Raw genomic sequence first — 144,179 nt, 5'->3', positions numbered from 1 at the left:
CTGAATCCCAAATGTGCGAACATCATTTCCCAGCCTTTTTTTCTCTTTGTCCCTGAGAATCCTTGTTGGCTTGGATTCCTACTTTCTGGAGAAACTTTGAAATTTAGAAGCTGAAGGACAACTATTCCAGCCTATAGAACAAGCTGTGGTAAGCCAACATGAGCGGCAAACAGCTCAGTTAAAAGAGGTCTGTGTTACGGTAAACCCATCTTGTGAGGGCCATGAAACTTCCCTCTCTAAGATATCATTCCTCCTGTGTAGTATTTCCATGTCACACATGCTCAGAAGGGTCTTACACACTGGGAATACAGTCTTCTGTCAGATTCTCTGCTGTCGTGGACCCTGGTATGAGTGGGCTCAGGTAAGTTCACATTGCATCTCCTTGGACCATTCCACCCATGACATTCATCAGACAGTGGTAATAGCTGTGACACACACGAGAAAGAAAAAGCTGTGGCTGCTTGAACTTTGTGGCTGTCACGTTCCTGAGAGTTGGTGCTTTAGTTAGGCCGTTTTACAGTTGCAGATGTGAAGACACGGGGCAGGTGAAGCAGCCTGTCTGCGCTCACACAGCATAGGAATAGGAGACTGAGAGTTGAACCTAGGAAGACTGGTCAAGGGGGGGGGTGTCTTTACTTCTGTGTGTGTGTGCATGTGCATGTGTGTGTTCTGTGTTATGCACATGTGTGTTCAGGGGTAATTGTCTCTGTGTTGGGGGGTCAGAGGCTGACATTGGTGGGATACCTTCTTCAATTGCTTCTCCTAATTTTTGTTAGCGTTGCTCACTGAAAATAAGGAGTTGATTTGACTGGACTGGTTGACTAGTGAGTCCCCAGGAGCCTTCTGTTGCAGATACTCATGATTTTGTGTCGGTGCTGAGATTCTAAACTCAGGTCCTCATTCCTGCAGAGCAAACATTTTACCCACAGAGCCATCTTTCTGTTCTCAGGGCCTTGACTGTCCTTCATGGGAAGAGGGGCTTCTAGGAAGCTCAAACTATTCAGCTCTTAGCTCCCTGGATCATTTATTCATAAGCAGAGCATCCCAGTTGGCAGACTGTGTCCCTGTTCCAAGCTAGAAAGAGAGTGCAGTGGATGAGGCAGCCCTTGGATGGGCCATGGGTGGCCCATGGGTGGACCACATCCTTTCTTAGACTGTCTTTTGGCTTTCCTAATTAACCTTAAATATTACGACTTTCCCATTTTACGGATGAGGACACTGAGGCACAGAGACCTTCAGTGACTTATGAAAGGTCATATGACAGGTAAGTGTGGAACCCAGAGTTTATATCTGGTTCTCAATGGGGGGGGGTGCCTCCTCCCAGCACTGTAGGCAGTAGGATATGAAGAGCCGTTTTCCCCAGAAGCTCTACTTTTCAGCGCCTTAGGGAGACCCAAGCAGAGGGGCACGCCTTCAAACAGGTGGTCCTGTGACCTGGTCTGGAGGTAAATTCCTCTCCATGTTTTCCCTCTGTGTTCTTCAGACAGTCCTGTAACCGAGGATGTCGGATGCTCAGCCTGGAGGTGGGGGATGGGGATCCCATCTTTCCACACTCTTGACAGTTCAGATTTGGAAAGGCATGCTTCCCGCCATGATCCTCCAGTTCATGTGTCCACTTGGTTCCATTGCTGGAGTTCGGTGATGGTCAGGACTTCCAGGGCTGCAATGCACCTGGTGTCAGTCAGCAAGAGGCTGATTGAGAAACAGTGTGATGGGCTGGGAAGATGAGGTGAGTGCCGTGCTGTAAGCAATTGCCAGTCTAGATCTGCCAGTTGTCCCCTCCCTTGGGTGCCACTTGGAACTAAAATATTGGTGTCAGAAATCTGCTCCAAATTGTTTGAATGCTGCTTTCTGAGGATCAGGGTCCAAGCTTTGAACTTTCAGGTTTTCAGTGTGCTTGACTGTGTAGTCACGCCCGAGAAACAGCACAGAGCTGCACTTTCATGGGGCGGGCTTCAGGTGGACATGCCTCGGTCCTACCTTGGAGGGTCCTGCTGCAGTGTTACATGGGCTCTGAGAGTCAGTGACTGTGTCTGTGGGCTCTCAGGCCTCTTATTAACTTGAATATTTTCCTAGACATTCTGTTGCAGGGGAAAATGCGAGGGCAGGGAAGATGACTCAGTCAACAAAGTGCTTGCTGTGCTAGCACGAGGAGTTTTAATCTAGTGCCTGCTTCAAAGATGGGAGGGGAGGGGTGCTTTGGAAAACTCAGCTTCCGAGTGGGGAGAGAGAGGTGAGTGCCTAGGGCTCACTGTATAGCCATTCTAGTGGAATCAGTGAGTTCCCGACCAGTGAGAGACCCTGTCTCAAAACTTAAGGTGGAGAGAAATTGAGGAAGACGCCTAATATTGACCTCCGGCCTCCACATATGTGCATGGGTACCAGTATGTACACATGTACAACCATGAACACATACACACACATACAACACCATATGCATATTCATGCACACACACACAGAGAGAAGAGAGAGAGAATTGATTAGTAAGTATATGTGGTTGATGATGTAAATAGGCGAACCAGCTCAAACCTCACTGGCCAAGCAAGCATCCAGAAAGCCCTCAGCGATGTAGAGCGTTCATGGTGCTTTTCATCAAGGTAAATAAATCATTCCAGTAGGTGAAGCTTGAACAATTTGTCTCCGATTCCTAGCGTTCTCATTTGTAAAATGGGAAGGAAAGAAGAAAAACAGAGTGCATAGCAAGCGCCTCACAAATATTTGTGAATAAACGGACTGATGAAGTGAAAACAAGAATCCACCCAAGTGTTTACCAAGGGCCCACGGTAAAGGGAGAAGGCTATGGCAGCCACGCTCTGGCGGCCACATGACTTTGTATGGGAGCTGTTAGAGTTCATATCCCGAATGCTACATAGGCTCGTGTGCTGAAGTCTTGGTCCCACCTGATGGAGTTCTGGGAAGTGGTGGAAACTTCAGTATACGGGCTCCTCGCTGAAGGAGTCGGGTTGCTGGGGGTGTGGCATGAGGGTACTGGGAGTCCGGATTACCCCCCTCCAGTCACCTCCCCACTTCATAAGTGAGCATCTCTTTTGTACACTGTGCTCCCACCAGGATGACTTGCCTTGACATATGTTCAGTGATGTGGCTGAGTGAACACGCACTCAAACCTCTAAACCGTGAGTCTAATCAGTCAGTCAGATATATATATATATATATATTGTGTGAGTGTGTGTGTGTGTGTGTGTCTGTGTGTGTGTGTGTGTGTGTGTGTGTGTGTGTTCATGCATTTGGATATCAGAACACAGCTTCAGGGATTCAGCTATCATCTCTTTTAAGACAGTTTCTCACTGGCCTGGAGCTTGCCAATTAGGCTAGGCTGGCCGGCCAGGGAGCCTTCTGTTCTCTGTCTCCCAGTGCCAGGATTACAAGCTCACATCACCATGCCCACCTATTTTACATGAATTCAGGGATCAAAACCAGGTCCTCACAGACCATCATCACAACCCGCAGTCTTTCCTCTTTGAAGTTGTTTGCTTCTGAGCTACTAAGAGCCTGTGTGTCTTTAGTTTCACAGGCTCCTGGATCGAGAGAGACCTCACCCTGGTTGCTGTTCAGTAGGTATTACTGCCTGGAAGCTTCAAAAATCATGATGCCTGCTTCCTTCAAGCTGAGATAAGGGACGGTTGGCCAGGGGGATTGAAACGTTTGTGTTTTGTTTCATTTTGTTTTTAAGGTGATTAGATTGAATCGGGGTCTTTGGACTCCCTGTTTGCCTCTCCTGTGGTACAGTGAGCCCTAGTTTAGGTTGAGTGCTGTCAGTAGGTGGAGCATACACAGATAGGCAGAGACTTTGGCGTGCTGATTAATTCTCAACTGGAAGCAGCATGGAGGATGATAATTTACAACGGACAAATGTTAGCACCGAGGGGGGTAAAATAAAATCTCAACGGCTTGTTGTTTTTGTTTGTGTTTCATGAAAGCCACCAGGCTTTTCTGTGCTAAGTGCCAGGAAGTCAGTCTCAAAGAAGAGCTGGGGGGGGGGGCGGGGAAGTGGATTTTAAAGTTATATTACATTCTCAAAAGTGAAATAAATAAAAACGGGGTGGTGGGGGGAGAATTAAAACCAAACGCAAGGCACCAGCTCTTTAATGCTAAGAGGTCCTCAGGCAGGCTGAGTGCCTCTTCAAATGTGATGGGGAACTTCCTGCTCCTCCCTATTCTGGCACTGTGGGAATACCACCGGCATCCTAAGAAGCACAGAACAAAGTTCGGAATTGGGGGAGGGCGACAAAGCTCAGACTTGGGTTCAATTCTAATTTTAGCGGCTAAGTGAACAATCCACTATCCCAGTGTGGTCTGTCCGTTCTCCAGTCATGGTAACTACATCACTTTCATCCCTCTTAGGCTGCACACCCTATCAGGTGCCACAACGGGACTGACATTGATCTCAGTGAGTCCCCATGCTAGCCCATTAAGAGGTCTCGATACAGGTGTAGGGAGCTATCTTTGAGAAGGAAGCTTTCTTGGCTCTTGGTGAACTTAGCCCAAGGGGCTTGGGTCCCAGAAACTCAAAAGCCACCGGTGGCTTTTGGGTTCTTGTTTTGCAGATTTGAAGAATGAAATTCACGGATCACAGGGGGTGACTTTTGGAAAGGTTTATAAGGCGCTTAAGTGAGAGAGGAAAAGGAGAGGCCCCCATGCAGCCGGAGGGGTCCTGGGATGGGGCGCCATTGAGAGTCACTGCCTTGGAACTAATATTGCTTTGCTGGATGGAGGAAGGGGCTGGGATATGAGCTGGTCAGTTTGTATTCCAGGCATAAAGGAGCCTGGAAGGATCTGTCATGTTCTCAGTATGGTTCCCATCAAAGGGAACTCCTCCTGCGGAGAAGGAAAAAACCACACATCCATTCTGGCATCTCTGACCGAAGACATTTGAGTCTAAATATTTCTGGCACCTCTGGCCTCCTGACATAATGAGTCTCAAGGATAGTTCTGGCTTTCAGCCAAGAGGAGAAATTATTCACTCTGGGGACTTTTACCCTAAAACTTCCTCAGCTAGTTTCCATCTCCAGTTTTCATTACTTGTGTGACTTTTATACCATCCAAGGGGCTGAGGCTCAGAAAAGTCAGCCTCCTTGTTCACTATGCCACATGGTAAGAGCATAAGGAAGAAGGGAGGGAGGGACAGAGGGATGGACTGACAGAATGAACAAGAGAGGATTAGGGTAACACAAGTACTGAGTGGCTGAGCCCCAGTCTCCTCTTACTTTTGACACTGCACTACCCCATCTTCCTGGATTAAGAGAACTCTTAGCTGTGACATAAGCCATTCACGAAACTATGAGGAAGCTAGGCATGTTTGGCTTGGGACTATTACTACCACTGGTGGGATAGTTCATCTTCACTGCCACTTTGACTGGGAGTGTCTATGAGGGTCTTTTCCAGAGAGCATTGTCTAAGGAAGTTTTACTTCAGTGTGGTGGCCAGTCCTATGGGCTTAGGGGCCCTACTCGAGCGTCAGGTATAAAGAAAAGAGAAAGCTGACAGAACACCAGGAGTCCCCCCCCCCCTTTCCTGATTTGTGATGATGTGGACTGAGGAGTCCCACCAACATGAACTGAAACCAAGAGCCCAAATCAAACTTCACTCCTTTAAACTGTTCCTACAAAGTATTTTATGCAAGAGATGGGAAATGTAGCTAATGCAACTAGGATCCCACTGCCCACTCATGACAGGCACACTGAGGTCTGTGAGCCTCCCTGCCCTCACAGGCTCATAGCATGCTCTCCGTCCTCTCCACTCCCTGAAGCCCAAGCAAACGCCCACATTTATTATTGTATATTATCCCCAACAGCAGCATGAACAATTATCACCCAATATTAGAACGGTTGGCAACATATGGATGAATTGAGTTAGTCATTCAGAATGGACGGACACATTCCAGAAAAATTTGGGCATGAATTTCTCACTGGTCAGCCAAAATTATGAATCCAACTTGCTGTGTTTTAGTGTGATTAGTAATAAATATTACTGATATATGTCCCCAACAAGACTTAAAACTGACAGCCACAAAATTATATGGACAATTGCTAGAGCTCCATTCTTCCCAGCTACGATGTCAAAAGATATTATTGAGTTCCAGACAAGCAGGGGCTATAGAGTGAGACCTTGCCTCAAAAAGAAAAAGAAAGATAGTGATGAAATTTGATATAGAGAAGGAGATTGACCTCCACTATCTGATCTTCACTGTGAAGTTTGGAGAGAAAATATTGTATCAATAAAAATAAATTCAGTGTTTTTTTTTGTTTTGTTTTTTTAGAAAGTGGAAAACAAAACAGAAAATTGTTTTAGCTGCATAAAACAGAAAATAATCGATGCATTTAATTAGCTCAGTACATTTTACTCCCCAAAATTATTAGTTGCTGGGGAAAATTCATCGGTGTTGGTTATTTAAGTGGTTATTTCCAGAGCTGACTTTTGTCCACTTCCCACAGGTCTATTCCCATGCCTCCCCACCTGCTCATATGCTACCTTCCTTCAAGATTGATTAGGCCACTCTAGCTACAAAATGAAAGGTCTTGGGTGCAGGGACACTAATACAGTTAGGGGTAAGGAGTTATTTACACCATGGACAGACTGGATAGACAGACACAGTGTGGTGGAAACTCTGTATAGTGGGGTTAGATAAGTAGGATTTCACAAGCTGTAAATTTTTTGTTTTGCTTTGTCTTTGGTGGTTTGGGTTAGCGTCAGACTCACTGTGTAGTCAGGGGTGACTTTTGGTGTTTCTATTGCTCTGAAAAACACCATGACCAGAAGCAACTTGGGGATAAGAGGGTTTACTTCGGCTTAGACTTCCAGGTCACAGTCCATAATTGCACAAAATGAATGAATGAATGAATGAATGAATGGCTGAATAGTGACTGATTCCATTGGAAGGGTGAAGATAGGGTTGAGTTTTGTCTCTGTCTCTTGTCTTCTGAAGAGATTTTGGTCGTGGTGCATCTGCAGTATCCAGACACCCAGGACCTAAACGATGCTGTTACAGAGGGGTGTAAGAAGTCTCTGAGAGTCACAGTAAACACCACCCATGGGATATCATTTTTTCAAATCTCCTGAGGAGTAACTGGAGGCTCCTGTGTTCTTAAGTCATCTGCCACCCTGGAAATTATGCTACATGCTTAACTCATGCTGATTCTTTAAACCAACCGACTCCTTCCCAATCTGTCTGAATATAGCATCCTAGCATCTCCTACAGTCAGGGCCTGCTTACACAAAGCTAGATGTCTTTATTTATAACCAAGTCATAGTGGGAATCATTATGTAAAGAATGTTGCTTCTAACTTCCCTCCAGGGTCAATCTATCAATTTTATTTAATGGTGCTGGCTGCTGTGATTAGATATAATGACTGAGATAGGGTTGGGTTACAAATGAAAATTATCGAAGCCAAGGTGGTTTGCTATTTTTATCCTTAAAGAGAAAGATTCCCAGATACCTATGCCCCCAGGCCATTTGCTTTTTATGAATGCAAGTAAAAAGGATGGCTGGCCAGTGGGAGGAAGACAACATGGATCAGGGGAGATACCATGCACTCAGCCTGCGATTCCCAATACCCTACTTCAACCACTTCATGCTGCTTAACAAATTGCTTTGAGCTGGGGGATTTGCATACAACAGAAGTTATTTCTCACTCCTCCGAACAAGTCCAACATGGAGGTGCTGCAGATTCAGGGCTGGGCTAGGGCTTTCCTTCTGTGCCAGGACAGTCTTGTTGTGTCCTCCTCCACATGGCAGGAGGGGCAGGCTGTTCTGTCACACCTCCTTTTAGAAAGTCACTGTTGTGCTTTCAACATGAAATATTGCCACCCCCCAAAAACACCGAAGGTGGATCCCTCAGAGGGTGGCGTTACTGGGAGGTGATAGGTCACGAGAGCGCTGACACCATCATGTGTCTGCATGAGTTAGGAAGAGCTGGGCCCGATTGGAGGGAGTGGGTCACAGGGGACAGCCACGCCCTTGAATAGCGTGTCTTGTTGTGAGGCCCTTTCTGCCCAGGTCCTCTCTGCTTCCTGGCTGCTGTGGCTCTCTTCCATCATGATGTAGGTACCCAGGGGCCAGCCATGATGGAGGATGCTAGCAGGTACTGGATGCTGTAAAACTACGAGCTGAAGCTAATCTTTCCTTTATGTTGTTTTCCATGATGTCTCGCCACAGTGAATGAAACAAAACAAAATGAAACTGACTAGGACAATCACTAATAGTCATTCATGAGGGGCCATCACTCCCATGTCCGGATCTTCTTCCACAGGCTCAACCATGCACTGCTATCATTTTGGAATTAAGTTTTAAGATATGAATATGTAAGAAAATCATTACATTTATTTATTTATTGTGAGCATGTGTGTGTGTGTGTGTGTGTGTGTGTGTGTGTGTGTGTGTATGTGTGTGAGAGAGAGAGGTGTGCATGCCTGTTGGAGGTCAGAGAGCAAGTTCTAGGAGTTAGTTCTCCCCTTCCATCATGTGTAGTGAGATAGTTCTGTGGCACTGACCACGCCCATTGGGGGTGGAGCCATGGGCGGAGTGACCTGTGGAAGGAGGTCGGAGGGGGCCAGGAAAGGCGCTCTCTTTCTGACGTGACTCGGACAGGAGAGGATCGGGTTGAATTTCCTGGTGTTCATCTGTCTAGGTTGTAAGTTATTTCTCCCTGAATAAACATCTATTCGGCCTATTTGTTTATCCTGATCCTTATTTAACCGCGATAATCATGTGTCCCAGCGATTGAACTCAGGTCATCCGGCTTGTCAGCAGGTGCCTTCACCCTCTGAGCCATCTAGGCTTCTTAAGGATACAGACATTCAAGCTATGCAGCCTCCACTCTTTGTTATGGATGTTGGCACATTCTCAGTCTTATTTCAGTTCTGTGTTGGCCCTAGGGTCCCCTCCTTGGCTGTTCTGGGGAGTCCCTAAGGGACTCTCTACCTGGAAAGGTCTTATTAGCATATCTGGAGTGGCGAGTGACCATGAAACAAATTCCTGCCTCAATACAGGTAGGGGTAACCAGAAAACCAGCACCAACGCTGTGAAGATGGAGGTCTGCTGAGGACATTTGATCACAGGATTGCAGAAGGATAGTGGGAGGTGGTATTGAAGCGTTACGGAGCTCCTGACTTAAGGTGAATTGCCTGGGAAATGTAATGTCAGAAGCACTGTCTTGCATGCTACAACACGAACAAGATGAGCTAGAAAAGAACTGGCTTATCTGTGAAAAGCTGGCTGTGAAAAGGACTAGGCAGTCCAAGAAGGTGGGGTCTAGGGCAGTTAGTGCAATGGCTTCTCGTCCTTATTCAGAACAAGGTAAAACATTTGACTTAGGAACAATATCTAGGACCCAGCCCTATCATGCCGTTTGTTAAGCCACAAAGTGGGCAGCTACTGAATCCTTCAGTTGGACAGATTGAACGGGAACAAAGGAATTCAGATATGAGTCTTCCATAGAGTCCCTCCCTACAGCCTGTTTGTGATGCTGGAATTGGAAGAGAACAACCCTCATCTAAGAAGATTATGGGGGGGAGGGTTTGCATTTGCTCTCAGAACAAAATAGCAAAGTGCTTATTGAGTTTCCTTCATGTTGCTGTTTGTTTGAGGGGAAAGGGAGGATCTTGTTCTGTAGCCTAAATTGGTCTGGGGCTTGCAAGCTCTTTGCCTTAGTCCCTTTAGCTTACAGGCATGGTTATAACCCATTGAGTTTTTCTGAGAGTGTCGTACAGTTGTACTTTACCTAAATGTGTTTATGTAAACAATAGATGTGTAATGACTTTCTCATAGATGGGCTTACCAAGTGACATCACAGCCATTCATACTCTTAAATGTCACACAAAGATGAGTCACCCACACATCTCAGAATATCTCTGTGTTGCTAAGCTGTGTATGAAAGTGTGTCCTAGCTCTGACACACTTGTGGAAAATATAGACACTGGCAGTTCCCTTGGGGAGGATGACTTTCCAGTGTAACTGCCTGACCTGGCCATTCCTATGCTTTGAAAAGTCTTTCCACTGGGAATCCCTCCAGAGTACAGTGTGATGGCCATTGGTGCCCCATGGTCTGCATGGCAGTGCCTGTGGGTTTAGTAAGAGGTGGCTTGGACAGACAACCTGTGAGACCCCCAAAACTTCCATCTGCTAGTGTACTCTGTGGTTGCCCATGAGGGATGGATACTGTGAGGGTTTCCCAACTCAGCTGACCCTGTAATTCCTCTGATCCAGTACTTCTGAGGCCTGAGATCTCAGGGCATACTCTTTGGGATGACTGTTAGCAATTCTTCACAGCAGCCTGTCTATTTCTCCAGTCTCAAATCTTATTCCACCTCCTAACTCAGATGCAGCCTCTGGTCCCTCCAGGAACATGCAGCCCATTCTCCTGCTGGCCCTCCTTAGCAGTAACTCATCCCATTGCTGGGCAACCCATAGTTTCCTACAGGCTCACCTGCCACCTTCCGGAAGCCCTCTCTGAGTTGCTTGTTTGAGGTGGGTACTCTGTCTATACCAGCACCATTTGTGATTTTCATGGGACTTCATTGCCAGGGGTGTTTGTTGGGTTTCTTCTATATCCTCAATGCTGGCTACACACCCATCTCAATTTCTGAGCAACTGGCCGGCAGGAGGGAGGCAGAAGCAGGGCTGGCTAGTCCGGTTTCTGATGGAGCAATATTCTTCGGTGTAGTGGTGGCTGGCTTGCTCTAGAATGTTGTCCAATTTACAAGTCACAGTCTCTTACATGCTCTCTCTTCCTAAGATCATGTGACTATCATGTGACTATGGCACAGAAACTGGAATTCTCTCACCTGGGATTGGACAGCTTAGCTCCCATGGGGATCTGAGGAAGGGCTACTCTCCCCATCTTTGAGGGGGGAGTCGTGTGGATCTGAAAAGGGGATTTCTCCCTCTACCTTTTGTGTCTGTGTAGTATACAGGTGTCCATGGTGTGTGTGTGTGTGTGTGTGTGTGTGTGTGTGTGTGTATGTGCGTGCATGTGCGCATGTGCACACGCGTGTACCTGGATGTGCGTGCTCCTGCTGTGGAAGCCAGAGATTGATGTATTGATGTCCAGCATCCCCTCTACTGCTCTCCATTTTACACTTTATGTTACGTTTTGAGGAAGGGTCTGTTGTTAGTCTTGTTTTGTTTTTTTTTTACACTCTTTGGGTACCCACCACCCAGGTCCCAAATAAATCCACAGAGGCTTATTCTTACTCATGGATGTCTGGCCTTAGCTTGGCTTATTTCTAGCCAGCTTTTCTTAAATTATCCCACCCACCTTTTGCCTCTGGTCTTTCATCTTTCTCTATTCTATATGCCTTTCTTTACTTCTGTGGCGTGCCACGTGGCTGGGTGACTGGCCCCTGGTGGCCTCTCTCCTTTTCCTTTTCTCCTCCTCTCACATTCTTCCCCTCCTATTTATTCTCTTGGCCTACCAGCCCCACCTAATTATCCCTCTTGCCTAGCTGCTGGCTGTTTAGCTCTTTATTAGAACAATCGGCTGTTTTGGACAAAGTAACACGGCTTCACAGAGTTAAACAAATGCAACAAAGAAGAATGCAGTGAATCTTTGCACCACTAAACAAAATGGTCCATAGCATAAACAAATCTAACACACCGCCAACTAATAGACCACAACAAGGGTCTCTCACTAAACCCAGTGCTTACTGATTGGCTAGATTGGCTGACCAATTAACTCAGGGAATCCTCCTGTCTCTGCCTTCTCTCCTTTGCCCGGTGCTAGGGTTATAGATAAATGCTGTCATGCCTAGCTTTTTACCTGAGTTCTGGAGATCCAAACTCAGGTCTGCATGCTTGTATGGCAGGCGCTTTACTGAGTCATTTCCCCAGTCTTCCTGTGTGTGTGTGTGTGTGTGTGTGTGTGTGTGTGTGTGTGTGTGTGTGAGCATGCATACCTTTGGAGGTTAGTGGAAAACCTCAGGTTCTGTTCCTCAGGCACTGTCCACATTTCTGTTTTTATTTAGAGATAGGCTCTCACACTGGTCTGGAGCTCAACAATAGGCTGTGCTGGTCCAGTAAGTTCCAGGGCTCCTCCTGTCTCTGCCTCCCCAAGGCAGGGTTTACAACAGTACACTGCTGTAATCAGCTTTTAAAAAACATGGGTTCTGGGCACTGAACTCAGGTTGTCGTGCTTGCTGGGGTCTTTACTGACTGCGAGAGCCATCCCTACCTGTCTTCCTTATGGTGGCTCTTGGGGGTCAGAGCTACCCTGAGCAGCTCCAGGAAGGCCATTCACACAAAGGGCATGCAAAAACAGTGTTCTTGTTTGGAACAGCACCAGAGGCATCACTGTTTTGTTCACCAGATGTCAGGGTTTGCACCACAGTAGTGGAAATGGAAAGCATTGGGGACAGACTGACTACCCGGCCTTCCTTGGAAGGTTGGTAAAGAGACTGAACGACGAGGCAGGGGTCAAACTTGAGAATAGTGAGGAGTAAAGACCAAACCCATGATTTTCCAGTTACAGCAGGCTGTATTTTGGGGTGCGCTTGGGACTGCTGTCTCACTCTAACTTGAGATTTGAGAGAGCAGCCTCCGCTGGCCTCCTGGGGTTATTTTTACAGGAGGCCATAGAGTCGGCTGTCATGCATTGTTAGACAAATACTATGAAGGGGAAGGAGCGAGGGGAAGGGTACACAGTGCGGATGGAGTCGAAAGTCTAGTGTAGGTTCAAACATGTTTGTAGTTTACATCAGAGCTAAGAAACAGGAACTTACTCTTGACCACAAATAGAAACCTTAACTTGCAAGGACTTAATATGAGTCAAACAGGAGCTTATTCGTAACTGTCTTATGCAAACAGAACCCAGAACCCTTCACCATAAGCTATATTTTCTTGTTTTGGTCTCATTTGATGGCACCGAGTAACTCCAGCGGAGACTAATTCTTACTTGTCTTCTTGAGAAATCCTATTTATTTATTTATTTATTTATTTATTTATTTATTTATTTATGTCATTGCTGTTGAGCAATTCCCTTAATTTTTTTTTAAATTTTTTAAATTTAAATTTGAAACAAGCTTGTTTTACATGCCAATCCCGGTTCCCTCTCCTTCCTCATCCTCCCCTGTCCCCCCAACCCCATCCCATCACCTTTCTGCTCCCCAGGGAGGGTAAGGCCTTCCATGGGGATCTTCAAAGTCTGTCATATCATTTGGAGCAGGGCCCAGGCCCTCCCCACCATGTGTCTAGGCTGAGAGAGTGTCCCTCTATGTGGAATGGGCTCCCAAAGACCATTCCTATACTAGGGATAAATACTGATCCACTACCAGAGGCCCCATAGACTGTCCATTCCTTCCAAATAACACCACATTCAGGGAATCTGGGTCGGTCCTATGCTGGTTTCCCAGCTATCAGACTGGGATCCATGAGCTCCCCCTTAGTCAGGTCAGCTGTTTCTGTGGGTTTCTCCAGCCTGGTCTTGACCCCTTTGCTCATCACTCCTCCCTCTCTGCAACTGGATTCCAGGAGTTCGGCTCAGTGTTTAGCTGTGAATCTCTGCTTTTGCTTCGGTCACTTACTGGAGGAAGGCTCTAGGATGGCATATAATGTAAGCATCGATCTCATTATTGGAGAAGGGCATTTAAGGTAGCCTCTCCACTATTGCCTAGATTCTTAGTTGGGGCCATCCTTGTAGATCTCTGGACATTTCCCTAGTGCCAGATTTCTCTTTAAACCTATAATGACTCCCTCTATTACAGTATCATTTTTCTTGCTCTCCTCTGTTCTTCCCCTGACTCAATCTTCCTGCTCCCTCATGTCCTCCTCTCCCCTCCTCTTCTCCCCTTCCCTTTTCCCGAACTCCCAGTTTGCTCAGGAGATCGTGTCCCTTTCCCCTTCTCAGGGGGACCATGTATGTCTCTCTTAGGGTCCTCCTTGTTTCCTAGCTTCTCTGGCGGTGTGGATTGTAGGTTGGTGATCCTTTGCTCTATGTCTAAAATCCATATGTGAGTGAATACACACCATGCTTGTCTTTTTGTGACTGAGAAATCCTATTTATTTATTTTTACTTTTTAATTTATTTAATTAATCTATTTTGCATTCCAACTGTATCTTCCCCTCCCTCCTCTTCTCCTCCCCCCTCCCCCGGCAATGAACCCACCTCTTCTGTATTCGATCAGAAAGGGTCATGCCTCCCAAGGGCATCAGTAAAGCATAGCATATCAAGCTGCCATAAGATCAAGCACCTCCCCCTGTATTCAGGCTGGGCAAGACAATCCAGCATGAGGAATAGGTTCCCAAGAGCCAGCCACATCACAGGGACAGCTTCTGCTCTCATTGCCAGAAGTCTCACAAATAGACAAGGCTACTAGTCTGTCACACATATGCAGAGGACATAGGTCAGTTCTGTGCAGACTCCCTGGTTGTAGGTTCAGACCCTGTGAGTTCCCATGAGCCAAGCTAGTGGTTTCTGTGGGTTTTCTCTCTGATGTCTCTGACTTCCCTGGTTCCAACAATCCCTCCTCTCTCTCCTCAGAGGGACTCCTGAGTGGAAGCCACTGGATGAAGGTTCTCCAATGACAACTGTTGTAGTCAGCAATCTGATCATGGGGGTGGGGTGGTGGTGGTGGGGGGTAGGGGTGGAGGGGATGGCCAGTTCAGGCCATTCATGGCTTCCAGGAGTCTTAGCTGGGGCCACCCTGTAAACTCATGCGAGTTTCTCTTGCACCAGGCTTCTACCTGATTCTGTAAAGCCCCCTGTTTGTACTCATCTCTCTTGGCTCTCTCCCTCCACGAACCCCCAACCCCAGTATTCATGACATCCCTACCCCCAGTCCAAACAGGAGATCTCTATTTCCCCTTCCCAGGGAGATCCATGTTTCCTAGCCTATTTGGGGCTGTGGATTGTAGAATGGTTATCCTTTACAGCTAATATTCACCTATGAGTGAGTACATACCATGTTTGTCTTTCTGGGTCTGGGTTACCTCACTCAGGATAATTTTTTTCTAGTTCCATCCATTTGCCTTAAAGTCTCCTGATGTCATTGCTTTTAACAGCTAATAATACTCCATTGTGTAAATATGCCACATTTTCTTTATCCAGCCTTCAGTTCAGGGGCGTCTAGGTTGTTTCCAGGTTCTGACTATTACAAACAACACTGCTATGAACATAGCTGAACAAGTGTCCCTGTGGTATGACTGAGCATCCTTTCGATACATACCTAAGAGTGGTGTAGCTGGGCCTTGAGGTAGATTGAGTCCCAGTTTTCTGAGAAACCACCATTGCTTTCCAAAGTGTATGTAAAAGTTTGCACCTTATTTATTTTTTGATTTGATGAAGTCCAGTATGGGAAAATATTTATCAAAGTAGGGCTTAGAGCATGTAGGGCCAAAGCTAAATTCATTACCTAGGGAGTCAGGGTGGATCACAGACTTCAGGCTCTACAAACAGACACATTGTTCTTGCCTTCAAGAATGTTTCCGGACAGTGGGGTCAGGGTGAATGTGTGGGTTCAGGGTGAATGTGTGGGGTCAGGGTGAATGTGTGGGGTCAGGGTGAATGTGTGGGGTCAGGGTGAATGTGTGGGGTCAGGGTGAATGTGTGGGGTCAGGGTGAATGTGTGGGGTCAGGGTGAATGTGTGGGGTCAGGGTGAATTGTGGGGTCAGGGTGAATGTGTGGGGTCAGGGTGAACCTGTGGGGTCAGGGTGAATCTGTGGGGTCAGGGTGACTCTTTGGGGTCAGGGTGAATGCATCAGAAGCTGTGCCTGCTGCCCAGCCAGTCCATCTTTGGAGATTCCCTGAGGGAGCAGTGACCCCAGGACTGTGGCCAGGAACACACCTGCTCAGTAAGCTGAAGAATGGGGTTGCTTGGGCATCCAGATGTCCTCTCCCCTTCAAGTGGAAGCACAGCTGGCTGCTGGGACTCTGGTTCCGGTCCCTTGAGTGCACTGAAGCAGAGAGGGGAGAGAGAAGCAGCCCAGTTGGAGGAAGGGTAGAGAAAAGCAGAAAGACCTCCCTCCTGGCTGTGCGCTCACCATGACCTGCCCTCCTGTCCTCTTTTGGGATAAGTTCTTTAAAGCCTGAAAACAATCTGCCACTGAGTTATTGTCATCTAACTTTTCCTCGTTGGTTGAACAACAAGACAATGTCTTGTGAGCTTTAGATAGAGTTCATTCTAGGAACTTAGGAAAGAACATGATAGATTATATGCTGCTGTTACTGCTAATGGTTTCCACTCATCCTGGATTGTGCAGTCATGAGCTGTCCATCATAGCTAGTCCCCATTTATGTCACACGTTCATAAGCAGACTTCTTTTTTAGATTTATGAGTGAAGAGAGTTCATTTTTTTTCCAGGCCACTTTTGTATAAGGAGGTATCTGAAGCCAATGGATATAAGACTATTTTTGTGTGTTTGTACATGTTTAGGAATATGTGGTGTGTGTGTGTGTGTGGGGGGTATATGGAAACAATGGTCAATAGAGGGTGTCTTCCTTAATTTTCCTCTATATTATTATTATTATTATTATTATTATTATTATTATTATTATTTGAGATGGAACCTCTTACTGATATTGGAGCTTGCAAATCTATTAAGACTAGCTGGCTAGCAAACTCTCAGTACCCTCCTGACTCTGCCTGCCCAGAACTGGGATTGCAAGATTTGTGCCTTCATGCCCAGCTTTTAATGTGGGTTTTGATGGTCAGTTTTGGGTCCTCCTGCTCTTGCGGCAAGCATCTCACTGTCTAAGCCATCTTCCCAGCCCCAATGCGGTTTTTATTATTATTATCTCGCTGTCAAATTTGTTTTCTGATGCTATGGCAAAATACTAGGGGCAGGGTGTATTAGCTTCGTTTCTCATTGTTGTAATCAGGTATCTGAGGAGCAGCAATTTGAGAGAAGAAGGTTTTATTCTGGATACAGTTCAAAGGGATTATCCTACCATGGTTGGTTGGGAGAACTTTGCAGCAGGCAGGAGAATTACCGCGGCTGGTTACATTGTGTCCACAGCCAGGAAACAGAGTGGTAAATGTGCCTGCTCAGTCTACCTTTCTAGTTTTTTGTTTTTTTGTTTTTTTGTTTTTTTTTTTTTTTTTATGCAGTCCCCTCTCCAGCCCATAGAACAGTACACCTACAGTTAGGTGGGTCTTCCCAACTCCACGAATTTAATCATATAATCCCTCACAGGTATGCCCATAAGTTTGTGTCCTTGGTGAATCCCATCAAATTGACCATGTTAGCCATCACACTGGGCAAGCCATAAAGGACAGAGTTTGTTCAGAAGCTCCTATGTCTGGAAGCTGATTGGGTGATTCCCTCTATTGAGCTTCTGATGAGGGTCTCCTGGTGGATGATGTTACAGCGTTAGAAGTGCTCATAACAGCAGGCACGTGGTGAAATGGGATCACCCCAGGATCAGGCTCTCTCTTCACCTACTCTTGTGAGAACTCACTGGGGCCCTGTGAAAATGATGCTAATTCCTTCTAAGTGTAGCACTCTGATGACATAATCATCAAGCAGTAAGCCAGCTGGACATCACTCAGAACACTGCTTAGCACACTGTGGCAGTGTAGGGGTATAAGGAGATTATGGGAAGAGTGCCAGGAAGCTGTGCTTTTTTTTTTTTCCAGGTTAGTGTTTCAGGTTGCTAGCTTTGTGACCCTGGGTGTGATGGGTTTAATCATCAACTGACACACCTAGAGTCACCTGGAAAGGGAATCCCAATAAGGATTGTCTACACTGTGTTGGCCTCTGGGCATATCTGTGGTGGTTATCTTAATACCATTCAAGTCTGGGTGGCATCATTCCCTAGGCACAGTGGCCTGAGCTGTAGAAGAGTAGAGAAATTGAGCTGAGCACAAGCAAGCAAGTGGGCATGCATGCATTCATTTCTTTCTGCTCTCTTTACTGTGGATATGATGTGGCCAGATGTTTGACATTTTGGCCTTGACTTCACCACAATGACAGACTATGACCAGGAATTGGAAGCTGAAATACACTTTCTACCCTCAGCTGACTTTTGTCAGGGCATTTCTTCATAGCAACAGAAGTGAAGTTAGACACTGGGCCAGCATTGTTTCTAAGCCTTAGTAAGTGGGGCCCATGATGCCCCGCCTTTTAAAAACATGGGTTCTGGGGCTTACAATCAGTACCTCATACTTGCAAAGCAAGCATTTTACTGACAGGTCCATCTCCCCAGCTTTACTCACACCATTGTGTGGACCAGAGGTCTATGTGTGATTTGAGTAGTGTCACTGGAGGAGATAGGAGTCTGGACAATGTGATGAGGCTTTGGGTACCACCATGCATGGGTAGAGTTTGTCATCCTTTTCTTGAGTTCCAGGTAGTTCATGGTTAGATTCAGTCTAATTGATTAGAAGTAACATGGCATGAGTCCTGAGCCTTGGAGTGGAGAAGACTAAAGAGACTTCGCTCACTGTTTCAGAACATTGCTCTCTGATGTGAAGGCCAGGCTTGGTGAAAAATAAAAAGCAAATAACCAATAAACAACAACAAAACCTTTCCTGCAGAGAGAGGTCACATAGATAGACAGCTCCATTGTCTTAGCCATTCCCATAGAGGACACTGCAACCGAATGAAGACATTTGTGACCAAACACTCTTACATGACTTTGCTTAACTGCCTGACTGAATTCAAGGGCTGATGCATGGGTGAAAAGGGCTGCCCAGAAGAGCTTGGCTTGAACTGCTCATCCACAGAGTTGTGGGGAGAAAACAGATATTCTTTCAGAGCTCTGGGTCGGTCTGCTTCTTGGCAACAGGTAACTGATCAATCAGGGGAGAGACACTTTTCCCCCTGGGTGGCTCAGTTGAGAAGCAAGGCTGGGGGTCCTGGATGCTACCACATGTAGAAACTTCTTGAGGAACAAAAATGCAAGAAGAGAAATTGAACGGAAAGCCTGGACGACACCATTGAAGCTCCTAGACCCAGCCAAGATTGATCATCATACATGAACCTTCCTAGGTATTACATGGGTGAAGCGCTGCCTTCCTTTCTTTCTAATCTGTTAAGAGCCAGGATCCAGCCATATGCAACTAAAAGAACCCCAACTGCTATAAAATTATTTCCTGGTTGTCTTGTTATCTGCAATTGAATTCCAGCCAAATCTGACTAGCATGGCTTTCAATATCTTTGAATCGGTTCTTGTTTCTCTCCCAATAATCCCTGGCTTTAAAAACCAATCTATTTCATGAGGCAGTTTAGCCGCGGCACATTCCTTTATCTGTGCTTACCACACACAAGGAACAGTGGTAATCCTGGGAGTTCTAACAGGCATTGCGACATACCCTGCATCCTTGCTTTCTTCTGTGAGTTGTATAAATGAATTGTGTTAAATCCCAGGCAGAAGAAGTGAGAGTTATGGAGATGTCTACAGCTCACTCTGCCCTCTTGCTCAAGGCTCTGTACATGTGTGGATGCCCAGCAGTGGTCCAGTGCAGACACCAGCATCCTTCTTTTCCTTCCTAGGTGAAATCGGGGTCTTCTGAAGCACCTGCGTCCATCCTGAAAAACACCTTCTTGTAGATGCTCTTTCTGTTTTCCAGACTACACAGGGAATGCAATATTTGGCAAAGGTTATGGGTTTTGTGCTGGCCAAGAAGTGCCATGTGCTGTGAATTCAAGAGGCTCTGAGGAGCTGTTAGGTGCTTGAGCTCCAAACACACTCTTATAACTTCTTCTCCTGACACCCACATGTCCTGCTGGGCACACACTCTTGTCTTTTTTCCTTTTTTTCTTCCAGGATCTAGTTGTTGGCTGAGAAATAGTGCAGTCCCCAAATGCTGTGATTTTAATGGTAGGAAATTTACTTGACTCGATGTACAAATTTGTCAGGGGAAGTGAATCTGATCTACATAATTACATTCACATCTTCGTGTAAATTATGACAAATGCCTAAGAAAGGTGCTTGGTTGCTGTCATTCAACATGACCTCTGTTCTCTAGGGTTCACAACTGGCTAATGAGTATTCAGTGGCAAATGAGAAGGAGGCTGATTGCAAAGCCCTTCCTTTCCCAAGTCTCATTACTTATTCAATTAACACACAGCATGGTGATCAGGTTTTGTCTGTCTAGACCTTTGCTCAGCCGCAGATGGAAGATGTGAGGCAGTCTTGGTCTCAGGAGGGTTTAAGAAGTGGTCTCAACCATGATGATTTTTCTGTCTAGACCCAAACCATTGCTTAGCTTCATCTCCCACCTTTAGTCTCAGAGCCACTGTGTTTGGCCACGGCAACAATTTTCCCTTCTCTGAATAGGTCAATACTTTTTCATCTCTATAAAGTCAGTTTTGAAATCTGCTCCTGCAGCTGTCTGATGGCATCCTGGCCCTCATCTGAGATGCAGCTCAATTTCCCCGAAGAGAAGCGTTTTACACTCCCCTTCTCCCTATGCTTCCCATCACAGCCTCTTCACACCTAGATCAATGTTCATTTCTTCAGTGAGTGTGTAATAAGCACTTACCAGGTTGCAGGACTGTAGAGTCCCGAGGTGCCCCCGATGTGATGATCTCAGAGTCTAGCTGAGGAGGAATTCAATGAGAATAAGTCGCAGCAACCCTAAAGCATCAAGGAAAACATCAATAACTCAGGCACATGGAACAGTCAACCGAAAGAAGTCAGCAAGGATTGAGAAAGGTCCAGATGCACGGGTGCTTTGGCATACCCCTGGAGGATTGTTGGATGCTACTACCAATGTGCAGAGGAGAAGGGAGACAGTCTCCACAGACTCAATGTTAGACAAATGCTCCCTGTCCGTGTTTTTTATCCTATTCACTTGTCTCCCCATCTCTTCCCAGAAATCACCTCTTCACACCCAACTTTGTGTGTTTGCCCTTCTCATCAATTAATAGTTTGTGTGCTGCCCAAATATTCTTGGATATGTGATCTTCCACTGGACTGTCACCAATTATAAGGGACTAGACTTTGAGAGAAAATTGACCCCTTTTCATCCAGCAGCTAAAAATTGCCAACAGTGCATTAGCTGGGGATGGGTCTGGCTTGGGATTGTGTAGGTCTCGTGCATGCTGTTACAACCACTGTGAATTCATATATGCAGCTGCCTTGTTGTGTCCAGAAAATAAAATATTGTCTCCTTATAGTCATCCATTTCTTACACTTTTCCATCCCTTCTTCCTCTTCAATGATCTATAAACCTTTGAACGAGACATGTAGGGTATATATATGTCACTTTTAGGGCTGAGCATTCTGCAGTCTCCTATTTCCTGCACCTGGGCCAGTGGATCTCTGTGTTGACTGCTGTCTACTGCAAACAGAAGCTCTTTGATTGGTGGTTAAGTGATGTGTTAATCTATGGGTACAATAATAAGCCACAAGGAGGTGATTAAATCCAGTTGATTGGTTACTCCATGACATTTGTGCCACTATTGCACCAGTGGGCATATCTAGACTTGCTTTCCAGATGTCCTCGGGTTACGCCCTGGAGACTCTGCCCAACCATGCCAGACTGTCCTCCATCATCTTCTTACCCGATTTTACATTCTCATCTCCTAGCAAAGGCATATAGTAGGGCACATAAAGAGAGGGTCCAGTTGTCTCAACTGTCCCAGCTGAACTAAGATCCAAGGGGTCTCCACCAGATTCTAGCTGTATGCACAGGCCCAAGACGCAAGACATGATAAACCACTATTGCTTGAACCACTAATTTTAAGCATCTATGTTTATTATATTTAATCACATGTACATGGTATGGGGGTACATCTGAGGTCTGCCCCTAGGGGGCAGAAGAGGGCATGGGCTCCCTGGATCTGGGGCTGTAGGTGGTTGTAAGCCACTTGGCATGGGTACTGGGAACCACACTTGGGTCCTCTGAAAGGGCAGTACATACTCTAAGCTGCTGAGATATTTCTCTAGTCTTTGATTAAGCCATTAACTTTTTCTTAGTTTGCTAAGCAAAAGTGAATAGCTAATAGGGCCTATTATTTCTGGTTGGGTGTTTCTCCTAATTCTGTGAGTCCTCTTGCCAAGCAAGAAAAACAGAAATTGTGTCCAGGCTGGCTTTGAGCAGGAAGAACAGATCTTGGAGCATATATAAGGAGCCCAATGATATATACTTCACAGGCCACCTCCATCACAGAAACGGTATAAAAGGCTTTTCAGCGCAGGAAGGAGAAATGAAGCCAGGCAGGCAGGAGGGCCAGGTCAGCACCACAGACAGCTCCAGCACTCAGGCAGATAGGGCTCCACACACCAGGAATCTGCGTGCACCTGCAGGCAGCTGTGCCCCCAGGCAAATAACTAGCAGTGTGTCAAAAGAATTGCATTTGCTTCATGGCTTCTCATTTGCCATGGGCACTCTCCTGTCACAACTTGCATGGACTGAGTTTCAGTCGCCAAGGAAACTGGAAATAAAAAGTGATGGAAGTCAAGATAGAATATTGATATTTAGTGGGAAACTCAGGGCTGTGATAGTAGCTTGGACATGTGAGGTCCAGGGCATGGTCCTCAAAGCCCCCTGAGGGCACATCTCAAGCTTTGTACCTATTGCTGGGCAATATTACTGCAACTGCATCAATGTTTGTGCATTTGTTTCTCCAATAAGACAAGAGTTTCTGGTGCCTCCTACACCAGAGACTAAAGGTGCTCTATCTGAAGCCAGCATTCTTGGGATTCCTAGCAGTGGAAACATTCTTGGAAATGTCTGTGAGGAGAAACAGCTAAGACTCACCATCTAAGCAAAGACCAGTCTGGGTTGGGTCCATGGAGAAATGTGACAAAGACTTCTCATATCCCCAGAAGCCTCTGTGAGTCAGCAGGTGGTGAATAGGGTCCTTAGGAAACAAAGAGGTAGCTGCAATTCCCGTTTGCCCAGACAAAATTAATTAGCACACCCTGAGGCCCTAAGGTCTGTTGATCCGGCCTCCAAGGGTCACATACTCAGTGGACAGAGGGTCCCACCCCCTCCCTAAGCTTGTGGGGTTGCCTTTAAAAACACCTGTGCCCGGGGGAGGGGGCTTCTCTCTAGCCTGTGTGCTGGAGGAGCCCGTTTGCGCAAACGTTTTCTGTTCATTAAAGCCTCTTGCGTTTTGCAGCAACTGGACTGGGCACTGAGTTCTTGGGGTACCGACCGAAACTGGAAGACTCCTCATTCTGAGGGTCTTACACCATGGTTTGGAGATAAGGGAAGAGATGAAATGGACCTAATGGGGTGAGGTCACCCTTAGTGCTTGGGAATTAGAAGTTAGGGCTGATCCATCTCTTGGGGACCATGCAAATGGCCACAGAGGGAATGATTGAATAACAGACATCCCCTGTACTGTTTGGTGCAAATGGCCACAACCCCCTCCCCCAGCAAAACTTTAAACTGCAGCCCCTGTAGCAGAGGAGACTCCTGGATCACCGTTTTCTTCCAGCATCTGAGAAACAACTTCCTATGGTAAAGAATTCTCTGCAGTGGGTACCAGAGTATGAACAAAAGCCTTCAGGGTCGAGATGATGTATTTGATTTAATATCAAGTGGGAAAAATAGGAGATAAGAGAAAGATGATTGTAATCATGTTTTATATATTCTGTGTTTGTAAGTGGATTAATAACAGGCAGGAAATGGACAGGGCTGTGTAACAAATAAAATGATAAAGCATGTGAGATGATCAGTTTTATTATGAGATTCATTTTTTTTCAAAAAAGTGCCCTTAGTGTGGCTTCATTACAATTTCAAAAATAAGAACATGCAAAAAATAGTCACTGGCCTCGGCCTCAAGGTCACACTGGTCCTGGCTCTGCTCTGTCCCTTGTCTGGGAAGGCATCCCTCTTTCTCAGCTGCCACCCCAACTCTTCTGGCTGCCTGTCCCCATACCACTGACCCCCAGAACTGCTGGCCTTGCACCTTACCCCTGGTGCTATGATTCCATCTTCTCTGTGAGACATGAGTGTGGAGGTCAGGGCCAGATGTTTCCTTGCCCGAAGAATGTTCAGCATGGAGGTGAAAATCAGAACTCAGGTTTGGGTTGAGGTCACCCTTGTATGGAACAGTCAGGAAAACAGCAATGTTGCTAGATCTAGGGACTTCCCCATCTGGTACCATACCTTCTAAGATATCCTAAACTTAAACACGCCAATGCCAGTTTAAATGCCTGCCATATAGTTATGACATTTGTCATAGGTAGTTTGTTTTGGAGGCAGAAGAAGGGGCTCAGTCAAATGATGAACCACACATGATGATGGCAAGTTGCAACTTGCTCCAACCAGACACTCACTCATCACCCTATTCTAGAACAGACTCTGACTACCTTAACAACTGTTGAGGCAGGTGATTCTCCCAGCCTTCACCTGAGCACTATGAGAGTTGGTGAGTGTCTTTCCAGGCAGTTTGTGACCTCTGCAGATGAATCTCCTTCACATTACAAACATGAGGCTCAGGAGCAGAGACTGTCATTCCTGCATCCAGGTCAGGCATTACCAATCAATCCCAGTGTTCCTTCCCATCAAACCTAGGTTTAGTCTTAGAGTCATTCTCAGTGTTCAGAGCTCAACTCACACTCTCTGCCTTCTAGTTGCCAGAAAGTTCATTCTCATATTATTTATTGATCTTCTGTGTGCTCTCTGTAACAGTCTGACCTAAAGACAGTCTCAGACCTGGCAGCCTTGAGCGCAGGGGACAAAGCCTGTCTTGGTAGGATCAGCATCATGATGGGTTGGTGTGAGGCATTCCTAAGCCTCAGGTCCACAGGGCAGAGGCTGACCAGGCATTTGTTAGTGTGGACAAAGAATCTTCTCATGGAAGTCAGAAAGCTTCCATGCAGGACCAAGGTCCAGGTCCCTGGAGGCTGGAACCAAGGACTGTTGCTTAGCAACAGCACAGCTGGGACAGGACCCAGACTGCTATTCCCTTTACAACAAATGTCCATCAGATCAGAAGGCTTTACTTTGAGTAGGCAACCTGATCCCCAACTTTATTTGAAAACTATGGGTTTAGTCATGAAGAAGGCGTCTTTGGTCTGTATGGGATGCTGAGTGTACCAGACCTAGGCAATGCTTCCCAGGGAATTTGGAAGGGATAGCTATGAAGACATGGCTGTGAGGTCTGATTCACACAGGATTCTTCCTAACATCCCAGCGTGAGAGTCTCACATGGCTTCTACCACCTGAAACCTTCTAAGTTTTGGAAAGGCCTTGGGCTATTGCATTGAGAACACACATTTAGACGTTTGGTTTTGGCCTTGGCTGTCCAGTGTGGAGGACGGATCTGTCTCAGGCTGGCCGTTAGCCTTCTCGTCTGCCATGGCCGAGTCAGTCTTCACCTGTGGGGGGTGAGCCTTGTTCCTCTTGGCGAAGGACTGGCTGATCTCTGCATGGGTTCTGTTCTTGGTCTCAGGGAGGACAAAATAGAAGTAGATAGCCCCTGCGATACACACTGTGGCAAAGACGAGGAAGCAGTAGGAGTCGAGGCTTTTCTGTGGAAAGGTAGAGACGAAAGCGGTCAATAAACAGTCAGCTAATGAGCTGAGGGCGCCATCTTGGAAGCAGAGACCAGCCTCTACAAAACCCACCAATCCCTTGATCTCAGACTTGCAGCCTCATAGAGGTAACTCTGCCTGTGGCATTTTGTAATAGCAGCATATGGGTGGGGTAGCCCTTCTCCCTGAGGGTACTGTCTTAGAGGGGGTGCAGAGCTAAGGCAGACATGCTTCCTCACCACCTCTCCTCCCTTGTCCTGGAAGTCACAGTACTAGTCACTGGCTCTGCAGAGGGAGGGCGTTACAAGGCCAGGTTAGGACGGAGAGGAAGGAAGGAGCAGCTTATGCAAATGAGGATTTACTCTGCCGGCCACAGAGCCAGATCTTTGGAGCCATTCACTGGCCTGTTTAGGTCCTCTGGAGCCCTGACAAAAATCAAGCTGGAGCCTGGTTGTCACTGGAGTCTTTAGGGTCAGAGCTTGGTCCCTGGAAGCTCTGACTACCATCCTCAAGATACAACTCAAGAGACAAGTGATAGTTAAAAGCAGAGGGAGGAGATATCTTGAAGGGGCCAAGTAGGGAAAAGGAACAAATAATGATGTCCAGGGAGCCACAAGAAATTGCTGAGATCTTGACATGAGGTTTAGGTTTAATAGGAGGTAGGTAAGAGGTGTGCAAAATTAGGCAGTCCCGGTCAAGGTGGATCCCTGCCTATCCTTGATTCATCATTGCCTTGACTTCAGTTCCTCCTGCCAGTTGGTCTGGTAAATTGCCAGAATTCACTGCAATCTCCTCCCCTGGAACCAGAACCTCTCCCTCCCCGAATCATGAGATTCCTTGCAGTACATTGCTTCAGTGGTGCCAATGGGTGGGGTGTCTGTGTCTCTCTTTAGATTTTCTTCACTCCTGTCAGTTCATGTGATTGGCCAAGTTCATGCTGCTAGAAGGGGGTAGGACTGGATTGAAACTCAGCACCATGTTCTTCTCCAAAGCTGCCTTGGCCCTTGCTGGACCCTGGCTTGCCTGAGAAAGTCAATGCTAACATTAGTAACTGCTCTCCAATTGCTCCCATCCTGGGATAGCTGACTAGCTCTATTCACCTCAGACCTGTGGTGTGATCTTACAGGTGAGGTGGCTAGGGGCAGAGTCCGGGCTGAGCATTTTCAGTTAAGACACAGCTCGTGAAATCTATGGATGGGGTGAAGACGCAAGCTCGTGAAATCTATGGATGGGGTGAAGACGCAAGCTCGTGAAATCTATGGATGGGGTGAAACCTCACTTAGGGTGGACACTCGGCTCACAATCACCCGACGTCTTCGCATCCCTGTTCCAGCTCCCAGGGATCCTGCTAACCACAGTCACATCGCTTCTGAAAGATACAACTTTTATGTCATTAAAGGGCCATTAAAGTGGTCCAGATTTTTGTTTCAGAGAAAAAAGTTTCTCCTCACAACACAGTAGAATGTTAAATTATGCTAAAAATACAAGGCAATTTTGGCAAAATACTACTCTTATTTCCTCTTCGGAAAAGGTTCTTGAGATTAAAGGGGAAAAAAAATCACAGCTTTTGTTCCCACTGCTCTGAATCAGAACTGTGAGGGGTAGGTAACTGCTTCCTAGAGCAAGGACTGAGAAGTACACCCTGGGAATTCATACTCCAGCTCCCTCAGAGTGACCTATGGATGGCTTTGTATGTGGTTGGATGGGCTCAGAGGAGGGGCATGACATCATCTAAATACATGGCTACAAAAACCCAGCATGCTCTGGAGGTGACAAAATTATGACCTAATAAAATGTTGGGTTAGATATAGAAGTAGCTATTCAAATTATTTACCAGAAGCAAAGGTGCTCTGAGTTGGAATGACTGGTTTCTGCCAAGATAGACTACACATTTGCAGAGAAGAGGCCAGAAATATGTGTCCATACTTAGGAAGTGCCTATGCATCCTTCACACTGAGTTCAATCCTGTCTTCCATGACAGCAAAAACACCTGTGAAAGCATGTTCTGCTGCGTGTGTGCTAGTGGCTCTCAGCTGCATCCTGGGGACACATGTCACTCTTCAGAGTCTTAAGAAGTCAGCACAGCATCTGACATAGACTATTCTTTCTAGAAGATTCTGGTGTTTTCTGTGTCTTGGGGCTAATGTCCTGGAAGTGTTGGTAATTTCCCTCTCATCTCTTCTTCTCTCCCTCCTCTTCCCCCCCCCCCTCCGCTCAGTCTCTCTATCTAGGATATCAGGACAGACAACAATTTTTCAGTAGTTATAATGAAAACAGCAAGCTTTGTAGACACCATGCAGGGTGTCTCTTAGGAGCCCTGCTGCAAAACAGAGGCTCCACTCTTGCTTCAAAGACAAGACAATGACAGTCATCAGGGGAAGTTAAGATTACTCTGCCCCCCCCCATCTCAATGCTGAGTGGCATAGCTAGAATTCAAGGTCACCTGGTTTGGCCCTAGAGTCTGCTCAATTAATCAAGAAGGCTTTGCTAACACACTGCCTGGCAAATAAAAGTAAGAACAGCAACCACCAACAAATACAGTGCTGTGGGCACCGCCTTATGCTGGGAGTCTGAGGTACAGATTGTTTGAGACACAATGGGGGTGGGGGTGGTGACTGATGACTGTCACAGATTGCTTGGGGTTGACCAATGTTTTAAGGTTTGGGCTGTGTGGGAGCCTTTTGAGCAAACATAGAAAGCACAGGTGTTGCACAGAGAACTTCTTCTCCCAAAGGCACACTGAAGTCCTAGGCCCTGATCCCTGCGAATGTGCCATCACTTGAGAACCATCTTTCCGGGTATTAGAGAGACGCACCATGATGTCAAGCTACATGGGCTTCCAACCCCCTCAGTGGTTTCCAAACAAGAAAACATATACACGCACACACACACATACACACCAAACACATACACAAATACACACACATACAGACATACATTCAAATACATACAGATACACACACAGAGACACATGTGCATACACCCAGAGACATATACACATACACACAGAAACACACACACATACACAGACACACAGAGACACACACACATACATATACTCACAGGTATACACACATACACACAGATATACTCACATACAGATACACATAGACGCGCAGACACAGACAGACAGACAGACACACACACACACACACACACACACACACACACGTACACACCTGCACATATTCAGAGCCCACTTTATATTTGGAAGGAAGGAAGCCATTAGTGCAGGTCATTTCTGTTCATTATATTTTCATAGTTTCCACAGCAAAGCTGAATCATTTATAATTTGAATTCCCTAAGAGGTTCACAGGAAGAAAGGAAGAGGAGGAGGAACAGAAGCAGGAGGAGGAAATAAATGTCAATCGGTGCTCATTCCCTCTGGTCTAGTGTCTTCAGGAACCACTCACACCCTGAAGGGCTGTGTTAGGTTTCACGAGATAGCCTACACAACACATTGGCTGAGGACTCCTGCGAAAGGACAGCCAATAAATGCTGGTGTGCTCAAGGCAGTGTCCCTGGTATGTGGGACTCTTGGGCACAGGGCTGGGTGGTATCGGCACCTTCGCTTTCTGGCTCTCTGGCCATCAGCAGTGATGCTCAGGTTGCGGGTGATGTATAAGTGTTCTCTTTTGCAGTCTCTGACTCCACTCCAACCTCAAGTAGATAGGACTGAACTAACCGTATTTCTTTTGATTTGTGTGTGCACATGCACACATACACAGGTTTGAGACAATGTTTTGCTGTTTGCTGAAGTGTACATGTGCAGAGCAGGTTGTCTAGCCCACTAGCTTCCAGGGATTCACTTGAGCCTGCCCTCCCATCGCACTGTGGGAGTGTTGAGATTACTACAGTTAACTATGGTGTTCATCTTTACATGGATATTGGAGATCTGAGGATCTCAATTTAGGTGTCCTTATGCTGTGTGGCAAGTGCTTTACCCACTGAGCCATCCTCTCAGCCTGCAATACATGCCATTTCTTGACATACTAACACTTCTGGTCCACGCTGAACCCTTCTTGTTTGTATTTATTTGTTTCTCTCATCTTTAGTCTTTATCACTGTTCTAATTTCTTTTATCCTACAGTATTCTAACACTGGGGAAAGTTACATGTATGTCTTTGATAAATAAACCAAAATCAACTTGTTATCTGACTATGAGCATGTCATCTTTTTATATACCTATGATTTATCTCTATCTGTCTATCTCTCTTTCTCTATCCATCCACTCATATTTATGTTTGTATCTACACCATCCAAGGGGTTTTCTTTCGTGTGTGTGTGTGTGTGTGTGTGTGTGTGTGTGTGTGTGTGTGTGTAGTCCAGGCTGGCCTTGAACTCTCTGTATAGCCTTAGCTGGTGCCTGTGTCTCCATTTCTTACTTGTAGGATTATAAGTTTCCAAGTTTGGCACAACCTATGTGACCTAGAAAATACCCTCACTATATGTAGGAAGAAAGAGGGGATTTGATCATTTTGAAACCTCTGTGTTACTAGTGAAAGGCAATGCTAGCCACTGGGAAATTCTACCTTTCATCTCAACTGCTGCATAAGGACCATGGACAAGAGGGCAGTGGAATCGACTTTCTCCACATTGCTTGGGCCAATGGTAGGTAAGTCTTCCAAAAGCTCCTAATCCACAGGTCTCATGCCATCACCAGAAAGCAGATGTCCTTAAAGCCTCTGACCTCAACAACTGTCCATTCTGCTAGCTAGTAAGTCTCTGTTACTCTCTAATCATTAATTCAGATAAAATTCTATCCTTCTCAAGAACTCTGATGCTATTGACAACTGGTAGCTTTGCCAGCTTAAAGCAGCATCCAAAGCTCCAACTGTTACAAAACATATTTGAGGAATGGATATTTTAAAGTTTATCTTTGTGAAGATAGGAAAGTGTAAGGCGTATGAAGGTCTAAGAATGCAAGTTATGAAGGTCTAAGGTGATTAAGTAAGGTATATGAATTCAAGTTTTGAAGGTCTGAGAGAAAAAGGCTTAAGTGATGACAGAAAAAGTGATGAGAGACTTGAGACATTCAAATGAATGGAACATGTTCCAGATTTCTCTCTCTCTCTCATTATGTTACTGTTCATAGTCTTAACATCAATCAATAAAGTTTTAATGAGCTACTAATCAATTCTGACAGAGTACTAAACACCATACTATGCCATTATACCATCATAACTGTAACTACAAGCTCAAAATTTAGGTGCTTTTCATTGTGCTAAAGATCTGTCAGTTGTATGTGTTAATTCTTTCAGCCAAATCATTTCTAACACGAGTATGCTGCTAATGTGCCTAATATTTATGTTTTCACAAACTCAAAGGATTCTTGTAAGCTCCAGGGAGCCAAACTGAACGCATCCAAACGGGTCAGATTCATTCCAAATAAATATTCAACCTTTCCCTGGTCCCAGGACTCCCTCCCCACACCTCAGGAACCCTCCCTCATCTTACAATTCTCCCCTCAAGTACCAGGACCTAAGAAAAAAAATTTTTTTTTCTAAACTTAACCTTGTCCTCTGCTCTGCCAACACTTGCCAGGTCTCAAAGAGATGCCAGAGTTCCATACTGTCAGAACTTTGATGAAACAATCAGCTGCCCCAGGACGTGGCAGCACCCAGCTTTCTCAGGTCCCCAAAGATGATCAATGTCCCCAGGTCAGCAGGAAGCAGTCTTGAGAACTTGACACCCTTATTCCCTAACCTGCCACGCCTAACTCCTCAGCTTTTTAATAATAAGTAAAGGTAGGAACGTAAGGATTCAGGCATTACGCTGGCCCGCCCCTGTCACCTGGCAGAATGCACTCAGGCAGTACTCTGGTCAGCCCAGGGTTCCATGAGTACTAGTCTGCAGGCAGGTGAAAAGGACCCCTTTAAAAGTCAGACCCCTGCCCACTTACGCTCTCTTTTGCTCCTGCTCTTCTCCTCACCTCTTTCTCTCTCCCCTTCTTTTCTGTTCTCAGTGTCTCTCTTCCCCCTCACTCCCCTCTCTAAATAAACTCCTCATTTAAGCTCTGTCTGCCTGGCGTGTTATTCCCTCCGCCTCGCCGCCTCGGTCACCCTCACCTGCTATGGAACCTGCTATGCTCTCCCACGTGGTGGTCTCTTACCTTGGGACCCCCACTCGGGACCACACCCCCCCTCTTCTCCAGCTTTATTCCTATAACTGTAACAAAAGGACACCAGCTAGAGCCCATGTCACAACCATGTCTGTCCTGTGGGAAACAAGCAGATCAGGAGGTAGCACTTCTGCTAACTGGGGTGATGGAGAAGGGGCTGAGAAGCAGCTGAATCTGAAGGCAAAGCTTCTGCAGGGAGGGAGGTCTGTTCAGAAGTGACCAGATGGAGCCACTGTCTTACAGATAAGGCCTTTGCTGCTTTGATGATGCCTCATTTCAATTATGCAAATCTTTCCACTGGACCAGTTCAAGGCCCTGTGCCCCACCACCACACGGAAGAAAAGGCTGCTGCAGGTCAACAGTAGATTGTTTTTGCAGAAGCAAGAGGAGAGCTAGGGCAGTGCGTGTGTGTGTGTGTGTGTGTGTGTGTGTGTGTGTGTGTGTGTAGGGAGGGAGGGTAGCTGCCTGGAAACAAAGTGCCTGTTGCCAGCCTGGCTGTGTGCTCAGCCAGGGAAGAGCATCTCCATGCAGGTGCAGCTTCATGCCCCTCACCTTGTCCTTGCAGGCACTTTCCAACCCTCCCTACTTGCCCCAGACTTTAGCACAGGTGATGGGAGGTGTCGTTCTGTAAATATGTTTCGTATTGGTTAATGAATAAAGCGCTGTTGGCAAATAGGAAGGCAGGGCTAGGAGACAAGGAGGATTCTGGGAGAGGTAGGAGAGGAGTCAAGATGTAGGGACTTGAGAGAAGAACTCTGGACCCTCTCTCCGGTAAGATAAGACCACGTGGAAACACTTAGATTAATATAAATTGGTTAGTATTTAAGACAGAGCTAGCCAGTAAGAAACACTAGTAACAGGCCAACAGCTTTATATCTATTGCAGCGGCTCTGTGTGTTACCTGGGGCTGATGTGGCTGTGGGACCAGACTGATTGGGAAACTGCAACTAACGTAGGATCTCTGGTAAACCACAGACTACCAGCTACCATGCCTTCCTGCTCACTCTAACCCAGCCTCTGAGTATCTGAAAGGAGGTCTTCCAGAAACACCCATACGCTTTTCTGAGTGTCCTCACTGATTTCCATCCTTCATGGGTTACCAGATGTCGGCGGGCGCCCAGGCTTGGTGACATGCTCAGATCATTTGCACTGTTGCGACACATGCTGATAATCCCACCCCCTCCACATTGCACCAGAACAACGTGACAGGCACTTCTCCAGCATCCAGCAGACGCCCTAAACTCCTAGACCAATCTCATGACCTTCAGGATTGAATCTCTGTGGTCTACTGGAGCAAATAAGGACTCCTCGGTAGGACATGTAAGGTAAGGCACAGCAGGATCTGTCCATAATGCACCGAGGACAGGGGGTGACTGTGAGGATATGCGTGCAGTGGCTATTATTGGGTGCTGAGTTAGAAGGTGTGTCTCCCACAACTAGCAAGTCCATTCTAGTCACATCCTGGGTGATGATTGGCCAGGTACCCGGTCACCCAGAACTGGACTCACATGACATCTCCTTGGGGTTCCAGGTCCTATGTGTGCTAATCCAGGGAGGAGTTTCCAATCACATGCCTGCCCCTGCTCCTAAAACCCACCTCACTTCTATGAACAGCTGCATAATGGTCTTCAAAGATCCAGGCCTGTGCTGTAAATGCTGCTTGCCCTTTAAAAACATGAGGGTGCATGTGATGAAGTTCTAGTTATGAAAGGGGAGCCCTGGACCACCTAGGTGGGCTCTGAATGCCATTGTCCTTACATGGGAGAGGAGGAGATACACACTGCATGGGATGAGTGCCGTAGGAAATCAGGATGGGGGAAGAGGGGAGCTGAGCTCACAGCTAGAATGTCCTGCTCTGAGATGACGCCCCTGAAAACAGCATTGACATCTTCATGAATCTGGAGCCTTCCGAACCCCATGAAAGGCTTCAACACTGTTTTATAATCTTGTTTGGAGATGAGGTCTCCCCTCAGAAGGCCCATGTGTTGAGGGCCATGTCCCCTGTGTGACAGCATTCTAAGGCCCTTTGGGGAGTCGTTGGACCACAAGGGCTCAGCCTTCTTCAGGGAATTTGTTCTCTGGTGGAGTCATCATTTGAATGAACAGTTGGAGGTGATGGAAGTGTGGAACACAGGGCTGAGTTAGAGGCAGCGAGTGAGCCCTAGAATTAAGTATTTTGTCCTCAGCTCTTTCCTGTCTCTTCTGTGCTCCCTGTACACAACTGTGGGAACTACTTTACCTCACCCCAAGTCTTCAGAGCCACGATTCTCTGATGGCAGCAATAGAGCAAGCTGGCGGTGGATAGGCAGGGTGAACTGTGAGACGAAAGAGACCGCCACTTCCTCTCAGGCACTTTTCACTGTGACAAAGGGTCTGACCAGCACAACCGGGGACCAAACTTCAGCATGAGGCTTGGAGGAGACGCGACCCATTACAACACAGCGTCAAGTATGTGCTGTTATCACAGCAGCCTCGGGAACGCACATACACACCATCCTCCGGGTCTGTGATCTGCACTGCCACCTGGAGCCCTCAGAGCCCATGTTATCATTCCCTAAGGTTGTCTGTCAGCCTGCACCCACTTCCGCCCATGGCCTGGCTCAAGCTGTGGCTTGTCAAATGTGAGGGTGCTTCCTAAATTTTATTTGCTTTAGTGTTTCTTTCATTATTATTCCTGTGTTTGTGTGTGCGCATCTATGTGTGTGTGCATCTGTGATGAACGTCCTCTTTAGTCAGTCTGCATGCTATATTTTAAAACAGGTCTCACTCGACCTGGAATGTACTGATTCGGCTAGACTAATTGGCCAGCAAGCCTCAAGGAGCTCCCCATTTCCACCTCCCCAGCACTGGGACTTTGGGTATGAGCCTCTGCATCCAGATCTTTTGCATGAGTGCTGGGGATTTGAACTCAGGCCCTCTTTCTTGCGCAGCAAGCACTTTACCCACCGAGCCTTATCCCCTGTCTAAGGATGCTTTCCAGCACTGCACCTCAGATTGTTCTTGACACACAGTGAGGTCTGAAGCCTGTGGGGAACCTGCCCCTGGGACACACTGCCTGAGAGCAGCATTGCTGGCCCAGGCTCTCTCTGCCTGTATTTCTAAGTGCTCATCCTCAGTTCCCCCACTCATTAAATACCCCCTCCCCCCACCCACGACTGGCTCCACCCTGCCCTGAAGCATGCAGATGATACCAGATCCAAGGCACACACAAATAAACAAATACAAGATGCTTGGTCTTCTAAATTAGCACCCTAGGAACCACACAGCTCTCTGATATGTGTTGCTGGCAGGAGCCCAGGCCATGCAGGACTGATGTAGGCCTGTCCTGCATTCACCGAGCATATTCTAATGTCAGGAATGGCTGCCACCAGCTATCTTAGCCACAACAATGAGCTCCAAGGATTTTATAAGAATCAATCTAAAAATCATTTAGAGCCCACGACATCATTTTTGCCCTCTGCATGGGTGTCACTGCCTGAGATTTAGGGCCTTGTGCTACAGTGGTTGAGAATAAATATCCTGGAGCATGTAAGCTTGGCTCCTCTCTAGCACTTGTTAGCTGGGCAACCCCCAGGAAGTGACTTGACTTTTCTGTGCATCAACTCCTATCTGTAATGTGATGGCAGGAGACCCCCTTGTCGGGCATACCTGGATGAAGGGGAAAAGGAGGCCCACAGTGAAGTTGGAGAGCCAGTTCACTGTGCCTGCAATAATGAAGGCCGCCGGCCGCTCTGACTGCTGGAAGAACTCTCCGGTCAGGATGAATGGAATCCCACCTGTGAGGGGAGAGTCAGGACAGGAATGAACCCCTAAGTAGACCCTCACCCACCACACCGCTTCCATAGCCAGATGCTGGACCGCCATGAAGTGAGGATGCCATCTTGGCAGGAGCAGCTGTATCTGCACGAGGGAGGGTTGGAGTCTTCAGCAGCCCGCAGCCCTGGGCTCCAGAGACACAAACATGTCTCTGACCAATTGAAGGAGCACCGGAGGCGCAGCCGAGATCCAGCACAAACCTTGGACCGCATGGACGCGAGTGACGTAAAAGCCAGCAGACACTGATGACATACCGAGGCAGCTCCATTCACAGTAGGGGCATGCTCCTATGAACCTCGCTAGAGCTACAGCGCGTTTAGTGCTCATCGCTCAGCCTCGCCACCTTACAAGTGCTTGCAGCATTTGCGTTGCCTGACTTGGGACTCAGTCTTTGGACTAGAGCACTTATGGTTTAGATATGAACTGTCACCCAAAAGGCTCACAGTTGAAGGTTTGGCCCCTAGCTGGTGGGTGCAACCGTGAGATGTGACTGGTTCGTGAAGACTCCGGTTTAATCAATAGGTGAATTCCTTGATGGCTTGATGGTGTTAGAGGAAGGGGAGGCATGTCCTGAAAAGATACATGGCATTGCTGCCCCTCCCCCCCTCCTCTTGTCTGTTCTGAAGCAAGCCTCTCTGCTCTATCAATCCTCTCACTATAGTCTTCTGCCTTCACCAGAGGCATGACCTAGAAAGATAGGCATTATTGCTGGCCACTTCCTCTCTCTCTCTCTCCCTGCTTCCTGTCTGTCACAGAGTGAGCGGCTCTGCCCATCAATCAATCCTTCATGGTGCTACACCCTATATCAGGCCTAGAAGATCTACTGCAACTTGTAGACCCAAACCTCTGAAACTGTGAGCCAAAATGATCTTCCAGTGATTCATCATCAGAAGGATGAAGGATTCTGACAATAGCCCATGATCCTTTAGCCAGGCAGGTGGCCCACACAGACCCATGTTGAAGGGCTGTTGGGATGCAGGGTCAGTTGGAGGGAGAGGAGGCCTGGCAGGGGCATCGGCGGGAGGCAGGAGGTAGTTGAGAGCTCTGGCGCATGTGTGGGGTGGGAGTGTGTTGTGGGATATTACTTTAACTATGTAAAGATGCATTACATTTGTTTATGCTGCGTTTGTTTAATTCCGGAAAGATGTGTTGCTGTCTCACCTTGCTTTCCTAAGGCATCTGATTGGGCTAATAAAAAGCTGAATGACCAACAATGAGGCAGTAGAGGGTTAGGTGGGGCTGGTGGGCAGAGAGTATAAGGGGGAATCGTGTGTCTGTGTGTGTGTGTGTGTGTGTGTGTGTGAGAGAGAGAGAGAGAGAGAGAGAGAGAGAGAGAGAGAGAGAGAGGTAGGGAGAGAGAGGGAAGAGAGAAGAGAATGAGGGAGAAAGAGAGAGACAAGACGCCTAGGGCCAGTCAAACATGGAGTAGAGCATACAGAATGAAGGAAAGGTAAAAAGCCCTGAGACAAAATGTAGATAAAGAGAAACAGGTTAGAGTAAGTTATAAGAGCTAATGGGACAAGGGTAAGATAAAGCTGAGCATTCATAATTAGTAACGAGTCTCCATGTCATGATTTGGGAGCTGGTAGGTGATCCAGAAGAAAGTCTGCTACAGGGGCGCAAATATTAATAAATGTTTCATGGCTCCCCATGTCATCACTGAGGTAGAGCAATACTAACTTGGATTTTCACAGGTCAGCCATGCAGGTAAACAGCGTTCCCCTCCCCACTGCCAACTGCCATGTGTTTGTTCTCGTGGAGTTCTCTGTTCATCACTCCAAAGTGATGCTCAGGCTGGGACAATGCCCTTCATAACCTCCTGTCAGAGGAAGCTGTTGAAGTCTACAGAGAAATGCATGGGAGTTCAAACTGGCCCCACCTGCTCTAATTAAAGACAGAGTCAGGCAAGAAACAAAGTGTATCAGAAAAAGCTCCCATCATGGCTGGGCTGGGGTTCTCTTCCAGATAACACGGAGACAAAGGTTTATGAGCTATGACACACACTGTCCCAGCTTTACAGAAGAGTATCAGGGACCTGCCTAGGGTCAACCAAGCAGGTCCGGTCACCCTGGTGGGATATCGGCTTAATCAACCTCTAAAGCCTAGAGAGGAAAGCTCTTCAGCTGTGACTAATCCCAAAATGCTTAATTAGTCTACTCCAGGAAAACCAGAGCAGACAGATAACCAAGTGGGCAGGCAGTTCATGTGGTGAGGAGTGTGTCTGGGACCTGGCTGGGGCAGAGGCTCAACTGGTTAGTTGTAGAGCTGACACTAACTAGCTGGAGAATGGACTCCTTCAGATTCTCTAGCATGCTGTTGTTTTTCAACGGCTCTAGTATCTGCATGCCTGACCTGTCTTATGAGTCAGACCTCTCTCTGCCCATAAGGGCAGCATGTGTGTGAAGATCCCCAGAGGCTGCCTGATGGTATGGAGGCACACTCCTATGATTGTTCTCATCCAAGCCCTTGAGGGTGGCGCTGCCGTGATCATCTGATGGCAGAAAGACCGAGTGATCTGTCTTCCACTCAGACGTTTTGAGAGTGTAAGTGAACACCCATGTTCAGAGGCAGTTGTGGTGGGTATCTGTCCCAGACACGCCACTGATGAGGGAGGGGATAGACACATCACCCTGGGTCCCACAGGTGCCCAGGCAGGGCAGAGAGGGGGCTGGGACCGAAGCGCACTGGACTTCCCCATACTCTTCTCAGTCTACATGAATGTCTTACGTGTACGATGTACTGACAGTCGCAGTTATAGATTCGTTTCCCTGTCCCCAAGACTTCTTTCTAGGTAGGCGGTATTACCTTGTTCACAAGAAAGGACAACGAGGCACAGAACAGTGAGCCTCCAAAGGTTGTTGTAGGCATCTGTGGCAGATCTAGCATTGGGAATACGCTTTCTCAGAGCCAGCGTGCGGCTGAGAGGGGATGCTCAGAAGGAAACCCAGTGCCTGACAGTGGGGTGGAATACAAGGCAGATGGAGGAAAGGGTCTGGAAAAAGACAGCAGCAGGCTCCGTACGTCTCTGCTCTCCTCTAGTTTCTCCTACAGGCAAGGCAGTTTGTTTTCCCATTGCAGGCATCTCCCCCAAGCGTTTGCAGCCTGGGCTGTAGGTGTCAGGCTGGGCTAGCATTAGAGATGTCAAGAGAGTGCTCTGCAGCTGGACCACACTGACATCCTGGGTTAGCTGTGGCAAGCATCTGCCCTTTGTAAGGTCAGCTTTCCAGAACCGGAAGCTAAGCTCTGTGGGTGGGAAGCTGAAAACTCCCGGTGAGCTCCAAGCTGACAGCTGCAGGGCTGGACCTGTTCCAGACCAGTCTCAGAAAGATTTTTTTTTTTTTCCTGCCTGTTTGTTTTTGCAGTGCTGAGGATGGAACCCAGGGACTTGTGCATGCTAGGCAAGCACTTGACCTCTGAGAGACCCATAGTCCTCTTCCTGGCTCTTAAAAGGCGGTGCTAGGATCCTCAGGCCAGGCCCCTCCCATGGCACCTGCTCCTGCAGCCTCTAGCGCTCTCTCCTCAGGAATCCTCTTCCTCATTTTCCTTCTCCCAGCTTAGAAGCCTGGAAACCAGCCCCCACCCTAACTTCTTTGTCCCTCACTCCTTCCTGGCTCTGGGGTCGGGGCACCACCTTCTGCGTACCCATAGTGCCCTGCCCACCCTTTGGCTCTCCCATTTAGCAGCTGGGGAGACCTTCTGTCTGGGAGCTTGCCATTTATTTATCTTTAAGACTCAGTTCTGGGCTGTCTGCTGTCCTTCTATAGTGATTTGAATGAAAATGGCCCTCGCAGGCTCATGACGAGTGGCACTATTAGGAAGTGTGGCCTTGTTGGAGTAGGTGTGGTCTTGTTGGAGGAAGTGGGTAATTGGGGGTGGGCTTTGAGGTTTTCAGATGCTCAAGACAGGCTCAGGGTCTCACTCTTCCTTCCTGTTGCCCGGAGAACTCTTAACTCTTCTCCAATATCATGGGTTCACTCACTGTGCTTCCCATCGTGATGATAATGGACTAAACCTCTGACCTATAAGCAAGCCCTGATGAAATGCTTTCCGTTCTAAGAGTTGCTGTGGTCATGGTGTCTCTTCACAGCAGTAGGACGCCGACTAAGATGACTTCCCCTGACCCCCATCTGCTCAACAGGAGCCCCCCCCCCCACAAGCTGAGTTAGGATGCACAGGAGCTTCCCGATGAGCTCAGATGGGATGCACATCCCTACTCTTACCCATCACTCTGTCATTTTTCATTGCATTGTCTGGTGTTCTCACCTCCCGTTTCTTAAAATGTAGTCTTCTGTTCATGGTATTTAACTGCTGTATAACTCTCTGCCTTGAAGTGCAAGCTCTGCAAAGCTGGTCCAGATGTCTGTCCCTTGTATATAGATGCCACAAATACAGATGCGCATGAGAAATAGAAACCTCTTCAAAGAAGGGGACAGATGGCTTCACGGTTTCCCGAGCCTTTGTTCCCTTGGTTAGAGTAGAGACAGGGTAGGAATTGAGAGAGGAGAAAGGTGGTGACTTGGAGGCCAGAAACATGGCGCACCCATGAACATGATGTCACTGCAGACTGTCGACACTGGCCCCAAGGCAGGTGCCACGGCAGGGGTGGCAGACGGGAGAAGGAATGGGCTTCCTGAACTGCCATGTGACACACATGCCCTTGCTTCACGTGTCTTTCTCACTTATCTCTCACAGTTCCCAGGATGCATTTCACCTGAGGGTAAGCTGATGAAAGAGGGTAAGAGCAGGCCAAGCCACATGGGTGGCTGATTGGGGCAGGGTGTGCCCTGAAGAGGGTGACTGGGAGTCCTAAGTTCTTCCTCACTTCATGTGGCTTCTATGGGAAGTTGCCTTTGATCTTTAAGGGTCAGGCTACGATGCCTGAAATCTCCTTCTTGTAATCTTACAGAGTGGAAGGCAAAGGCATGATGATAATCAAGAATTTAGGACACCCTGGAGGCTAACCTGGGCTGTATGAGACCTTACCTCAAAAAATTACGTGTGTGTGTGTGTGTGTGTGTGTGTGTGTGTGTGTGTGTGTACCTGTGTGCATGTGTGTGTCTCTGTGTATGTTTGTGTGTGAGCATGTGTGTGTTTGTGTATGTGTGTGCATATGTATGTATATGTGCCTGTGTGTATGTTTGTGTGAACATATGTGTGTATGCATGTGTGTATGTGCATGCCTTTATGTGTACTATGTGTGTATGTAAGAAAGGAAGAAAACACAATCTCCTGTTTCCGGCCACTTTTCTCCCAGTGTGGGGAATGGAAACAGCTCCTTTACATACTTGTGAGTGGCCTGAATTGAGCCTCCCCTCAGCTGAACAGGAAACCGATGGTCAGAATATGAATGCAGTGGGCTGCTTTTTTCTTTTTTTTTTTTTTTCTTTTAGCAGCTGATTTTTGACACATTAGAGAAATGAATCATTATCATGTAATTGCTTCTCACTTGGAAAGGTGCAAATTAAAACAAGGTCAATGTTGATGCCCCAGGCCTACAAGAGTCTGCTCATTAAAGCTGTGAAAGAATCTGTAGAGGGGAGGGAAGGGGAGAGGAGGGGAGGCTTCCTCATGACCTGTTTCTACCACCTACTAAGCTTATGAGGTTCTGCCAGAAGCTGAGGCAGATATTGGGCAACACCTCACTTCCGGTCTTAACTGCTGGGTTTCCTGTGAAAGGAGACAGCACAGGTAGAGAGAATGCAGTATCATCCCATAATGCAATACCTGCTCAACAAAGGTGCTGATGGTGATGGCAACAACAGTAAAAACAGTAATAGTGATGGTAGTGGTGTGTCTCTCCCTATTTGTACATTGAAACCTAATGGTATCAATGCCATGGCACTATGTAGGCAAAATCCTCATGAATAAGATTTAATAACCTTAAAACTGGGACCCCAGAAACTGTACCTTCTTTCTGCCACGTGATACAAAGCAAGACTATCTATGACCATAGACTTATCAGACACCGAGTCTGCTGGGACCTTGATTTTGAACTTCCGACCTCCAGAACTGTGAGACATTTGCTTGTAAGTTGTCCCATATATCATGTTTGCTTAAAGATGCCGAAGGGCCCAGCTCTTGTCTGGTATCGGCTCAGCTACCTGGGACCATATTGGTGGCCAGGGGCCATGCTTTATCAGAGGCTATACAGATCTAAGTGTCATATACTGCTATCTGGTGCTGTGGTAATGTCCCGGCCAGGGCTGAAGCTGAGGGCCACGTCTGGGTCTGTGTTGATGTCTGTGGCCTTTGTCACCTCAGGGGCCATAGGAACCATGTGTGATGAAATCAGAGGGCCATGCTGAGCCAGCCTTTCCTATGCCGGGCCTGGGATTGCTGATCCTGCCCCTTGATGGACACTGAAACTGGTTTTGATCCTCTGGGGAGAGCCCTCCCACCCTTCCCATCCCCCCACTGGGGACACATGGTCCCTCCCCTCACCTCAGGTGAGGGAGAACTGACCCTGATGGCGGGGGGGGGGGGGGGGGGGGTGGGGTAGGGGAGCTGGCTCCACCCCTCATCTGAGGGGGCGGCTCCAATGACCTGGACTGACCAGCTCAATTACCACACAGGCCCACAGGCCTGGGGCTGGCCTACCCTAACATCTACCCAATCTAGGATGCACTGGAGCTCATGAAGGGGCTGGGTCCGTGGGTCTCCGTGACTCAGGGGGGCTGTGGGACAGCTAAGAGGTGTTTCAGAGAGGATCCAGTGATGGTGGTGTACAAGAAACTGGAGGCCTTCATGGCAATGAACGTTTGCAAGCAAAGCTGATTGGTCAAAAGGGTGCACTATGTGACACACCATTCCCAATGCCACAGGACAAAGCGGTATAGGAGAGGCGGGAACGATGGGTAGATGATGGAAGAGGTTTTTGGTTTTTGTTTGGTGTTGTCGTCATTGTTCGTTGCTTGCTTGTTTTGTTTTTTAATTTTCTGCAGAGGAGAGGTGAGGAGAGGTAGAGACTAGGAGGTGAGTACAATTAGGGTGCATGATATAAAATTCCCAAAGGTTCAATAAAGAAATTATGTTAAATAGCAAAAAAAAATCTCAGTCAATCAATCAATCAATCAATCAATCATCCAGGCTTAGCTACTGGAACTTATGGTTTTGGTTTTGTTTGAGAGCAACTGCTGTGGTTTTTTTTCTGAAGACAAGCTTTTTCCGAAGAGAACTTGGCAGAAAATCATAAAACGCACTGGCCTGTGTTCCTACTCAGGTTGCAGGCAGCAAGCTCCCTAATTAACTCTCCCCAAGGCTGTGGGCAAAGATAAGAAGGAAAACTGAGCAGTGAGACTCAGGGGAGAATGGGGATGGGGTGGGGAGGGGGCAAATTCTGGTCCTGCCCTGTCTACACTGCATGTGGTGTGGATGAAGCAAGGCTGCCTGGAGCCCACATCATCAGTGGGAGAAATGGAAGTCTCCTTTGCAGAGATGCTGTGGTCCTAGGGATGCACACGGCATGTCCTGGTGGAGGCAGTGCTCAATTGCAGGAAGCTGATGGGACTTTGCAAGCTCCCTGGTCTTCCTAGACAAGCGGAGCATGTGCAGTATCCTCACTGAGCACTCATCTACATGCCTCCATCACCGGATAGTGAATGTCTTATTTCCAAGGGCCACCTGCTCTGTGCCTATAGCTGCCTGAGTTGACAAGGTGCTTCCCTGCTATTACAGTGGCCAGATTAGTTTGCTGTGGCTGCTGTAACAAATAGACAAGTGTGGTCACTTAATGAAACAGGAATTTGTCATCCCAGACCCGGATGCTGGAAGCTTGGGGTTGTGGGGCAGAATCTTTTTTGGAACACTCCTTCCTTCCTGGTGACTCTTGGCCTTTTTTTTTTCCCCTCCAACTAGGCTGATCACATTTCAAGAGCCTTAACTATCTGTTCTCAATGGTCTCATATCTAGGTAACATTGCATTCCAAGGACCCAAGTAGACATGAACCTTGGTGGATGTTATTCAATCCACCACAAGAGAGAAGCGCGTTATAGTTTAAGTATGAAACATCTTGTACTTGAGCAACAACTTTTGGTCATCATCTGTGGGGACTGCAGGGCCCCAGGCCTCCTGTGCTACCGAGGGACAAGAAGCCCTGCCTCCAGGGTTGATGATGGAAGGAGGCAGCATGGCTGGCAATGGCAGATCTGATGACAGTGTCTGGGGGGCTTCCAGATTCAGGGAAGTAGCTTTGGCTGGGCTAGTTGCTTAGTAACTTCTGCAAGTATGGAGGTGTCCTCAGGCCACTGGGGACTGAGGGTGGTGGTGGCGTTCAACCCTAAAGAAGGATCTCAAGGGTGACCATTTAACTAGAGACACTTTGCCTGGGCACACCCGCTTCTCACGAGGAGACAGAAAGAGATCCAAAGCTTTGCCCAAGTCCCTGTGGAATGTGGCCCAGTTGCAGCAAACTTTAAGGGTGCAGAGACCATGGCTCCTGAGCCCACAGCCATGGGCCAGTAGGGACAGCAGCTCTATGTCTTGGTTACAAATTAGGGCTCAAGAGTAATCAACGAAGGTCACAGGGTCAGCACAAGGTCAGTTCACCCAGAGCCAAAGAAGGAAAATGCATTAGTGAAAGAAACCAGATCTAGCATGTATGCGTCCCTTGGGATTAGAACCTCCGAGGGTCAAACTCTTGTTTTCCAACCCAAGGAATCAAATACATTAAATGGGTGTTCATGTCCCTCAGTAGCAAATCCTGTTTCTTGTTAAATATATAGCTCTGATAATCCACATAATGCTGTAGAGAAAGGGATATGTGAATTTGTATCATGTAAGAACCATATTTCATGCATGCCTTCTCTCTCCCAGGTAACCTTTGACTACATCAGTGCAATGAAGCCGAAGGGGAAAATGCAAAATTCGCTCTTCAGGCAGAATGAGGAATTGCACAGGAGTGTATAAAATCCCGGAGACCCCTTCACTCTATGCCACATGGTTGGTTCTAAACCCTCACAAGAAAATGCTGAAAGCAACATGCTAGGCTATGTTCACCTCTGCCTTTCAGTAGCTTGACCTTGACTTGCGATGAACGTTCTTGTAGGTGCAATGCTTCGCTTTACCCACCATTAACGGACAGAGGGCTTCATTCTGGAGGTCACAGTCATGTGCCACTGTGCCGATGGCCAAGGCATTTATGGCTTTGGCATTGCCCTGTGTTCTCCTCACAGTTTTCTGTCTACGAAATTTCAAATTACCCTTTTGAGAGGAGATGATAGCCCAAACTGATACCCACCCATACATCACCCTCAGCCATCAAAGATAAGTTCTGTGACCTCCAACCCGAGGCAGGAAGAGTCTGCTGATCTCACATGATCTCACAAGACTGGCTGAAGATGACACACGGTTATCCACCTAAAGGATTCGGAGCAATCCCACTACACAAAAGGCTTGCTGACTTGACTCTTGCCTCTTACATTATTGCGTTCATTATGGCCATACTGGCTGCTCAGTTGGAATACATTTTTCTCATATAGAACAGCCATGCTTTTAAAGTTTTCTCCTATGTACATGGACTGAACCATGTTCTCCAAGGATGCATCGATGTCTACCTCTGGTACCTGTGACAGTGACCCTATTTGGAAGAAGGGTCTGTGAAGAAATGTCCAAGTTAAGCTGAGGCTGTGTTGAGGTCACGTGTAGCTGACTCCTGCTTATTGGTGTTCTTAGGATGATAAGGATTAGGAAGTACCATGGAGACCTATCATAGCCATGATGCACTGAGGATGGTGGCGACCAGCATGGAGCACAGCAGGCTTGCGGGGACTTCTTTCCTGCAGCCTTGTGGGAAGTATGCCCCTGACCTTACCTCTACACCTAGGTCTATGACTTCTATTCCAGCCACCCAGTGTGTGGCAAACTGTTCTGGCAGCCATGGAAGTGGAGTCAATCACTTTGGGCAAAGAGACAATAAGAGCTATGAACAGAAATAGGACCAAGAGAGACACGATGGTACTTTACAACCAAGAAACATGGAGGGGTGTTGGAGTAGCATGCTATGGTTTGTGTCTTGAGTGACCTTTAAAGAGCCCAAGTCTGAAAGTCTTCAGTTCTTAATATCACATGGGGAACGGTGGAAGCTTGAAGGTGGTGCTGTGTGGGAGGTTGTCTGGCCGTGAAAGGGATACCCTTGGCTGGTGATGCGATCAGCTTTGCTCGGTCAGGTGCTCTCTCTGTGCACACTGCCTCATTCCAGGACCCATGCACTCAACCCATCGCATGTCTCTGGTGGTTTGAATACAAATGGCCCACATAGACTCATAGGGAAGGGATTATTGGAGGTGTGGCCTTGTTGGAGGAAGTATGCCACTGGGGCGGGGGGCTTTGAAATTTAAGAAGCTCAAGTCAGTCCCAGTATCTCTCTCTCTCTCTCTCTCTCTCTCTCTCTCTCTCTCTCTCTCTCTCTCTCTGCTGTCTGCTGAACCAGGTGTAGGACTCTCAGCTCCCTCTCCAGCACCATGTCTGCCTGCATGCAGCCATGTTTTCTGCCATGATGATAATGAATAAAACCTCTGAACTATAAGCCACAGCCCCAGCGAAATGTTTTCCTTTATAAGAGCCGTTGTGGTCATGGTCTCTACTCAGAGCAACAGAATCCTAGCTAAGACAGACCAGAACCTCCCAAACTATAAGCCAAAATGACCCCTTTCTGTTTTCTAAGTTGGGGTCATCTCAAGTAATTTGTTGAGTGATGACTAATACGGATGGCAAATTCCTGTGATGGTCAGTTTTAATTGTCAACCTGTCCAATCTAGAACCGCCTAGGGAGAGTCTCAACAAGGTACTGTCTAAGCCGTGTTTCTGGGCTTGTCTGTGGGGGAATTCTGAGTTCATTAATTACAGTGGGGAAACAGTGGGGATAGCCCTGGACAGACTCCCTGCACGCTGTATATGTGTAGAGAGATGCCGGGCACTAACAAACACGAATGCATTAATTTCTCTGTGCTCTTGACAGTAGATGTGACTACCTGCTTCAAGTTCCTGCCTTATTCCCTGCCGTGATGGACTTCAGCCTGGAATAGTAACCCTTTCTTATTCAAAGTCACTATTGCCAGGCTATTTTACCACAGCAATGGAAACAAGACTAAAACACCGATTTCACTCTGAGTTAGTTTCCTTTCCTTCTCCACCTTCCCCCAGTCCCTCCCCGGTCATCTCATTCCTCTGCTGTGGGTACCTACACAAAGAGAATGTGGTCCCTAGGATGGCCCATATTGGAGAAGCTCCTAGACAGGCCTCTGACTTCAGGGCACCCAGGGCTTGAAGGGTGACGCTCCTGCCAGGAAAGCTACTCTGCATCACTACATCTCCCTCCAGGCTGCAGTCTCACCAGGTGATTTTCCACACACCTGGGTGGTCTTGAGGGTGGGACTGCTTCCCACTGGGGCTGGTTCTGGGGCCTCTGACTCTTGCTGAGTCCTCTAGTCTTGCCCTCAGATAAGAGAGGAGACCATTCAAACAATGGCCCTTTAAGTCCATTTGGCCATCTCCTACCAGGCAGGCCCTGGAGCAGCTATGACTTTACATTGCATCTTAGCATTCACACGCTGGATTCAGAAGGAATCTTGACTCAGGAACCTTCCCCCTAGCCCTTGAGTGGTCGTGGGCTTGGGGCTAGATTTCCATTTCTAGATGGGAGCTACTATTAATAACACATGCTAATGATTCCAGAGGTAAGCCTCACCTTTATATAAATTCATTGATATGTCCTTGGCAATGACAGCTAATTTTGTATTATATGGGTTTGTCTTATAAGAATCATGACCACATACTGATTTGGTGCCAGGCTATGTCTTAGGTTATGGCGCTCTCTCTCTCTCTCTCTCTCTCTATATATATATATATATATATGTATATATATATATATATATCCAATACTTTCTACTTAGAAATTAAATTTTCCTGTCACTTTGCTTTTAAGATAATTTTCTTACTCCTCGGGGGACAGAGTTGTCTTATTAGAATCTCATCTAAGCTGTTTAGTTCAGTTGTGAAGAGACATGGAACTCTCTCTCTTTCCCTTCCTCTCTCTCCTTCTCTCTTGCTCTCTTCTTTTCTCTCTGTCTCTCATTTGTTCGTACACCTGTTCATTTTTCAGCTGGTAGGGATGTCTGAGGTCATGTGCACACTAACCACCATGCTAGGAGACTCATGACCTAGTTGTAGTGGAATCTACCAGCAGGGCCAGAGCTCTTGTTCTGCGCTTTAGACCCAAATGAGATGCTTGAGGCCATGTAGCTGCTCCTTGAATTTTAACCCAGGATAGTTGAGGTCATAAACACAGCCTCCCATCCACTGTATACTACTACTGTGTCAAGGTCAGGGGTCAGAGCCCAGACCTGTCCAACTACAAGATCCTGGAACCAACCTCACAGACACACAGTATGAGAAAGGGTAATGTATGAACAATATTCAGATGAATCTAGAATACTAGCCATGCAGCACCCATTAGTCCTGGTCTCACCCTATCCTGGAAATCCTCTGAAGAATGGTGACTGCCCAGTCTGACTCCCCAAGGCTTCCCCAGGTCAGAAGGCTTCCCCAGGTCCACTTCCTTGTGTGTAGATGTGATGAGGACACTGCTGGCATTCTTATACCTGTTTTCCTTGCCTCTGTCCTCATCTCCTCACTTTAGGTGCTCCTACAGGGTCTGCCAGAGCTTGGTTGAGATGTTAGGCTCTCTATGAAACTCTAGCCTGTGCAGCTGGAGGGCTCCTGTATCTGTCCTTCACCCAGTACTCAGGGCATGTCTACCTGCAGGAAAGGCTCCACAGGGCCAGGGAATTGTGACAAGTAGAGGGTCCTCTTTTTCATACAAGGTGTGCACTAAGTGGGGTCCTGGCGCATCTATTGGGCGAGCCCCATCATCTGGAGTGCTCGTTCCCATCCTAATTCCCACCCTGAAAGGCCATCCTCCCTCTGGGTTCCTCTGCCCACCTCACTAAGCCCACATCGCCGCCCTTCCAGATGTCAGGCCCTCATGACAGCCTTCAGACTGGAAATGAGGTGTGGAGATCGCCCGCCCTTCAAAGCAAGACTTTCAACTGCATTGTTTATGAGACGCTCTGAGCTGCCTTGGGGCTGTGCACACGCATAAAATACGAAGCAGGAAGCTGCTGCCTGTGTGTTCTTTCTTTCCCTGTCTAATTCCCCTGTCAGGTCTCCTTAAATTGATTGCTCAGAAGAGAAGCTGTCTGGTGGAAACTTCCCTCCTGGGACGATAATCCCAGTGGGTCCCTGGCTTACTGTCATTTCCTTATGGGAAGACTACATGGGGGTGTGTCTCAGCCATTTATTCTCAGCATCCTCGCTCCTCACTTTCCTAGACAGCTCCTCCTGGGACAGGCTCTGCTCTGAGGGCTTAGGTAGACGGTGAAGCTCTCAATAGGCTGAACTCCCCCCAGACAGGTAATCTCCCCAAGGCTGGGCACTGTCAACGAGAGTTGACTGTGGTCCTAGAACCAATCCTCCTAGTGGCTGAGATCACTGCTAGCCTGAGAGGTGTGGCTGCTGAGTTAAGCACCTGACACTGATGAAGGACTAAACGCTCTTCTGTACTTGTAGGGTGCCGGTGACTTCCCTGGAGGGAGCCCCTGGACACCAGTGTGGAGCTGGGAGTTTCACACCCGAGACGTGAAAGCTCTCCCATCAACGCCAAGTGCTGTGGCTTGGGTTGGGGGCGGGACTGAATTTAAGAGCTAAGGCCTAAGGCAAGGCCCCCGCTTTTGAGTGGGAACAATGTCTGAAGCAGGGACCAGTGTAAGCTATGAAAGTCAGCACTCTCCAGAGTCCCCTTCAGCCGAGAAGGTCTGTCAGAGAGACAGGAGTAACAAAACTGTGTCCTGTGTAGATGAACACAGGGTAGATGTGTGAAGATGGAGGTTAACCTCATCCTGGGGAGAAGGAACGAGAAGCTCCCTCCTCATGTGCAGCACTCTGTGTTGGCCTCTGAGTAATTAAAAAAATATTACATTCATTTATGCATGTGTGGGCGCATGTGTGGAGGCCCGAGGGTGCTGGTTCTCGCCTTCTACCACGTGAGTCCCAGGGATCTAGCGCATATCCTTAGACTTAGTGGTGAATGTCCTTAGCCACTGAGCCATCTACGTGGTTTTTAACCTTGTAGGTCCATCTCAGAATGGTGCTGTCCACACCTCAGCCCTGCAGGTTGCTGCAGTATGCACTGGGGCTTATCCTCCTGGCAGTTCACTGCCCTGCCAGGTAGGTACCTGTCTTAGTTATGATTTCCATTTCTGTGGTAAATCACCAGGGCCAACAGCAATTCGGGGAGGACAGTGTTTATTTCAGCTTACAGATCTAAGGTCACACTCCATCACTGAGAGAAGTCAGGGCAGGAGCTGATTTGGCGGCCATGGAGGGATGCTGCTTCTTGGCTTGCTCCTTACAGCTTGTTCAACCTGCTTTCTTATAGCACCCAGGACCAGCAACCCAGGGGAGGCAATGTCCACAGTGGGATGGGCCCTTCCGCATCAATTAATAATCAAGAAAATACACCACCACAGACATCCACAGGTCAGTGTGATGGGGGGCATTTTCTTAACTGAGATTCCCTCTTCCAAAATAACTCTAGCTTGTGTCAAGCGGACACGAATGTAGCCTGCACAGTGACTCCTTTTCACTCCAGCCATTCTGAATGTCCTGCCTTCATAGTGTGGGTATATGTGCATGTGGTGTGCCCAGTATTTCCATGATCATTCCAAGTTCCCCTCTGCCATCTTATCACAGTTCCCTGGCCCTTGGGATGGTGATGCTTTCCATCCAACAATCACAAATAGGAACCGACATGATGGTCCTTGAAAGTAAGCAACACTAGATGAGACGGAAGTTTAATTCCATTTGTTTTGCTAGACGTCTAACAGGCAGGTATCACCATGACTGAATTATGAGCTCCTGGGATTATCTTGACATGAGGCAGTATGTAACTGACTGAGCCCCTGGCCCACAATTTAGTCTTTTCCTCAACATAGAGAAAAAGCAAAGCAAGGCTCGAACACCCTCTCAGGGGGAAAGTGCAACCATGTTGGATGATGCCCTAAACCTACCTCTCAGCACCAGCCTTAGGGAGGCTGTACTGGGCACAGCCACATGGCCAGGAAAATGGCAAGGCCTTCAAGAGCACTCCATCTTACAGACAGGGAAACTGAGGCACAACAAGATGAACAAACATTTCCAGTTGATAGAACAGGACTTGCTGAAGTTCTGCCTTATCTAACCTGGCTCCACAGTCAGTAGGTGCTGTGCAAGGTGGTGCTTGGGGCTGGGTCTGCAGCTGGGAAGCTCCTCTGCTACTGAGTGACAGCGGCCTTCCCTAGAGCTGCCAGAAACCCTGTAGGAATTTACTCTCAAGTTCTTAGAGTGCAGCTGATGAACAGTGACTCATCCATCCCAGCCACCATCCTAGCCATCATCAGTGAGCTCTGCAGTACCCTGTGCCTTTTCTGAGGCACAGATGCACATTGATTATCTTTGATAATCCCCACAAGCAAGTCCTAACCTGGGCATACGGCACCTCAATTATTATTGGGCTTGCGGACATTGGGCAGGTGTATCAGTTAGCATGTATCTGCCCTTGTGGGCAGAATGAAGGCTGTCTACTAAGCTTTAGTAACATCTAAAGCTGAGCCAAGCCCTTTTCACTATTAGGCATTGCTTCTTCCTGGGCCGAAGTTTCCCATCAGTCAAGGATCCCCACCCAATCCCCCAGGCCAGGCACAACGTGAGAGGGTGTCCTACCTGGGCCGCTGCAGAACGAGGCAATGATGGCCAAGATGCACACAATGCTTAGGTAAGGCACCCAGGGGGCTTGGTCCTGCAGGAAAAGGGCAGTGTGAACAGGCAGGGAGCAGCAAGATGTCCAGGGACCTGCATTTTTTTCTGACTCCGTCTGTGTGACAGGCCAGTTCATATCCCTGAGCCTCAATTGCTGCAAACGGCAACCACTTGGCCATTCTGTCCTCTGATTTCCCAGATGTGAGATGCAAGGAGATGGTGCCTGCAGAATTCCACGGGCTCCAGTGGAATTGGAATTGGCACGAAATGATAAGTAAGTGTAGACATGATGGCAACTGAATGCTTTGTTTAAAGCAAAGCATAGGAGAAAATGTTCAGGTGTCATCACACTGGAATTTCTCTCGGTTAACATTCTTACTGTGCAAAACATCATGTTTACGCTCCCGTCATCCCATCAGTGTGGAGAGCTAACTCACTCACGGAATGCTCAGCGGGCCTGTCACTCATCTATAGGCAGGTGTTGAGGGAGCTTTGAGGCCCTGTTGGGCGGGACTTAGATTGGGGGATACTTGAGGCAGAAGAAAGGTAGACCCCAGAGCAGCTTCCACTCCTTCTCTCAGAACCTCAGAGGGCCAAAGACACTGCAGAACCACCCTGCTCAGGACAACTCTAAGTCTGGATATGGGGAAATGCCAGCTCAGCCACACCCCCATCCCCCAAGGAGGAGGAGCCTGCTCAGCGCAACTTCTGAAGGACAGGCTTTTGACATCTCCACACTACTCTGGCCTCGTTCTAGAACTGTTTGGAACCTTAGGACAATTGGCTGAGGACCGAGATGCCCAACTTCCAAAGTCAAAATGTATTCCTGAAAATAATACCAAGACTCATCAGCCCCGTAAGTGCTTGGTGAATGCAGTTTGCTCTGAGCAGGGTAGGCAGCAGAAGGGAAAGGTGTGGAGCTTGTAGTAAAGACCCTGGGATCCAATCCCACCTCTGCTGTCATCCAGCTGTGAAACTTTGCTCACTTTTATTTATGGTTTAGATTTTTCCCTCCATAAAAGGGGGCAATCTCAGACTGGAAAGATGGCTCAGTGGTTAAGGGTACTTGCTGTTCTTGCAGAGGACCTAGGTTCAGTTCCCAGCACCCATCTGGTGGCTCACAACCATCTTTAACTCCAGTTCTAGGGGATCTGAGACCTTCTTCTGGTCTCAGTGGGCACCAGTCACACTTGTGATGCGCAGACATACATGTAGGGAAAATATATGCACCAAATGAAATACTGTTTTCAAGAAGAGACATCTTGAATTTAGTAAGGGCAGTGGATCTAATCGTTCCTCCACATAAACACACATGCACACTCCTGGACTGTTCATGCCACATGCCGTCAGTTACTCCTCTCAGCCTCCCAGGCTGTGGGGACAACTTTCCCTTGTAGAACTAGAGCCCAAGAGGAGCCAGCGGAGTGGTGAGTGGAAAAGCCAGGTCAAGGAACCCAGGTGACAGGAGTTCCCAGCTTCCCTTGCATGGAGGTGATCACTGGAGGGGCATCTAACATAATCCCCCAACTCCAAATGTAGGTAAATCGAGGCTTCCTGTTCGCCACAACACAGCTCATCTGTGGCAGTGGCAGTGCCAGAAGTCAAGTGTCTTGCCTTGAGTTCCAGGGCCCATCACCAGTGACACCCAGTGTTCTGGGAGTGAAGCTCCGTGGGAAAGACGCCTCGCAAGAGGAGCCACAGCCGAAGGCTCCAAAGTGACGAAACCAGAGCCAGATCCCTGCTGACCCCCCCCCCAAAGAGTGATGGGTGGGCGCAATGTCTCACCTGCAGGGTCAGTGTCACAGTGAGAGTTCCAAAGAAGAGGGCCATCAGCCCGAAGCCACCAATGAGGAGAGGCCTCCGCCCTAGGCGCTCCACCACCAGGCCCTAGTCCGAGAGAGTAAAAGAGGTGGAGAACACAGTTATTTCACTTTGAGCTCAATAACGGGGCCTTGGTCCTGCGAACTGATGGTGGAAGGCCAGGGAAGGCTGGTCTCACACAGGGGCTGTGACTCAGGGGGGCCACCCTACGCAGTTCCCCAAAGCTGCAGCCTTGGAGGTGTCCTTGGTCTCCCCCAGTCCACCCTCTGCACTGGCACTTCGGTCTGTCACCAAGGCAGGTAAAGGCAATGACCCTAAAATATAATGACCGTAGGCGAGTGTCAGATTCAGCGGGCCTAGACTGATGTCCTGGCTCTACCGCTCCCTTGGAACTTCTGCTTGTGACTTCAGGTCCTAAAGTCCGTGACAGGAACACTGCCGCCTCACCTGCCCCACCCCAAGGCCTCTAAGAGGCTGAATGGGTTAAATAAGGGGCTGGCTGCTGTTTCTATTCGGTGACTTCCTCTCGCCATCGCCACCGTTTCACAAAGAAAGAGCATCAAGGATCAGAGAGGTGAAATAACCTGGAAGAGGCCACACAGCATAAAGTGAGAAGGCCGGGGATTGAACCCAAGGTGTTGTCAAGACTCATGACTGAGTTCATCAGGGACAGGGTCAGCTTGAGCAAAGGCTTGGAGGAGGGAAGAGGTTCCCCCCTCATGGCCTTTCTATTACCCCACCCCACGACGACACACACACAATCTCCAGGAGAGAAAAACCTGTAGTATTTGTTTTCTAAATCTGGTTTTCTTTTCCTTTTTTTTTTTTGTTTTTGTTTTGTTTTGTTTTGTTTTGGTTTTTGGTTTTGTTTTTTTGAGACAGGATTTCTTTGTGTAGCCCTAGGTGTCCTGGAACTTGCTCTGCAGACCAGGCTGGCCTTGAACTCATAGAAATCTGCCCGCCTTGGCCTCTGCCTCCCAAGTGCTGGGATTAAAGGCTTATGCCACCACTGCCTGGCTCTGTTTTCTGGATCTGGCTTATTTTGTTCTACATAAATATCTAGAGTTCCACTCATTTTCCTGCAAATGTCATGATTCCCGTTTTCTTTGTGGCTGAGCAATATTCCGTTGTGTGTATGCACCCCCGTTTTCTTCATTCATCTGTTAGAAATGGTCCGTTTCCTGCGTACTGTGACTAAAGCAGGTATCTACGGTAGGCTGACTCGGAGCCCTTTGAGGGAAGGAGATTTTAAGTAGGAGTGAGAGAAAAAGGGGGATTAGCAAATTCCTGTGACAAGAAAGCAAAAGGGGGCTGCTCAGAGTGGGTAGGGGATCAACCAAAACAAATGACATGTGAAAATGCAGGAGTAAAACCCACACTAAGTTAAATACCAATCAATCAATCAATCAAAACTATCTGCTTCAGGTGAGCAGATGCCGTAACGCAGCTGAGGGCCATAAAGGGAGCATGTGGCCACCTGCCTGGCAGCTTCAGGTGACAAGAAGAGGAAGGGACAAGGCCCAGAAGCCTTGGGATCTCTGCCTTGGAGTTTTACTACAGGGAGTCTGCCTGGATCACAAGGAGCCAGAAACTGTCTGGGAGGTGAGCTTCCCCCAGATGAACGGGGTCTGCAATTGAGGCATAGCAGGGACTGGGGCATGGATGCATTTGTTTTGTCATCTGGAGAATACAGCACTGCAGGCCAGATGACAGCTCAGATCACCAGCTAAGGGTTACAGCCTGGGGACAGGTCACCCAGGCATGACAATGGCTGGGCAGGAGGGGCCTTCAGTGCACAGTCGGGGACTGGAGGCAGGTGGGGATAACCTGACTGGTTTCAAAGGCTCCCCCCCCCCCCCCCGCAGACCCAGGCTTCCCACACTTCTCATGGGAACCTGGCACAAGAGAATAGAGCAACAATGATGCCCATGGGTGGTGTATGAACCTGAAGATGGGCTGACCGGGGCTCAAGCCCTGGCGCGGCCTTTCATCCTTCCTTGCATGAAGGATGGATGACTAAGTGACTGAACTTCTCTGAGCCTGAATTTCCCCCACCTGGGAAGTGTGGATGATAGTGTCTCTGCAGGGTAGTTGTGACATGAGAGGAAAGGCATGCTGTGCAGGAACTCAACCCAAGAGCATCAGGGCCTTCCCAGCACAGCAGAAACTGCAGCATGATGACTGTTCCTCTAAGAATGGCCTGGGTGGCTACTCTCACTCCCGTAGCCTTGAACATGAAGGCCAGCCCTTCCATGACTTGCTTGTTTCTGTGTGGCCATAGGATAAGTCTAGGTGACAGGAGCAGGGGATCACTTCTGAGCACCCACTGTTCCAGGCACTGCACTGAGCACATTTCAACCATGAAACATTTAATTCCCACAAACACCCCCATGAACTGGGCCTTGTTTATCTCATACAGGTGAGGAAAAAAAGAAAACAAGTCAAGAGACTTTAGGAAGTTGTCCAAGGCACACGGGCTGATAAGACGAGAAGCAGGGATGCCTGTGCAATCTTTTGTGGTTCTGAAGATATTAAGCTTCCTAACAGGTAGAGCCCCAGTTTGTAGCAGCCCACTGCCCCATCTTCATGTCCAGTCATTGAACACATAGAGCATGCCTCCCCAAAAGCCCTCAGATCATCACTGTTTCCCCAGAATCCAGAAGCACCCCTGTGATGGGGAATGTTCTTTTGTATGTATGTGAGGTAGCATGGCAGATACTTCCACTAGCTAACCATAGAGGTCTGGAGGTTTGTACAGACAGGCAGAAAGAGATATAGCTGGGCAGAATTAGAATATAAGCAGGGACAAACAGGAAGTCACTCTCTTCTCTGGAGAGATGTAGCAAGCAAAGGAGATACAGGGCCACCATTCCCGGTAAGCAAAGACCATGTGAAAACATTTAGATTGATAGAAATGGGTTAATACTTAAGACAGAGCTAGCCATTAAGAAATGCTAGTAACAGGCCAACAGTTTTATAATTAGTACATTGTCTCTGCGTGTTATTTGGGGCTGACAAGGCTCTGGGACCAGGCTGGCAGAAAACTACTGGTAACACAATGGCACCCACAACGTGGGTATTAAGAATTTCCACTTAAAACTTGACAAACGGTTAAAAAGGGATTTTAGAACTAAAAGAGCAGAGACAAGCAAGGCTCCTCAGTAGCAGCATTTTTCTTGGTTGGGCTCTGTTTTGCTAGAGACAAGCAGAGACTCGTACGGTACCTTTAAGGGAGTCTTCCTGAATCTGCATAAGCAGCAAAAAAACTCAGGGCCCTTTTGAGAGGCCCTGCTACCAACTGAATGGTGTGTATAACAGGACAGCTGGCAGTGGCAGTGACCACATCTCCAAGCCGGCAGCATAGACCAAGGCGGTGAGCACAGCTCTCAGTGCTGGCGGTAAAGGAACCCCCCCCCCCCAAACTGGAAAGCAATGTTATTGTTTAGCAGATAAAAGACTCATGGCCAGAAAAAGATAAAGAGTTACCCATAAAGACAGAAGAAGATAAAGAAAAACCTCTAAAGGTTTACAGTGTATTTTAAAGTATACATAGGCTTGGGACAGAGAAAGAAACAGGATACAATGGTTTAAAAAAAAAAAATAGTAAGAGAACAGCTGGGTGGGGTGGCACCGCCTTACATTCCAGCTCTCCGGAGGCAGAGGCCGTCAGACAGACCTCTGTGATTTCAAAGTGAACCTGGTATGCAGAGTGAATTCCAGAGCAGCCAAAGTTACACAGAGAAACCCTGTCTCAAAAAAAAAAAAAAAAAAAAAACAAGTAAAAGAAATAGAGTAACAAAAAAGCCACATAAAACTAGAAAATACTGGATACTGTACACTATTGTGTTGTCTTTGAATTGCTCAATTGCTAAGGAAGGAACAACTGCTAAAAATACACTTGATTATCAATGCTGCTGAATTAATCCAACACATATATTAAAAATGCTTTGACTTCAAATTTTAAGTCTAAGGACAGGTTACTGGGGAAAAGAATTTCTATTTTTGTTTCCACAGAAAATGAAAAGCTGTGGATTCCTTCCAGACTAACATGGTTTGATCAAGCCAGACTCCCTGAAGCAGTGGCCCAGGTGATCCAACATTCAAAACAGCTGGGACAAGACAGCCTTGCAGACCACTACAGCCAGGATTTCTGTGTCTCCTTTGGAGCCTCAAGACAGCAGGAAGCAGTTTGGAAAGAACAATGCCCAAATTCCCAAATATTGTTTACAAATGTTTGTTTTCATTTAAATGTGGTTGGTTTTAAATGGCTAATATCACAACCAATATCTTTTTAAAGGTAAAAATAGGATTATGGCATAGAAATGAATACTTTGTTTTGGAATGGATTTTCATTTATTGATGCAAATTTAAGGTCAATTTTGTGATATGTATATTTCTTCTCTTGTTTAGGTATTGTGTTTATATAGCTCATTTAAAAATGTAATGTATAATTTGGTACAGATTATAGATAGTAACCTACAATAGTCAAAACTTTAGTTAGGTTTTCTAGATATAGAAAGATATATTTGAGATGGATAAATATTCTTCAAACCTTTCAAAGTCTTACAAAATATGGCATTCAAAATGGGTTAGGGCTTTTCTTAACAGTGAGGCACAACTGTTCCTGGCAACACCCATTACATCTGAGAAAAAGATAGGCATCAAAGAAACTTGTTATGGAGTTTGCTTTATATATATATATATATATATATATATATATATATATATATATATACATCAAGAGTAGACATTTGGGCAAGAAACTGCTAAAGAGTAACTTCAAAACTTGCCTAACTGTTTGACTACTGCTGTATAAACTGGGCATGCAGGGCCCACAGGAAAGTGACTGCTGAACTCACAAAACAAGATGGACAGTCCTGAAGGGTTCCTGCTTCATGGAAGAAATTTCTGCCAGAAATTCTACAGGACACAGAGAAAAATGACTGACAAATTGCCAACACAGCTGGGACAGTTTGAAATTTCCTGCTTTGCTGATGAGTCTGACAGACACACTGTGGCCTATAGGCTGATGATGGAACATTACAGAAGAACTTCGGGTGACTGACCAGGCAGCGAGTTGTCTCTGTCATTTCTAGAGTTTATATACTATCCTTCTGTGGTCTTTGAGGGAGTTGAAGACGGATAGTTATGGTTATACTTTTTCTTGGTTAGGATTAAAGATAAGTTACATATAAGACTTTATAATCACAAAGATTGGATAGATGACAGAATATTTTCTTTAATTCTTGATAATGTTAATGGACTAACTATTGTTAACTCTAGTTCTTGCTTAATACTGTTTTGTTATATGTAATTTTACTATGTCAAAGCTAAAACCCTTCTTTTTATTTAGACAGAAGAGATGATGGGGAATGTTCTTCTGCATGTATGCTTGTCTTATTGGTTGATGAATAAATTTCCGATTGGCCAGGCAGGAAGTGACCTAGTCTGGAGATTTGTACAGACAGGCAGGCAATGATGTAGCTAGTCAGAATCAGAATATAAGCAGGAACAAACAGGAAATCGCCCTCTTCTCTGCAGAGATGTAGCAGGCAAAGTAGATGCAGGGCTGACATTCCCGGTAAGCCAAAACCACGTGGAAACAGATTGATAGAAATGGGTTAATATTTAAGATAGAGCTAGCCAATAAGAAGTGCTAGTAACTGGCTAACAGTTTTATAATTAATACATCGTCTCTGCGTGTTGGGGGGGGGGGCTGGTGCGGCTTTGGGACCAGGCTGGCTGGTGGGAAACTGCTCATAACATCCTTGGCTGCCATGGAGCCCTTTTTGTTGATGGAGTAAGCAAGGCAGATATACAGTGAAGGACATACAGATGTACGGGGAGGTCAGTGAAGATGGAGAGGAGAGAGATAGTGAGCTCATTCTACGGGAGGTGTGGAAGGGTGTGAGAGCCAGGGAAGGTCATGAAGGAAGGAGAAAGTAGAACGTTATGGGGAACGCGGGTGGAGAGAGGCAATAAGGAGAGGGAAAAGGCAGAGGGAGAAAGAGAGGAGGAGGGGAGGGGAGGAAGGAAAGAGAGAGAGAGAGAGACATATATACAGACAGACAGAGACAGGAGAGAGTACCTAAGCCTTCAAGAACTGGACCCCATCAAAGGGGAGGCATTAATGGGGCCACAAGGTCCTGAGCATCAGGACTAGAGAGTGGGTCCCAGTGACAAAGGCAGGTCAGAACCACCCAGGATTAGAGGTGCAGAGCCATCCTGGGATGCACCCCCCAAGGCAGAGCGAGTCAGCGAAAGACACACAAGCGAATGACGGGTGCTCTGCCTCTTCAGAACACTTCTGAAAACCTGCATGCTATCTCCTCATGAGGACTCAGTCTGTAAGAACACCCATGACCTAAGCTGTAAAATAAATACCGGAGGATCTGGGTCGTAAATATCTGGGAATGAAAATATTTTCAGTTAGTTGTGGATAGGTTGGGAAATCCTCAGCATATAATTTAAATAAAATAAATAAAGATGAGACTAGAAAATAGAGTTACTGTATAAAACAGCAAAACAGTGAGCCCCAGGTTTGTGTATGCTTGCCTGTATGCGTGCACGTGTGTTTGCCTGCAGGCTTGCCTGTTGAGGCCAGCAAACCACTAGGTCATTCCTCAAATATTTCCCGCCTCTTTTTAATGTGAGGCAGACCCCCCTGTTCTTCTGGGGTCTTACTGGTTATTTTAGGCTGGCTACCCATGAACCTCCAGAGATCTATGCCCCAGCCTCCCCAGCACTGGGGTCTAAGCTTGAACCTAGCAAAGATTATATATATATATATATATATATATATATATATATATCTCACAGGTCATTTCCAGAACCCAGCCTAGCAAATTTCTATAGCCATCTAAAACGTCACTAAATTCTAAAGTATGGAAGCTACTCTTATGATTATCTGTGAGAGCTCCAAGGCTAACAGCAGCTCAGAGCTGGAGGATGGGAGGCTTTGTCTCCTCAGTATCTCAGAGGAGATGAGCTAAGGTCCCTGGTGACAGAGACCTTAGCTTCAGTATCACATAGGGGACCAGGTTGCAGTGAGATAAGCAAGCATATTACTTTGCTGTACTGATTCTGAGGCTTGTAACAGCTGTGTTGAGGTTAGCTTGTCACAGTCAGAGATTAACATGTCACATTGTTACACAGAGAGTCTCTATGGCTAAACCCGCCTTGTGCTGTGAATTCAGGATTAAGGTGTGTCACACTCAGATGTGACAGAATGTTACATTCCACACAGAGGTGGACACAGGCTGTTTATTGATAAACATTACAAAGTGCAGGGCCCTGGGCTAGACTGTGAGAGCCGCTTCCTCAAGTGAGTCAACCACAGAGTTAACAGTTGAAAGTGAGCCCTCAAATACAAGCTAGCTAAGAACGGATATTTCACACTATGATATATGATATTCAGGAACTTCGTTGGGGAGGAGACATGCTCTCCCCCAGGTCACTGAAGAAGCTGGAACATGCTCCTGCTTGGGAAATGACAGACAGCAGAAGAAGGTCTCGGAAGATGCCGAGGAGACAGCTTTCAGAGAGACTGGAGTGAGGAGGCAGCTCTCCCCTGCTCCAGGCCTGCCTGGCCTGGGCACCAGTGTGCTCTCTCTCCTCCAAGGTATACTGCAGCTCAGCCTGTCTGAAGGGATTAGGGTGACAGGGTATTCCTACTCCAGACTAAAGCCACCAGGGAAGACACTAACTCAAGATGAACAGCTGCGCTTCAAGGGTTCTGATGTCAGCTAGGAGCCAACAGCCAGGCTTCTGGTGCTGAGAAGCCCCTCTGGAGACTCTGAACTGTAAGGTCCCCTCTGCGGCCACCATCTCTCCCACAATGTGCTGGGACCTTTGAGCAGGCAGCAATGGCAACATGTTTCTGTTTATGATTTTAAAAATCAACTTTGCTGAGTTTTGTTCAATGAAGTGTCCTCATTTTAATTCTGCAGCCTAATATTTTTCTCCACAAATTTACATTGTTACCACAACCGCAAATGAGATATAGAAACTATATCCCACTACCACCAATTGTCTCTCTATGATCCCATCTCAGCTCCACACAGCCCTGATCCACTTTCTAGCACCAGTTTTAGAATTTCACACAAACCTTTGTAGCCCTTGTGAGACCTATCCATCTTGTTTGTGATACACACGAACCGTTCTTTGTTTTTGAGGATGAGCAATATTCCACTGGGCGGACATACCACAGCTTTTCTCCATGCATCTGTTGATGGACAAGGGGTTGCTTCTGGGTTTGGCCTCTCATACACAAAGCTGTTAAGAACACCAGCGTATGAGTCTCTATGTAGACATGGGTTTTGTTTCTCTTGGGTAAATACTTGTGAGTGGGGTGGTGAGTGAATGGGTAACTGTCAGAAACATTCCCTGAAGAGGGTAATGTGACTTTCAACTCCTAGCAGCAGTGTTGAGAGTCCCCGTTGCTCCATTTCCTTGGCAACATTTGGAATTGTCAGGATGTAAATTTTGCCTATCCTTGTGGAGAATGACAGGATCTTATTGTGCATTTTACCTCCCCTGATAGTACTGAGAACTTTCTCCTGTGCTTTTTGACCTTTGAGGATTTCCCTTGGGAAAGTTCTGTTCAGATACCTTCAGAGTGCAGTTCTTCTCGAGTTCCCAGGATTCTTTACATATTCAGGACACAAGCTCCCTGTCAGGCTTGCCTTTTCACTTTCTCAGCCACGTCTTTTAAATGGTCGCAAGTTAAATTTCTGACAAAATCCAATTTATTAATTTTAAAAATGGTTCATGGTTGTGCATCTAATCGAAGAAATCTCTGCTTATCCCAGTTTTGTAAACTTTTCTCCTCTATGACCGTTTATGCATCCACAGCAAAAGCGTGAGTGACCAGGCATTACCTCTTCACTGACGTCACTCCCAGGGTGTGTGTGGGGGGGGGGGCATGGTCTCTAAGAGGGATAAGCTTGAGAGATTTCAACCAGATTGCAAAAGTAGACAGGGTACTTCCCTGAGGTTGCTGGGGCACTGGGTACAACATTCCTTAAGCATCCCATCAGCCAGGCAAGAACCAGAAGCCTGGGAATCAGGATTGGGAAAGACTCAGCCTGGGAGGGGCAGAGTAGTTTCTAAAACCAACATCTCACTGTCATGCAGGGATGAACTTTCCACAGGGCAAAACAGACAGATCTGCAAGCCCTAAGCGTCTTGCCCAGTTCTAACTCTCAGAACTGTCCAGCTCAGAGGAGGTCACACCTGCAGGGAGTAGGTGGGGACCAACACGGATGTCTGGCTCTGTTTTTACCTGATGGGGTGTCTCCCCTGCTGAGCTCCTCTACGCTTTGCTCTGTGAACTCGGACTCAGTCTCAGATAACCATTGCATAAGTTCCCACAGCAGCAGTGGTAGGTGTACTACACACAGAAGGGCTCAGACAGCAGGGATCTTCCTCACTTTCTCAGCTGTAAATCCAAGATCAAGGTACCCGCAAAGCCTATTCCCTGCGAGGGTGCAGGGGAGCCCCGCCCTGCCTTCTGAGGGCCTGCCTCAAACCCTCTCCTGCCATCTGAGATGCGCCTTGACCTTCTCCTGCATTCTGCTGTCCTTTCCTTTTAACATCAAGACTCAAGTATCCACGTGGTGCTCTCCCTGGACATGTCTGTGTCCAAAATTTCCCTTTTTGTAAAGGCGTAATGAATTTGTGGGCTCAACCCACTCCAGTATTATTATCCAATCCTAGTTTAACTAACAACACCTGCAATGACCTGTCTCCAAATGAGGTCACACTGGGAGGGATTTGGGGATCCCAGCATGTGAGTTCTAGGGAGTCATGTCACAATCGACAGGTCGCTGAGTCTCCATTGGGCTCAGTGCGGTCCTCAGCAGTACCTGTTGGGATGACATTATCACCACTACTCCCAAAGAAGAAAGTGTGTGTGGGGGGGGGGGGAGAAGAGGTCAGAAAAACCTGGGCATCGGGTCTCAAAGTTACCCAGGTGGTGAACAGCAACATGGCCAGGGGAGCACCGAGTCCAAAGAAGCCCTTGCTGTCCCCTGTCACCCTGACCTTCACGCTCTGCACACATTAGATCCAGTATCTCACATTTTGGCCACAGAGAATGAAGACAGTGACACTGAAATTTCAGGAACACTGGGAAGTTTGGAAACCCTTAAAGATGTGTGTTTAGTTCAACATAGTATAGCCTGCGCTGCCACAAGCAAAACCACTTTGCTGTGGATCCTGATCCTGGCTTTTAAAAGCAGAGTCCATGCCTCCTACCAGAGGTAGAGCTGGCTTCCCATGGCTCTGTCCACACCACATGGTCATCCTCATGGGTGAATGACACTCCATGGGAATTCACTCATCTGAACAGCACAGTTGCAGCCCCCAAAACACAGCCCCGAAAAGCCAGCTGTTCTACAAGATGGCAATTATTTACAGCCAGCAAGCTGCTGGATGATGGCTGCTGCCCAAATTAACCCCAGATCAAAAGAACGAGAGTCTTTTCTCCTCGGTTTTATTACGCCTCAGAGTCATTTTATAGAGTGTCAAAAACCTCAGTAAAGAGAGTGGAAAAAATAATCAGGGAGCCCTTTATTGACAGGAAATTACCTCGAGGGGTTGGACAAAGTCTGAGTGGCCCTGAAAAGCAGGTTACATAAACTTTAGAAAGAGCAGAGGACTTGGAGAATGTTGAGTTTGGGGGAGGAGAAGGAGCTGCCATAGGCTTTGATTTTTGTTTCCATGACAACCCTTTTTTGCAGAGTTAAAGTATCTTGTCATTACTTTAACAAGCAGCTTAAAACAACTCAAAGGTAGCAGTTTATGGCTTGGGCAGCCACAGGTCCAGAGCAGGTATCACAGGACAAAACTCACAGTGGAGGCTGGGGAAGAAAGGACTGGCTTTCCCAGTTCCCAGAAGCCTCATGGGTTCTATGTCCCTACCCCTTCTTCATCTTTCAGGCCAGGTAACCATGGTAACCCTTACATCCTGACCTCACCTGCTGTTCATTGACCTTTTGTCATGTCAAAGGTTCATTGGCTGCCCAGATAAGCAGGGGACCTCCACAGCTCAAGGTCCTTCCTCCCACCTGTGAAGTCCCCTTTGACACAATCTCAAGACCTGCAGATCTTTGGGATCCATTAATTTTACCTGCCACAGATGGCAAGGGTTAAAAGCTAATGTTATAAATATGCAAATCCATTCAGAGATATATGGCTATTTCCCCAGCCTGCTGGTAAGTGGATGTCCCAGATGAAATATAGAGCTGTCCAGTTCTGAACACACGTGCGCTCGCACGCGCACGCGCGCACACACACACAAACACACACACACAGTGTCCCTGCTATGTTCTTCTCTGCAAGGACACAAGGACTTGAAGTGGAGCTGGCATGGGAACACAGACCACCCATGTTCTGAGAAGAGATGGGCAGAAGCCAAGACGGGATGGCTCATGGGCTTTGGAGAGCAGATAGAGCCTTCATCACCAGAGCTAATTCTCATAAGACTCTTTTCTGGCTATATGGTGCACCCCATTAAACCCGCCAGATCAATAGTAGGAGGGAAGTCATTCTGCACCAGCCGCTGTTAGAAAGGCAGGACCCTGGCAGCTAGGATGTAGACATAGTCACTGCCTTCCAGGAACAGAGCAAGGCTGGATACAGAGTAGAGATGAGCTGGCATTTCCCAGGCCACCTGAACAGCCTGATTGGAGGGAATTTTCATTCTTTCAAGTTTTCCTGGATTTTCATAGATGTACCCTAATAAGTTGGTATTGGTTTCTTATAGCAACAAAAACCAAACCAAAACAAAAACCCAAATTCCAAACCTCTTCTGCTTCCTCTGCCATTTCTACCCCAGACTGACTGAGTTCTGTTGATCAAAGTCAGAATTAGTAGTGGGATTTTGCAGCCTACAGCTGGAGATGGGGTTTGGTGATGCTCATGGTTGGCAGAACACTGGAATGCTTTCCCTCTAACAAAACGCATCCATCACTCGTCTACATGTTTATTGGTACCCGTTTTTAAGAAGAAGCTTGTTAGAACAATCCGGGAAGGTAAGGAGATGCAGTGGGATGCAGAATCGGCACGGTTGTGCTGACATCACCCTTGTCGGTGGAGATCAGCGGGGGAGACTGAAGGCCTGAGCATCGCTTTCAAGGTCAGAACACACACTCTGCCATGTCAGAGATGTCAGTTTCTCCCTCTTTCATTTCTGAAGAGCCCCAGGGGTACTGAATGTCTATAGAATGAAGCACACACCACACTCCCATGAGAAGACAGACTTGAGAGCATCTTTAAGAAGCCAAGGCTCAGGGAAATTGAACACAGCATCCAACATCACACAGCTACGGCTAGGATTTGGTTTGTTTTGATTGGAGACAGGAGGAATGGAGATACAGAGAGAAAGAGCCTAGGTGGGTGACGGGTCATGGAGCCTGAGCCTCTCTCAAATCCAGACAGGGCCCCTTGACAAGGCCCCCCCTCATGAAGCAAGCCCTGTTAGTTTCCCTGGGTGCCTGTGTGCCATTTCGCTCCTGGGGCATTCTCGGGAGCCCTTGGTGACTTACAGAGAAGATGGCAGCTAGCGTCTCAATTCCACCAGTGCTCAGGGTGATGTATGGAATCTTGTCCTGAGGGATCCCAGCTTTCCCAAAGATGCTATTGGTGTAGAACCAGATCTGTAATGAAGAACAGAAAGGTCATTCAGAGACCTCAGCCTCCTCCCCAAGTTAGACAAGGTGTGAGGATCTCTGTGCACAGCGCCACTGAATTCAGACTCACAGGTGAGCTATGTGGCCACATGGTTCCCTTCCTTCTTCTCTAACATACCCCTGTGTCCCTGGGAGTGATGTCTGCCCACCTGAGACTGCCTTGCAGTGAGGAGGGTAGCGACATAAATATTGGTGAGAGCTGGCAGGAGGCTTGTTATTTTACTTTACCTTTTCATTTATTTATTTATTTACTGTTGGGGCAGTGAAGTGCATGTGTACCTGTGTGTGTGTGTGTGTGTGTGTGTGTGTGTGTGGTGTGTATGTGTGTGTGTGGTGTGTGTAGGTGTGTGTGTGTGGTGTGTGTGTGTGTGTGTGGTGTGTGGTGTGTGTGTGTGTGGTGTGTGTGTGTGGTGTGTGTGTGTGTGGTGTGTGTATGTGTGTGTGTGTGGTGTGTGTAGGTGTGTGTGTGGTGTGTGTGTGTGGTGTGTGTGTGGTGTGTGTAGGTGTGTGTGTGGTGTGTGTGTGTGTGTGTGTGTGTGTGTGTGTGTGTGTGTGTGTGTGTGTGTGTGTGTGTGGTGTGTGTGTGTGTGTGTGTGGTATGTGTGTGTGTGTGTGGTGTGTGTGTGTGTATGTGTGTGTGGTGTGTGTGTAGGTGTGTGTGTGTGGTGTGTGTGTGTGTATGGTGTGTGTGTATGGTGTGTGTGTATGGTGTGTGTGTATGTGTGTGTGTGTGTGTGTGGTGTGTGGTGTGTGTGGTGTGTGTGTAGGTGTGTGTGTGTGGTGTGTGTGTGTGTGGTGTGTGTATGGTGTGTGTGTATGGTGTGTGTGTGTGTGTGTATGGTGTGTGTGTATGGTGTGTGTGTATGGTGTGTGTGTGTGTGTGTGTGTATGGTGTGTGGTGTGTGTGTGTGTGTAGGGGAGGTGAGGAAAGAAGTTCTAGGAGTCAGTTCTCTCTTTCCACCATGGGGACCCAGGTCAGACTTGGTAGCAAGAACTTTTACAGGATGAGCCATGTCACTGGCCACCCCCCCCTCCTGCCCCCTTCCTCCTCTTCCTTTAAAGAAACTTTATCAACGAGGTATGCTCTCAAGTTTCTTTTATTTTATTTCTGCCCACTTTCCTTTCTGTAGTCAAGGGTGGCGGACATGATAGCTGGAACCTCAGCATCCGTCTTGGGTCATCGATTAACCTTGGGTAAGCATGCTTTGTGTGAATCAAGAACTGTTTCTGCTCCGCAGAACATTTTACCATCACCCACAAGAAACTGCCACGATGACTCCACAATTGTACACACAGCACAAGTGATGCTCCTGAGGTCTGTGTAACTATAGATCTACAGTCAGGTCCAAAGGGAACTCCTGGTCCCCAAACCCCCCAAAGGCAGTCCAAATATACAGAAACGAGCCCAACCGGACTATAGGAGGGGCTCTGGCTGTTAGAAGAAAGCCAGCATTCCCGAGGAGCTTGTGAAAATGGTTCCCACCTGTCAAAGGGAGTCATTTCCTTTACTCCTGGCATGGCTACCTGAGGACCCTATCAGGGTATCAAAGCCCGTGCTGACCTTCTAGGCTCCCTCAGTATCACAAGCACCTGATACACACTTCAAAGTCCATGCTAGCATCCTGCCCTTTTCATCTCCTCCTGTACCCTTAACTCCCTCCAGCTCGTGGGGTCACCCCCACGCAGATAGTCATCCCCCTTATAACCCAGATACTCCCACTTTCATCCTCTTGCCCACTCTTATTCTCTCTCTCTCTCTGCTCTAGTCTCTATCTCTCGCTACCCCGCCATCTCCGCTATTCTCTCCCACTCTCCCTCTACCCTAGCCCTGGCCATATTCAGTCTACTTCTTTTTCCCTCTGCTCTAGACTCTTCCAGATGCCTCTAGAGGTTCTCTCTCTCTCTCTCTCTCAAATCTACAATGAAAAGCCTTTAATCACGCCACGGAGCGGTTGTCAGCAGTTGCGTCACTGGGCCCCCTCACAGAAACACCGGGACAGTGGCAGCTCTTGGCAGAGCCACGGATGCCCACAGCTCAGGCGCAACACTGGCTACTCACTGCTCTGATGCTTGTGTGAGGAAGCCCTTGTTTCTAATCTATCTTGTTACAAACAGTTGTTTGACAAGCTATTCCGGGAGAATTGGTACTGACTTGTATCCAACAGCTGGTTAGCTTTGCAGTGACAAGTAATTCTTCATAGGGTCTCCTGAACACTCAGAGACACAATTAAAATGAGTCACTGCCCTGAGCCTGGACATCAGTTGGCAGAGATGGGCTTTAATGTTCACATGAAGTGAGGAGCCACTGCCCTGTGTTATCTGCCTCCTATTTGAGTGGGTGGGGAAGTTGAACTTCAGGCTATCCGTATGAACCTTGACTACCAAATTTGCAGGGAACAGAGGCAATCACTCACTAGCCCAACAGTTCCTGTATGCCCGAGGCTATCAATCATTCCAAACCCTGGATTTGTCACACAGGCTCCCTCCCCTTTGGGTAGCCATGGTCATCCAGACCAGTCACAGCTGGATTGCAGACTTGGTTAAGAGTATTATTTATTGACATGCCAACTCACTGGTTTTAGTGCCATCATGCTCTCTACCTTCCACTCACAAGAGAGAGAGCTTCCAGCCCCCACCCACACTTGGTATATATTTCCCTGTAGAAGCTATTCTCTAGCCCCACGGCTGAGAACCTCCCACCTCTACAGAGGCACAGCTGTGGACATCCTCAGCAGGTTAAAAGTCAGTGTTGAGCATCACTGGGCATGACATTCTGTGTTCATCGTAGTATGGCCATGACGGGGGCTGAGCCATCTCACTGGATGCATCTAGACACTGGTAGGCAGGAGCCTGGAGCCTGTGAGGTCTGCAAGGCTAGCCTGTCCCATTCTGCCTGATCCATGTAGCCCCCCACCCCCGCACCTCATTTCAAGGAGGAGGAGGAGGTGACTGCCTCTGCTTCGACCTCTGTGTGAACTGAAGGTGATATGATCTGACAGCTTCAGGCCCTTGTGGCCTGAGAGAGGAAGCACTTGGTACACTCAGAGTCACAGAGCCACGGAGCCAGGATGCCCCCGTCTCACTAAGTGCGCATGAGCTCCTACTCTGCAGGCTGTCCCTGGTTCCCTACTGCAGTGCTTCTAACATGCTGAAGTGTCCAGGTAAAGCCTTCATATGGCAAACAACAGGCACCTTCTAGATGGTTCCTTCTCTCCATGGAGATATGCACACTCTTTGGATAAAAGGAGCCTAAGTTGTCAGTGTGGGTAGGAGGCATCTGTGAAGCCATCCTCCTTGGGGATGTATCCTTGAGGAGCCCCAACAGGGGCAGGGCTGGTGACTTTCTGAGTCTCCATTTCAATGTCCCAGATGCCTCCCTCTTAGCTCCTGGTGTAGCGTTTTGGTGAGGCGCCATGTTATGCAATCAATCTAGCCCTTTGCAGCTATGAGAAGACTAAGAAGAAAGCAAGAGCCACACCCACATGACGACACTGGAGCAGAGGTACCCGCCGGGAACCCTCTCTCTTTAAAGCATGTGCCATGATTCAGGTCTCCATATTATCACCCAGGGCTCCTGTGTCTGCTCTTGGCTGTAAGCTCAGTGGCCATGGGCTAAGAGATGCAATCTGATTTCTTTGCCAACATACGCCGATTGCCTGCCTCATCCTTGTCCAGCGTACTAGTGACTTTTCTGGTGGGGACCGAGCTGACAAGGAGTAACTTAAGTGGATGGTTTTTGTTTTATTTGGGCTCATGGTTTGAGAGGGTACAGTCTGTCATTCATGGAGGTGAGACTCCTCACAATGTCACACACCAAGAAGAGAGCAAATAGAAATCTGAGATGTGACCCGTGAGACCTGTCCCACGGGGACACACTTCTTCTGGCTCATCTCCATGTTCTAACTTGTCCATTGTATCCCTGACCAGCACCACTCCCTGGGGACCATGTGCCCTAATGCATGAGCCTGTAGGGGACAGTCCTCAGTCAAACTACAGCACCCGGAATGCAAGGCAATGTTGATCTGGTTGGGCTTGCTGGATGTAGTGGTCAGAACCTCGGTCTGGGGAATCTTAGTTCCCAGGGCAAATCTGACTCTACACATGGTCAGGCCCTTGAGGCAGCACATTTTCCTGGATTGCCTGAGAGGGCTGTAGATGCTATCACTCATTATAGAGGGGGAATGGGGAGGCAGAATTGGTCATAGATGTAGGGATGGGAGAGGAGGAAGGGAGAGAAAGCCAAACACACTGTATCGCTTCTGACCCTGAAGATGGAAGAAGGGGGCCACAAGCCAAAGAAACGAGGCAGCTTCTAGAAAGCCGGGGAAACAGAGGAATGGGTTTTCTCCTGGCATGGCCAGGAGGAGTGAGCCTGATTTGATCTGAGTACCTCTGGCCTTGTAAGCTGCACGGTAACGAGTGGTTTGAAGCCTCTGGTTGTTAGCGCTGTGATTTGTTTTGTGCAGTAGTGAAAAGGAAGGGTTACACTGGAGAGGTGTGGTTCATTTGTATTATGCTCTTCCCAGGGATGGGTTCTTTCCACAGACAGTGATCTATGGCTCTGATTTGAGGCCTAGGTGGGAAAGGCTTGCTCATTTATTAAACGTCTTCTGGTGCTCACCTAGGCTTCATCCCTGCTGGATAGAACCTACTTGCCCTCACTTCTTCGGGCTTAAGTACCTAGAACTTGGGATTCAGACAATTGGTGCTCAAATCTCCTACTAGCTATGAACCTTTGGGAAAATGTCTCAGTGTCTCTGTGCTTAACTTTGGGGCCCCAAGGACATCTCCTGGCTGCAGAAGGTGCTAATGTGTACACCCGATCAGGACCACAGCTGAGTTCATAGAGTCGGGCCAGGGCAAGCAGAGATGGTCCAGATTGCTTGCTATAGGCACATGGTGACAGCGAGGTGGGAAACCAGGCCGCTGACTTGGTCCAAAGCTTTGTCCTGTGTCAGGGAAAGCATGTGATCCAGGAAGGTGGAAACAGTCTCCACCTTGCAGCCCACCAGATAGATTTGCTGGCACACCTCTGTGCATCGGGGCATGGAGACACTGGCAGAGTTCCTCTGTTACAGGGTATGCAGATGGGAGATTAAATCCTGTGGAGGAGAAGGGTCTGCCCAGCAATGTCCTGGCTCTCCATCATTAGGCGTGGATGTCACATGTCCTTAAGACTCTAAGTCTGAGCCTCAGGAAACAGTGCATTCCTCCTCTTCCTTCAAAACAAGGAGGGTCTGATACACCTGACCTTGAACTAGTCTGGGGGGGGGGATGGCAGAACCAGCAGTGGCCACTCTGGGTTTAGGTTGAGCTCTTAACTCCCCCACTCCACATTGTTCTAGCTTAATCTGACCAAGGCAAAAAAAAAAAAAAAAAAAAAAAAAAAAAGAAAGAAAGAAAGAAAGTGGGGGGGGGGGAATGACTAAAGAACAAAGTGATCTCATCTTACACCAGAGTTTCCGGGAATAGACTCTGGAGATGTTGAAATTTGGCAGAATGTGTGGCTGCTACCTTCCCAGGCGGTCGTTTCCCCTTTTCTGGACAGGAGCCTTGCTGCAACTCCCTCTCCCATCTGTAAGTGCCACAACAGAACCGGACTTGCTGAGCAGGTATAAATGCTCCGCTCCGCTCCATCATCTGGGCTCTTTGGGTGTGTGTGTGGGGGGGGCTCCCTACTACCCTTCCCTCCCTCTGTTTAATGCTCTCAGTGCTGTGTGCCTGGAAGCCCGTCTTCATCCTTAGTGGACAGAGAACTGACCACAGCCCAAGGTGAGGCATCCCACTGGGTTCCCCAGAAGCAATCACACTCCTAACCTCTCTGACTTGGGGGTTTTACCTCCTGGAACACTGGAGAGAGCTAGAGGCCTGGGGCCTCCAGGGAGGCCTCAGCTCACTCGGGCTCTGATAGGATGAAGCCGACACCGCCAAGACTGCTTCTATCTAAATCATTTTGGTTCTCTGTCCCTTTGACTCCCTGTGTCTGTTTATTGAGAGCTGTGATACTTTGTTTCCAGGGACTCAACGAAGGACAACAGGTGGCAGTGCAAGGCACAAGCTATGCTGGCAGTGTGGATAAGTCCGTTCCATTTTATCCATTCATTCTACAGAGGTGGGAACTGAGGACCAGCCAAGTTCCGCAGATGTTCAAAGGCACGGCCTCAGTGGAGGCTTACATCGCAGAGCTGGGGTCTGAAGTCTGACATCCTGGGCTCATACGCTGAGCCACCCACATTCTGGCCTTCCTCAGTTTCTCTGTTGATGCTGGTGTTGGGGTGGGGGAGTGTACTCACCGCGTTGAGTCCACACAGCTGGTAGCTGGCCATGGTGACGACGACAGTGATGACCTGCCAGCGGACAAAGGGTGCCCTCAGCAGCTCCAGCACGGACAGCAGATGGAGGTTCCTCTGCACGCGGCTTTCAGCCAGGGCCTCCTGCAGCTCTTCGGAGACATCTGCTTTGCCCAGAAATGTTTGGAAGGCTGTGAAGAAGGACCAACAGGGATTGGGATGTTGGTTCTCTAGGATGCTTGCCCTGAATGGATGGATGGGACCCACTACCTTGGACATACACTTGTGAGGGTCCCATGGAGTCTACAAAAAAACTGTGTTTGAAAACGGGAGATGGGGGCCCAACTTTCCTGAGGTCACCAAGCGGGCTGAGCTAGAACCTGGGTCTATCATTCACCTGCCCACCCCCTGACACACACACACACACACACACACACACACACACACACACACACACACACATTGAGAAGCAGAGCATGCCCAATGTTCAAATCCATCTCAGGAACGGTTGTCCTATTCATCTTCTATGTGCAACCCTGCCCCTCATGCTGGGGGGAAATTGCATAGCAGCAAGCATGCCAAACCTTGCTTAGAGCTCCCACACCAGATCAGCTATTGCGGTGAAGCTCACTGAGCACCTCCTGTTTGCCTGACCCATTCTCATTGGATGTGTGGATGCCAATGGCCACCTGGCCACAAGTTTGCCAACCCTAAAGTTGCCTGTTTGGGTGGAAGAGGGTTGAACCTAATGTCCCTTATTGAAGCCTTTTCCATATATGGCCCTCTGGAATTTGGATGTCTCAAACAGGAGGGTAAAGATCCACACACTCTCTTGGTGGATTGCATTTCCACATCAAGCACTGTGAATTCCCAGCCATGGGAGAAAATGTATTTTAACCCTTGCACAAGCAGACCCCTGGGATCGCCAGAGCCAGATCACACAGCATGGTCTCAGAGCAGAAGCTTGAATATTTATCACCCTTAGTTTTCCCCCTACAGGGAAAGGAGGCCATGGCGGTGTTTCCTGTGGATAGTCCATTCCAGACACAGCAGGCAGTGTCCTTAATGACACGGCTGTGCCCCTCAGGTTTGCGAAGCTGCTCTTTTTAGACAGGAAAGGAAAGTGTCTAAGCAGACTCCAGATTTTCCAGGCAGCAAGCCCAGAGGGGCTGCAGGGGCACTGCAAGCTGCTCCCAAGCATCTCTTTGGAAGATGTGATTTAATGCTTCTGCTGCACCGATTAAGGGTACAGATAAGGAGTAGCTGGATTTGCACTGCACACCAAACCACTGTGTTTTGAAATGTTCTTCCAAGTTCAGGATGTAATATCCAGGGGAAAACAAAACAAAACAAAACAAAACAAAAAAAAAAAACAACCCCCCAAAAAACAAACATACAAAAACCAGGCCTGGAGTTTGCTAGTGGGAAAATATTTCTCTCATTTTCTTGACATGCATATTCCCATTACAAAATATGGGAAACTTTATCCTCCCTTTACCTTGAAGTTAATTCAATACACAGAGCTCATCATAATTCCCCTCTGAAGCCTTGTCCTTGCTGACATCTCCAGGGTCCGAGTCTCTCATTCTCTGCACCTTGTCTTCCCAGCATCCCCTCCTGCATGTTATTGGATCACTAATCCCCCTCCCCCCCCCCACACCATCACCTTCTCCCAGCATTAGGTAGGAGGTGCCTGGCAGAGAACAGGTGCCAGGGTGATGTTTGTTAGCATGGTTCAGATGGTAAATCGAGAACCTTCCCCTATAACAGAGATCTTTACTTTGGTACCAATGGCATCTTGAGTTGAGGTGCTTCAGTGAGTGTGTGTGTGGCGGGGGTGACGGGAGGCATTGATGCATGGTAGGATGCCTGACACCGTCCCTGGACAGCTATGATGATCTAAAAGATCTCTGGATATTGTCAAGCACCTCCTGGGGTGAGGCAAAGAGCATGCTCCTCCCAAAGGGACACACACACACACACACACATACACACACACACGCACGCACGCCCCACCCTCCAGCATACCCCTTCCTCCCTTCCAGTGCATGGCAGTTCCTCCAGACCCTGACCACTGGGCCACCCTTTCGCTCACTAACTTGCAGCTATGCTTGAGCTGCACCACCCCTGCTTACTATGATTGCTGTGAATGATAGTGCTGTGGTTGGGGCTTTGCTTGCGTTAGGTTTGGGGCTCTTGCTACAGCGTGAGACCCTCTCCAACCAGAGATGTTTTTATGAGAATGACAACCTAGGCATAAGCTGTATGGGGGGGGGGGTACTGAAGGATGTCTGACCCAGCTAGAGGAGGGGAACCTTTAGCAGCTGAAGAACAGCCTGGAATTTGAGCAATGCAGACACCCGTGGGCACATGTGCCCATTCCTCTCTGTTCTCTGGAATTCCGGTACCTGTTGTTCATCCAACCTCAGCACGGGAGTTGCAGGCATGGTGTCTGGGGTGGGGTGTGGCTTTAAAAACATCCCATGTCTAAGGTCGGGATGGGGGTGCTACGGCTAGCTTCACTGACCGTTTGAACTGGACTTAGAACCATCTAGGAGACAAACTAGTGGGCATGTCTGTGTGTATGTGTGTGTGTGGGGGGGGGTGTTCTAAATTGACTCATTTATCTGTGGGTGGCACCATCCATGGGCTAGAGTCCCAGACTAAATAAGGAGGATTCCAGCCCTTGTCTCTCTGCTTCTGGGCTGTGGGCTAGCACAGTCCCTGTTCTCCTACCCTCCCCAGCAGGACTGACTGTGCCCACAAACCATGAGCCCAAATAAACCCTTCCTTCCTCAGTTGCTTCCCACCGGGTGTTGTGTGACTAACTAATACAGAGGGAGAGACTGGTGTTTCTGAGAGCCCAGAAGGTGTCTGCCCCTGGAGCTGAGTTCACAGCAACAGAACTCAGCTCTCCAATCCCATGATGCTGTGGGACTTTCCCTGAGGAGACCTAAAGAAACATCTCATGCAGACGGGAGGACATGGTCAGACCAAGGAAAGGCTTTGTTCAAGCCCAGCCTGGTGAACCAATGAGCTTACTGGGGTTCAGCAAGTGTGTCCATTTATACAGTGAGACAGAAATCTTGGGGAGATTCCAGAGGCCCTCAGGAAGGTCTTGTAATGGTCCCATTAGCCCCTTCCCTCCCTCCTCAAGGGAGTCAATGGGTCTGAGTTCTCATGAGGATCATCATGGATGCTTTGCTTCAAGATGGCGGTGTCATGTCCAACATGGGGAAACAGTACCTGACACTGTTCAGTCTCATTTACTTACACCAGTGAGACTATCAAAGCCTGTCCCTTCTCCTTGCCACGTCTATCCCCTGTGCTGAGGTGGCACGTGCTGACACAGCCTCTCCAAACTTACCATATCCACTCTCTGACAGGGCCATCCCTGCATACGGCAGTGCTTGGTACCCAGCAGTGAGCACTCATGGAGTGCCCTTGGCTAATGATGGAACAGCAACCACCAAGCAGGACACCGACATTCCTGGTGCCACGGTGTTGCCTCTGGGGTTGTTGGGTTGTCATGTGAGAGTGTTGTGGAGTAAGGGGTGGAGCCCTGGTCACCGTGGCTGAACTTCCCTCTTGATGACCCTCGGTCACCAACCTCCCTTCTGCCTGGGACACCCACCACTTTGTCTGACTGGGACATCCTTTTCTGAGGGTGTGCTGAGCAGACATATCCTCCAGATGTCTCCTTGTCCCATCAAACCTAGCCCATGCCCTTTCTCATCTGGCTTCCTTCTTCCATTCGTGACTAGGGTGATCTGTCTTCATGTCTGCAATGTTTTATTCAGTAGGTAATCTCCCCCGACCAAGGGACAATGTAGGGGAGACTACCATATGATGGGAAGGATGAGGGCCTGGGAGCCAAGATGCCCTGCCTCTCTTGTATGACCCAGGACCAGTTAAACACTTCCTGTCTGCTATGCTTGATTCGGTGAAACAGAAAAGATAAAGGCCATCTAGCAGGTTGTTTTGGGGACTAAAGTGGCTTCACCCACAACGCTGGCACATAATTGATGTTCAACAAATAATAGTTAACATTCTCAATTGTCTGTGGAGCTGTTTTGCATGTACAGTCCGCTGACATGTTCTGAATGAATGAATGAATGAATGAATGAGAACCTAACTCCAGCCACGGGGAACACAGATGGTGACAGAGATACTGACTTGGAAACTAGCAACTGTGGGTGTGGGAACACTGGGAGCACTAGAAGACTAAGTAGGTGGGAGCACTGAGGTTTCAGGAAGATCGAGGATGCCTGTAAACCGAGGATGTCTGTACACCGAGGATGCAGGAGAATTGAGGATGCTAGGGTATGAAGACTAAGGGTGCTGGGCACTAAGGATACTGCCCACCATCACCAGCTAGCAGAGGAGTACGCCTCCTCTGGTACTTTGACTTCATACTTCTGGTCCCCAGGACAACTACACAGAGTTAGTTGATGCATAATTAGATGCACTGTGCTGGCAAATTGTAACACTCGCTGGGTGACAGCCATACTTTATCCCTCTGAGTGCTCTTGACCTCTTGCAGACCAAGGCCCAGAGTAGCCTAGAAGCTTCTTTCCCATGACAAAGCAGGCAAAGGAATGTCACATGAAACATGCCTGATGGTTTTTTGTTCGATCGTGTGCAGAGATTCTCTTAGCTTTTAGTCTTTCACTAAGCAGGACTAAAGCCTTCTGAAAATAGGAGCTTTGTCATGCCATTTCTTTTTAACTACTACTGGTATTTAAGAGCAGGACATCATGGGGCTTCCAATGCAGGCTCAAGGTCTCTTCATTGTCACAGTTGTGGAGGAGTACAGAAAGAGATGTTGAGGTTCTATGGAGCTTTATAGAATTTTACTGTGCCTGTGGCTGTGCCTGGAACCTCATGGCCTGTATAACGGTGTGGGAGACCCCACAGCATGGAAAAGCCAGCGGGCCATCATCGTTTTCCTTTGTGACCAGCATATAATGAGGCATTGCTCTTGTGCAGTTTACTAGTCAGTGGATTAGACAATGATAGGCAAATGGGAGGATGATAATATTGTCTTTTGATTGAATTAATCCAACAAATACACAGGTATTTCATAAAGAACCTGCCTTGTATTCAAGGTGTGGTGGTGTGTGCCTGTAACCCCAGACCTGGTGAGGAGGAGGCAAGGGCACCAGGAGCTCAGGTCATCATGGCTACTGCGGTGGTCTGAATGGCATGTTCCCCTTAGGCTCAGACATTTGAATGCTCAGTCCCCAGCTGACGGTGCTCTTTGGGGAGGCTTAGGAGGTGAGGTCTTGCGGGAGGAAGTGTGTCACTGGGAATGAGCTTTGAGGGCAGAAGGCCTTGCTCTGCTCACAGCCTATTCCTTCTGCTCTGTGCTTGTGGTTCAGGTTGTGAGCCCTAAGCGTCTATACCAGCTGCCGAGCCTGCCGCTGGGCACTGTGCCTGCCTCGTGCTCCCGGGCCTCCCTGCCACGACAGCCTGTTATCCCTCTGAGGCTGTAAACCCAAATAAACCCTTTCTTCTATGAGTTCCATTGGTCATGGCGCTTTATCACAGCAACAGAACAATAACTTATACAGTTATGGAGTGGGTTTGAGGCCAGCCTGGGGTTACAGAGACTGAGTCAAAAACAAACCAACAAACAGCAACAAAAGCCAAACAAACAAAAAAATACTTCCACACAGAAATTGAAGATTTAAAAACCAACAGGGACAACACAAACCAAGATGTGACACAGTAGGGACACTACCTGTCCTCCAGTTACAAGGCATTGACTGACTAATGCCTGGCAGAGAGCAAAAAATTAGCAAATAATTCATTAATAATAATACCTCAAGGCAAGGGGCACATTTCCACAGGAATGCAGACTTTTTAAACGGAATCATGAAATGAAAAGAGCTGGGTAGTCAAAACTGCATGCTCAGACTGCCAGTGAGGGTTCTTGTATCTGTACGCCTAAAACAACACCGGGGCTGCGGAGATGGCTCAATGGGTAAAGAGCTTGCAAGGAAGCAGGAGGATCTGAGTTCAGATCCAAGAACACAGGCAAAGCCAGGCATGGTAGTGTGTGTCTGTAAGCCCAGCACTCCCACTTTCATGGCAAGACAGGAGGCAGAGACAGAAACCTCAGCTGACCGTGGTACAGGGGCGTGCGCGCACGCACACACGCACGCACACACGCACGCACGCACGCACGCGCACAGAGAGAGAGAGGGGAAAGAGGGGGAGAGAGAGAGAGGGAGAGACAGAGAGCGCAGCAGCAAACAACAGAGACCCACCCTGTTGAGGACTGGTGTATGGCCACCCGTTCTGTATGTGTGTGTGTGTGTGTGTGTGTGTGTGTGTGTGTGTGTGTGCGTGCGTGCAAGTGAGAGACAAAGAGAGACAGAGAGACAGAGACAGACAGACAGAGAGAGAGAATTAAGACCCCCCCCCAGCATTTTGCAAAGAGGTTTTTTTTTCCATTACTGCTTTAAAATAACCCGACAGAGTTCTGCGAGCTTTGCAAAGTTGCACTTGTCTGTATAAAAAGTGAACTTCCTTTGATTATTTCACCAGGATGCTTGATTGACACCAGGGAAGATGGAAATTTCGGGCTCTGTTTCTGCTTTCCCCAGATGCTTTGTTCTGGGGATGGAGCTGTGCAGTAAATGAGATGTGCTGGGTCAGCAGCTTCCCTTGCCTCTTCCTTCTGTAGGGGTCTGTGAGTTTATCTTACTGCCAGGGTCAGGAATGAAACCAATTTGGCTTCTGCTTGTTGACTTTAGAAAGGAGACAAGAGTGCTCTCTCTCTCTCTCTCTCTCTCTCTCTCTCTCTCTCTCTCTCTGTCTCTGTGTGTGTGTGTGTGTGTGTGTGTGTGTGTGTGACACACACCATATTCTGCAGGCTTCTTGCCTTCATCTAGTTCACCTGTGACTGACCCCTGAGGTGACTAGGCTAGTGTTGTCATTCTGCAGGTGAGAATCGGGAAGGGACTTGGCTGCCTGAAAGCCCAGCCTGGGGATCTGTGTGAGGGGTTTGCAGATGTGAAAGCTAGAGGGCCAACGGCATAACACATGTCATGGGGGACCTGCCTGGGAGAGACAGGTCGGTCCCACTGGACTTCCGAGCAAGCCCTCCAGGGATAGCTCCCAGAATGTCCCCACAGGGAGGCTGAATGCTTATCTGAGGGGAATTAACTCCCCACACATCCACAGTGCACTGTACATGGGCTGGATGGGCTCCTGGCTGTATGGTGTGTTAGAAGCTGGGAATTGTCTGCCCACATGAGTGCACACAACTGTCTCACAGCTGGGTGGCAATTGCAGTGGACTGTTGGAAAATGAGGCTAGGAGCATCGCTGGGGCTAGGTGCTCCTGAAGTCTCCTTATGAGCATCAAAAATGGTCCCTAGGAGCTGTCTTGGTTGACATGAACTTCTGGAAGGAATAGCCCAGGCTGGGGCTTAGACTGTCTCACCGTCTGCAGCTGAAGTCTGAATAGAGGGTGCCATTGAGTTGGTTCTATCGATTGACATATGGCCACCCATTCTGTGTATGGGTGTGTGTGTGTGTGAGAGAGAGAGAGAGAGTCAGAGAGACAGAGACAGAAACAGAGATACAGAGACAGAGAGAATGAGCACTCTTCTAAAGACACTAATAGTGTCCTTGGTCTCTTCCCCCTCCCCACACACACACATTTAATCTGATCACCTCCCAAGAGCCTGGCTTCTGGATGCTATCATGCTGTGGCGTAGGACTTCAATATATGAATTTAGGGGCATGCAAACCTTTCGTCTCTAACAGGAACTTGGGGCCAAACTTTGAACTATCTCAACCTTTGTTCTCTCTCCCCCCCCCCCAGCCTCACTTTCTCAGTGCTGTCTTGCATTCCTAGCTTTTGCTCCTGCAGCCCCCTGCCATCCCTTTCATTCGTGTGAATTCCGTTGGCTAAGTTTAGCATGGACTGCTCTGTACCCAGAAACATGAAGAGGGCTGTCGCCTGGGATTGCGGCTTTCCCACCTGAAGCCCGAGAGGAAGATTACTTCCTCCAGCTTCTGTCTCTGGAAGTTGTTGGAAACACTATGAACTTTGGGAATGGAAGAGGCTGGGTATGGGTAGGGTACTTGCTGTCCTTGGTTAGTCAGAACAAGGCAGGAGCTCTGATGTGAGGGTATCAGCCTGGCACAGGAACTTCCTTGCTCACGTGTCTAAGGATGGTCTGGCTCTGGCGACTGAGTTCTCCACCCCCAGAAGAGCACAGGGGCATGGTGATGATAACCTCAGAGGTGCTGTGGACCCAGGCTGCAACAGGAAGATGGATGGGCAAGGGGACTATGTGTCGGCTCTGTGGATTACAGGACCAGGTGAAGTAACAGTTTCTGAGGGGGCAGAGAGGACAGAACAGACATCTTCCATTTTAACCCTTTGACTCCAGGGAAAAAGTGGTCTCCGCCACCTGTAGTTGACAGCTCATCTCAGAAAGACATTAGCCTGTGGAGAACAGTCCATTCACCCATGTCATTGAAAAGTAGTCCACCCCAGGCCTCTCCCAGGACACTTTCCACACCCTTTCTGCAATTTGAAAGCAAGCAGTCTCCCACGGCTCTCACCTCATCCATATTCTTGGCCATACTCTAGTCATTAGTTCTAAAGAATTTGAAAGAGGAGAACATGCTGGTGTCTCATCTGGAATGAAGTTTCCTGGGTGGCCCAGTCAGCTTCTGGGCTGGAAGTGGTGAGGGTTCAGATGAGGATGTTTCATTTTACTCAGTTAATAAACTACTCTTTCTCTTGGGACAGGCTTGGGCTCTTGCATTGAAGAATATTATTTTAACAATGTAAGGATGTGTTACATTTGTTAGTGCTGCATTTGTTTAATGATGTAAACACCTATTGTATTTGTTTCACTTTGTGTCTGCCTAAGGCACCTGATTGGTCTAACGAAAAGCTGAACGGCCCATAGCAGGAGAGGGATAGGCAGGGCTGATGGGCAGAGAAAATAAGTAGGAGGAGAAATCCAAGCAAAAGAGAGACGGACAAAGAGAACCCCATTATCCCTGGGGAGTGGGTGGGGGCATGGAAGGATGGGAGGGAGAGGGGACTGAGGGGGGACTGATACATAAAATAAGTGCGCTTCTAAATTAAGAGAGAGAGAGAGAGAGAGAGAGAGAGAACAAGGGAGGAAGAGAGGGACACACTCAAGGCCAGAAGACAGCCCGCAGCCAGCCTGCCAACCATTGAGACAGCAAGAAAGTAAGATACACAGAAAGAAAGGTAAAAAGCCCAGAGGCAAAGCCAGATAAAGAGAAATAGGTTAATGTGAGAGCTAAGATAAGGCTGAGCACTCACAGCTAATAGTAAGTCTCCATGTCATGGTTTAGCAGCTGGTCGGTGGCCTAAAAGAGAGCCCTTTTACACTGGTGTCCCCAGTTTCAGGCTCAGACAGTGTCTCTTAAATAACTGAGACCAAGACAGGCAGTGGTGGTTAATCCCAGCACTCGGGAGGCAGAGGCAGGCAGATCTCTGTGAGTTTGAAGCCAGCCTGATCTATAGAGTGAGTTCCAGGACAGCCAGGGCTGTTACACGGAGAAACCCTGTCTCAAACAACAACAGAAAACTAAGACCAAGAGCTAGGACTTGGTCCCTGGCCACCGTGAGCCAGAAGTGGGGCTGAGTGGAAATGTCTGAAGGAGCCTGTGAGACCTACTACATTGCCGGCCCCAACTCATGGCCTTTCTATGCCTGTGTCCTTTGCCCTCTCAGTGTGTAGTCTCCGCCCACTGACTCTGAACTTAGTCATGTGATTTTAACCAACGGGAGGGATTTCAGATTAGGATATTGGAAATAGGCATGCATTTCCCATTTTCTGTTACAGAGACTGGTGATCTCCAGGAGCATATCCCTGAGCTGGCTTGCTTGAGGATGAACCACACTGGAGAAGAGCTGAGTGAGGCCAACCTTGGTCAGGCCGCTAAGCACCAAGTGGGTAAATGAACCTCAGTTTACCCTAGGAAGACATTCAAGGCCAATAACGTTAACAGAACACACAGCTGCTCTCCAGATGCATGAGCAATGACAAATGCAGTTGTCATGAGTTTTGAGGCATTTGTTACACGCAGTATTATGGAAGAGCTGACTGTTACAAGACCTTTCCCCCCAATATTTTCAACAGACTAGGAAAGTGAATTTCTTACAGTGTCAAGCAAGGAGGCAGAAAATGCAGTGTGCATCCATTTCTTTTTTTGGTGTCTCTGCGTCATTGGCCAAGTGACCCGATGTTCAGTTTCTGTCTTTGCCTTTGTCTCAAAGCAGGACTAAAGTTCAATTGGTTTCCTATAGTTGCAAGGATTTAATGAGCTAATATAGGCCAGTGCCCAGTACAGATATGCCACTCATGGATGGTGTCTCCCCCTCTTTTTCCTTTAAAGACAGGCTCTCACTCTGTAATCCAGACTGGCCTTGAGCTCATGGGGATCCTCCTGTCTCAACCTTCAGAATATTGGGATCGCATGCATGCTCCACCACACCCCGACTTCTGTTTATTTGGGGATCTGGAGATTGAATGCAAGGCTCCACACAGGCTCGGCAAGCAGCATACTACCTAGGCTCTCTACACTCCGACATGTCTGCCATTGTAACTGACTACTCCAGTCACTCCAGTAGGGAAGGGAAGCCATTTCATTCTCCTGTCTTTCCCACTGCCTGACAGAACACCCAGCCTGTCAAAAACCGATTGTTTGCTGAACAAATGGTGTGAAATTGGTGCTGTTATTGACAGAAATGCAGATCTCAGTACCCTATTTCAACCAAGGCCAGGATCCCAGCAGCTTTGTTCTTTGTACCAGGCGGAGGTGCAGTATTTATCATGTTTAAGATGTATATACTAAACACACACACACACACACACACACACACACACACACACACACATATGCACGCACGCACGCACGCACATTCCTACTGTGCTCTAGTATCACTGCATCCCACACTGCCCATTCTGACTATTTGTAATTGACAAGTTTCCCAAGGGCCCTCTCTTAGCTAGGCAGGAGGAGAGGAGTTTCCCCAAATCAGGGTGTATCATGTCCCCACGGGAGGACTCGGTTCTTCCATCAAGCCCACTTGCTTCCTGGAATCAGACCTCTTAGGCCCTTTTCAGCCACCTTCTTCAAACTCCAGAGCCACTGCTATCTGACCAGTGTCCACAGCCGGGGAGGACAAGAGAGTGACTGTCCCACAGCACCCAGCATTTGCAAAGAGGCTGCTGCTTGCCCTGTCTGGCCTCTTGGTCCTCAGCATAGCGCCTTGCTGTGACCCAGGCACAGGCTGGCACTGTGCGACGAAAGGAAAGGACCCTACCTTTCATGGCTTCTGCCTCGTCATGCTTTTCAAGAAGGAGGTAGCGTGGGCTCTCAGGGAGAAATGGCAGGCTTGCCAGCTGGACCAAGGCAGGGACAACGATCGCTCCAAACAGGTATGGCCAGGTGCTCTCCTGCAGGGAGAAGACTCTGCTGACGGAGGTGGCCTTTGGTTGATCTATTGGGGACACTGGACCGAACAGCTTGAACTGCACAGGAAGCCTGCTTGCTCAGCTCATCCCCACTGAGGGGAAGAACAGAACAGAAGAGATAATGGTACTGTGCTCACAGTGTTTTCCACACTGAGTTGGTGTGGAATCCCCAGCATCTCCATGAGACGGTAACCTAGAACATCTCTGAAAAGAAAGTGGATTCTGGCAGCCGGCCCACTTGGGAAGTACCAGGGATGGCTGCTCCCCTAGATAGGACCACCACAGCCAACCTGGGGTCTCCTCTACTCCCCCAGCATGACTCCTCCCACGCTGCCATGGGCATGGAGTCAGACACGCTTGAGTGTGAACACTGGATCAAGACCCCTATGTAGGGCCCACCATCTTCCTATTTTAAAGAAGATGGGCGAAAGAAGGATGGCATTGTCTCCCAGGCCTTTCCTGGGGACAGAGAGCCCTTATCTGTGGACGATGTTTTCTTTCTAGCTGGCCACCTCCAACACGTGCTATCATTTCACTGTGTGCAGTGACTCCTACACAGGACAACTTAAATGCAGCATGAAGCGAAAATTCTTGTGCCCATCAAGGTGACAATCTTTCCTGTCTGTTACCCAGCTTTACAAATACACTCCTACTGTGCGCCCTGCGAAGGAGCAAGCCACATAGGCGTTGCTGATGGGGAGGACAAAGGCCCTGGCTCCAAGATGAGCACTTGGCGTGTTTTATTTCCTATGGCAGGAAAAGGAAATAGTCCAGGAGAGAATGAGACACGCCCAAACCTGAAGGCTTCACACATGGGCCTATTCAGGCCCCATGAGCTCACATACACTTGGGTCTATGTGACTGCTTGTCCTCGGCCACTTGTCACCAGGGACGGCTCTCAGGAGAGAGAATGTCCCCGTCAGCTTTTCTGAGATCTTCTGTGGAGCGCTGATGGCAGAGAGCTCATGAGAATTCCAGACTGTACCAGGGTACAGCAGCAGGGACCCCTGAAGCACAGAGCATGCCGGAAGGGGCCTGTCAGACCCTCAGCCAGTGCTGGCTCAGTCCTCATCTCCAGGGTGACTCCTGCCCTCCGCCCTCCTCCCCTTTCTGACGCTAGTGACTACTTCTATTCAGAGTCCGGCACAGTCCTTGCATCTCCCTTTGAAGGACAGGTGAGGCCAAACCGGGCTTTTCAGCTTGGGGAGGCTTGTGACTAGAAGACCGCGCAACGAGAGAAACCAGCCTGTCTGTGGAAGGTCAGAGGGGACCATCGTGGGTGAAGAGTGCCGAGGGACACAGATGGGCTCCACTCACAGATCCTGGAATATTCTGAATGTAGACTATTCTAAAAACCACAGGGGTTTAGTATAAACTGGCATGCAAGCCGCATTTCAATTAAAAATTTTAAAGCTGAGTAGAAAACAATGAACAGAGTCTGTCAGTTCTGCCTGTACATTCTGTACCCACAGGTGCCACCCACCGTGGGCTTGAAATATTCAGAAAAAAAAATGTATCTGTGTTGAACATTCATAGACAGACCTCTTTCTCTGTCACCATTCCCTAAGCAGTATGGTGTAACAACTTTGCATAGCATTTGCATGGTATGAGGTAGTATAATAATAAGTCTCAAGACGGCTTAAGGTACATGGAAGGACATGTGTAAGTTACGTGCAAATATCACACCAGACCCTTCTGACAGGTGGCAGTAACATCCACCATAATTGAGGAAGGCCTTTCAGTCTGGCCCAGGGTCACCCCAATGAGTGGTAAGGGGCCCTGCTCCTGAGCAGGCAGCTCAGATCTGAATTTGTTATGGTCTAGTCACTATGGCCATGGACAAGTGCCCTAAGATGTCTCCTGGGAGGAACCTCAAGGCCAAAGCCAGAGGCTCCCAGCTGCGGCCAAGTGAGCTGGATTTGTCCTTCTGTCTTTCTGGTGCAAGGAGTCACTCATGGTGCTCCTTGGTTTATATCAACATGGGCCAGGGACCCAGCATCTCACTCTTGAGTGACACCCTGCAGCTGCTTTCTGTTGAGAAACAAACGAGGGGGTGGAATTTCCCTTAAACACTGACCAGTTTCAGGGTCACTTCAGCTTCAAGCTGTTTTTACAAGCGTTTTTTTAAAACATATAATGCAAGGCGAACACTGCATTCTCTCTCCTGTGGATCTGAGATCCTAGCAACGCATCTGGGTGGGTGTAAATGTGGATAAAGACTAGGAAACTAGAAAAAGTGCCACAAGAAGGGAAAAATGGGATCGAAGGGAGGAAGGGTGGTGAGGGGAAATCATTTAACATATGACACATGAGAGGGGAAGTAAGGACAGGGGACAGAGGGCATGGGGGCAGCAGGAAGATGCAGGGTAGAAGCGTGGGAAGAGGAATCAAATGAAACAAGATATGAACAAAAATGCCATAAGGAAATGTGCTTCTCTGTAAGCTAACAATTCAGACAACTATTCATCACTCCCCTAGGGAGGCTCCAAAGGTGCCACAGCCTCGGAGGAGTCTTTGCAAGACCGGTCAAGATCTGAGATAATGGGAAGGGACACAGGGCTCTGGCTCAGTGGCTTTGGGTCAGGGTCCTGGTACCCATTGTTCTCATGAGGACAGGTGTGGGATATCTTGTTGACCACGACAATGCCTAAGTGCCCATTGGGGAAGGTTTGTGGGTCTTCTCATAGCTGTACCTGTTCTCTCTTTCAACTGCAAGGCCTCTGCTTTAAAGCTACGCTTTTGGCGACTTCTCCCAGGCTATCAAGGGCTTCGGTCCTCTCTAGTATAACCCCGTTCTGAACTACTATGAGACAGTAAATCTTTTAAGTTGGGTATAAAGGGAGATGCCATTCTGTGTATATGTTTCTCATACTGGTTAATGAATAAAGCACTGTTGGCCAATTGGAAAGGAAGGTAGGAGGGACTAGGAGACAAGGAGGAGAGAGGAAGTAGGAAGGAGGGAGAAGATGGAGAGACCGGGGAGACCAGACGCCTGCCCCACTCCCCGGTAAGGAAACCACGTGGAAATACACAGAAATGGGTTAATAATTAAGACAGAGCTAGCCGATAAGAAACTAGTAACGGGCCAACAGAATTATATCAAATACAGAGTCTCAGTGTGTTAATTGGGGCTGGCATGGTAGTGGGACAAGACCAGCAGCGGCAGGCAGAAAAACCCTATACCTTACAAATGGCACCCATGTGGCTAGTAAGAACTTCCACTTAAAATTTAACAAAAGCTTAAAAAAGGGTTTTAGAAACAAAGAAAAACAAGGTTTCTTGGTAGCAGCATTTTTCTCAGTTGGACTCTGCTTTGCGAGAGACAAGCAGATATTTGCACGGTTCCTTTAAGGGAATACTTTGTTTTGGAATGGATTTTCATTTATTGATACAATTTAAGGTCAATTTTGTGATGTGTATGTTCTCCTTTTGTTTAGGTATTGTGTTTATATAGCTCATTTAAAAATGTAATGTATAATTTAGTACAGATTTTAGATAGTTACCTATAATAGTCAAAACTTATAGCTAGGTGAGTTAGGTTTTCTAGATATACAGAGATGTATTTGAGATAGATAGGCGTTCTTCAAACCTTTCAACGACCTACAGAATATGGCATTTAAAATGGTTTAGGGTTTTTCTTGACAGTGAGACATAAATGCTCCTGGCAATACCACCTGCCTCAGAAAGGAGGATGGACTTTGAAGAAACGCGTTATGGAGTTTGGTTTTAATATGGCAAGACTAGCCATTTGGACAAGATACTGCTCTTGTCTGGACTGTTTGACTTTATGCTGTATAAACTGGACATGCAGGACCCACACAAAAGTGACTGCTGATTCAAGAAGGACATTGCTACAGAGTTCCTGCTTCATGGAAGAGTCTGCCAGACAGTCTGCAGGCACAGAGAAAAGTGACTGACAAACTGCCAATACAAGAAGACAGTTTAAAGTTTCCTGCTTTGCTGAAGAGTCTGCCAGACACACTATGGCCTATGGGCTGAAGATGGAAGATTACAGAAGAACTTCGGGTGACAGGACAGGCAGTGAGTTGTCTCTGCCATTTCTAGAGTCTATATACTATCCTTCTGTGGTCTCTGAGGGAGATGAAGACAAATAGTTATGGTTATAGTTTTCCTTAGTTAGGATTAAAGATAAGTTACTTAGACTTTAGACACACAAAGATAGAATAGATGACACAATATATTCTTAAATCTTGCTAAATGCTAATGGACTAAATATTGTTAACTGTGATTCTTACTTGATAACTGTTGTGTTATATATTTTGCTATGTTAAGGTTAAAACCCTTCTTTTTATTTAGACAGAAAAGAGGAGATGAAGGGAGATGTCATTATGTATATATGTTTCTCATACTGGTTAATAATAAAGCACTGTTGGCCAATAGGAAAGGAAGGTAGGAGGGACTAGGAGACAAGGAGGAGAGAGGAGGTAGTAAGGAGGAAGAAGATGGAGAGACCGGGGAGACCAGACGCCTGCCCCACTCCCCGGTAAGGAAACCACGTGGAAATACACAGAAATGGGTTAATAGTTAAGACAGAGCTAGCCGATAAGAAACTAGTAACGGGCCAACAGAATTATATCAAATACAGAGTCTCAGTGTGTTAATTGGGGCTGGCGCGGTGGTGGGACAAGACCAGCGGCAGCGGGCGGAAAAACCCTACTCCTTACATGGGTAGGCATCGTGGATCTTACAGAATCAAGTTCTTACGTTTGTGAAAACAACGTAAGGATGCAGGGATCCCAGGGGTATGAAGCAGGGGACCTGAATGTGACAGGGCCACACTGCTTTGACTGCTTCTGGGTGTGAAATGCAGAGACCCTGACCACCTCCAAGGTTCTTTGCGGATGCAACGGGATGCTCTTTGTATGCCTTCATACTCATGGCCTGAATAAGGAAGGCTGATGTTAATGGGAGCGGGCCAAGTTCTCTGTGTAGCTCCATGAAAATCAGCACTACCCTGTTTTCCAATGTTCTTTCCTCCAGTGGACTATGTTTCCCGAGAGCCATCCCTAGTCTTGTATCTTGTTGTATCTGCTGGTGCTTGAAGCATGGCAGGTATTAAGCAAGGACTGGTAGATTGAATGTGTGTTCGGTTGAGGTGAGTGGTGACAGAGGTCATTGATGCAGCTGCTAGCAATGAGATCCCTGAGCCACTCTCCATGTATGTTTTTAAATTTAAGCCTTTCCTATAAGCCATCCTACCAAAGGCTGACACTTTACAGGAATATAGTATTTCCCTACGCAGCATCCTTACCATTTTGGGTCTACTGGAGAGAAATCTGAGCCCTGAAAGGTCAGTGAATGCATGTGAGTTGCCTTGAGGAGTTGGGGGACTAGCTGGATGGATGGGTAGCTCTTCTGACCCCTGCACAGGCTCTTCCCTTGTTATTGTCCCTCAACTCAAAGCAGCAGCTGTCTCAGGGCCTGGCAGCTGCTAGCTAACTAGGGAATTTGAGTGGTGGTTCTATTAGGCTAAATCCGTCCCCTGAGCAGAATTCAGCGCCAGTCACTCAAACTGTTCTCCACAGCACGACAGCGACTCCATGGATGGAAGAGACAGGTGCGAGCGTCAGCCATTGTGTGAGGCAGACGACATGTGCAAAGCTGGGTCACCTTGAGAAAGTCATACATTGGGGTGATCTCACAGTGTGTAGGCACTGGGATTCAGAAGGCAAATGGCTCCACCAGCAAATGACTACAGAGCTCCAATGACTTTGCCTCTCCTGCCTTCAGACACTTCCCAAGGAAGGACCCTGATGGCCACAGCTTCCTGGTGCCCTGGGGTAGAACATGGCTACCTGAGTGTGGAGTGGCAGTCTTTCACCATCTCCAAACCTGTCCCCAAGAGTCCATTCCAGCTTCTAAAACATCTGCATTCCTTACAACCATATGGTATTATAGATGTGTGTGTGTGTGTGTGTGTGTGTGTGTGTGCATCCATAGTGATTCTACATTACGAGGGATCCTTGTACAAGTTTATAGTGTCGCCCCAATTCTCTCTGTTACAAAGAATGACACAACAGCCCAAGGACACAGCCCTCACAGTGCGGCAAATGCCACATGTGGGCATCCCACACTTCTATACACATGATGCTCATCTTCCTTCCTGTTCCTACCATCATTTCCTGCTTTCGAAAAGGTTTGCCTGCCTTCTGCCTTGCTTGGTTCTCAGGCAATCAAATAGCAAAGACCAGCCTCTGTTACTGGCTTTTTATAGAAAGGGACCCTGAGGCTGGGGGGCTGCTAGGAAGTCCTACAGCAAGAGTTAACTGTAAACCAACTTTATTCTGGTCCTCTCTGAAAGAGAGTCAAAATTCCACACTGCTTTTAAAGGTCACTGATGCTATATGAACTGTCCCTAGCCAACCTATTTAATTGAGACATTGTTGAGTTTGTACAGATTTACTGAGTTTTTGGAGGCCCTGATAGTGCTCCTGATTCTCAGCTGAAGAAACCCAGGTACCAAGAATCTTCTACCCCCTTGACAATTACACTTCCTATAAATTGCTGGGGGTGGGGGCTGCTGAACCCATGCAGATGGCCATCAGCTCCGTGCCCTTAACCTCTGTTGTCCACAAGGCCAAAGAGGCCACAACGTAGCTGTACCTCACTAAGGCACCCCCCAAATTCCCTGACTATATTTGTACAATCCTCCTCCCTTGTGCTTCCTAAGGAGTTTGCTACCTGCTGTTCTCAAAGCCACGCTCCTTGGAGTTGAAACCTGTGATTAATCCCTTGGCCAGCCTTCTGCTTTCCAGCTGAATCACCCTGGCTTCTGAGTCTCATTGTTCCCTTTGTCTGCCATGTGCCCTTTCATACCTCACCGACCAGCAGCCTCCAAGCAGAACTCAGAGTGGGAAGGCCTGCAAATGCAATAGGGATGCAGATAGACACGCTGTAGGAACTGGATCTCTCCTTAGTAACTTTGACTTTGGGGTTCGATAAGGGGATGAGGTTTGATTTCAAATGAGGCTGAACCTACTTATTAGTGCACCTATGACTTTGGATGTCATCTGGGGGACACAGGAGTCCAAGGTCAGAGGAAGGACATCAACTGAAATTAGGTCCATGTTCACATTCTGATTTTTCTGTTCCTGCCTATGGGGCTTTGAACTTGATCTTTGTTGGATCCATTTGCCCAGCTAGAACATGGGTAGAGCCAATAATGCTCCCTCTGGAGAAACCCTCTGAGGTTACTGTGAGGGTGAGAGAAATCCTAGCATGGGCTAAGGGTCATTAAATGTTGGTCCTTCCCTCACACCCTTGCTGGAGTTCTCAACCAACCTATATGATCCACACTAACTTAAGAGCTGGTCTGAGGTCACATCTGCTGGCCCCCAAGCGCAGGGACAATGAATGACATCTGAGTTGGAAGCATGGCACACATCTCAGGCCTGGGTATGAGCCTAGAAGTTGGAGAACAGACATATCCACCCTTAGGAGCCCTGACCTCAATTCTCTCTCTCTCTCTCTCTCTCTCTCTCTCTCTCTCTCTCTCTCTCTGTGTGTGTGTGTGTGTGTGTGTGTGTGTGTGTGTGTGTGTGTGTGTGTGTCCCAGGGTTCTCTCTCTTTCCCCCCAGGGTTCCTATCTAGCTATTTGGAGCCCTGACCTTGGGTGCCTTTGCTGCAGGGTGACACCCAAGTCTAAGAATCCTGCAAATCTCCTTTGTACAATCCCACACTTCAGCCAGCCCTCACTAACTTAGCGATGCTAAAATGGGAATCTGCCTCAGTTCCCCTGCTAAACTGGATGGCTTATCTGATACTATGGTGCTGCCATCTACCCATCTGCCACACCTTTGACTCCCCCAGGCTCATGCCCTGCCTAACCAGCTCACTGTGGATATCTCTAGGGACAGAGTCTGGAGACCCATCACCGAGGGCTGGTTATCCTCAGGGTTCAATCAGGCTCTGGTGGTCTGCTTCATGCACTTCCCTCTATCATGGTCTCTTGTAGAACTCCTGGTGAAGGGATGTGGTAACCCCTGCCCCCGGCATCCCTGTGGTATCTCACATCCTCAATGCCTCTAAGCACTCTATTCAAGGATACTCTCTTCAGGGAGACTGTTTGGTTTTTTGATGATGAAGACACTCTGATCCCTCAACTTATTCACACTGTCACTCCTTTAATCCACAGACATGCTCAGAAAGGACCAGGAGGGTCTGGGGTCAGTGTTGAGTCATCAAGGCCTTGTGCCTCTAGTATTTATCATGGAATGCCCGCCATTGGTTTCCAGCTCCTCATATGTTCTTGGTCCACAGAGCTCTTGGTCCACAGAGCTCTTGGTCCATAGAGCTGCAACACACACACACACACACACACACACACACACTCATGCACACTAAATCAATGAATAAATGAGAGTCCTAGAACCACAGGCTTGTGATCCTCATTTTCTATAAACAACTCTCTGTGATGCTCTGAAAGTCTGTCTTATGGGGATTCACGTCAGCATTGATGGTACCCATCCAGGAAGCTGACAAAAGAGACAAACTCTGGTTGTCATGTTTTCCTAACACCAAGTCCATGTACTTAGCCAGGAGTGGTCAAAGCCCAGAGAGAGACAGATTGGTCACATACTGCTACTTGACAAGCTGGTGTAGCCACCACGGGCCAGGTGAAAGGGACAAGTTAGCCTACAGTACTGGCTGTCAGAGGCTTTAGGAGAACACCGGCACAGAGCTCAGCCTGTGTCTTGTTCTCAGCATCACTCAGTCAAAGGCTGTCATCACCACTACACACCAGAACAGCCCATAGTGCAGACAGGACTCAGGTGTAGCTACTCCTTGAGGAACCTGCTTAAAGCCTCGTCTGCTCATACATAGGAGATATCCTTGCTTCCACTGCTACAAACTACCTAACAGGACTTGGCCTGCCTGTTCATGGTCTCTCACCCTGCCCAGATTGTCCCCAGGGTTGCCATTATGGCCCCAGTCGTTGAGTGAGTTATTGGTGCCAGCTGGTGACTTGGGAGAACAAGGAGAGGCCTCTTTCTGTCCTTTCCCCTCATCAGGGTATGGTAGCCACATTGGCTGAGCCAGTGTCCATTCTACAGACTCAAATGCTCCCACAGGCAGCAGGGACTAGAGTAGCCTTGCTTGTTGCTCACACAGCTAGGCTTGTTTACTAAGTCTGACCAGTAAAACAGGTACTGTCTGGATCCTGTCTCAGTCTCTCAGAGATCACCAAACTGGGCCAGCACCAGCCATTCACAGACTCTGGGGCACTCACTAGAGACCTGAAGTACAGCTTGGAGGAGGATGCTGAAAGAGTACCACAAGGCACCGTGGTATTCAACAACCTTCTCCTGCAAAACACCGCTAGGGGGGTAGTGAGACCATCACCAGGAGCATTCAAGTATGGTTGGAAGCCATGGGACCCTCAGTTCCCCATTTAAGGGTTGGATGCTTCGAGCTTTCTTTAGAGAGATTTCCGATCTAGCATTTCATAATTTAAAAATTCCATTTGTTTGAGGTTTCCATGGTATCACTGGATATTGCATAGTAGAGGCTTACAGAAGAAGAGGAAACTCCCCAGCAAACAAGGCAGATAGTCTATGCTTGCTTATGTTTGATTCCCAAACACAGTGATATGGGCACTGACAAGCATAATAACCGTGAGGATGAGAGGTTGGTCTGTGACAATTGTGAAATGAGATTTTCAGCACAGCGCTGAAAAGGGCAGAACAAAGTGGGGGCAGAGGATTGAGCATCCATGGGGGTACCCAGAAGGATGCAAGACACTCACCCTAGAGACTCCTAAGGGCTCAACACAAAGGGGCCACCCAAGGCAAGGCAAGGTCACAAAGCTCAGAGCCCTTGTCACCCGCAGTAGACCTGGGCTCCAAGACAGGCATCTTCTACTCTGGAAAGCAAAATTGACCTTTGGAGGAAAAAAAGCAGGAAAGGCGAGCACCTGCCGATGCCGGTTGCAGTCACTATGGAAATGCTGTGCACATCCTCACTCCCTGCCTGCGGGGCCCAACTTGTACCAGGATCTTCCCGGAGCCGTTTTAAACATGAAGGGAAGCGGCAGACATTTGAAAGAGACTCTAGCACAGAGGAGGGAGGCAGGAAGAACCTGAAGAAAGATAAGGGCTCTGCAGCAAAGAGAGACACCGTGCACACGACCGCTGCTCCAGTGTGAGCAAGCAAGCATGAGACGGCGTGAAAAGGCGAAGGCACAGAGGGGAAGACCTCAGCAGTTAGAACTAAGGCCCCGGCAGTGCACAATGCATGAAGCGGGATGGGGTGAGCAAAGGACGCGGGGGAGATAGGACAGCAGAACTTGTTAAAATATACTTTGTTCAAAAGTGTCTGCACTGCGTAGTTCTATGTCAGTTTGACACAAGATAGATTGATCTGAGGGTAGGGAGCCTCAATTGAGAAGTTGTCTCTGTAAGATTGGGCTGTAAGGAAGCCTACATTTTCTTTATTAGTGGTTAATGTGAGTGGGCCCAGCCCATTATGGTCCTGGGTGCTATAAGGAAGCAGGCTGAGCAAGCCAGGGAGAGCAAGCCAGTAAGCAGCACCCCTCCATGGCTTCTGCTTCCGTTCCTGCCTCCAGCTTTCTGCCCTGACTTCCTGGGATGATGGACTATGATCAGACATGTAAGCTGAAATTAACCCTTCTCTCCTCAAGGCGCCTATAGTCAGCGTTTGTCACAGCAATAGAAACCCTAAGACGGTCAAGACGCGACCGGAAGGGGGCAAGAAGGCAGGAGGGCATCTTCCAAGATAACCCTTCCATGGAAGCACCCCATCTGTCTGAGAAGCTTTGCTGTGAACCCCACTGGGCTCAGCCCTACACCTCCATTCCTTTCAGAAGGGCCAGGGAAACTACACCTTTCTGTTGTTTGAGTTGGGTCTTCCTTGAAGCAGATGGTGTAGACCTAGAGGAGGGAGCAGGGAGGATTTCCAGGGGAATGCTTGAGAGGTAGGGATGGGGGGCGGAGTCAGGCTAGGGGCGGGGAGAAAGTTGCTTGGTGCTAAAGATGAGAACAGATGAGAATTGGACCTTGGGCACCCAAATCAGGAGCTTCTGCATGCACGCGGGAATACAGTCTTTGCTTAATAGACACAGCAGTTTGTACGGCATGATGGCTGTCATCCGTAGACCGCAGGGCTGAACACCGCATGTACAGCATCTCATCCAGTGATGACACTGGCCCAATGGAGTGTAAGTTATTCCCATGTTACAGACACGGATTCTGAGCCTCAGAGAGCTGGAGCCGCTTGTCCGGGTCACACAGCCGGAGAACAGCAGAGGCCACACTCTGTCCCATCTCTTCCTAACACCCAAGTCAGCTCGCTTCCCACAGCGCTATTGCTGCCCAGCCGATCTCACCTCTCAGCATTGTGTCCCAGGTGTGGTTACTGAAGCATTCTCAGTTTCGAATGTATTAGACTCTCTCAGTTTCTTTGTCTCTGCTTGGGCTGTCCCCTCTGCTTGGAACTGGGTCTCCATTCCCTTCCACTTGGGCCATTGTCCCTCACACTACTGGGTAGATGTAGATGCCACCCTCTCTAGAAACGTTTCCATTGTGTGTGTTCCCCATAGCTCTCCCATCCCTGGGTTCCCTTAAGGCCAAATAGGTCACACTTGTCCCTCGGGCCACTGCTCTGTGTTCCAACACTCGCTTTTCTGAACAGCGAGTATCCGCCTGTGCAGGCTTTCCCTGGCTCTTCCCTTTGGGGTCCAGGGTACCAAGAAGCCCAGAAAATGAGAAGAAACATATAACTACATGGGGGAGGGCAAGGGTTAATTATGACAGACACCTGCCATGGTCCCAAGGCCCAATCCAGTGGAACGGGAGCTGCATCAGACAGCAAACTCAGGGGCCCTGGTTCAGCTGGGAAATGACAGCACTTGGGAGCCAGACTTGCAAGAGAAAGGAGTGCAGTGGGTGGCATGACCAATGAGCTCAGGCACAGTCCTTAGGGGCCTATGACTCACCTCCAGAATCGCCTCCCTTCCAACTCCCACTCAAAGCCATGTCCTCAAAGGGCAATCTTACTAATCTGTGCCCCTTCAGAGATAAGATAGCTAGGCTCAGACAAGCTTCAAAGGCTTTCTTTACAATTCAATTTGACACGACTTCAAGAACTGTTAAATTTTTCTTTGCTTCCTTTGCCCCCTTGCTTGCGGATAGAGCTGGTATGGCTGGGCTGACTCTGGAAGCAAAGTACCCCCACTGGAGGCATGAATCACCAAATCGGCAGTTCAAGCAGCCAGGAGCCTGAGAGCTAAATCAAAATCGAGACTGTCTTTGATGTGCAGAGACCTGGAAGCCAGGAGAGATGGTTCACCCTAGGCAGACACCACGAGCACTTGGTGGCCAGTAGGAGTCTTGGCTACTCTCCTCCCAGGCCATAAGCATGGGACAAATGTCTTGGTTTCTGTTCTATTACTATGACGGTGCAATTTGACCAAGGTGACTGATCAAAGACAGCATTTAATGGGGAGCTGGCTTACAGTTTCAGAGGGTGAGTTCGTGACCATCATGGCGGGGAGTATGGCAGAAGACAGGCAAGCAGGCATTGCAGCAGAAGCTGAGGGCTTACATGTTTAGATAACAACTGTGAGGCAGAGAGAAAGAGCTAACTAGGAATGTCATGGGCTTTTGGAATCTCAAAGCTCACCGCCAACGACACACCTCTTCCAACAAAGGCCATACCCCTTAATCTTTCCCAAACAGTTCCATCAACTGGGGACCAAGCATTTAATGTATGAGCCTATGGAGACCATTCTCATGGAAACCACTACTGAAGGGTCCTGCTGGATTCTTGGAAGCCAGGAGGAAATTCAAGGTTAAAAGGGCGCCCTCCCACTTCCTCAAGGGAGAGAGACTCTGCCTTTGGAACTGTGACAACACAGTGAGCTGATCATGTGCGCCAGGAAGTAACAACAGGTCCCGAGCTTGACTAGAATGTGGAATAAAGACAGGTGGGGGAAGAGGCTTGTATGGAAAAGGCTAAGCCTAGTGCCCGGAAGAACAGAAGGCACCTTAAGGCCTTCAACGAGGACAGTTAGAGAAAATGAAAGGAAGCTGGAGAAGCATGAAGGCGAGTTCTGGGGGTCTCAGGGAAGCCCAGGGATGACAGCCTGGAGGTGTTTCAACTCCATGTCCCCTGACTTAGCTGTTCTGGGGGAAGGAAGGTGGCTGAGATGAAAACGGAGATGGGAAATAGGTCACCACCCTGGCATTTCACCCTCCTGGGAAGTCCAAACCTTGTCTGGGGAAACCGTGCAGTTACCATCTTGTTTGGAAAGCCCATGGGTGTAAACGAGGGGACTGGGGGGATTGGTTGTCTTTTAGTAATGGCATTTAGACTTTGCTGTGACATTAAGAATCAAAGGCAGGTGAGCGGGGGTGCTTGCTTTACAAGCATGGTCCTCTAGGCACGGAGCAGGGTGGTTGAGATAGGCGAACTCTTGGGGCTTTTTGGCCTATTATCTTGGCCTGCCTGGCGGGTCCCAGGCCAGTGAGGGACAGACATTGCCTAAGGAATGACAACTAAGTTGTCCTCTGTCCACCACATGAATGCACATGCGTATGTACTCAACATGCACACAACACACGTGTACACTTATGTATAAACACACACATATACAGAAAGAAAGAAAGAAAGAAAGAAAGAGAGAGAGAGAAGAGTTAGGGAGGGAGAGATGGAGGGAGGGAGAGAGGGAGGGAGGAAGGGAGAGAGAGAAGGAGGGAGAGAGGGAGGGAGGGGGGAGGGATGAGGGGAGAAAGACAGATGAAGACATAGAGAATGAGAACAAGGTGTTCATCTGGTGGCCATTCCCAAACAACCTGGTATTTTCTTGGGCTATAGAAGCAGGCCAGGGGGTGTCCCATATGGGATTCTTCCTTTCAATGACAAAAATTGTGACTGACTTTAAAGTCAGGGTGGCTGAGGACTCTTCTATTGGGTGTGAACGCTTGAAACACATTTCCCCAGATGAATATACTCTTGACAAAAATACAACTTTCCTTCCTGGATTCAGAGAAGTCTATTGGGTGCTAAGTCAGAACATTCTTTGAGAACAAGAGCTTTTATGTCCTTGGGGTGGGGTTCTCTTGAGATAAATGGAGGCCAAGGGAGGCTGACCTCACCCAGGGCTCTGTGCTCTGGGTGCCCCTCCTGATCTCCCCAAGCCAGGAAGCTCAGGACACTGCCTCAATGCCATAAGTACTTGAGTCAAACCTCTGCAAGACTGAGCTCTCAGCCTGGGCATAAATCAAAGCTACTTGTTCTTAGTACTGATCATAAGCTAAGCAATGGCTAACACCAACTTCATAGCAGCTACATGTCTGTACCAACTTCATACCAGCTGCATGTCTGCTCCAAGAGCTTGCTTTGTATTTAATGACATGTGGGACAACCATGGAAGAGACACCACTATTAAACCGACTGTGTGGCTAAGGAAACACTTGCATAAATGTTCATCAGCTTATTCAAATCCCCTCAGCAAGTGAGTGACAGATAGGGTGCAGCCTGGGGCTGCCTGGCATGACACAGTCTAGCTTAGCTGTCGTGTGGGGACTGCCTGGGGCCCTTTCCTGGAAGGTCACTCTTTCTGTGACAGTCACACATGCTACCTCTGCTTTCTAATATCAGTGTTGTAACCCAGTGGGTGCAAACCTCCCACCCACCTGGGCATGGCAGGGGTATGCACCCTGGACCTTTCAAAGAAAGACCCACCCACTTTTCTCTGCTTAGGGCTGTTCCTCTGAGGGCTGTCTCCCTCTTCTCTTCTGTCCTCTCTCTATCTCTGTGTCTCTTTACCTCTTTTTCCTTCCCTTGGACTGTGAGTCCCGTCTACAGGTCTGTTTCCCCATCTGCCCCACATCCATCACCCGCTGTGCCGTGGGACTGGGGTGCTGATGCATGCAGTCCAGTCCGTTGTGCTGTATTCCTAATAATCATGGGTAATTCTTTCGATTTAAGGTCTTTTATATTCACTTTCCATGTTGGGCCTGCATTTATTGCACTGAGGATGAGCTATATGTCTTAGGCAAACAAACATGAAGTATTTACAAAAGTTGATCACAAAATGACCACAGAATTAAACCTTCATGTTTCCCCAAGAGAGGCACTCATGAATTACTTCCATAACAAAACAGAACACCGTGATGGGCAATAAGAAAATCAGAGCTACGTGGGATTGAGGACATTGCTCTGAGGAGTTTGACTTAACTGCGATCCAAACGACAAATTATTGAGGAAAGTGTCTCTTGAGAATGTGGCAAATTAAAAGTTCTAGAAATAACATTGTCAAATCTATCTTCCAAAATGCCACAGAGGGAAGACAGTGAACGGTGTGCACCAAGAGTTGGATCTTTCTTTCAAAAACAAAACAAAACAAAATTTGTCAGCAATTTGGGGGGAAAAAATTTAGGGTAATCATTGTGGCTAGAGAATTGTCTTAGTGGTTTAAACATTTACTGAGCTTCCAGAGGTTCCCAGAACCCACACGATGACTCAAAACCATCCGCAACTCCATCAGACAGGTACCCTTCTCTGGCCTCTGAAGGGACTGCACCCAATGGTGCACATTCATACATGCAAGCTGCCATTCATTCACAGAAAATAAAAATAAACCTTTACACAGAAAGAGAGAAACACTATAGCTGTTTCTCAGGAAACTCCCCCAGACTCCCACAGTGCCAAGCGGCAGTGGCAACATCCTGAGGCCACGACTAGTCATGGATGTCACTAGAAGTGAGGTTGGCTGCTGGAGAGGAAGAGGAGATCACAGCTCTGAGGATGTCATCAACAGCTGTCATTTTGAACTATCTAGGTGAGCAGTGACAGACACTACTCAGATCAGCACATACCAACCTGCCAGTCACCAGTTTGAAAACAAAATGCAGAAAAGAAATCCCATTAGCAACGAAGCAAAATAGCTTAGGAGTCAGTACACAAACACGGTGTCTATTTTATTTGTAAAGAAAGCAGCAGCAGGGCTGGGGATCAGTGACTGGCCTAGCTTGTGTAAGGCTCAAACACTTGCACCCAAGAACCGCAGCTGTAGATAATAACAACAATAATAAAAAGAAATTAAATACGGCACTCCCATCACCACATCCGAGCAATGTAAAGGAGAACCAAAATGAGTATGGAAACACACTTCTTGGCAGAAAAACAGGAACCAAGCCCAACATTTCCAAATACGTGTATCTGTTTAATATAATTTGGATCAAATATTCAGCGTCGGTTTTGTTTGAGGTGAGATGGTCCCGCGGGTCCCAGAGAGGGACAGTGAGCAAAGATTCCAGCTCTGACAGTAGAGGCAGACACAAAGTCACACCCTGAAAGCAGGGTGGGCCAGAGAGTGGGGAGGTCACAGGGACACGATGGGCAGTCCAGAAGCAGGCACTTATGTGGACATGCTATAAGTTGATGTGTTTGCGGCGGGCACCTCAAACATGAACGGTGGGGGAGGGGTGTTTGACTTAAGGTATAGCATAGGGAAAGGGGAATCAAGGTGGGCAAAGCAAAGCAAACGTGAACGGTTTTCATACCATATTCCAAGAGTCAAGTATTAGAACAGACACGGCTAGGGACATGGCTGCATAGATAAAGAGCTTGCCATGCAGGCATGAAGGGCAGAGTTCCGTGATGGAACAAGGTGGATGTGACGTGTGCGGTTGACATTGCTGCCTGCGAGAAGAGGCCAGCTCTGAGCTTCCGCTTGCCATGCCTGATGCCTCAGCCACAGTAGCTGCCCAAGTATTCCCACACCTCTCCTCCCGTATTCCCACCATCCAACCGTCTCCATCCAACTTCCTTTCCTTTTATCTTTGTTAGAGAAATACTTCATTAACATGGCTTTTAACATGTCCCACGGAAGGGGCGAAAAATGTCACGGAAATGTCCCACCGTTTTCACAAGGCTGATGAGATTCATGACATCGGTTTGACCCTGCAATAGGGTCACGCCATCTCGGTCCAAAAGTAACTGTCACTACTTCCTCCCTCCCGTGTTCCAAAGAAGCCACCCTAGTGGAATCAACCCTTTTCAGTTTTAAAAGCTTAGATGTCGCCATCTTTGAAGGTAAATGAGAAACAGGATTAAAATATAAAGAACTGAAATCCTCACACCTGGTGAAATGCCTGTGGCTCCCACTCAGCTGAAACCTCCCAAAACTCCAGAGGAGATGAAGAAAAAACGTTTGTCTGATGTCCTTTCCCTCATCAGAAGCCCAAAATCTACCTTCACCTTCACACAGTGTGGGCATAAAAAAACATCATAACAGACAAATCCAAACCCAAGATGTTTACTGGGCTATCTATGCACACACTTAAAAAACATCATAACAGACAAATCCAAACCCAAGATGTTTACCGGGCTATCTATGCACACACTTTCCTAAATGTGGTTCTCAACCTATGGGTCCTGACCAGCCCTGGGGTGGCATATCAGGTATTTACACAGCAATTAATAACAATAGCAAAATTACAGTTATGAAGTATCAGTGAAATAATTTTATGCTTGTGGAACTGTATTAAAAGGGTCGAAGCATGAGGAAGGTGGAGAACCACTGTTCTAGCCAGACTCAACTCAGTCTAGCGAATCCAATTTGATGGGGAGTATTAGGGTTTGGAGGTGAAGTGGCCCCTGAGACAATCATGTGTTGAAGGCTTGGTCCCCAGTGTAGTGTTCCCAGGGGACGTGGGAAAGTGACTGCTTCACGAGGGCTCTGACCTTAACAGTGGTTGTGCATGTGGGACTGGGACGATGCCTTCAAGGAATGTGCTTTGCTACCCTCTGTCTCTCTGTCTGTCTCTGTGTCTCTCCATCTGTCTGTCTGTCTCTCCCCTCTCCCTCCCTCTCTCCATCCTTACAGAGAGGTAAGCATCTTCCTCCGCCGTGCTCTTCTGTCACGATGCTCTGCCTTAACACAAGTCCTCAGCGATGCAGCTAGCTGACCGTGAACTAAACTTGGGAAATTTAAATTTTGTGAACCAGAATAAATGCTTGCTCCTTTAAGATGTTTTTCTCAGCTCTTTTGTCACAACAATAAAAAAACTAACGCAGGAAAAGACAACTCGCAGCGGTCAATGCCTTTTCAGCTGGCCCAGGTGAGACGGTGGGCATAGTTGCTGGACCAACATGCCAGAGTCATGCTGACGTGCTCCGCTATTCCAGGGGCGGCACTCGCTGGACACCTGGGAACAGAGGCAGTGCCTATGTTCTCAAGTCAACTCTCCTGACCCCCTCCTGCTCTATCTGGCTAACAGGCCTGACACCTAGAGATACCCCTGACTCCCAAGCTGCCACAGGCCATCACCCACTGAGTGGGTGCACCCCTACTGCTGCCATTCTGAGCCAAGCTCCCTGCGGCTCTCTGCTGAGTCGTGATAATCCCTCTGGTCTTGACTGGACATCCACATGTAAAAGGGTTCTAGATGATCTGATGCCCTCCTCTGACCTCCACGGGCACCGGCATGCATCTGGTACATGTGTATTAACTCGGGACCACACATTATTAAAAAAAAAAAAAAAACAAACAAAAAAAAAACTAACAAGTAAAATAGATTTTAAAAAGCAGTCAATGGGTACTTGAAGAGGCACTTAGCACCACTAATCAGCAGGAAAATGCAAATCAAAACCACAGTGAAGTATATCACCTCCCTGATGGGAGATGTCATTCTGTATATGTTTCTCATACTGGTTAATGAATAAAGCACTGTTGGCCAATAGGAAAGGAAGATAGGAGGGACTAGGAGACAAGGAGGAAATAGGAAGGAGGAAGGAGGGGTCAACATGGAGAGTCTGGAGAGACTAGAACCACCAGCCGCCTCTGGCTGGTACGACCACGTGGAAAAACATAGAAATGGGTTAATAATTAACACAGAGCTAGCCGATAGGAAACTAGTAACTGGCCAACAGAATTATATCATACACAGAGTCTCTGTGTGTTAATTGGGGCTGGCGCGGCGGTGTTACCAGACCAGCGGCGGGAAGAAAAACCGTACTCGTTACAAATGGTGCCCACGTGGCTAATAAGAACTTCCACTTAAAATTTAACAAAAGCTTAAAAAGGGTTTTAGAAACAAAAGAACAGAGACAAGCAAGGTTTCTTGGTAGCAGCATTTTTCTCGGTTGGACTCAGCTTTTCGAGAGATAAGCAGATATTCATGCGGCTCCTTTAAGGGAAATTTCCTGACTCAGCATAAGCGGCAAAAAAAGCACACGGCTTTAAAAAAAGCACTGCTAACAATTTATTGTGTAGGAGAGCTGGCAATGGCAGTGACCACATCTCCAAGCCGGCAGCATGCTTGCTAGATGGCAGTGTTGACCAAGGCAGTGACTACAGCTTTCATTGCTGACGGTAAAAGTACCCGCCGCCACCATCTTTGATAAACAGTGGCTGACTTTCATTTTAGCAATGTTGTTGTTTAACAGATAAAGACTCGTGGCTACAAAAAGATAAAGATTTACAGTAAAGACAGATTCATATTAAGAAAAACCTCTAAAGGTTTACAGTGTGTTTTAAAATATACGTAGACATGGAAAAAAATAAAATGATTTTAAAAAGACAAAGAGGAACTGGGTGTGGTGGCACACACCTTTAATCCCAGAACTTGAGAGACAGTGGCAAGCAGATTTCTTGTAATTTCAAAGTAAACCTGGTATGCAGAGTAAATTCCAGGACAGATAAAAGTTACACAGAGAAACCCGGTCTCAAAAAATGAAAAAATAAAAAGTAAAAGAAACAGAGTAATAATAAAGCCACGCAAAGATGAAAAGCTCAGAGAGAATCTGGTTACTGTATGCTATTACATTGTCTTTGTATTGTTTGACTGCTGAGGAAACAATAACTGTTAAAGGAAATGCTGCTGCTGGATTAATTTAATTTATATATTTTAAAAATGCTTTGACTCCAAAATTTAAGTTCAAGGACAAGTTACTGGGGAAAAGGATTTCCACAGAAAATGAAAAGCTATGGATTCCTTCCAGACTAATGTGGTTTGATCAAGCCAGACCCCCTGAAACAGAGTACTAGGTGATCCTACATTCAAAACAGCTTGAACAAGGCAGCCTTGCAGACTTATGCCAGGATTTCTGTGTCTTCTTAGGATTTCCCCCATGACAGTGCCCCCTATCAGAAGGAAGTAGTTCGGAAAGAACGACGCCCAAATTCCCAAATAGTGTTTATGTTTGTTTTCATTTAAATGGACGTGGTTATAAATGGTTAATGATCACAGCCAATTCTTTTTAAAGGTAAAAAGGGGATTATGGTATAGAAATGGATACTTTGCTTTGGAATGGATTTTCATTTATTGATACAATTTAAGGTCAATCTTATGATGTGTATATTTCTCCTTTTGTTTAGGTATTGTGTTTATATAGCTCATTTAAAATTGTAATGTATAATTTAGTACAGATTTTAGATAGTTACCTATAATAGTCAAAACTTATAGCTAGGTGAGTTAAGTTTTCTAGATATACAGATATGTATTTGAGATAGATAGGCATTCTTCAAACCTTTCAAAGACCTACAGAATATGGCATTTAAAATGGGTTAGGGTTTTTCTTGACAATGAGACATAATTGTTCCTGGCAACACCACCTGCGTCAGAAAGGAAAATGGACATTGAAGAAACTCGTTATAGAGTTTGGTTTCAATATGGCAAGACTAGCCATTTGGACAAGATACTGCTCTTGTCTGGACTGTTTGACTTTATGCTGTATAAACTGGACATGCAGGACCCACACAAAAGTGACTGGTGATTCAAGATGGACATTGCTACAGAGTTCCTGCTTCATGGAAGAGTCTGCCAGACAGTCTGCAGGACACAGAGAAAAATGACTGACAAACAGCCAATAAAAGAAGACAGTTTAAAGTTTCCTGCTTTGCTAAAGAGTCTGCCAGACACACTATGGCCTATGGGCTGAAGATGGAAGATTACAGTAGAACTTCAGGTGACTGAAAAGGCAAGATGTCTCTGTCATTTCTAGAGTTTATATACTATCCTTCTGTGGTCTTTGAAGGAGTTGAAGACAGATAGTTATGGTTATTGTTTTCTTTAGTTAGGACTCAATGATAAGGTACATATAGGACTTTAGACTCACAAGATAAAATAGATGATGGAATATTTTCTTCAAATCTTACTAAATGTTAATGGACTAAATATTGTTAACTGTAATTCTTACTTGATAACTGTTGTGTTATATATTTTGCTATGTTAAGCTTAAAACCCTTCTTTTTATTTAGAAAAGAGGAGATGATGGGAGATGTCATTCTGTAAATATGTTTCTCATACTGGTTAATGAATAAAGCACTGTTGGCCAATAGGAAAGCAAGATAGGAGGGACTAGGAGACAAGGAGGAAATAGGAAGTAGTAAGGAGGAGTCAAGATGGAGAATCTGGAGAGAATAGAAGCGCCAGCCGCCTCTCGCTGGTAAGACCATGTGGAAATACATAGAAATGGGTTAATAATTAACACAGAGCTAGCTGATAAGAAACTAGTAACTGGCCAATAGAATTATATCATACACAGAGTCTCTGTGTGTTAATTGGGGCTGGCGTGGCGGCGGGACAAGACTTGCGGGGGGAGGAAAAACCATACTCCTTACACCTCCCACCCTTACAGTGGCCATTACCAAAATGACAAGAGACAGAAGGTGGCTAAGGCCTGAGCTCAGTGGAGGTCTTTCTGCCTCTAAACAAATGCTAGGATCTTTCCTAAAATGTTCTGTCTGCGCTTTTTCACTTAGTCTTCCCTCCCCACCCCCTCAATAACCCAAGGTCGGCCAATATAAATCCTAATTATTCTTTTTGTTAAAAAAAGATTTATTTATTATATCTACAGTGTTCTGTCTGCATGTAGGCCTGAAGAGGATGTCAGATATCATTATAGATGGTTGTGAGCCACCATGTGGGTGCTGGGAATTGAACTCAGGACCTCTGGAAGAGCAGCCAGTGCTCTTAACCACTGAGCCATCTCTCCAGTCCAAATCCTAATTATCCTTAAGGCATTCATTTCACATCACTTCTGCAGGGAAAACATTCTTCCCCCAGCAAGGCCAGTGTCCTGCTTTTTCCATCTTCTGCTGACCACTGGCTAATTGCCTTGCTGTGGTTTCCATGAGTATGGTGTCTAGTCTGGCTACCCCGTGGTTGCAGAAGCAGCAGCCAGCCCCACATCTGGCACACAGCTGATAGGGCTTCCTGTAGACCTGCTGAGCGGTGGATGAACTTGACACATCTGGACTGTGGTATATAATCATCAGCAAGATGCACTCCGCGGTGGAGGGGGGGGGCAGGAAACAAAGAGAAACTGCAGAACAGGAGAGACCTGTGCACAAGGTACTCACTCAGAGGACGCGTTTGCCCCTGATGTGTTCCCAGAGGGAATGGTGTTAAAGTGGGACATGGGGATGTGGGACTTTGAGCCATGCCTGCTACCAAGAAGGATGCTGGGGAAGGGGTGACCTGCCAAAAGCCTCACTAAGATGAATTTATCTGACATGCTCATTGCTGAACTCCAGCATCCAACTCAGCATTTAGCCATTTGTTAGCTAACTGACTGCGTGAATGAATGAAGCCAGAGGTTAAAGGAGGGCCAGGGATAACAGACAGTCTTTTGTATTGACATCTAAAAGGTTTGATGAGTGACAAGGAATTTAGAGTCCTATAAAGCAGGCACTTAATTTTTTTAATACTGGAAAACAAATATGCTATTTGCTGCCTTTAATATACACTTATCTGCTGTAAGGGCTCAGGCTGTGGTTGTTATGTTGTTTTTATTGTCACTGACATGTGTTCACTTTGGGAACTTAAAAATATCTTTAAACAGAAAGCAAATGAATCTTTTAATGTGAGACCTCACCCTGGCAGACAGACTGTTTTCTAGCACATTCACACTAATCATGGAAATTGTTGGGCACCAGACAACAGGAAGTATGCAGCAGGCATTATTTCTGGTTTTGTAACAAAAGGAAAACAAGGATGTGCCTGCAGCCACTCCAGACAGAGAGGTGAGAGAGAGGCAGGTGGCTCTGGGACAAACTGGACCAGCTTAGATGTCACAAGCCATGCATAATGACTCAAAGGTACATTTAAAGGCAGTGGCATGGCTCATCCACTGAAAGAACTTGTCATGCAAACCTGAGAACCTAGTTCAATTCCTAGAACCCGTGGTGGAAAGTTGTCCTTTGATCTCCACATATTGGACCCATGGACCCAGAGTTAGTGAGGTCAGGCAGTACATAGAAGCCCATGGCAGGATCAGCCCCCTTTTTCCTAAGCTTTGAGGCTCCCAGAGAAGCCAGCGCTGGGTTCACAGCTGGGTAAGCATGCCCGGCAGACAGGTTTGATTAGTCCCTGAGTCCTGCGTTGTCTAGCTCTCAGCTCCAGCTTCTAAGTTGTACTCAGGATCTAGGCAGGAGGCAATAGTAAGGCTTTGAATGGCTCATTAAAGCAGCCTTTCCCCAGCGCACTCTCCTGTGCACTCGCTCACTAAGCTGTCTTGTTGCAGGGTCCTGCTGCCAGAATACAGGTGCTAAGAGCTGTGGGCATCGAGCATCACTTTAAGTACTGGGCCTCTGTCCTATCGTCCCCACCACCCTTCACAGGCAGTAGGTACTGTGGAGTCAGCTTCCTTCCAGGTCTTGACCAGGGAGCGCTCCCTAACCACAGCCACTGCTGGCTCCGGCCACATGTGCCAGCAGCCATGGCCTCCTACTGGGCCTCTGAGCCTGCCTCATCCTTCCCTCTCCAGTTTCCCTCACCTCTGTCATGGGTCTGGCCACACACCCCTGGCCTGCTTCTGCGCCCCTGGACCATCCTGTCCTTTTAGGTTGAAGCCTACTAGGCCCAGTCAGCAGCCCCTTGCCTTCCCCCTCAGTCTCCCTCCTGGAGCATCTTCGTGGTTCATTCCTGCTCTTTCTTGGTGCCAGGCCCTCTCAGATGCTGGCGGAGATGCTGCTCTCTCTATCTGGAGGCCTTCTCGGTTGCCTCATCCTATCTCTAGGACACCTTCTCTCTCAGATTCTATCGCCGTTACCTAACCCTCACTCACCCCTGGGGATGCTCAGAGACCTCACCTTCTGAGAAACCTTCCTGGGCTCACCCCACTCTATACCAACCTGGATGAACGTGATTCTTTGCCAAGCCCACCCAGCAAGTATGTTGCTGAGCTGGGATTCTAATCCACTCCTTGCTGCTCCTCGTATAGCAAGGCAAATTGGAAGGTCCCACAAGTATTTAAGAGCAAAGATAAACTCAAGATTGTGGTAGAGTTAGTGAATATCTTGGAAAGATACCCCCCCCCCAAAATGTGTAAGATGAAAGCAGCCAGCTACAGAACCACAGGCATGGCATGATCCTATGAAAACTATGCAACCACAACTATCCGAATATTCAGGTAAGTAAGATGCACATATGCTTTTTAAAGCAGAGAGCAAACCTATACAAATGCAAAATCAGCCCTCAATGATGGTCAGTGGGCAATGGACTTGAACATCCTGTAAGGTTTGAGTTTGCTATGCGGTATTTACGTTCTAAGAAAGTGAAAGGCATCTACAGCTTTTCTCCGTGAGTATGTGAAACACTTGAGCCCTCAGAAATCGCCACCTTAGAGATGAGACTTCTTAGGGCTCCTTGTGGCCTGGTAACAGTAAGGTAAAAACAGCCATGGCTGTCCGGGAAGCCACACTTACCTTTCCCAGGAGCTCAGGCAAGCCCAGCAGCTGCCCAACAAACACGCCAATGCAGATGAAGATGGCAGTCACCTGGCCCAGTGAGCCTCGGATCTCCTTGGGTGCGATCTCATTGAGGTACATGGGGAGCGCACTGAGCGCGATGCCTGGGGAAAAGAGACAGCAGTGAGAGGCGCCCTGGCTCACATGTGGTCACTTACAGATGCTGATGTGCCTCCTGCCCATTACACCAAGACCATGGGGGAGCACGTGCCAGCTCACAGCAATGGTAGCTGCCAAGGGGAAGAAGCAATGGGCCATGAGTGTGTGAGGTACTTGGCATGGGCTCCAGGATTTGCACACTTATTCTCCAGTAGCCTTGTTGGGGGAAGAGCATGGGGGGGGGCATTGAGATTCTATAGCCTTGTCCTACTTCCGGTTTGCTCTCTGCTCTCTCTCTCTCAGCTTCCTGTCCCTGCTGCCATGCCTGCTGCCATGATAGACTCTTCTTCCTCTGGAACCGTGAGCTGTAGTAAACTCCTTTCATAAGTCACTTTGGGTCATGGTATCTTCACAGCTACAGAAACGTAACTAATACAGTGTTGCGTTAGCTTCTCTTGCTCATCAGTACAGTAGGGGTGAGAGCAGACAGGAGGCGGGTAAGGGAGCGTCCACTCTGTGTTATGAGCACATTTGCGCTTTGTATTACAAAAGGGAACTGCATATACTCGGCATGCACAACTGCTATTCATTCTTAGTTGACCTTTTCCATAGAGGACAGGAGATGCAGTGGCCTTGTGTATATGTGACCTCCACTAAAGAGACGGCGATAATGAGCAGAAAATGCCAGAGGCCGTAGGAGACACACATGGACACTGTGAGTCTCAGAGACAAGGCTGACCTTGATTCTTCTGTTTGTTCCGAGCCCTCTGTGCTCAGAGATCCCAGGCTGATTGCCACACATGCTTCCTGTTTCAATTCAACGTTACCTCCCACAGTAGGAGGTGGAGTTGTATCTTCCAAACATTTTCAGTCTCCATCCTCAATTACCCATGGCTCTACATTTTCTGGTGATAGGGTCTTTACCAATACCATTATATCCAGATGAGTTGATAATGGATGATATGTTGTTTTAAAAAAAACATTACTTTAAACCCATAAATTATTTCTGGAACTTTCTGTATTTTTAATTTTTAGCAACAGAAACCGAGGAGCTTCTGCTTGTCATGGCTTGTGTCCTGGGGAACTCCTACTGTGGCTGATGGGAAACTGTGCCACAGGGGATGTGGGCAGCCCTGGTAAAGTCATGCTTGGGCCGTGTCCCGTTCAATCTCCCACCAACACAAAGTTCCTACTTTAAAGTCTGAGGTCTATGTGAATTTGTCTCCAAAGCCATATTAAATCATATTTATTTCCATATAAAAAGTAGTATGCTGATGTTTCTCCAAATCTCCCAGAAAATATTTCAAAGCTGTCCTACATTTCTAATCTGATTCAAAAGCTCCATAAGAAGCTGGGCAGACAGCGTCTTATTAAAAATCTTTCTACTTCTAGGACAGTCAGGATTATCATGTGGCTCTAAATTCTTTGTTTTGAAGCAGAGTCTCAGAGAGACCAGGCTGGCCTTGAACTTGGTATGCAGTGGAGCTTGTCAAGGATAACTTTGAACTTCTGCTCCTCTTACTTCCATCTCCCATGTGGCTTGTGTCGTCCCACCTGGTTTTTACATGGTGCTGGGCTGGGCTTCAGGAATGCTAGGCAAGCGAGCATTCCACCCACTGAACTGAACTACATCCCCAGCCCTGGATTTGAATTCTTTATTATGAGCACCGGGCCCACCTAGCCCGGGGTCTAGTAGTCTTCCTGTCCCCCATACAACTTTCTTACCTTAAATGCCCTCACTTTGCTCTCTCTGCTCTGAGGTTTGGTGAGAATAAACGGCATAAAATCTCTGGGGCTTGGCACAGCTTCAAGAGGCTGTGTTCCAGAAGTCAGGGTGTGTTTTAAAAGTTCTTCCTTTTCTTTTGCTTCTTTCTGAATAGCTCACAGAAAAGGGGGCCTAAAAGGAATTTATTTAAAGCCTGTGGCTGTGAAAGAGTCATTCATCTGTGAATGTGGAAATTCGGAGAGCAACAAGTACAGCGTGAGTCTGCCAGGCAGGCAAAGGAAGCCAAGGGGAAAGCGACCGGTAAAATAGGAAAACCTCCAGAGAGAGCATGGCCGAAGCCTTGCTGGAGAGGCCATCAAGCAGCCCTCTTCTGTCTTGTTCCAATCCTAGATCTGCCCATGACAAGCTTAGAATTAAACACCCAGCAGCAGCACTCGGGACTAGAACATCCCTACCACGCCTGGGGTGGATGCAGACAGGCTTGGGTCCGGTTAGACTGAGTACTTTACACAAAGGATAATTCTGGCATCATCCAACCAGGGCAGCCTTGCTGTTTGGTCCCTCTGTGGAGCAGCAGGAGAAGACTCAGACAGTTGGGAAGGCTGTAGCGCTTGTCCACAGCTGGATCTCTGCTCTTACTCTGGGCTTCGCTTTGGTCAGTGACTGCGATTAATGGACTGTACAGTATTTGCACATTAAGGCCTCCTTCTCCTGCTGGACCCTGGAGCTTGTGGAATTGCACGAGGAGAAACCCTGGACACTCTGTTGGGTGAGACCCCTCTCTTCGTGAATCTCAAATGGAGCAAGAGAACCCAAACTGAGCTGATAACATGGAGAGTTCGCCACGCAGGCAGGTGGGATGGCTCATTGGATAAAGCGGCTTGCCACCACGCCTGATGACTTGAGTTTGATCCCTGGAAGCTACAAGGTAGAGAGTGAGAATCTAACCCTGCAAGCCATCCTCTGGCTTCCACATACGCACAGTGGCAGAACAAATATGAGTAATTTTAAATCACTGAGAGTGTAAACACCTAGAGCTGACTGGCTGTGCCCAGGCTTAGAACCTTTTCTCTACAGAGCTGCAGATTTGGGGGAAAAGCAGTTTGTCTCGACAACCATCTGAATCCTAAATCTCACTCCCTTGGCAGAATCTGGCCGTTCATCTCTGCCCACCCTGCCACTCAGTCTTGTCCAAGTCATACAGGCTGGCTGCCCCTGGTTCTCCTGACCCCACTCCTGGATCTACCTTGCCCTTCATACCCAAGGCCCAATTCGTGCCCCTCCCCTCTTGGCCCTTCCTGGCTTCCTCTCATGCTCTGCACACACTCTAGCTGTGGGCTGCACCATCTGGTCCTGGTTCCCTTCCATCCTCAGCCCCCACACTCCCCTCCTCATCAAGCTCCAGGCTCCTTGGCCCCTCGCTCTTCCTCAGAAATGCCAATCGCCTTCCACCTCAGGACCACAGCACTATCCTCTCTACTGAGAGCCTGATTCCTCCGATGTTTTACTCAGTTCTCAATCTCCGTTCATTTTGGTCTCTGCTCACACTTCCTGATCATGCTACCTGGCTTAAAAAAAAAAAAAAAAAAAAAAAAAAAAAAGCTAGCCTCTGCCCTGCCTTGCCTGCTTCCTGGGACTTGTGCATAATTAGATGCCTTCTGTCCCAAAGGCAGCCTCTCCCCAGCACACAGAACATGGCACAGTCAGTATTCTAATGCTTGGTGAAGGAATAGGAGAATGAGCAGTCAGAGCTTAGAAGCCTTGGGCAAGCTCACAGCTAAGCTCCTAGAGTATGGGTTTTATAAAGAAGGCAGCAGACACACTGTAAACCAGCCAGGGCTTTGGCAGTGACTCAGCTCTACCTAGCCTGGTTTTCTCAGGTTGGATGCTACAACACTGTGTAGAGGGGCATTTAGTGCCCCCCCTTCAGCTTCCTCACTTTCTGTGGGGTTCTAGAATGGTGGTCTCTTCCAAGTCTATCTTAGCTCCAAGCACCTCTCTCCTCCCCAGACAAGCCCGGGGAGTGTTACTGCCTTCCTCCCCAGTCGGGGTGAAGTCTCACCTCCATCCACGCCCATGATGAAACGTCCCACAATGAGCATTTCAAAGGCTCCTGCCTGGAGTGAGCAGGCCATCAGCAAGGCTGCACAAATTGCAAATCCATTATTGACCAGCAGCGTGTACTTCCTGGAAGGAAAAGTACTTTGATGAGGACAATGTATCATGAGGCATGTTGGAGTCTTGTCCATCCCCCACATCAGAGAGGTCGGTAGAGTGAGATTCGGGCAGGAACGAGCATGGGTTAGGAATTAGGGTCATGGGTCATTTCCACTCTTGGCTTTGTGACCTTGAGCCTGGCATCCACTCCCTGTCTCCCTGTTCACAATGGGGTAAGCAGGGCGCACTGCCAACTGGAAAGCTACGGATTCCTTGTGGAAGGGTTTTATTTCATTAATTCTGAGTTTTATTTAGCATTTATCAAGATAAGATGTAAGTCACAATGCAGGAGCCAGGCTAAGCAGAAAACCAGAAACCGCTCAATATTCCAGTGGAAAGATGTTAGCATGGGGAGTTGAATAACTGCATTAGAAGAGTGATTTATGTAAAGACTCTCTGAAAAGGTGGTGCCCCTCTGTGGTGCTAGTACCTTAGAGGCCCGGGAGGGGATCCCTGAAGAGCTGTCTCAGTAGCACCGCTTACTGGGCACTTAGTCTGCTTCTCAGGATTGGATAAAAGCTGGAAACTGGAATCCGTGGGCAGGGAAAGTCAGGCGAACAGAAACAGGCAGGGAGTGTGGTGCCCATACAACAGCTGGGAGCCAGGGTGGCATCCTACTGCTCTAGGGGGCAGACTTGACCCTTTGTTTCTCTTCTATCCTTCCCACACTTTCCCTCTCTCCCTCAATAAACACTCCTATTTCCTAACACTCTATAGGCACTTTAGATCTAACGCACTACAGTTTTAGACGTAAAGCTGGGTTGGAACCATCAAACAGAGCCCCTGGCAATAATAACTTTTACTGCAGTGTGTCTGTTTCAGGAATGTGTCCCTAAGCCCTCACAGCTGAGATTCATGGCTCACTTGGGGGGCTCTGTCTTTGAGGACTGAGGAGGCTGTGTTTTCTTTCCCTCACCTGCAGGAACAACCCAGCAGCTCTCATGTATTCAAGCCTTGATGTTTGACAGGCTCTAATCTGAGCACTGGATGTGACTGACTGATCTTCTGAGGCAGGTGCTCTTACATGCTTAAGTCATATAACATTAACCAGGACCCTGGTGAGTTAGAAACTTGCTGTATGCAAACCATGAGGTTAGGTAGTTTAAGAGTTTAGGAAGCATCCTCTCCTTACCCCTCCCCAACAACAACAACAATAACAAACTGATAAGTAAATTAAGAAAGTTTGTGTTGTTTTGTAAATTATGAGCAGGGAGGGTTTTCAAAGGAGACTTGGTGTTCCCTTTAGCAGTTAGACTTCTTGAGTTCCAGGACAACCTTCTGTGTGACTTCTGCCTCATCTCCACATTTAAGCTAAGTTCCCTCCCTTCCTGCATCTTCCTGGACAATTTCACAGTCGCTGGCATTTGCATCTGTGGCAATGGTACCAAGATACAACAGCATCCTACAGCAGCAGATGGCTGGAACAGCCCAAGTGTCCACTCACATGGGCGCTGTGCCGACATTAAATCAGAAGTGCCTTTCTCTATTCTGAGGAGCTCTAGGAGAGAAATAAAGAGGTCTAAGTGCAGAATTTGCTGCAAATCATGCAATGATCTGTGAGGGAAAAGACGTGTGACTATGTATGTATGTATATGACTGGAGCGCAAAAGAGAAAGAGAACCCTGAACTTGGTGTCCACTAGATGCTTTAGAAATCAAAGTCACAGGGATGTGTTAGCCAGAAAGATGTGATTTTATTTTTTAAATCTAATTTAAATACACCTTATTATGGAAGAACAGTTATAACAGTAATACACCAAGATGACTAAACATGATTAGAGGGTGTGTGGTGTATATAGTATGGATATGCTAGATGAAGGGATAGTTTGTGCTCCAGGACAGAGTAGGACCGTGTGAGACTCATTTCTCTATTGAGAACAGCAATTAATCTGAAACTTATCAACTGTTTGCTTCTGGAATTTTCCATTTAATATTTCCCAATACAGCTGACTTCAAGTAACTGTAATCAAGGACAATAGAAGCTAGTGTGTGCAGACAGGACAGTGTCTGTCGTTTACCCGTATCTTCTCCGTCCTTCCTTCCTTGTCTGGCTTGATGTAGGATTGGTATGAAAGGCCTCCCAAGAGAGGGTGGAGAAGGACTGTTACAGGGCTCCATCACTCTCTCTGCTAGGAAGACTAAGTCTCCTCGGGAGACCCAGCTGTGGTCCCAGCAACTGTGTGCTGCAGTGCATGGCCCTGGCCTGGGACTCGGGGAAGGCTGCCTCTCCATTTTGACTTTCTATCCCAGAGATGGGAGATGCTTGACTGTAAAAAAGGAAAACAAAAATTCTTGCAAGCATATTTCTCTCCTTGTAACCTCCCCTGACGGTCCCTGTCTTAACCCTTAAGACCTCACATGCCCGACCCTCCATTAGTAGCGCCTTATCAGAGAGCCTTGTCAAAGGTGATAGAAAATGAGGAAAGCCGAGGCCAGACACGGCGTTCTCAAACCTGGCTAAGACAGTGTGCCTTCATTACATGGATGGAGAAATAAAAAGCCTTCTTAGAAATTAAACCTCAGCTCACTCGCAGACACCACTCCATGGCTTCACTACCATGACAGTGGCTGTTTGAGCTAGAGGATGGGAGAGAGAGAGAGAGCGCTGTAGAGTAAATCCTCTGTGAGTGGCTCTCAAACCTGATGGCTCCTCAATTTCGCCAATGGCATCGTAGGTGATTTGTAGAGTGCTGAGTGTGAACTAAGTGTCGCTGGTACCCCCTGCTGAAAACCCTGTCAGCCACAGTAGCTCACAGGGAGATGCTGCCACGCCACCCTTTCAAAGCCTACATCATGTGTGGCTATTGTAAGGGCGCTATTCAACAGACCTTCACTACGGAGCAGGATCTGTCTTAAACACTGTATATTCACTGTCTAAGTTACCTTATGAGTTAGATAGTTGTTTCAGTGTGTGGTGTTTTACCTGTGTTTGTAACTATACACTATAGAGAGTGCCCACTGCCCACACGGGCCACAAGAGGGCATCAGATCCTCTGGAATATGTAACTATACAGTTGTGGGGCACCATGTGGGTGCTGGGACTTGGAGCCGGGTTCTCTGGAAAAACAGGGAATCTTAACGACTGAGCCCTCCCTCCAGCTTCCAGTTGGATGATCTTGAGGAAAAAGACCTACAAGTACCTTAGTCAAGGTCATACTACTGAATGCAGATCTAACACTCTAGTGACCGTGGCGCAATCTGCCTGCAAAAGTATCTGCCTCCATCACTCATAGACATGTCTTCTCTCTACAAACATCCATTCATTCAGCACTGAACCGAGTGCTGAGCGCCCGTCTAGATGGCGGCTTGCAGGACAAACATGGTGACATCGTTATTCTTAAGTGCCCAAGAGGCAACCTAGAACATGTGGCATGCCGGTGTTGACCTAGGCTGTCAGGACAGCTGAAGCAGAGAAGGGGCTATAATTTTGCACAGAGTGGACCAGGAGGATGTTCCTGGGAAGATGGCATGGGAACAAAGGTGTGAGGGGATGGATGGCTAGCCAGAGCAGCCAGACAACATCACTGAGGTCCGTATGGCTGGGGACAGCGGGGGACCAGGGAGGCAGCAGCAGGAAGTGGGTGGGTAGAGAGGATCCCAGAGGTGCTCCTGAGGAGTGTGCTGGGACACCGGGAGGTGTGAGGTCCCCCTGCCCTAGGCGAAGGAGGTAGCCACAGAAGACAAAGAAAGGGCCGGTTTGGCCTGACTTCTAGCAAGGCAGCTGGGTCTTCTGAGCTGTTCACGGCCAGGAGGGGGCAGAGTGGAGTCAGGGGTTCCTTGGGTGAGCTATCACAGGAGTATGAGCAAATGCTACCAGGCTGACATCAAGACAGGCCGTGGGGAGCAGTGAGAACCAGCATATTCTCAGGACAGACACGCTGGGATTCACTCTTGGGCAGACAGAGGTTAAGAGTGAGGGAGAGACCAAGATGTCTCCTGAGGTTCTAGCCTGAACCTCTGCACTATCCCCAGGGGTGTCTTTGGAGCCTTGCTGGAAATGTGAGTCACATCTGAGTCAGACAGGAAGCATTTGCAAACAGGGATGCACCTCCTCTAGCAACTATCATATTAAATGTTCCTTCCCAAAATAGCCCCAACCTGCCGGCCTCCCAGAGAAGACGGGAGCCTTATTTGCAAATAATTCTCAAAGCTGACTCCCTGGGGCTCAGAGGCAGACTTTAATCATCATGTTTCCATTTTCTCCCAAGGATGGACAGCAACCCAAGCAAGGGGCATCAGTTTTCCGCAACTCCACCCGTGGTGCCTGATTCACTACTGGAAGCCTCTTCGATAGTGTCTGCTCTTCCCGGTATGACCCAGGAGGTCTCTAGCTCTCAGGTGATAGGGTGGGTGGTGGGGAGGTTGGGCAGCAAGTCTTTGAGAAAGGTTCAGTATGTCCTAGTGAATGGAGAAGCCGTGTGTATACCTTCTGCCTTCACATGCCTTCCAGCAACTCTTAAGCCATATTAACCTGAATGCCAAGATGGTACCTCACTCCATCCTATCCTGCTTCCCCGGCCTGAATTCTCCAGTTCTTTCTTTCTTTCTGTGTGCTTGGTGGAGCTCGGTGGTTAAAGGTTACCTTAGCAAACATGTGCTTTCTGCCGTGCTCAGAGTGGCCGAACATGTTTAAGAGCTCATCTGAACTCGAGTGTCAGCTTCCATCACTTCCCACTGTCCGTCCTAGGCTGGGGTTTCAGGAGGCAGCCACCACTCCAAAGCTTTATTTGTGGGTTCTGGGGAACCTGAACTCAGGTTCTTGTACCTACATGACAAATGCTTTACCAACTAAGCCATCTCCCCAGCCCAGCATCTGGCACTTTTAAGGTAATTATTAAGAGAGGAATCACAATGTTGGCCTACACTAACCCTCCATGGAGAGATTGACAGGCAAAAGTTGGGGCTGAGAGATGGGGAAAGAGACAGAGCAGTTGGGTTTCCTTGTGATATTCTGTGAGCTGTCTGGTTCAGCATTAGTTATGTGCGCCAATGAATTCCCTTTGAGGCTTAAGCCAACTTGATTTGGGCTCTATGACAGGCATTCAAAGGCGTTCCTGAGTGACATGAGACAGCCTGTAAGTTTGTATAAATTGCATCCCATCCAGCCCTCATAGCTGCTCCCTGGGGGAAGGTCTACTTATCAGTACCTCACAGGATTCTACCTTGGGAGGCCAGCTGCCTCTTCCTGAGCCTTTCACTCATCCTCAGTATTTATGAGGACCATGAGGGCTTGCAGGTGAACTTCTGGCCCAGTGGCAGCCCTGGGCCTCAGGAGTTGTGCTTTTCTTGTTCACAAACCCAAGGGTGTCCACATAGTGCCACACCCATCCTGACAGCGCCCAAACTAGTGTACTGCACAGATAGATGCTCCTTTTTTCTCTATGAATGCTGTATCTGCATTTTATGCCAGAAGAGGGCATCAGATCCTACTAGAGATGGTTGTGAGCTACCATGTCGTTGCTGGGATGGACTCGGGTCCTTTGGAAGAGCAGCCAGTGCTCTTAATGGCTGAGCCATCTCTCCAGCCCTAGAAAGATGTTCTTGCACAGACTGACTGAGATCTGATCCAGGATTTCAAAGCCATGTGGGTTTTCTTGCTTTCTTTCTTGTTTTTACCAATCTCCAGAGGTAAGAACCAGATTCGATGATATATGATCAATGAAGACAATTTAGCATAGTTTAAAACACACATACACATATACACGAGAGCACACACATATAACAAAACACCAATAAAAAAAAAACGTTGCTTTATCGAGCTCTTAGGACCCACATCAGGAAGGGCCCTATTGTGCTAGTGGAGCTCACGTCTCACATGGCTATGGGAATCATGATGGCTGACTCTAGCTGACTGCTAGGATGAGCATTTTATGCCCAGCATCTACTTTAATCTCTGTGCTAGCTCTCACACATGCCATTGCTTTATTTTCATGCTACTGTGAGCCAGGTTGTATTAGAGAGTGTAATTCACAGACATCTCATGAGTCACCAGCATCAAAACCCCCAGAGTGGAAACTGAGCCTGTGGCCATGTCTGTGAACACACACTGTCCTGTGTGGTGAGGGAAAGGGGCCTGTAGCTACTGCAGGGGAGAGGGATGACTCCAAACAAAGGGCTGTGCTTCTACCAGTCTTCTCTGGTCTGAATTCTCTCAGCTGGAGGCTCCCGAGGAGGAGGAAACTGTATCCCTGGGGCCTGTCTAAGCTGATATGGTCCATCTCCAGAGATCGCTCCTTGATGCCCAGGCTTTCCTGATTCCATTGCTCTCTGAACCCTGGTCAGTGGTGCTACCTCACTGTGTGCCTATGGCTCAGCAGTCACAAACTTCACACTACTGTTGCTCATAGAGGCCCTACCCAAGATCCACTTGAACTGGAGAAAGATGGTGGGGTTGGGCCATGACACGCTGCCCCCCAGCATTAGCTCAGCTACATGTGAGCTAGCTGAGCCTCACAGCACCCTGACCTCTCTGACCTCCCACTCCCTGTCCACAGACCTACCGGAACAGAGCAGATGAAACAGGGGAGTGTGTGACAATGCCTGGAACATGGGAGGACCTCCAAGGACATCCTTCACTGCCTTGGGTGATCGCTATGCTTTCTCAGTACCCAGAGCCTGCTAGTTACTGCTCTGGACCTGGCTCTGGGGACAAGGAAAGCACCAGAACTTCCCCCAGCACACTGGGCACCATAACTTCCTAGGAACCTCTTGGATGTCTCCAACAAGGCCTTCGGAGAATCTTGATGAAACATCAGTTATCTAATGAGCTCTTTGCTGGAGACATTAGGCAGGGTGGGACCCGTCTTAAGAGTGTTTCTCTAACTCCAACGTCTGAGAGATTTTCAGGGGCTTGGTGACTCTTCTCTCCAGTTTGTGTGAATGCAAAATAGAGGCTTACTGAGCAGCTACTTTATATGGGTGGCAAGGTGGCCACAAACACATGGTCTCTGCTCACTGGGTGGGATCCATCATCCTGCGCTTTGAATAAATGAGATGACTTGGCCAAGGTCACACAGCTAGGAGTGGGAGACTTATGACTCAGGTTAAGACATGAAATTTGCAGAGACTGTCTTGCCCCCACTCACCTCAGCAGCGCCCCCCACCCAGGCTGTGGTTAGCAGAAAGGAGACAGAGAAGACAATGAGGTGGGGAGTGGAGTCTGATAAACCAACCTCCCCGAGAGAAGGATTCCTGTCACAGATAAGTCAGGGATGAGGCAAACAGAGTGAAATGGATCTGATTGGAGAGGGCCTGGATGGGAACTTAAACGTGTGTGTGTGTGTGTGTGTGTGTGTTGTACCTGGGTACACTGTTGTGTGATTACATGTGGAAGTCAGAGTTATTGACTCCATCGTATTTGAGATAGGGTCTCCCATTGGCCTGGACAGCTAATTATTCATCTATTTTACCAGGTCAGCTAGAGTAGCTGACCGACAAGCTCCCAGGAGCTTCCTCCCATCCCAGCTTCCTGTCATGCTGTCCCTGGGATTACAAGGATGCGCCACTGTGACTTTGTATGTGGGTTCTCAGGGTCTGAACTCCGGGTCATAATACCCATGAAGCAAGTGCTGTACTGACTGCCACCTCCCCAGCTCAGAGCCTGAAGCTTTCCATGCTTAGTTTGCTGCAGCCTTATTGGCGATGGGGACAACTGAAGTTCCCCAAGTGTCCCTCAGTCACACAGTGGGAGACATCCTGAATGGCTGGTTGTCTTACAAGGATGGTCACCCTGTGCTTCTGTGGAACAACCTCTAAGGCTCTGCTGGTGTTCTCCAGCTCTCCAGTCCCGGACCATTCCCCTCTCTGCTCTGTTCCGCCTCGGCTAGGCACCTTGCTTCCTGGAGCAGAGTGGAGGCTGGGAAGACAGAGGGGTCAGGGCATTCCTTCCCTGTTCCCCTCACTTGGGTTCTGCACGGCCCAGGCACTCCACAGCCTCAGCCTCATTGGTTACTGTGTCACCCAGGCTTCCTGGACACTGGCACCCACCCTTCCCTTTAGGCATGAAAGCCTTTACAGATGAGCTCTGTGGAACCCTGTCGCCAGCTGGGACACTGATAATGATGTGGAAGCCTGATAATGATCATAGAAGGGACCCCAAAGAGAAACAGTGCCCGTACTGACCTCCCAATAAACTTTCCGATGAGCTTCACCAGCAGCGTCCCCACCAGGCCACCAATTGCAAATATGGACACGGTCACAGACCAGAGCAGGGTCAGGGTATCCGGGTCTATGGGATGTCCGTGCCTTCTGTACCAGGTTTCATTGTAAAAGGCCTTGATATACTGGAAACAAAAAGAGCAGTTATTTCCTTCTGCTCTGCCCGTGCCGGAAGGGAATTGGAAGGCTCCTTACGGGGCCCTTCCAGCTTGGCACCTGACAGAACTCACTGGGATCCTCTAACAAATATGGGGAATGGTCCTTACGGCATGGCTTGTTCGGTGAGTGTGAAGCCTGGGAGTCAAACAGACCTAAGCTCCGATTTCTCAGTGGCATCAGCTGCCAAGTGTCTTAACCGCGCACATTTCTAACAGGAGTACCGCACGCAACAGCGACACTACATCTCAGAAAAGACAACAAGCATGAAAGAAAGAAACATGCTCACTTGAATTACAAGTCAAGTCTCTTGTTCTTCAAAAGTCACCATGGGGGGGGGGGCGCAGTTTAAGAGAAGGGCCCGGTGGCTTAGTTGTTAAAGATGCCTGCTACCAAGCCCGAAGACCGGAGTTTGATCCCTGAGATTCACACAGTAAAAGGAGAGAACTGGGTCCCTCAAATTATCCCTGACCTCCACACATGTACCATAACATATACCCACATACAAATAAATAGATAACCTCCACCCCACCCCCGTGGCTAGGGAGTGAACATGGCGATAACACTCAGCCAATCCCATCCCTAAACTTCAAATGCCATACAGATGGAATGTGGCAGCTTCCGAAGCAGCTGTTGGGGAGTGGTGACCTGTGCTGGGGAGGGCTGGGGTAGTTGCTTTAGGTCCTGCTCTGAGTGTGGACTTGGGGCATGGTCCTGGGCGCAGAATTCTGAGTCTGGCTCAGCTCATTATCCCTTCAACAGTTTTTTTTTAGCATTAGTCATGCAGGACTATTTGTGTAGTTTAAACTATGGAAACCACCCGATGATGCATTGTCTCATTTTTTTTTTTTTTTTTTTTTTTTTTTTTTTTTTATCCCAGACAAATCCGGGGGTAGATCCCTTCATGTGCAAATGAGACTTTTCTACGGAAGGCTGTGAGGCTCCTGTGGGGGAGGGGGCCTTTGTGCTTTAACCAACCGCTGTCTCCCGGGGCCCAAATGAGCTACTCCTGGATTACAGGCTGTGAAACTGAGACTGCTGCCTCCACTAGTTCGTTTGTGGGTTTAAAAGGAAACACCAGGGGCTGGGAGAGATGGCTTAGTGGCTAAGAGTTCTTGCTGCTCTTCCAGAGGACCAGAGTTCAGTTACAAGCCACCCGCAACCAACGTCTTCCACACACACACGTGAGCATATAGTCACACAGGTACACGTAAGGAAAACTGTCGGATCCTGGAAGTACAATGTAAACACCCAAGGAGCACACTGCACAGGAGCAGGGGATGAGAGCGAGCGGCGGAGTCGCAGGGATGGAAGGGCTCCAGAAAGTGAGAGTTACAGGCCCCCCCCCCCCACAGAACCACAGCAGTTATAAACAGAGGCTGGGCCTCTCCTTGTGGAGAAGCTTGCAAAAGTAATGAATGCAGTCATCCTCAGGCACTGTTCCTGCTCCTAGATAGGCAGGACCTCAACATGTGGATGAGGCTGCTCTTGCTTCTAACCTTGGCCTCTACTGCAAGCTGGCCCTGATTCAAGTGGTTAAACTCACTCACTCACTCACTCACTCACTCACTCACTCACTCACTCACTCACTCACTCACAAGGAGGATAACCCATGCCTGCCCTGGAGAGCCTGCCTCTTAGTCCGTCCCTGACAGCAATGGTCAGTTCCCGGGGTGGGGGCTGGGGGGAGGGGGATGGGGGGAGGAGGAGGACAGGAATACTGGGAGAGAACTAACAGGAGTAGGCTTGAAGAAAACAGTCCCTTACCTTCTGAGTTACCCTTCACCTGGTGGGAGACCAGAGGCCAAGTGACCGCTAACTGTCATGCGCTACTTTGGGGACCTGCAGAGGTTTCTTGCTTTCATTTAGGAAAATCAAAGAGCAAAACCTGCTATAGACCCAGCACTCAGGAGGCAGAGGCAGGCGTATCTCTCTGAGTTCAAGGCCAGCCTGGTCTACAGAGAGAGTTCCAGGGCAGGCTCCAAAGGAAAACAGAGAAACCCTGTCTCACAAAACAAAAAAGCAAAAACAAAAACAAAAACAAAAAAAGAAAGAAAGAAAAGAAAAGAAAGAGAGAGAGAAAGAAAGGAAGAGAGAAAGAAAACTCTAGAACTAGAAGACCTGAACACAGTCTGTGTCCCCTACAACATGCAGCACACAGGTTCCCTGGAAGTCCTCCAAAGTGCTGCCTGCGATGACCAGTGTGTCTCCCTGCTGGGAAGACAGCAATGGCCCAGAAGACAGTCTGTGGTCACTGGATCCAGTGATGAAACTGCTTCCTGGACTGCTGCCGTCGGTGCAGCCTAGTGTGTTTTAAACTGGGCCTCACTTCGTGTCAGATAGCCCAATTACAATAATAAAAATCCATGAACAGGGCACCCTGTTCATGCGGCCACGGACTCTTCAGAGAAGGGGACAAGTGACATCGTCACCTCCACCCACAGCCCCACGGAGGGCAGCACTTTCTGTCCTCTTTCAGAGCAGGTGAAGAATTGGGTTCTAAAACGGTTGCCAGGCACAGCATTGGCGTGTGCTGTCATCGGGAAGGAAGCCTGGGCAGAGGCCCCAGACACAAATCTGAACCACCACTTTATTCCAACCCTTTTTAAAACTGATTTTTATTTATTCTTTAAATCTTAATTTATTTATACAATGTCTTTTGCACCTATCCATCCGCCTCTAACTCCCTCTGGTGCCCCCCAACCCCATTACCCTCCAGCCTCATGCCTTTCTCTTCCAAGATTTTTTTTAAAAATGTAGCTTTAAAGATTTTAAAAATGTGTAGGAGCGGGTTTGCCTGTACGTGTGTCTGTGTACCATGCATGTGCCGTGCCCACGGAGGAAGAAGACATCAGAATTCCTGGAACTGGAGTTACAGACAGTTGTGAGCCACCATGTGGGGGCTGAGATTAGAACCTGGGTCCTCTGGAAGAGTAGTCAGTGCTCTTAACCACTGGGCCATCCCCCCCACCTCCTGATTTCAGTTCTTATGTAGAAAACATAGAAGTGAGTCTACCGGCACCACTGTTGCATGCTGTCCAGCTTTATGCTGAGAAGACAGACACACAGAATGCGTGCTGCCTGGCTGCCAAGAAGGAGGCATTTGTGTACACGTTAGCTACTCTGAGAAAGTTCACTTCATGAGCAAACCAGAATTTGGAAGAACCAAAGAGCCTGCTGGACCTTGCCAAGTCGGTGTATGCTATCTTCTGCTGCCTCTCAAAGCCATGTGACTATGGCTTGCATCTGGGTGAGACTCCCAACCAGTGTGAGCTGAAGTAACTTTGTGAGCATCTGCATCATACCAGCCATTGCCCGTTGGCCGGCCATCCCCAAGAAAGCACCAGGGGGCGCAAAGGCCACTGAGAATGGGGGCGTCACAGGCTTCATGGAACAGAATCCGTGATCACCTTTGATAGTGACATGAGTTTTAAAAAGAATGCCCATGGAGTTGAGCTGCCACTGTGGTTCTGAGCTTATTGTTACAGCAGCTGAGTTGCCAAAGCACAACCTGCCTGATTCCAAAGCTCATGGCATGACCACTTACAGTGATGCGAGGCTTCAAGCAAGATTTAGGCCATGGCGTGAGGGTGAACAGGAGTGGACATATGGACCTTTACCCAACACTTCCTCCTAATGCTTTGGGGGATGCTGCCAGCTTCCATTTGAAGAAAACACAGTGCAACCCAAGATGCTCTTCAGGCTGCTGTGTAGTGGGATTTTAGGCCAACTCTGCACTACCCTCATCTTGCATCTCGTGCTTTACTTTTTTCTTGATCCTCCATCTAAGAGGCCTGCTCCTCTGTCTCTTTCTTTGTCCCAACACATCTGTTTCCTTACCTTGGGAACCAGATCTCCGTCTGACTCCCAAGGATAAGTTCCTGCCCTTCTGTCTTCGGGGATCTCAAGAGCCAACGAAGACGAGTCTGCTATGACAACATGAACACAAAATGCTGTGACTATAGAATCCAGTCACATGACCTACACCAGGGAAGTCAAACGTGCAGCTGGGCTGGGACCAAGCTGGACAGCTATGGAGAGAGGGAACAAAACACTCAAGGAGCATAAGCTGGAGATCACGGATTGACATAGAGGGGCTGTGCACATAGAGGGGCTGCGCATAGCCCGATGGGGTTGAAGGGTGGCCCGGCTCAGGAGGAAGGCTATAAGGCAAGGCAGGGGCTGGCTGTGACTGGCTTTACCCATATGCTGTAAGTGTGCACTTGGTCCTGCAGCTCCCAGGGGGTTTGAGTGTGGGGTAGCAGCTATGATTTGTTGCTCGGGTCCAGGTATAGCTTGCAGGTTCTTCCCAGGTTTAGAGAGGATGAAGCTGGCATGGTGAGGAAGCTTCTGCATTTGGTACGAGAGGGTGATCTGATAGGACTTTAGAATGACCCCATGAGGAGTGCTAACTAGAGTTTAGACTGCGAAGAAATGCATAAGAGGCAGCAAGGGTAAAGGGGAAAAGACCGAACACAGGTCTGACCACCTTGACTCAAGACTTGCTTTCACCTTTTGAGTCCTTTGGTGGCCCTTGGGGTGGCCTGATGATGCTCAAAGTTCCACCCCTCTGGGCAGTGTTCTTGGGCCCAGGGACCTTGGCACCTGTTTTGTTCCATTCCCATCTTTGTCACTTACCTGCTGGGTGACTGAAGGAGTTATTGAACCTCTCTGAACCTTAGAACCTGCAACCGATGCCATTGCCCCTTTCAGGATTTAAGGTGGGGACTTACAGGAAGAAAAGGAAATGCCCAGTAGTGGGTCTTTAGAGTCCCACAATAGGATCCAAGCAGAGGAGTGGTTAGTGGTCGAAGAATCGATATCATGTTTCTGTGTCTGTAAAATAAGGGAGGTCTAGACATATTTGCTTCCTAGGTCCAAGAATCTATAAATAATTCACCATTACCTGTAGGCCTAAAAACCCAAGGGCCATGCGTTGACAATAAATTGAACCATGCAATTCCCTTCCTCCAAAGGATGGCAGGAAATGCCGGGCAATGGAAGGCAATTTACCTTGCAGCCTGGTTTGTGATATTAACACTGCAAGATTCATCAAGACCCTGGCGAGCATTCATCTACAGTGACTCTCATGGGTGCCCTAAATGTATACAGAAAGAGAATACTTTGCGTGAAGGGGGGGGGGTCCAGGGGACTCATGTGTTGCCGAAGAGAGCCAGCTGCACCTGAGGGGCTTGGGAAGAGTCAGCACAAGCAAACACCAGCAGGAGGAAATGGATGTAGATGCCCTTAGCAAGGCTCCTTGATATATGTGCCACCATCCCAGTGGCTCCTGGTTCCCCACACCAAGTACCACTCAGTAGGCACTCACTATGTCTCAATGGCATCCCCTGAAAGCAGAAGTACTGGTTCTAGCCTGGGTCAGCTGTCCTACCTCTCTGATGGTAGTAGCCACTGCCCCACACACTGCTGAGCAAGGGCTCCCTCAAGCCATGATGACACTATGGTTTTACCCCACTGGGTCAACAAACGCATTTTCCCAGGGGACCTTAATGACAAGAAAGCTCTAAATCAAAAATAAAGTCTTCCTAGCTCTGGCAAGCTGAGATTCCAGGGGGTGGAGTGAGGCGGGGGAGTCCCACTTCCTAAAATACCCAAGAAGGTCCCTTCTGCCAGTCAGCAACCCTACCAGTTCTGGTCAGTCAGAACCAAACCACACCCGGTGGAGACTCAATGCTCCCGACTTAAATAACTTAGCAGCATCTTCTAGACAAATTAGAAGTGACAGCCTCGATTTAGAGATGTGCAGTACAGTGTGTGTGTGTGGGGGGGCACCATGATGGAGACTTCCCAGTGCATGGAAGGAAGGATGCTCATTATATAAACCAGACACTGGGGGGGGGGGCGGCACAAGAAAAATAGCCTATGTGTTAGCATGTTGAAAAGCAGGTTTACATGAAGCCTTCCTAGGGCCTCTGGGAGAACCCAGGCTTTGGCTTTTGAGATGATTAAGCAGGTTGCCTTAGGCAGCTGCTTGCTCTCCCCTTCATTAGTACCATGGAGTTATTACCCTGGCATGGTCTCTAGACAAACGAGAGACATGGTCCTGACTCGTGGAGGTGATTCATGCTGGGGTTCTGTTGTTAAATCTCTGGCTCTTTTCCTAAGTCTGTTGCCAAACAGGACCAGGTGAAAGCAAGAAAGAGGCTGGAAAGTGGGAGCAAGGGGGAGGAGCATCTTGGGCTCGGAGATGCCCATTCTTCTATCAGCCTGCCAGCGGTTTCTGGCACAGTGAGACCTTGCCTCACTGTAACAAACATCCGCAGCTAATTGAGCATCTCTGCTAGGACTCTCGTTTGTCTAGACACTACAGCCCTCCCTGGAGGCTCTTCTTAGGGACCCACCCCAGAGGTCGTGCTGCCCAGCTCTGCCGCTCTTCTTGGCTCAGTGTGGTGTAGGACAAGAGGGGTAGGGTTGCAGCCGACATTACCACTCTACCCAGGCCGGCAAGTCTCTCCTGCCCAATGATGGTAACTCATTCCAGCTCCCAGAGAGCTGCCTGCAGAGCTCAGACAGCTCACTGCAGGTGCAACGTCTCCGTCCAGCCCTCCCTGGCCTCTTGAGTGCAGGCATGGGGAGACCACATGACCAAGGCATATCTCCCTCTGCAGCCCTGGCCATCACTGTGTCTTCCAGCAGTACTAACAAACCCAGCACCCCGAGGAGCTACATTCTCCTCCTTAACGCAAAGTTTAAACCGTATGGCTCTGAGGCCATTTTCCATGTGCCAGATCAGCGTCTCCAGCCTGTCTGCAGGACCACTTGAGAGTCTAGGCCACATTCAAAGATGTCTGATTAGCATGTAAATTAGCCTCGGATCCTGCAGCCTTCTGCAAGGGCATCCAAATGCTTCGGGCAGACATGGAGATAGGTCGATGGATAGACGATAGACAGAAAGACAGACCATGACAGAATTGGTTACTGGAAACAAAGACTTTGTCAATCACCAATTATCTGATAATAGAGTGAAATTCTGGGGAGGGAAATACCACAGGAAGACTTCAGTCCAATCTGGACTGTGGTGCTGCACACCATTAACCCCAGTGCTTGGGAGGCAGAGGCAGGTGGATCTCTGAGTTCGAGGCCAGCCTGGCCTACAAAGCAAGTTCTAAGACAGCCAAAGCTACACAGAGAAACTCTGTCTTGAAAAAAACCAAAACAACACCACCAACAAAAAGGGCTTCATTTTTTGACCATGTGCTAACTGTTCAGCCAACTAGTCTTTTGCCAGAAACTAAGATGCCAGGAGTTCACTGGTACCCATATTCTCTTACAACCCCAAACACAGGGATCAGCTAATGATTTCTAGCCCACTATTTATTTTGGTAAATAAAATTTTATTGGTAAATAGTTTTACTTATTCATTTTCATGTTGTTTCTGGCTGCTTTCTCATCATAAAGGCAAAGTTGAAGAATTGCAAAGACAAAACAGAAACAAACAAACAACAACAACAACAACAAAACCAACCATGTAGCCTTGTTAAGTCAAATATATGGTCTGGACCTTTATATATATATAAAAAAAGTGTGTGTTGAATCCTGTAGCAGGTCATCATAAGATAGCAGAAAGATGAGACACTGGATAATTAGAGCTAGGTCTGAGTGTCATCTGTACACACATTAGAGGCAGTACCTGAATTCTTTTTTTTTTTTTTTTTTTTGAGACAGGGTTTCTCTATATTGCTTTGGAGGTATCCTGGAGCTCACTCTTGTAGACCAGGCTGGCCTCAAACTCACAGACATCTGCCTACCTCAGCCTTCCAAGTGCTCAGTGCCTGAAATCTTACGCAGGGCAGACACACACTGTTGGTAGCGATTTGATTGGGAGAGAGAGGCCCAGGAAACTTGTCTCACAACTACCCCCCCCCAAAAAAAACCTTGAAAACAAAAGTCCTGTATAACCTTAATGTTTGTCTTTTTATCTATTCAGAGCACATTTATGGCAAGCGCTCACTTTGTGTTGGGGCTTGTTCTAGCTGGTTCTGTTCTAGCAGAAGCAATAATATCAGCGAGTCCGGGTCTCCATGAAGCCTACATTCTAAATAGGAAGAGAGACAAGAAGCGAAGACACACCACCTGGGGTGGTGTCAAATAGTACTACAAGGGGAAATAATTTGAGGGACGGACGAGAGAGGCTTAGAGAGGCGTCGTTCCACGTGGGCAGGTCTGAGGAAGACAGAGTTAAGAAGAGGCAGGAGGTAATCAAAGAAAACACGTGCTATCTGAAAAGAAAAGTGTTCCAAAGAACAGAACGTGCAAAGACCCTGCCGTTCCAGCGCGTGTGGCGTCTGCGGGGCAGCACCGAGGGTCAAATGGATGGAAGAGGTAAGGAAAATGCACCTTGTATCGAGAACATTAACTAGAGGCCAAAGTCCCCGGCCGTCACAGAGTTCCATGTGGTTTTCCAAGTGTGATGCTCCGGTTGTGGATTTTGATGCACCTGAATTCTCAAATATTCCTTTGGTGCTTGAGTGGAGGAGAAACTGTTAGGATCTGGGTGGAAATGGAGGGGGGGGGCTAGTTAGATGACTCCATGAGCCAGGCTACAGACAGAATCAGGGAGAAGGAGTCGGCAGCCATCAGAGTCATCAATCCCCACCTCACCAGAGCCTCCCCTGCTGAGGTCCAATGACTAAAGAGAGTGACAATTTCACCAAGTCTAATGTGTGTCACGCAGCTCTCCTGGGCCTGTGGGGTCCTCTGAGGATAAGTGGCTTTTACATACTGTGCTCTGCTCACATCTACTGGCTTGAAGTGACCACAGACCCTCTGTGGACACACGAAGCTGCAAGGGTGCTCTGGCTGTGGGACAGGACAGTCAGATTCTGGGAATCTCTGGAAGCAGGGGGAATGGGTTCACTTAGGGGGATGGCATTGAAGGGGAACTCAGGACAGTACTTAATCCAGGAAACAAGACATGCTGGCCACCACTGGCCACTGGCCCATGAGGTTAGCTGAGACTCCTGGCAATCCAAGGTGTGTGTGAGAGAGAGAGAGAGAGAGAGAGAGAGAGAGAGAGAGAGAGAGAGAGAGAGAGAGAGAGAGAGAGACTGTCTGTATTCCAGGCTTCTAAATATCAGAAGTAAAAGAGTTTCTTAATGTCGTGCCTGGGTGACAGTCAGGGCCGGGGTCAGCCAGCAAGTGGGTTGGTCAAATAGTGGGACACTGCTTCCCTCTTGGTAAGCAGCAGAAGCATGGATTCCTTCTGAGCCTTGTCACCTGGACCCCAAGTGTCCCAGCGCTGAAGCCGATGACCTGGCCTCAGGAGGCAGTGCAGTGCTCAGCCACTGCCCCCAGCTGCAGCTTTTGTCTCCCTGTTGGTGGCCTCTGCCACCCTCTGAGTCGCTCCTTCCCTGTTCTGCCTTCTCCTTAACAACCTCCTGCCATGCTCCTCTCTGCACAGGACTCCCTCCCGTGGAGAGCCTACTCAATTCCCAGCCCCTCTGGTGGCCCTCAGTCCCCCAGCCCTACCCCTCCCATACAGCAAGAGAGGACTCAGGGACCACTGGACACTGAGAGGGTCTCTCCGATAGCTTTCCATCTCCCAGCTAGCTCAGGTGAGGTTTCACCAAGCTCCATGGAAGACCTGGGATTCTCACTACAAGCCTGCTGGCTCCGGCTCCAGCGAGGTGATCAGGAAGGGCCTCCTGGGTGAGCTTGGCCTCAGTCTGGCTCCCCTCTTGGGGCACAGAGCCTGGCAACTAACTGCATACCTTCTCAGATGGCCCAGCTCTCTGCTGTCCCTCCTTAACCGAACCCCAACAAGGACCGTCTCCTCAGAACTCCCTAAGTAGACTAGATCCTTCCACAGGGCCTAAGCTCATGGCTCCATTAAGTCAACTCTTCTTGCTGAGAAATGTTTGGATGCCTATTGCTGCTGGTGCTGTCAGGGAACCCCCAAGACCTGGCAGTGAGTCCTATTTATCTTTTTACCCTAGCACCTGACCACAAATGATACCGAGGTATGTGACCAACAAAGCATCAGGAAGGGGTTTTAAAACTGAAAAATGATGGAGGGATGGCTCGGAGCTTTTCCAGAGGTTCTGAGTTCAATTCCCAGCAATCACATGATGGCTCACAACCATCTATAATGAGATCTGGTACCCACTTCTGGTGGCCTTGGGTGCTTTGGATCCCCTTCTGCCTCTGCCACTACTGGAAATGAGTGCTTTAGCCATGGTGGCCTCCGCTCAAGGCCCACCCCCTCCCCCCATCTTGCCTTCCTGATTCCCAGCATCCAGCATGTGATGGGTATTCAGTAGGTATCTGTGAGTGAATAACTGTTCTTCCCTGTGGCTGGCCCATGGGTCAATGATGTCATGCTATTCCAGGTTCAAGTCTCTCTTGAATCTCTGTTCCACAAAGGCCCCACCCTCTTGTGTGAATGCCCCAATGACCTTCCCAGATAAAGCAAGAGTCCAAATTCCCAGCCTTTTTTATCCCCCACCCCCAGACAAATCCAGATTAAGTCAGATTCTCATCTTGAAATGACAAAGTCAAAGACACAGGCAGCTACAGGCACCTGGAGGGACCACCTGACCTCATCCTTCCCAGCAGCCTTTGGCATCAGAACCTATTTTTGAACTAACTTAGCTAGCACACCAAATGTCAGCATCAACACAATTTTTACAACTCAGATCTGGCCTGGCACAGAAGGAACCTGCCATCCTGTGGCACCTGTATCCTCTTGGAGAGCCACCAGGCTTAGCTCCTCTGCATTCCACACAGGAGAATGTTGGCACTCGAACAAAACAAAGCCTCAAGAGCTACTGGAGCCGCCAGGCTTCCATCTGCCTCAGGCTGCCCCAACATGCCTGGCGCTCTAACCCAGCCTTTCTCCAGCTTTCTCAGAATCTGTAGCCACTCAGGCCCTCCTCCACCTATAAGCCTTTGCCCTCCCTCCCCCCCCCTTGAATCTTGCCAGGAACTAGCAGCAGAAAACGTGGCCTCTGGAAGACCTTCGCCTGCTACCAGCAGAGCTCCTGGAATTTATCTCAGACAGGCAGGAGCCAGGGGTGAGTCAGACCAGGTGGCTCTTGAGTGTGTTTGAAAGATGAATTTAAAAGGGCAAGTCAAACCGTACTCTGTGTGCTCTGGGCGGGCTCCTTCACTAACTGCACTAATATTAGAGCCCGCAAGCCCTTTGGACCTCTCTGTGCCCAAGTGCCCTAGGATACCTCAGTCCAGCGACAAGGGACTGATTCTCCCCCCCAACACACCCTCTCCTACTGTCACCCTGTTTGTACTGGTCACCTTTCACATTCAGCTTTGCACTCAACCTCTCTTCCCTGCGTTGCAGGTGGCCTAACGCTGGGCGGGTGAGCTGAAGGTCTCTGCGTGGGCGTAGCGCCCTCTGGCGGGAGGATGGCGCTGGCACTCACCGGCGTGGGCGCATTCACCACGGAGAGGTTGTACCCATAGAGGAAGGAAGATCCGAAGGCTCCCACGAGAGCGGCCACGACGAGCGACCAGGACCAGTCCTGGGAAGGGATAGGAAAGCGTCTGAGTGGGGTGCCCCCTTAATGGGAAGGCGGTTCAGAGGGAATTCAGGCGGGGGAAACGCAGGTTGGGGAAGGGGGTGGGGGATGGGGGGTGAGGCAGGCAGAGTTCACACCCTAAGATCCCTGCAGGGCTGCCTGAGGATCTCCGCCCTACCCCCACCCTTCTGCCGAATGTGGCCCTGTCTGACTCAGGAGGAGCAAAAAGCGAAGCTAAGTTCTTAGCAGAAGCGGGCAGTCCTTGATCACTATTGCCAGACATTGTTCTAAGCGTTTTATTCCCCCTGAATGCCTAGACTACTGGTCAGGTTCCATCCAGTGTCACAGAGGAGGGGGGTAGAGCTGTCCCTGGTGCTGCCTGAGGAGGAGCCTGGAGCCTGAGCTGGTTCCCATTGCAGGACAAGGCTCCCTACTAGTGCAGCTGACTCTTCACCTGGGTCCGAGACAGGTGATGGCCACACAGATGCACACCCATGTCCAAGTGTATGTACACACACGCACACAGTTCCAGACCAAAGCATCAGCCTGCAAATGGCTCCGCACACCTAAGATAAGGACCTGCAGGTAGAGATGCAGGGCTTCTGCTAAAAATGCCACATCTGTATCCAGGTGCTCCTGTCCCAGCCTCATCCAAGAGGACCACAGCCAGGATCTGGCCATACTCATAAATGCCTGGGGACTGGGGCACTGCCACAGGCTTGTGACCTGGTGGAGGGGACCAGGACATGTGTTCTGTTGTGATTTGTAGATTCGAGGTCCACACCACACACACACACACACACACACACACACACACACACCTGTATGTGCCAAGGGTGTGCCAAGATAATATCTACTTTAGAGACCAAGATCAAGCACACATATAGTGTGGAAGGAGACACTGGCCCCTAACTGCAATTCCATGCTCCATCCTTAGTCTCTTCTGGCTGGGTTCCAGTACCACACAACTGTGGGCATCTGAGCAGAGCAAGGGCTTCCTGGGGCTCAGCTTAAAATGGGGCTGCCGAGAAAGCAGTGGGCTGCTAGACAGCCAGTTCTCAAAGAAAACAGAAAGTCCTTTACTTCCTCTCTTCCCTCTAGCCCAGCCTCTGCCAAGACAGACAAGCTTTGACTCTCCACCCTGTCCACCTAAAGTCCTCTAAGAGGCGCTCTCATTACCTGACACCCACTGCCAAAGCCCCCTCCTCTGGGAAAATTCTAGAAAGCCACCTACTTGCCTCACCTTGGCTTGCATGTTAATCTTTGATTCAGCCTTGCATCTTAACACTGCAGCTTTCACAGTGTTGTAGGCTTTGACCACTTACACGGCCAGTTCCTTCGCTCCGCCCCACTTCCTCCTCTTTAAGATGAGGGTGATAATAGAGTTCACACCATAAGGGGTTTGCATAAAGAAGCGGAGAGCCTGGCACTGTGGCACGTGGCACGTGTCCCATGTCAGGCTCCGGGGGGTGGGGCATGACCTGAGGGTTGGAGCTATGTTGTTTGTGTCCCGTGTCTCTGTGCCAAGCCTGTTGCTGAGGCAGCCCTGAGTAGACGCTGGTAGCATGGTGGAAGACAGGGAGTGGGTGTTGTCACTCCAGGGATGGGCATTGCCAAATAAAATGGGCCTAGAGCAGGGCTGTACTGTAGAGGAGTTTAAGTTCTGCCCAGGTCTGAGCTCAGAGACCGTGTCTTCTGAACTGCCCAGCACCAGCTACATGATGCATTTTTTTTCCTCAGCCCTGCACCCCCCCCACCCAGGCTCTCAACTCTGATCTCAGCAGTGGACTGATCCCATCAGATCTGGAGGGACCCTTCCAAGTAGGGGACGATGGCAAGTGGGAGCCATCTCCTGCCTCAGCCCCTCTTCTGAGGGTTCTCGGCTTTTCTGTGGTCTGTTGGTTCACCGTGTGGACTGCTGGCCTCCCCACTCCTGCACACTTCCCACTGACTCCAGGAAAGGGTGGTCAGCCCTGAGAAAGCATGAGGAACCGCATTCTCTGCGTACTGACAGACTGGATACTGGAGGAGAGTCGCCAGAGACAGGGAGTCAACAGGAGGGCGTACACAATTCCAACTCCAGCATTCCTGCTCCGGGTGCCAGACAGAGCTGCCAGACAGAAGCTGAGCTCTGTCCCATAGCAGCCACCCAGGCCTGGACTCCCCACAGCAGAGAAGCCATTCTGAGTTTACCTTCTTCCTCCTCAGCCGGCGACCCACAGGCAGCTCCCCAGTGCAGCTGGTAGCATGTATCAGAGAAGCTAAGGCGAGCTCCCTGGCATTCATGGTTTTGTTTTCTTCCTGGCTCCAGGACCCCGGACTTGCAGGGGCATCTCCACAGTGAGGAGGCAGAGTCCACGGGAAGGAGGGCAGAGCAGGAAGTGCAGCTGAAAGATCGTGTCTGAACAGGAAGAGAGCAACATTGCTCCCTTTCCCCTAAGCAACTGGAGAGTCTAAAAGGGACGCCTGCACTCCTCAGTCACGCCCAAGTCCTGGGGGCCAGGGAGGAGGGTGGGGACAACGGTGTTCCTTTGGCAATTTTTTTTTTTTTTTTCATGATTCTCTTTAACAAGGTCAGAGCTCTGGATGAGGCAGCCAGTGAAAGTTCATTAAGAGTTAAGGCTAAAGGTCATTCATTGGCTTCACTTTAGAAGCTGGCTGAGTTCCAGCGCTGACTTCTCTGCTAATTGTGTGTCCACGGGCAAATCCTGACACTTTTCTGAGCTTCAAATGGAATATTGATCTTTCTCTAAATATCTTGCAGAGTCATTCTGCTGCTCAAATACCAAACAGGCAGCCCCAGCAGCCTGCAGGAATGACTGTGGACCTCTCTGCGGGCTCCAATAAAAGCTCAAGAAAGGCATAAAGAGACAGCGACACCAGGATAACCTGAGAATTAATTCACCCTGTGGCCAGTTTGCCCCACGGTCAGGCAGAGACCTATCTTCAGTGACCCATGGTCAGAACAGGCTGTATCCGTGTTCTGAGGGTCTGGGAAGGGACAGAGGCAGGCTTGGTCAATGCAGAATGCCTAGGAGATGAGGGACAGGGTTCAAGTCCTCACACAAGACTCTGAGAAGCTAGCAAGCTCTATTTGGGGGAAAGGGCACAAGCGGATAAGGAATGTGAGAAGGGGAACTGCCCTGGTTGTCGCAGGCACCTGAAGGCACAACAGCCCCAGAAAGCACAGTTAGGAGACAATGCTGCCCCGGGTGAGCAGGAACCACTCTGAGCAAGAAAATCCAGCTTTAGTCCTCAGCCAGGAATTCTCAGACCCCAGGCGATCGCCCAGTGTGGCGTTCCTCAACCAGGGACACCTCCCGCAGGCACAGATAGCTCATGCAGGTGACTTGTGGAATATCAGTCCAAGATGTGTTACATTTGTTTGTGCTGTGGGATATTTGTTTAATGATGCAAAGATGTGTTACATCCTTTTTTGCGTTGCCTTGGTTTAACTCTGTGAAGCTGAGTTCTTTTGTCTGTCTAAAACACCTGATTGGTCTAATAAAGAGCTGACCGGCCAATAGCGAGGCAGGAGAAAGGATAGGTGGGGCTGGCTGGCAGAATAAACAGGGGGAGAAATCCAGGCTGGAGGGAAAAGGGGGGTAGGCTCGAGAAAAGGACGGAGGACAGGGGCCAGCCACCCAGCCACACAACTAACCATAGAATAAGGAAAGAAACAGGTGTATTTAAGTTGGAAACGCTGACTAGAAAAAAGCTAAGGCCAGGCATTCAGAAGTAAGAATAAATCTCTGTGTACTTATTTGGGAGCTGGGTGTCAGGCCAGAGTCAAAACAAACAAATAAATAACGTCAGGTGACAGGAAAAAAAGACTACATGCTGGGACCTGCATGCTGGGTAGCAGAGAACACACTAAGGGACTTAACCAGGGTCTTATTTCTGTCTTACCCACCACCCAGCTTTCCACGGTGTACTGTTTTCTCACTGCAACAACAGACCTTATCAGCATTAAAAGCTTGCTGAAGTTTCGTCAGGTGACCCCTACCCCACTTAAGCATCCCATGAAGGCAGCAAACTCAAGGGCACCGGGATCCAGGTGGTCAACATACCCATGCAAGTACAGCAGGGCACGATATCACGGAGGGTGCTGGGGCCCTGTGTCACTCTGAGAGCTGTCTTAGGGAACTAAATGCTTCCTACCATACCCTCATCTCGCTTATCATTGAGGACAGTTTGCCTAGAGGTCAGAATTCCCTCTTCTGATGGGCTATTCCAAACTGAAACTTAGAGGGTTGCCAGGGTGATCTAGAGATGACCTCTACATGCCACATCTCTCTCTCTCTCTCTCTCTCTCTCTCTCTCTCTCTCTCTCACACACACACACACACACACACACACACACACACACAGAAAGAGAGAGAGAGAGCCAAGAGTTGACACTTATTATGGTAACAACAGAGAGAAACCATAGTAGGAAAAAACAGAGATGGGCTCAAATTCCTTGAACTTTCCACCTATTGTGAGAAAACACGGATGTCCCTGACTTGCTAGTGTCTCTACTTCTATTCTTTGCCAAGGACACAAGTTTGGCCAAGAGAAGTGAATGGGGGACTAGATGTCCATGTAAAGGGTTCAGCCAGGTGGCTCTGGCTGTAAGCTCTTGGATGTGGTTTCGAGAGGGCCAAGCATTGTTAAGCAAGGGGATCTTTCCAGCTGCTAAGTGCTAGGTTTGAGCCAATCAGACTTGGTCTTCCCACCATTCTACAAACACTAGCAGGCATCCTAAGGTGGGGTGGGGGGAGAGCTCCCTGAGGCCTCCAGACTTTGGGTTAGGAGAAATCCCAGAGGGGAAGCCACTCCCTCAGCTTGTCTCTTAGTTGATTCTGGGCTCTTTGTGGCTCCAAAGAAGTGAACAGCCTGTCTAAATTTGAAAGGCAATCTCCCCAAGTATCCAAACTCCTGGAAAAGGACAAGCCTCTAGGAACTTAGAGACCTCAGGCGTCTAACGGCAAAGGCTTCCTCTTACCCGCTGAAGGCAACTGGAGGTGCCTTTTCTCTACAGCGACACCCACAACTGCTAGATTCCTCGTTTCCCCATAGTGAAAGAAGATCCTCCCCCTCCCTAACTGCTCTACAGCAGCCTCCCACATCTTCTCCAGTGACCCGATACTTCCTCTTTTCCTCCCCTCTTCATCTGGACCCCTGCCACATCCTCTCTGGCATTAAACAAACCCTGTTGCCTGAAGGACTGATCTTTTGTCTGTGTCCTCTGTCCTAATGGAGACCTGCTGTGGGATTCCTAGAGACGGAAGCAGGTGGGGCAGGGGATGGGTTTCAATGTATGTATACTGAAATTGTATGCGTGTGCGTGCGCGCATGCCTGCACGTGTGTCTGAGTGTACAAAGACTGGTGTGTGTGTGTGTGTGTGTGTGTGTGTGTTGTGTGTGTGTGTGTCTGTCTGTCTGGACGTACACATAGGGTCAAGGCCAAAGGTTGATGTTGGATGTCTTCCTCTTACTTTCTACTTTACCTTTTAAGACAGGATCTCTCACCGAATGTGGAGCTCCCCAGTTCCTCAAAGCTGAAGGCTAGCAGGTTCCAGGAACCCACCAGTGCCCACCTCCTGCCTCAGCACCAGAGTTTCCGATGTGCACTCAACACCACTTCTGACCTTTACTAGGGTTCCATGCAACAAGTACTTTACCGCCTGAGCCACCTCCCCAGATCCTCAATGTATCTTTAAATTTAAGAATGATGGTCAAATCAGTGTCATCATCAAGGGAGCCTCACAGCAAGACCATCTCCCTGCAGAACCCATCCCAGACCTCTACATAGTCCACAGCATCCCTCACTGTGTGTCCTCTTGGCCCTCTGCTCTCTGCTGTCGTCACCCCAGGGCCCCTCCCCCTGCAAGGGGGGGCATTAATGAGCAGAAAGGGCTGCCATGTCCCGCTACTGGAATGCACGGGTGAGAGGAAAACACCAAAATACCACCCACCATCTTCCTCTTCTCCCGCTGGCTTTGTTTGTTTTCGGCTGAGTCCTCCTCGCCGAGCTTCATGGTTTTTCAGGTCTTAGGCTTCCTGTTATTCCTAAGAGTGAAAGAAAGGGTGCCATTTAACCTGCTGTGTGTAAGTCAGAGGGGCCCAGGACACGCCTGTGAACTCCAGAGACTAAGGCAGGAGGTCACAAGCCCAGGGCCCTACTTGTCTGCACAGTGAGTCAAGGCCTGTCTGGTAACTTAGTGAGAACTCATCTCAAAATAAAAAGAGTTTATAGGGCTGGAGATGTAGCTCAGTGGTAGAACACTTGCTTAGCATGCATGAGGTCCTGGGTTCAACCCACAGTAGCCCACAAAAACACAGCAAGCCACAGGAGGCGTGCTGAAAGATGCTCTCAGGAAGGATACCAGGATGAGGCATGCAGTGTCCTCCTTTGACCCCAGATCCCCAGAAGACCCAGTCACCTCCTGGCACAACTATATTTACGAAACATGAGCTGTGGCCATGTTTCCCATGCCTGCCTCCTAGCTTAGGGAGGGCAGGCTGTTCCTGGCAGGAGCCTCACCCTGAAGGTCATGCTCACAAAGGCACATCTTGGAAACACCAGACTGCCTCTCCCCAGATGGGAAAATGAAGCCAGTGGAAGTTGAGACAAAGTATCGGGCTCGCCTGTCAACTTGGGAACAGTCATCAAATGTAACCCAAATCACTGGGTAAAAGAAGTGGGAAGCCCTGCCAGTCTTTTAGAGTTTTGAAATATTTTAGCCTCAGGAAGATGTGTATGCTTTAGCTAAACTTGTCACAGCACTTGGGAAAATTTATCTTATGATTCAAAACCAATGAGCACAAAGGTTTTAGTCCAAGATATTCGTTGCAACATTTTCTAAGCTACAAAATTATATTTACAATGGTACTGTGTGGGGTGGTGCAGTGTCTTGACCTTGATTAGCTTCACTTTCGTTGCCAGTTAAAGAAACAGGGGAAACCTTGGACAAAGCAGACAGAAGCAGCCCATGAAGAAAACACACACACACACACACACACACACACACACACACACAGAGAGAGAGAGAGAGAGAGAGAGAGAAGCATGCACTCACCCATGTACAGCAAGGCACCCAGAAAGACTTACAAAGGCCAAAATCCTGATTTTCCTTGAGAGCTAGGGCTTTAAAGGTCTTTGTGGAGTTTCCCTCCTATAGTTTGTCGCTGCAGTTTGAACCAACACAAGGAGGCTGATAGGCCCAAACGTTGTTGGAGTAAACATGTCCTGAGCCTGCCTTGAAACCATCATACCAATCTACAGGTAGGAATCCCTGCTGGCCAGAGAAAAAGCCCAAAAGTCCACCAGGCCTTCAGGTTTTTGTTTCTGGTCAGGAGTATACAGAAGAAACAGCAATTATGCCTTTTTCTTTTTCTATGTGTCTGTCTACTGAGGATCTGTCTAAGCCTTGCAGCAGGAAAGTTTATGTATATCATGGTTCATCCATTGTAGCAAGAGTGTGTGTGTGTGTGTGTTGTTTTGTGAATGTGTTGTGTGTATTGTGTGTGTGTGTTGTGTGTGTACTGTGTGCATTGCTTGTGCATGTGTGTGCCCCAAGGCTAGAGCTGTCATCCTCAATCCATGTCCACCTTAGTTTCTGAGACAAGATCTCTCACTGAATCCAAAGCTCACAGATTTGACTGGTCTGGCTGCCCAGCAAGCACCAGGAATCCTCTAGACTCTGCCTCCTCTCTGCTCAGGTTTCTGCAATGCCCAGCTTTTTACCTGGGTGCTGAGGATCTGAACTCAGATCTTTGTGATTGCACATCAGTCACTCTACTGACTGAGCATCTGCCTAGCTCATAGAAAGTCATCATCCTTAAAAAAATGTTATCTAGGGTGGAACAATGGCTCAGTGGTTAAGAGTATGTAATGCTCTTGCAAAGGGCCCAAGTTCAGTTCCCAACATTCACATGAGGCAGCTCACAACTGCCAGTACCTACAGCTCTAAGATATCTAATGCCATCTTCTGGCCTCCTCAGGCATCTGCACTCACAGATATGTGTTCAACGCAGACACACCAAGTATACATCATTTAAAATCTTTAAAAGCCTGCTAGCTAGAGTCGGGCGTTGGTGGTGCACGCCTTTAATCCTAGCATGGGAGGGGGGGGCTTGGTGGTGCATGCCTTTAATCCTAGCACTGGGGGTGGGGCAGAGACAGGTGGATCTCTGGGAGTTCTAGGCCAGCCTGGTCTACAGAGTGAGTTCCAGGACAGGCTCCAAAGCAATGCAGAGAAACCCTGTCTTGAAAAAAACAAAAACCCTGTTAGCTAATAGCATGTGGTGACAGGAAAAAATATTCAGAATAAATTTCTATCTGACAAGTGGAGGAGGATTTGTAAGTGAATATGTATCATTTGACATTAAACATGGATGTACTGACGATTAATAATTTATATATTAAACATTGCTTGTGCTTAAACTAAGTCTATGTGCTCTTACTCAGATCCAAATGTAGGATGTGTATGTTGAGTAGGGGGAAGGGGTCCAGTCCTGAGCAGGCAGCCTTCCCTCTGCCCTGACAGAGCTGGCATCTGGGAGAACTGATGGTTTCAGGGGAGCACCCAGACTGATCACGGGTGCATGGGACATGAGGGGCTGGTCAGGCATAGGGAGGGGACAGTGGGAATGTCAGGGCTGCAGGGATGAGTGGGGACAATGGAGATAGGGTTGGAGAACGAGCAAGCTTTTCATACATGAAAAGATGGGTCAGAAACAGCAAAACCTAAGTTGGACTCATCCATAGCTGTGATACTATGGAAATTTGGATCTCTTCGTTTTGTTTTCTCATTTTCCTGCACTTTGAAAAAATGCTAACCTAATGACACATTTCGTTGCTTTGATTGTTTTACAAAGTTCTGAAGTTTTGCGTAGCCAAGCAGAGGCACAACCTGCTTGTTCCACAGCCTAAGATTAAAAGCACCACCCTGAAAACTGTAGGGTCCTCACCGGATGCTGCAACCTGGGCTGGTTTCAGGCCCAGGAGTCACACAGCTGCCTTAGCCAGATGTCAGTGGGACGCTGTAGGCCCTGCACTAGTGGTGGACATGGTGTTACATTACATCCTTGGGCCTATTTCCCCTGAAACATTTGCAAGCCTCTCTGCAGCTGCCTAGGCTACTCTTGGCCTAGAGGAAAGGAGGAAACTCTTTAGCTTTATGTCTCACTAATCCCCCTCCATCACCTGCTGCCTCCTCCTGGAAACGGGGCCTGTCTGCTTGGTACCCCAAAGCAAAATCCAACGTCCCAGGAGCAGCTAAGACACAAAACAGTTCTCTCTCTCTCTCTTTCTCTCTCTCTTTCTCTCCCTCTCTCCCCTTCACTGCATGTATGTGTGTGTGTGTGTGATGTGTTTATTTGTATCTATGTGTGCATATCTGTCTATCTCTGTATTTACCTGTATGTAGAGTGTGTATGTCAATCTCATGTCCATCTATCTGCCCATCCATCCGTCTGTCTGTCTCATGTGTGTGGGTGTTTTCTCTTCAGTGATGCTCTCCAATGCGTGATGGTCCCTTTGATGTATCAGCATGGCTAGTCTACAGTGCTGCCGGTTGGATATTTGCAGAACAATTCAGATGTTGCTAGAAAAGTCTTTTTCACGCTAGTCAGCATTTGCAATCATCCAACTTAAGTGAAGCAGATGGTCCTCTCCCATGTAGGTGGCCTTCCCCAGTCATTTCACTGCCTTAAGAGAAAAGCATGTGAGTCCTGAAGAGGAAGGGGACCCACCTCAGACTAAGGCAGGAGCTCTGCCAAGTTTGACTACATCACTCAGCATTGCTAAAATGAATTTGTAGCTTGCTCTGTGGATTTGGGGCTTGCCAGCCCCACAAACTGCACGAGGCAATCCCTTAAAGGAATGTGTCAAACAGCGCAGGGGTGAGAGGTTGGTGGCGAAAACGTCCCTACTGGTTCTGTTTCGGGTTCTCCCTGGGCTGGAAATGAAAAAAAAATAGTCTTTAATGCCACGGACTAGGAAAGATCACCCAGGGAGAAAGAACAGAGAGAGGATGCCTGGGGAAGGCCACCTAGAAAGGGAACACAGGAAAAGTGAGCAGGGAAGGATGCAGGGTACAGAAAAGGCCACTGGGGGCTTGGCGTGACAAGTCAACAAGTTTGTGCTGACTCAAGGGTTGGCTGTATCAAGGCAGAGGTGGCATTATAGCAAGGGTGCTCTGAGAGTGCTAGCGAGAGATGAGCCTGTATACAGACTGGCTTTATAGGACATCAGCAGCGGGGGAGGTTCAGAGAAGCAGGGATGGAGGGGTGCGCCGTCAAAAGATGGACAAGGATTGGCAAGGACTGTAGATTTGGAAGTGGGAAGATGGGTGACTAATGCGGAAGGAAGGCTTGTGTGTTCTGGGACCATCTACACCCCCCCTCCAAAGCTACCCGCCCTCTGGTGCCTCTGCACACTGTCCTGTGCGGTCTACCTCCCGTCCCACTCTGCACTCCATTACCCAGAGAGGTCGACATACAAAGAGTGAAGCAGACAGTCAGTCAGAGAGAAGGCAGGAGCTGATGTGGGTATGTGCCATGAGTTCAGTCTGGAGAGCAGCCTGTATCCATCCCAGCCAGGGTGTCGAGGGTCCAGCAGTGCAGAAGGAAGATAATTGGCATTCGTCATCCATGAGTTCACATTATCCAGCATGGGCTTAAGTCCAGAAACAGACTAAAGAAAGTGTGGCCTGGGCTTTGGTCAGAGTGTGGCCTATGCCCACCACTGGGGTCATCGAGAAGTCAAGGTCAGAGTGTACAGGCAGCAGTCAACAGCAGAGAGGATAGATGTGGGTGGGAGCACAGAAGTCCTGTGACAGGATTAGGATAAGGGGCTGTGGACCAGGGAGGGCGGACAGAGACTCAACACATCTGAAACAGTCAGGCTCCAGTTCTGAGAGGGACCAGCTAAGCACTAGGACAGGATGAGGGATATGCGCATTCTTTCTAGGAAAGATGCTGTAAATGGCCATGCTCCTGGCCCTCCCTCAGGCATGCCTAACCTTTGGTCCATGGGCTGCGTGTACCCTAGGATAGCTATAAGTGCAGCCAAAAACAAAACTGTAAACATACTGAAAATAGGTTTTCTTTGAAAAAAAAAAATTTTTTTTTTTTTGGTTCAATCACGTCATTCTTGAGCATTAACTCTGTAGATGGCAACTTGATGCTGCATTGTCAGAGTTTGGGCACCTGTGTGAGAGGGCCATGAGTGGTGAGTTGGGCTTCTTTCTCATTCACAGACAATTGGGATTGTGTCCTACTTCCTGGTCAGCAAAGAACTGCAAGGGAGCAGGTAAGTCAGCAAAATCCACTGCCCATGGAGAATGCTCCAGTACGGGCTCCCGATTAGAAGTCTCACCCACTACAGAGCAAAGAACGCCCCTCCTCAGGCCCGGTATGTCCCATCACCAGCAAGTCTTGTGCAAGGCCACATTTGAGAACGTATACGTCAGGCAGCATGGACTCTGGGACCAGCGGTTCCAAACTCAGCTCTCTAACTTACAAAGCTATGTGGCTTACAACAACAACAACAACAACAACAACAACAACAAAAACAATTATTTGACCTTCTCTGAGCCTCCATTTCAAATGGAAAGGGTGACAAGGCCACACTCATGGGGCTGCTGAGAGGATGAATTGAACTCCTCACGGGTTATATCTAGTGCACAGCAAAGGTCCAGGAGCTAGAATAATTGGGCAGCCCCCACCCGAAGCACGGCAAACAGATACGGCATTCCCTGCTTATGTAGACCTTGTGGAATAGCCTGTATCTTACAGCCAGGTAAGGTGACTCACTATCTAAGTCCACTTGGTATTGAACCAAAGATCTGTGCACTCCCTCAGAACAACTATGTGAGGCTTAAATAGAATACGAAGCAAACAACACCCATAAGATAAACACAGGATCTGTTTGGGGCAATACTAAAGTGTCAGCCTGCAGTGACCAGACTGTCATTCACCACGAAGCTATGCCACTGTCTACCCGAGAGGACAGGCCAGTTCCCATATGAGAATGCTCCTGTACTCAGTGAGGAATGGCCTAGTCTTTTGAATGTCAGTAGCCACTGTGGCAGCCTACGCTCTTCTCCACCAGGCCTCCTCAAATTCAGCAGCTACAGGGTCAATAGCCAATGGAGTGAAACACCAGGACTCTGCTCTGGCAATTCGATTGGCCCCTAC

The 144,179-nt window shown here is 48.3% G+C and overlaps 1 protein-coding gene across 4 annotated transcripts; it reads right to left on the bottom strand.

Moving 5' to 3' along the window:
• Window positions 1-23,419: 23,419 nt before the first annotated feature.
• Window positions 23,420-138,013, bottom strand: Slc2a9 (solute carrier family 2 member 9). Of its 4 annotated transcripts, none has more exons than XM_051200288.1 (12): window positions 137,951-138,013; window positions 131,895-131,993; window positions 120,304-120,464; window positions 112,029-112,153; window positions 108,100-108,245; window positions 83,252-83,384; window positions 71,921-72,108; window positions 65,484-65,594; window positions 52,900-53,001; window positions 51,079-51,154; window positions 35,157-35,284; window positions 23,420-25,384 (listed from the first exon to the last, which is right to left on the bottom strand). In XM_051200288.1, exons 1-12 carry the CDS (start codon window positions 138,011-138,013, stop codon window positions 25,109-25,111), a joined length of 1,608 nt encoding a protein of 535 aa, XP_051056245.1. In that variant the 3' UTR covers window positions 23,420-25,108. The 4 variants fall into 4 exon arrangements, with proteins under 4 accessions (XP_051056245.1, XP_051056244.1, XP_051056247.1 ...); XM_051200287.1 differs by lacking the exon at window positions 137,951-138,013 and adding an exon at window positions 134,184-134,398; XM_051200290.1 differs by lacking the exon at window positions 120,304-120,464 and having other exon boundaries at window positions 137,951-137,999.
• Between the last annotated feature and the right edge of the window lie 6,166 nt (window positions 138,014-144,179).

This window comes from Phodopus roborovskii, unplaced genomic scaffold (genome assembly GCF_943737965.1).
Source record: "Phodopus roborovskii unplaced genomic scaffold, PHOROB, whole genome shotgun sequence".
Taxonomy (NCBI): domain Eukaryota; kingdom Metazoa; phylum Chordata; class Mammalia; order Rodentia; family Cricetidae; genus Phodopus; species Phodopus roborovskii.
This window is presented reverse-complemented; position numbering and strand designations above follow the sequence as displayed.

Excerpts from the sequence above, each read along its gene's own strand:
- Slc2a9 (XM_051200287.1), bottom strand. The coding sequence starts at position 134,276 with ATGAATGCCAGGGAGCTCGCCTTAGCTTCTCTGATACATGCTACCAGC. Across the intron at positions 131,994-134,183 it reads GCCGGCTGAGGAGGAAGAAG|GACTGGTCCTGGTCGCTCGT; the intron begins GTAAACTCAGAA and ends ATCCCTTCCCAG. Across the intron at positions 112,154-120,303 it reads ATCGGAAAGTTTATTGGGAG|GAAGTACACGCTGCTGGTCA; the intron begins GTCAGTACGGGC and ends TTTTCCTTCCAG.